The sequence below is a fragment of the Urocitellus parryii genome, chromosome 2, assembly GCF_045843805.1.
Source record: "Urocitellus parryii isolate mUroPar1 chromosome 2, mUroPar1.hap1, whole genome shotgun sequence".
Lineage (NCBI taxonomy): Eukaryota > Metazoa > Chordata > Mammalia > Rodentia > Sciuridae > Urocitellus > Urocitellus parryii.
Window position 1 is genome coordinate 223,668,035 of NC_135532.1, and position 122,142 is coordinate 223,790,176.

Below are 122,142 nucleotides of genomic sequence, written 5' to 3' on the forward strand. Positions count from 1 at the left end.
GAGGGTTTCCAAAAACGCCTTGAGGGGTTTTTCGAAGAGGTCTGCCTTTTCTAATTGGATGCCATTTCCCGGGTTGCTGCCTGTGTGTTGTGGTTTTTGTTTGTGTGTGTGTTTGTTAAAGCTGGAAATGAATGGGAGACCAGAGGTCAAGCCAGCCTGGCTAGGGGACAGACGGCTTCTGTTGGAAGCCTGTGTTGGTATTCTATACCACACGCCGTGCACACGTCACATCAACCCCGTGCGCCTGGTACAGGATCCTTAGAATAATCTCCCCTTATGGCATCGTCAAGATTGTAGAAGAGAGGATCGTGAATGTTCTTACACAAAGAAAGGACAAACAGGAGACGCTGGGTCAACGCGTACACGAGGTGGCCTTGTACTGAAACAGCACACCTGTGCCCCAGAAAGGTGGACAGTGGCCATCTGTCAATACAACACAAGATGGCAAAGCAAGGAAAGGCACACTCTCAACAGGGAGGACGGGGTGCTCCCTCCAGCCGTCAGGGGGGGACGTGTCCCGGGGTAAGTCGTGAGGCTGTGAGAGCTTCAGGGTGGGACTGAGATAATCAGCTGCAGCAACAGATTCATGTGCATTTCTCACCAAAGGACTCGTCAGTGGGATTTGTACAACTGAAGGGCAGGCATGTGCACGCGCGCACACACACACACACACAGGGAGAGCTGGCTCCGAGGGCTCACGCCTCCTCCCAGGACCATCACAGCACAGCCCTGCTCCCCCGAGTGAGATCTGATGAGAAGCGACGTCTCTCAGATGGGAAGGAGCACATGACCCTGGGCCATGAGCTGTTCTGGTCACGTGCAGAGAGATGCAGGGCATCGTGACCATTTCCTGTCCCCTCAGCTCCTGTGCCACAGACACCTGTGGTCAGGGCCAGGCTGCACGGGCTCCCCGTGTTTCCTGCTGCTCCGTGTCGGGCCACTTCTAAGCCAGGTGCTCAGACTGGGTCTGCAGAGCCACAGTGCAGGCAGAGGGAGGAGGTCGGGCAGCCTGCAGCCAAGCCCCTGGCCTGGTCCCAGCCCAGGGACGGTGAACAGGGAGGGCAGGTGCCTCTATGCGGGAGCTTCCTGCAGGAGCCGGGCCCGGCCAGCACGAGGCGGGCAGTTTCACCAGGTGGGCTCAGAGGCTCTGCCCAGCAGCTCAGTCTGGCTTGAGGACTCTTCAGAGTTAGGTCCCCTTGGACAAGGGGCAGGACAAGGGCTAGCTCTCTACATTTGCTTGGAAGAGCCCCCAGCTGGGCCACTAGTGCAGACGAACGGTGCTTCGTCGGAAGTAGCTCCGGGTCCTCCTGCAGCACGGGGAGTCTGTGCCTTTCATACCGTTTCCAGGTTTAAGGATTTCTCTGTGTGGCCCGAGGGTCACTTCCAGCATTGTCATATCCGGTCAGCGGCATCACAGCCTGCTGAGCGAGGCAACCCTCGCCTCCTGAAAACCTCTTCCTCGCATCCAGGGCTTGCAGCAGTGGTCAGCCTGGCCTGCACGGTGGCGGAGCCTCTTACCCAGTGTGCTGCAAGGAGGGGGCTCAATTGCCCATGAATTCTGCAGTGGACAGTAAACTCAGAAACTGCTGGGACTCAGCGTCCAGGTCAGGGATCCTGAGCAGCCCCCAGTGGTGGCCCTGGAGCTGGAAACCACTGATGAGCCACCCCACTCTGCTCCTCCCTCATCTCCACATGGTGGGAGGGTCTGCCTCTCCAACATTAGTACAAATGGATACTGGACCTGGATAAGTAGGATATGGAGGGTGGAGGCTGGAATTGCCGGGTGGTGATGGATTGGAGTTGAAGATACTGAGATAAAGTCACATCTGACTCATGACACATGCAGAGAAGTAGTTGTGTGTAACTATCATGTCAGTGTAAGCACATACTGCCCTGCTGTTGGCTGAGAGGGCCTGGAAGCACCCCGGTAGCCACAAGCACACCCAGTTCCCAGATACTGGTTTCTAATGCCCAACCTAGTTCTGTGGAGGAACGGCTGATCCCAGGATCAGGAACGGAAATATACACGATTCTGTTAGTCAGTTTTCTGTAACGGTGACAATACCAGAGAAAACCAACTTAGGGAAGAAAATGTTCATTGTGGTTCATGGTGTCAGAGGTGTTGGCCCATGATCACTCTGCTCCTTTGATCTTAGCCTGTGGTGAGGTAGAGCGCCATGGTGGGGAGCACAAGGCAAAGACAAGTGGCTCTCTTCACGGCAGCCAGGAAGCAGAGGGAAAAAGCCAGAAGTCACGGACAAAGCAGAGCCTCCAAAGGCTGGCCCCCAGCGACCTACTTCCCCAACGAGGCCCCACATCTTGATAGTGCCCCAGGCTGGCAGCCAAACCGTCAACACACACACACACACACACACACACACACACACGTGCACACACACACACTTACACACAGAGAAAGAAGAAAAATAAAACCCCAAACACAAACCATGTTGATGGTGCATGTCAAGGAGGCTCAGGAGCCACTGAAGGAGCTGAAGAGAGGAACCACTTGAGCAGTAAAATAAAGTGGCTTTGCATTACAACCCAAGTATAAAGCACATCCCCACGAGCCCTTGCTGATATGAATAAATGGCTGAATGGACCCACAGGAGGAGAAAAGACAATTTCCCATGCAGAAGAATTCCAAGAAGTTTCTGTCGGCACTCTGCCTCCGGCGGTGGGGGGCAAGTCCCAGCCCTTCCACGGGGGCTGAGTGTAGTCACTTCCTCCCAGAAAGGACAGGCGGCTGAGGAAGTGAAGATGCCAGGAAGCCACCCTCACACGGACCAGAGCAAACCCTAAACCCAGCAAGGATCCAAGACTCCGCCCTCCACACCCTGCAGAGGAAGGCCTCGAGCCACAGGGAGCCACGCGGAGACCCCCGGAGAGGCAGGAAGTTTGCAGTGGAGAAACCTGCCAACAGACTTCCACCAGGTGACCAAGGTCAAGGTCAGCAGTGATGAGTCCTGTGGACAGGCCACTGTGTGCCTTTGACACCAGGTGATGGCCATGGCCCTTTATCCCCCTCCTCCCCCAAACCCAGGGCCCCATCTACTCATGAGAAAAAACCCCAGGCCACTCCAGCTAACCCATGTCTGGCCACATAGCCCCAGGGACTTCTCACACTGCCAAGGTCCCCAGAGATGGCAGTCCTCAGAAGCTGTCAGCCTGAGGAGCCTCCAGGGACCAGAGGACGAGGATGCCACGTGGGGTCCTGGCCACAAAAGGACAAGGGAACCCAGAGAGGTCTGAAGGGAGCCTGGACTCCAGTGGCTGCTGTGTCACTGAGTAGCCACTGTCGTAAGACGTCGATGACAGGGAAGCTGGATCAATAGGCGTGGGAACTCTGCGCTCTGTCTCAGTAATTAGGTCTAAAACAGTTCCAAAGGAGAAGGCTTTAAATATACATATATATATGAGAGACCTGCGGCTGTGGATACTCTTGTCAGGATGTGAGCTGACCTGCAGGGAGCCCCAGCCGTGCTGCTGCCCTGGGTGGGCCCCTTGCGCTCTCAAGTCCTAGACAGTCCTCTTCATAGGTCGCCAGGCTGGGAGGAGCTGAGTTCCTGGCAAAGGGCCGACCCTGATGGTGACCACACAGGGAAAGCCCTGGGTCAGGAAGGGGAGACGGACAGAAGGACAGAGGTGGGGCCCCTGGTCCACTTTCATCGAAAGCCACATCAGCCCCCCCCACTTTTGATAATAAGCCAAGACGTTGCCTGTGCCCCCACCACAGCATCAAGGGGCTCCCCGGAGCCGAGGTCCTCCACTTGAGCCTGGACACCCCTGACACACTGGTTTCCACGTGCTTTGCCGCTGCTGCCTTAACCCCAGGGCCTCAAAAAGACAAGCAAGTAAACAGGTGGACGACAGTGGGCGCTTGCCCTGGCAACCTCCCGGTTAGCTCCCAGCCTATTTTATTCCACCGCAAAGCAGCAGCCACACATCCTGGCCCTTCCCAAGGACCAGGAGCCCTAAAATGACCGCTGAAAGTTTTGCTGATGAACGATGAGATCTACTCCTGCCAGGCAGGTGCGAGGAGGGACAGTAGATTTACATCAGACAACAGTGGCCACGGGCCCCAGGTGCTTCAGAGCCAGTTACCAAGCTTCCCCTGTACAATGCCAGGGAAGGGTGGACGCTCAGTCACCAGGGAGACGGTCTTTGGAAAGTGTCAGTTCTGGGCATGCACAGGACCCGTGCTGGTCTGGGCCGTGGGCCTGCGGGCCCTGCTGGACGGCAGGGAAGGCGGCTAGCTCTGGGCCTCAGGCCGTCCTCATTAAGGACCAAAGTGCCAGGCATGGCCCCTGACAGCTGATGGCACCCGTGGAACCGGCGGAGAAAGGGATCGCCTGAAGTGGGAGCGGAACTGCCTTTGGCTGGCTCTAGAGGGGCCTCTTCAGCAGCCCCTAAACCTACGCTCCCCGGGGGGCCGTGAGCGCCATGGCAACGGTGTGTGTGCAGGAAGCAGGCCTCCTGGGCTGCTGTAGCCGTGGAAAGGAGAGGCCAGGCAGAGGAGGAGGAGGAGGAGGAGGAGGAGGAGGAGGAGGAGGAGGAGGAGGAAGGCCCTCCAGAGGCCCATGGCCATTCCACAGAGAGGAACCGGAGGCCCAGGAGGTCGGCCAACCTACCCAGTGTGGCCCTGCAGGGAGAGCTGGACTCAGACCCCAGGCCGCCCCTAAGCCAGCTCAGGTCACGCCCACCTAGGACACAGCCTGACCGCTGAGGGCCAGTCCGCTCTGCCTCCTTCCAGCCTCGGCCTGGCCAGGTGCCCTCTGCCTCGACCTTCCCTAGGGGCCCCTTCTCCTTCGCTGGATTCACGTCCTCTCAACACACAGGCACCAGCCCCATCACAGCATCAAGGGGCCGCCCAGGGATTCTCTGTCCCTTTTCTCTGCTCTGTTTGTCCCTTTATAGCTTTTGTCTCTGCTAGGGCCTCATACCAGACATCCATCGTCTGTTTATTATCCATCTTCTCACCAGAATATAAGTCCCAGGTGGGTGTTTGTGGTCTGTCTCCTCACCAGAATACAAACCCCAGGTTGGCAGAACTCTGCCTGCTGTGTGTAGTGAGGGGGCGCTTTGCAGGCCCCTCTGCTGGAGACGGTCACGGTGTACATAGGTGCAGGGTGGGCACAGGCTAGCTTCGTCCTCCCTCAGTATGTTCCAAGCCCCACAGTAGGGGCCCTAACCTGTGGATAGTACCAAACCCTATATGGGCTGTTTTTTAATATTTATACACACCTATGACAAAGTTTAGTTTTCAGATTGGGCACAGGAAGAGATTAACGTCAATAAGCAATTATAAAATGAAACTAATTATAACAATGCATCATAATAAAAGTTATTTAAAACTTATGAATTGTTTGTTTCTAGAATTTTCCATATCATGTTTCACAGAAAGCAAGACCGCTGGTGAGCTGACCGCTGCTCTCTGCTCTCACCTTTCTCCCCTGCTGCCCCCAGGCTCCGCCCACCCAGGGTCTCTGCTCCAGCAGGTTCCCCAGGACTCCTTTCCTCTGCCCCCTCCCAGCCAGCAGAAGCTTCTGGGCCTCCTCAGCAGCCACCTCACCTCGCAACTGCCCTTCCTCAAAGGTGGAGGTGAGAGGGGTCACGGGGGTCAGGCCCAGGGCTGCTGCCAGAGTCTCCGACACCCCCAAACAGAGAAGGGAAGGGCCCACAGGCGAAGTCCACAGGCGCAGGGCTTGCTCAGGAGGGAGGACAGACGGGATCCTGGTGGGCTGGGACAGCAGCCTTCTGAGCCACACCAGGGTGTCACAGCAGGAGGGACCCTTCTGAGGGAGACCACAGCTGGGCCTGCCAAGACCCTGCCCCTAAAGCTCAAGGCGTCTGGGGAAGGCGCCAGGAGATCACAGAGCCCCCTACGACACGTGGCTCTCAACCCAAATTCTTTAAATGAGCAAATAGCATCAATGACTCAATGGTAGGAAGGCAAGACAAGGGAGGAGTGATTTTCCTAGCATTCTGTAATTTGCAAAACACGATCTTACACACAAAGTGGGCAGGGGCACTTACATTTGCTTGTTTTTGTGGGAAGTGATAGAAGTGGGTGGACAGGAGCCCTGCACTCTCCCTACTGGCGGGGGGGGGGAGACTCTACCCTTTGACCCACATAAACCCCTGGGGCGTGGGACCCTGGAGGACCAGGGCCCCCTCAGGATGCTTCCTGCTATGTAGACCGGCCGAGCTTCAGAAATCAGATTCACCAGAGGTGCGGCCAGAGCTTCTTTGACCATAATATATACAAGCCCCAGCCCCTAAAACTGCATTTGGGATATTTTTAAAGCATTCCAAGGCACTTCAGAGTCACCCAAAATAAACAGGACACAACCCTCCTCTTTAAGACGCTTGCAATTAAGTTGGAGTGACAGGATCTACAGATCTGTGCTGTTGCAGAACAGTGGCGGACGGGTCTGCACAGGAATGCAGATTCCATGCCCTATTTATGGAAACCGTCTCCAGTCTGCAGCCCACCCCACTCGTGATGGCTGGCTCCAGAGTCCAGCCAAGCAAGGGGCCACTGGATCTTTGGATTGGCCTCAACACCAACCTGGAGTCCGGGAGCTGCTCCTGGGGTCACCTTGGGGGCTGGATGCAGGGGGGGCTGCTGGGAGCAGAGCAGCAGAGGCCCCATTTTCCAGGACCAGCCAGAGGCCAATCACAAGGACACCAGCCTGAAACGTTGGTCTCTGGGAGGAAGTTGTTTCCCCCAGAGAACCTTCCAGATGGGAGGAAACAAGATAGTTACAGGAAGGAGGGCCCCTTGGCAAGCTGAGAGCCCTCTGCCAGTCACGGAGCCCGAGGAAACCAAACCTCCTGCTCAGCCCACCTGGACCCCTCTGGGCCTTCCTCCGGTTCTCGGCAGGTGGCTACTCGTGGCTCTCCCCAGCAGGGGCTGCTTCTGCCCTTCCTCATCAGACCACAGGCTGACAGTCCAAAGAGAGCTGGGGTCACTTTGCAGTCATGGATCTTGAATGCCCTTAGTCCATCGAAGCTGATGATCAGCCTCAGATGTGGAGGACGAGGCCTGGCCTGGGACTGACAGGAGTCAGGACTTGATGTTCGACATCCATGGCCTGAATGGGCACAGGAGCCCGAGGACCAGAGGAGGAGGAGACAGGTCAGCTCTCCGTGGAAAGATGGCAGAGGGTTTGTTTTATGTAGAGCTGAGTGAGGGGCAGCTGAGTACCCAGGCCTTGAGGGCAGACTGGCCCAGACCATGCTGCTGCCACAGCCCTTGACAAGGTTGACTTTCCAGCTAGCCATTTCCCAGCTCAGTGACAACCAGGTGGCACAGTGGCCACAGAGCCCAGAGGCCATGCCCTCAGGTGTGCATCTTGGCCACAGTGCGTCTGGGTCCAGCTCTGGTGGTCACAGGGAACCAGAGGACACCCTGGAGAAAGAGGTCCCCCACATCAGCTTGAGGAGCACCTAGCCCCCAGAAAAGTCCTTCTAGCCACCGGCGCGAGGGTTCACAGCCGCAGGGAACACTGTTTCTGTGCTACCAAAGTCAAGGTCAAAGACTTCACCAGAGGGATGACCTCTGCACAGACAGCGGCTCCTAGACCACATGGAGCCATTCAGGACCCAACACCGTCTGGCCTCCCACCCGCCTGTGTGGGGCTCCTGGCCGAGGCCCCTGGACCCCCTCCGTCCCTGCCCTGGATGAGTTCCTACCTCAGGGGACACACAAGGCTGGCTGTGGGGTGGGGCAGGCTGCTCTTCCTGCTGGGCACAGTGGCACTCCTGTGGCTCCACTCCCCTCACCCACTTGCCCTGGGCTGGGGGACCCTCATGCGGCTCCATTTCCCCACCACTCAGAAAGCTCTGGGCCAGCGCCGTCACCCGCTTCAGTTAAGTGAAGAATCTGAGTCTTGGAGAGAAATACCAACGTCCAGGGCCACTCCGTGAGGGTCACAGAGGCATGCCAGGGGCCTGGGGACTTGGGGAGGAACTACTTGCCCCCCACTCCAGGGATGCAGGGATTTGGGGGAGGCCTGACTGTGTAGGGGACACGTCAATGAATCTTAGAGAAGAAGGTGACCAAAGGGAAGAGAGAGGAGGACAATCCCTAGAAGGAAATGATGTGCAAAGTCAGGGACCTCAAAGTGGGGGCCGAGGCGAGGACCAGATAGAGGTCGGGAGAGCCACCTGGGGAGGGAGCCTCGGTCAGCTTTTCATGACTGGGACAAATGTCAGAGAAAAACAACTCAGAGGGGGAAAGACTTATGTTGGCTTATGGTGCCAGGACAAGAAGCCCCCTTCCAGGGGGCTTGCCCGGGGGCCTGCTTCCTCCAACCCCACCTGCCTGCGGCTCCCACCCCCTCTCAGTGTGCATTCAGCCATCACGGGTCTGAGCCCTCAGGATCCAGGCCCCTCCCCAAGCCCACCTCTGGACACTGCACTGGGACCAGCCTTCCTCACACAGACCCCAATCCTAACAGCCACCCTAGGAGTGGTGGGAAGACCAGGCCCTGGTGGAGACAAGTCCCTCAAGGGCCAAGCAGGGACATGACAGGGTTGGGACCCCAGAGGCAGTACCCTGGGGAAGTCAGGAGGGACAGATGAGGGAACCAAACACCCACAGGGAGGCCCTGAAATAACTGAAGGAGATAGGAAAGAAGGACCTGACCTGTCCACTAGCAGAGTGTGTCCAGCTGAGGGCCACCCACAGCACAGCCTCACCCACACCACCAGAGCCAAGTGAAGAGGGCGTCACCCGAGCCCTGGGCCTACCACACTTTGTGGGTGCAGATCCTCTTTCTTCTGATCACTTATAAGAAAGCAGAATGGTTTTCAGCCTGGGGCCGAGGATCACGAGTTCAAAGCCAGCCTCGACAACTTCACGGGGCCTTAAGCAACTTAGGGAGACCCTAAGCAACTTAGTAAGACCCTGCCTCAAAGTAAAACATAAAAAAAGGGCTGGGGATGTGACTCTATGGTTAAGTGCCCCTGAACCAAAAAGGAAGAAAAGAAGGAAGGGAGGGAGGAAGGGAGGGAGGAACAGAGGGAAGGAGGAAGAAAGGAAGAAAGGGAGGGAGGGTGGGAGGGGGAGGGAGGGAGGAAGGGAGGGAGGAACAGAGGGAAGGCGGAAGAAAGGAAGAAAGGGAGGGAGGGTGGGAGGGGGAGGGAGGGAGGAAGGAAGGAAGGGAGGGAGGGAGGGAGAAAGGGAGGGAGGGAGGGAGGAATGGGGGAAGGGAGGGAAGAAGGGAGGGAGGAAGGGGGAAGGAAGGAAGGGGGAGGGAGGGAAGGAAGGGAGGGAGGGAGAGAGGGAGGGAGGAAGAGAGGAAGAAAGGGAGGGAGGTAAGAAGGGAGGGAGGGAGGAAGGGAGGGAGGGAGGGAGGGAGGGAGGGAGGGAGGAACAGAGGGAAGGAGGAAGAAAGGAAGAAAGGGAGGGAGGTAAGAAGGGAGGGAGGGAGGAAGGGAGGGAGGGAGGGAGGGAGGAACAGAGGGAAGGAGGAAGAAAGGAAGAAAGGGAGGGAGGTAAGTAGGGAGGGAGGGAGGGAGGGAGGGAGGAACAGAGGGAAGGAGGAAGAAAGGAAGAAAGGGAGGGAGGTAAGTAGGGAGGGAGGGAGGAAGGAAGAAAAGGAGGGAGGTAGGAAGGAAGGGAGGGAGGGAGGAAGAGAGGAAGAAAGGGAGGGAGGGAGGGAGGGAGGAATGGGGGAAGGGAGGAAGGGGAGAGGGAGGGAGGAAGAGAGGAAGAAAGGGAGGAAGGGAGGGAGGAATGGGGGAAGGGAGGGAGGAAGGGAGGGAGGAAGCAAGAAAGGGAGGGAGGGAGGAAGGAAGGGAGGGAGGAAGGGAGGGAGGGAGGAAGGAAGGGAGGGAGGAAGGGAGGGAGAAAGAAAGGGAGGGAGGGAGGGAGGAACAACAGAGGGAGGGAGGGAGGAAGAAAGGAAGAAAGGAAGGGAGGGAAGGAGGGAGGGAATCACTTTGAAACAGCTCCATCCGGGCTATTTTGTATCACCTAACACTTCACCTGTTCTTCATTTTATGGCAAAAATAATCTCATAGCTCTAGACAAAATCTTTGAAGATTAGAGAAAAAAATAAAAAAGAAAGAAGGAAACCCCTTCCTCTCTAAACACAACCCTCTCGTCTTCCCCTTCCCGTCCTGAAGCTGTCCTGCTCTCTTCCAGTTGTGCAAGGCGTCCTCTGGTGTGCAGACCCCACAGGGCAGGGCCTGCTCTGTCCAGGTACGTCACCAGTGTCATGTCCCCAAGAAGTGGGCCAGGCAGGAACAGGCCAGCGCGCCCATCTCTCATGGCCGTGCAAGCTCCCCAGGGCCTCCACGTGCTGGGCAGGGTTGCCGTCCTTTACACCCCTCCAAAAACGTGCCTGTTTCATTAGCCAGATGCAGTTTTTTAAAATTTAGGTCATTTCTTTTTTCTAGTTTTCTATTATAAATGTGTCTCCTATCTGAGCTGATGAGAGATCAGAACACTACAGGAAAAGTGGATCAGTCTCAATTACTTAAACACGCAAGGCCACCTCGTGATGCATCATGAATAAGGTCAGGGGAGAAGCCGCCAACTTGGAGAAAACATTTGTAGAATATATAGTAGCCCTTTCTACATCAGGAACCAATAAAAATCAATAATAAACCAAGTTTGAAGAAGAATAAAGTGCAGCGCATATGAATCAACTGGAGAAACACAAACGGCCCACAAACGTGAGACACGTCTCACCTATAAACAGAGAACCAAAATCAAATCAAGGTTTTTGCCCTCATGCAGGTGGAAAAGGTAAGCAGGATTAAGAGTATATTATTTTGTGGAAGTGTTGACGGCCGTGGGAAATCAATAAATTGGTTTAGCAATTTTGGAGGGTAATTAGCAAATAGAAAATTTAAATGTGCTTTTGCCCAGCACACAAAAGTATAAAAAGTGCACTTTAACCCACAAAGCTCACTTCCAAGGCCAGTGCTAAAGAATCATGACACAACCCCCCCGCAGGATACGTATGCGGTGTTTGCCGTTAGTGGTAGCAATGTACAGGGAATGCAGTTGTCCAGCATGTGGGGGGAGGGCTGCGGAGAAGGTCCAGGTGTCAGGGACCACAGCCAGCCACAGAGGCAGAGGCGAGTCCATCTCTACCCAGATGGGACTTTGCCTTTTCTTCGACATTGTTTGAAACATTTACAACGGGTAATAATTCTGTAATTACCGAAGTCATAAAGAGAAACAGGTTGAGAGTGTAGATCAAACATGACTAAGCCTGCCTCCCCCTGCACACGGCTGTTTGGGGCAGATGGGCAAAGAGCACACCTTCTCTGATTGTTGGTGCTACCTGTGGCATTCCAGGTCCTCTCCCGGCTGCAGAACCAGCCGACTCCTCCAAGAGCTGAACCTCCCCTTTCAGCAGGTAATGTGCCTCCCATGGCCGTTTTCATCTGCTCCTTTTAATCCTGTTCTGCAGTGCGCCCGCCCGTGTCCTGGGGCTCCAGTCCCCTCTCCCCAGGCTCCACACAGTATGTGCTCAACACAGCTCATTTGAAAATTTGGCTTCTGTCTCCTCTCCAACCCCTGGTACAGAAGGGCCGTGTGGGAAGCAGTTGGATTCTTCTCGGAGTAGTCATGAAAAATACTGGTTAGCCTTCAGGAGAACAGGCAGAGAGTTGCCCTCTGGGTCCTGGGTCAGCAGCAGCCCTCCAACACTTGGCTGAAGCCCACCCAGACCAGGCCAGCTGCTGAGAGCAGACTCCAGGAGTCCTGGCCAGCTGGGCCCGTCCACACTGCCTGGATACCACCCTCTGCCTGCCCCATCGCCCACTGGAGCTGTAGGCCGCCCTTCTTCCCTCCCACTGGAGGACAGTGGGCTGTGTGGGGTCCAGGAAGCAGCAGCCAGCACCTCAGGCGCGTTTCAACCCTTCTCTTCAGCTCAGCTCCTCCATCTTCTCCTGTGCTCTGATGACTCAACGTGAAATTCCTCTTTGATTGATCACTTTGGCAATTACGAAGTGAGCTCTGCATAAAGGAATGAGTCTGTGTGCATGCTGGAAGGTACCGGAAGAAACAGCAATCCAGGCAGAGGGTGGGGATGGAGGCTGCCCCTGCCCCCAACACTGTTGTTCCCTGTGACAGGCAGGCAGGAGCTGGTGCTGAGGCCCCTGTTGGAAGCGTCCATCCCTCTAACACCCCTTATGGCACTTAAGTTCAGACACCAAGTTCCCCAAGGCCCAAGGCCCCAGCTAAGGAGGCAGATGAGCAGCACCATGGATGCACCCACCCCAGACTCCTGTCACCTGGCCATGGCAGGAGGTGTCATTCATTTTTACCTTGACTCATATGGTTGCATTCCCAGGCATGAAACACAGGTTGGGACACAGGAGCCCCTAGGCTGATGTGGGGGGCACGAGGGAGGCCAGCTTCTGGACATTCATCCACAGAGGCCACCCAGAAGGAAGGCTAAACGGTGGTCTCGCAGAGGGACAGAAGCAATGTCCGACAGCAATCCAGTGGGGATGAAGACCTGAGCAACCCCAACCTGGCTCAAATGCCACCATTTCCACCACCTGCCATGGTGCATTCTGTGGGTCAACTTGACCCGGCTACAAGATGCCCAAAGAGCCAGCACCACATTATTCTAGGAGTGAGGGAGTTTCTAGGTGAGATTGACGTGAATGGTGGGCTGAGGAGGGCAGATGGTCCTCCCCTGTGTGAGTGGACCTCATCAGATCCACTGAGGGCCTCCAGAGAACAAAAAGGTAGGAGAGGAACTGCCCCCGCACCCTGCCTGCATGTGCGGGGACCCTGGTATCCTGCCTATGGGCTGGGGCTCACACCCTCGGCTTCCGTGGTCCTCAGGGCTTCAGACCTGGACTAGACGACACAACCAGAGGTCCTGGGCCTCCAGCTGGAAGATGGCACACCTTACACCTTCTCGGTCCCAGAATCCCCTGGGCCAAAGCCTCATGATGCAGATACCATAGTCCCGGACTTCAACAGTTCAACTCCAGGACTCTCCACCCTCACCAGGGTGCCAAAGCCATACGCTTTCCATAGAAAATGCCTGCAGGGTTTCAAACTTGCATCTTCCCAATCTTGGAAACACACACAGTAGGATTCTTTCTCAAAGAGGCCGGCTGTGCTGACCACAGCCCCAGGACCATGAGGGAAACGGCTGGCACTCCACGGTCTGCTGTGTCACTGAGCTATGGTGTGTGGTAGGTTAGGTGGAGTCAGCGCATTTCTGACTTAGGATAATTTACGATACACTTATCAGACCATAACCCTACCATACAATATATATGTCTTCTACTCTGCTATTGCTCTGAAGAACCCTGACACCCCACCATGGTGCAAACCAGGTCCTTGCCCAGTCCAGAGCACTCTCCACAGCAGCCAGGTGGTCCTGGGGAAGCATGGTTGGGGTGTACACCTCCGGCATGGCACGCATCAGACACAGAGCAGACTGAGATCACTTGTGTGGCCCCTGGGTCTGCCTCCCTGCCACCTCTCACACACCCAGCCCCCGTACCCCAGCCCTGATGGCTCTCGAGCAAGGGCACTAGCAGGGTATTGCTCCCTTGGGTCCCTGTGGGCTCCTCATTCCTGAGGTTCACCAGGTCCTTCCTTCCACACGTGACCTTATGCCTGGCCCTTCCCCTCGTTTCCAGCTCCCCACAGGGAACATTTTATAGCACTTCCCCACGACTCTTCTTGTGCTACAATCACCTACACACCACATCTTGTACTGACATATCGATGTCACCTCATCTCTCTGCTCCCCTAAAATCCCACCCCTGCAGCCCTGGGGTTTCAGCTTATGTGCTAGCTTCCGTATCCCCAGTGCTCAGAACATCACAACCCACAGCGATGGAGTTCTTGGTAAGTGGCACACCTCGGCTTCACAGGGAATCGGGGGCAGTGGGCTGCTCCTCTGTGGGGTGATAAACTCTGCCATGGTGCCCCAACACGCCCAGGCACAGAGCCGCTGGCCAGCCACCCATGGAATCACATCAGGTCTGGACACTCACCTCTGCTCTACAAGGAACAGAGGACTTGTCCTGGTAACAGACAGTGTGGAGAACTAGGAGATGTTGAGTGGGGGGCACCACCCCAGGCACCCCAGGCAGCCCCTAAGACTCAGAACCCCGACAAGAGTCGAGCCAGCCAAGGTGCCAACCTTGATTTTTGGAGACACAAGATCGCAATGTGAGATAGGAATACAAATGTAACCACCCAGCAGGGTCAACCCCCCCTCCCAAGGGCCTCTGGGCTGTCCTCTAGGCTCCCCCAAAGCACTCGTGAAGCTAACCTCTGGGATCAAACCCTCAGGAGGTGTGGGCAGGAGCTGCAGAACAGTAAGGGCCCAAAACATCACCCTTCTCTGAGAGCCCCAGTCCCCAGGAGAGCAGGGAGGGGCACATGAAGTGATCAGAGAGCTAGACTGTCCAGGACTGAGGTGACCAGTCCTTCACCTAAGGGGAGGAAGAGTCCCTGAGCTCCTGCTGATGTTCTCTCCTCCCCCTGGCCAGTTCTCCAGATGGCCCTGGAACCTGGAAGAGTCTGTAAAGCTGGTGACTGTCCACCAGGTGGAGACCAGGATGGCCAAGGAAGGGCACTGCTGGCCTGGCTCCCCACAGGCCTGAGGGCAAGGAGGGCCTGGCATGCACCGGGTGCTCTCAGCAAGCATACAGCCCAGACAGTCAACAGATGGAAGCCGATGCTGGGAATCCACTTAGAAGAAACAATAAGCGCATTCTCTGCGCCACTCCTTCCAAAAGCAACATGCCCTGGGAGCCACCGCAGCCCGCTAGCCACTCCCCCAGCCCATTCTCGCTGGGAAAACCCTAGAGAATTGTGATCTGCAGGCCAAGGAGCTGCCCCCAATCCCTCTTTCTTCCCTCCTGTTTTTCCCACACTCCCCGCACAATTAACACAGAGTGGGGGACCAGCACAGCCTGGACCCAGCAGGCTACCCACGGGCAATCCTCCGGCTGCTTAAAGGACAGAAACAAAATTGCATTTCAGCTCCAGGTGCAGCAGGGAAGAGGCTGGCCCTCCCCCAAGTGCCCACAACTTGGGAAAGGATGCAGATGAATGAAAAGGAACTTTTCCCACTTCCTATTCAAATTAAGTGAGGGTGGCAAGCTTGCCAGAGGGGGGAGCCTGGGAGAATTTTCTAAGTGGGCTGGGTTTGGGTAAAAACCCAGCCACCGCTCAGGGCCCTGCTCAGTGATTACTGAGGACTGAATGACCTCTGGGAGGCAAGGAGTGACATTTGCACAGAGGACAGGTAGACAGGGATGTCAACTTGGCCCGTCTCCAAGGTGGCTGGGATCAAAAGGAAGAGGGGGTGCCTTAATGTTGGGAGGGAGGTGAAGAGGATGAGGGGGGAGAGGAGAAAGGGGATGAGACTGGAGAGAGGAGAGGGGGTGAGACCGGGAGAGGGCAGGGGGAGGAGAGGAGACTGGGGTGAGCAGCAGAAGCGGGGAGAGAGGGGAGAGGGAGGGACAGCAGGGTTGAGAGGGACCTGGAGAAAGGGAGGGGGCAGAGCAGGAGGAGGACGGAGAGATAAGGTGAGATGGAGGGGCAGGAGAGAAGGTGGGGAAGGGGGGCGTGGGGAGGGGGAGGAGCCAGGAGAGGAAGAAAGGCAGGCAGGAGGGAGGGAGAAGGTGGGGAGGGAGAGTGAGGGAGCAGCCTGCGCTGGAGCCGGCAGTGGAGAGGAAGGGAGGGGACGGGGTGACGGAGGAGAGGGAGAGAGAGAAGGGGCAGCGGGAGAGGGAGAGAGGGAGGGGGAGAGGGTGGGGGAGAGGGAGACGGAGGGGGAGGGGCGGGCCGGGGCGGGCCGGGGGCGGAGCCGGCGGCGGCGGCTGGGCGGCGGGCGCTCGGGTTGGCTGCTCGCCCCCGGCCCGCCCCCGCCCCTCCCCCGCCCTCCCCGCGCGGCGGCCGCGTCGGGAAAGTACAGTAAAAAGTCCAAGTGCGGCGGCGGGCGCAGGATGGGGTCCGGCTCCTCCAGCTACCGGCCCAAGGCCATCTACCTGGACATCGATGGACGCATCCAGAAGGTAGGCCCCCGCCGCGCCCCCCGGCCCCGCGCAGCCGCTGCGGCCTCGGTGAGCCGCTCCGCGGGGGCGGCGGGCGCAGGTGTCCCCGCGCGCTGGCTCCCGGGAGGGGGCCACTCTCGAGGGGGCATTTTTGCATTTCGTGGCTCTGGTCCCTTCTGAAAAATCGGATCGGGCAGAGCCCTGGCGTTCCCAGGCGGTGCGTGGAGCCCGCGGTTTCCGGCGGAACGGCCCGAGGGGCGCTCGAGCGGCGGTGACCTGCCGGCCGCGGGCGCGGAGCTCGGCAGTGTCCAGCTCTCCCGCCGCCTCCGGTCGCGCCGAGCAGGTGCGGGCCGGGCCGGCGGGGTGGGTGGGGTCCGCGGCCCCGCAGGTGGGCAGCTCTGACAGCCGAGGGGACTCCGGGCGGCTGTGTCTCCTGGGCCCTCGCTGGGGGTCGGGGCGGCCCGCGGTTAGCTCTGCGGTGCGTCTGCCAATCCCTCGGTGGGAAGGACTCCTCCAGATGTCCACGGTTCCTTATCCACAGGAGTCACGTAAGAGAGGGGTTCGCCAAGGACCCCCTTTGTTCGTAGCCTCTCCCCTTCTAAGCCCCCTCCAGCGTCCAGGCCCCACAGACCCAGGACCTCTGCTTCTGATTGGAAGACAGGGACAATGGCGAGCTGGCTGGGGTGGGGGCGCTCTCGTGAGCTCCCCCTAAAGTCCCTGAGGAAAACACATTATGAGGAAATTGCTCCCAGATTTCGGCTGGACATCTCAGGGTGCCAGGGCAGCTGCCACCTTTCTGTTCAAGGAAACCCAACAGAGGAGCCAGGAGGCGATGCCCAGCAGGGTGTGGACCTCTGGGTTCTCAGACTGCCCTCAGCTAGCTTAGTCAGTAGAGTGTGGTCAGCAAGTCACCTCACTCTCAGCTAACTGGGAGTGGGAGGCATCATTAAGGACAGGTGGTCTGCCCCTTACTTCATCGTTGTGGACAGTTGGTCAAGGGCAGATGGACCAGGTCCTCTGACTTCCATGAATGGTGCCTGTGGACACACAGGGAAATAACAGCCTCCTTCGTCCCAAAGGAAAGAAGGGCCCTGCCCAAAGGCTTCCCCAGGTGCATGTACACAGCTCACACACATGCATGTGTGTGGACGTGCAGACATGCCCATGGGCAGGTGTGTGCACATTTTCCCTTCAGGTGAGGATTTCTTGAGATCTGCTTCTTTCTGAAGTGCTGATGAGATGCGTGACCAGATCAGCATGGCAGGTCCTTCCTAAAACTCCCCAGAGGTCCTAGAGCAGTAGGTGGGAAGTGGAGGAAGGCTCAGGAGGGACACAGGTGAGCCCTGGGGCGGCCAGGCTGGATGGGCACTGTGGGCACACCTAAGGTGGGTGACCTCTAGGAAAGCTGCCCACAGGCCACCTCTGAGGGACAACCAGGCAGTAGGTGGAGAGGTGGTGGCCAGGGAGGGGACAGAGCTGTGATGGACAGCGAATGCCTTGGCTCCTCTGGGTGGGCATCCTGGTCTGTGATTTCCGCTTCGTACAGTGCAAGGAGAAGTAGGTGAGGGAATGTAAACAGTGCCTGGAACACTGCGGAACGGATCTGTCCGCCCCACAAACACCCTTCACCCTGCGTGGGGAGGACACTGGCCATGCTCTTTAAATCTGGTCATCCCTGTGGCCCTGCCAGTCAGTCACTGTTCTTGACCCTTCTCACCATCCTCTGCTTTCTGTCATCTGCGTTGTCAGACACTTAGAGCTGGATCTGTGGCCTCGGCTGGGAGCCAGGCCACCCCTGGTTTCTGAGCCAGTACCAGCCAGTGAAGCCCGCTCATCCACCTTGCAGGCTGCACACCCAGCAGCACCCATGGGACCTTACCTGCTCAGCTGAGAGCACTTTCTGTGATGCTGTCCTTGGCTGAGATGCCTTTTCTTAGAGTCCCAGGCACTGGATGCTCCTGAAACTTCCCAGCATGCTCTCACTTCAGCCTGACCCACTCTGCCTCCCCTCCGCGGGAAGTCCTGGAGCACGCCCATGTGGCTTCCAAGGAGAGGGCATGGGTGGGGGCCCGGGCAGAGAGGAGGGTCTGTGTTGTTTTCTGCCACAGTGATCACCAGCCTGGTGACAGGGAAGCACAGCATGCCCGCATTCTCTCTGCTCTTTGTCCCTCTCGTCATCAATGCCACCCATTTCAGCCTTCCCTAGACAGTGCCTAGATGGAAGACGGGGAAGTTGTTCCAACACTGGCTTCGTGGGTACCGCCTGGCAAAGCTCAGGGTAGAGAGCCAAAGCTGTCTGGAGCGGGGTGCCCTCCCTGTGGAGGTCTCTCTGTGAGCATAATCCTGCTGGCATTCCCAGGACTCGGAGACTCGTGCAGCTATTGGCAGCTCCTCAGTGCTCTCTTTAATAGATGAAAAAAATTCCAGACACACGCAGGTATCTTGACACCCACCCAGGCTTATCTAGCAGGGATCAGCAACAAGGCTGGAGGGACTCTGTGCTCCATCCCCAGGGACTTTCCCTTGAGAAGCTGGTTAATGCTCTCAAGCCCCTTTTGAAAGCTGTAGGGCCCCGGAGGACGCACTCCTGCCCTGGGCTCTTGTTGGCAGCACCTCACTTACCCTCTCTGTGGCTAGGTGTTCTCAACAGTGAAATGGGGTAAGAGTGAGCTGCCATTGAAGGGATTAAATGGGACAGGGCAGATCACCTGGTCAATGAGCCACCTGTCTTTATTGACCATCTGTGTGCTGAGTGCAGGGTTCCATGTGACCATGATGGCGCCGGGTTTGGTTAGCTCTGCTGGGTGACTGCCACCTGAGGACAGGCCCTTCTGACCTGAGCAAGGCGCTGGGCTTGGTTCCTTGGAGAGTACAAACAGTAAACAGTGGCAGCTGCTTCGGGTTCTCAGAGGGACACAGCAGAGCGCGTGGTGGGCAGAGCCCATGGCAGTACACGCATGTGGGCCTGATGGATTGCTTTCCTTTCTCTGTGAAGGTCTTCTTGGTGGGGAAGGAACCCTCCCAGAAGACCAGGCAGCCATTGGGATGTCCTGGGTTAGGACTGCCCAGTGGCCAGGGGCAGCCTCCCGTGGCCAGCATCACGCGCACACACCTGTCCCTGTCAACCAGTGTTCAGCTTGCTAGGGTGCACAGGTGGGCAGCAGGCAAGGCCTCCTCCCACCCCTGCCTCCAGTCCCCAGGTGGGCTGTTGAAGGAGGGAGGCAGGAGCCCCAGGCCCAGAGTCAGGGGACTTTGGAGTCTGCCCTCTGGAAGCCCAAGCTCTGCGCATTTGCCCGGAGGTCTTGGATTTCTTTTCTCAGCTTCCCTCGCCCAGGCCCCCAGCCTCAGTACCTGACCTTTTTTTTCTCATTTGTGGAGAAAGGATGGGCTCAGCCGACGTACCGGGATGACAGGATAAAGTCCTGTCTAACAGGGAGCTGCTAAAGGGCCTCCTGCCTGCTGGTACCTCTGGGCTTGGGTGTGCCAACCTCCCAGATGAGGTGGGAGAGGCCACTGGGGGCCCTCTGGCCAGCCGTGGGCGTGGGTTTGTTGAGAGGTCACATCTGGGCAAGGCTGAGCCCCTGCAGCTTCCTTGCTGTGATGACCCTGTTCTGGTGGCTCTCGGGGAAGGCCCCCACTCTGGGTGCCCCAGCCCCACCCCCCACTCTGAGCGGCTGTGGTTTTGCCCCCGCCTGCTCTGCAGCAGGAACCCGGGTCTCGAAGAGTGAAGAGCACTTGGTTTTGTAGGCTGTTGCTGCTCTGAAGCACAGAACCAAAGGACAGAAGCCAGAGACAGAGCAGGCTGGGAATCGAGTTGGGTACCCGAGGACTGTCCCCAGCTTCTGTAGCTGCCCCTGCCCCTGCCAGAGCCCAGGGCTCCCTCCACACTGGTTTTCCACCCAGCGTGGTCCAGGGGCCTTTGTGAGCCTGCCAGGCCTGGCCTGCCGTCTTCCCCCAGGGGTGTTCATCCTTTGCTCAGAACCCTGCCTGGGGAGCCCACAGACTCTGCCTGCCCTGCTGGGTGGTCTCTGGTCCTAGCCCAACCCAGTCTGGCTCCTTGCTGCCTGCTTCTCCAGTGTCCCCTCCCTCTCATGCTCCATTTGGTCATCCTCACCATTCCCAGCACAGTCATTGTCCTCCTGTGACACGTTTGTAACTGTTGACAGGTGAGGAAATGGTAACCTCGCCCGTCGAGCCCAGGGAGCTAGGCAAGGGGTCAGCCATACCCCTTGGGTGTCCCAGCCTGAGGATGGAGGTGGGAGTGTGGGGTACGGAGCATTTGGATGTCCAGCCCTGTTTCCATCCTGACCCCTGGGGTGACCCCTCTGTCTCCGCTGCAGTAAGAGCTGGGCTCTGAATCCTGCAGGAACATCTTGGCTTTGTTTCCCTTTCAGGAAGCCACCTGCGGCCAAGCGCCTGCCGGCCAGGGTGATCCACCAGGTGGTGGGAGATGTGCTGTCCATGTTCTGAGTGGGGCACTGTGCAGTCAGGGAGCACTGGATGCTTGTTGTGGTCGGATCTGGAATGTCCCCAGAGGCTCGTGTGTTGAAGGCTTGGTCCCCATGCAGAGTGTCCAGAGGGGGCTCTGGGGAAGTGAGTGGATAATCCTTGGCGGGATTCATAGCTGAGTGGACTCCTGGGAGTGTAGAATGGGGGGCCTGGTTGGAGGGGGACGTTTCTTAGGAGTGTGCCCTTGGGGACTATGTCTTGTCCATGGCCTTTCCTCCCCAGCCCCTTTGTAGCTGCCAAGAGCTGAGCAGCGTTCCTCTGCCCGCCGTGTCCTTCCACCCTGTGCTGCCTCACCTCAGGCCCAGAGCAGTGGAGCCCACTAACCATGGATTAAAGCCTTTGAAACCTTGAGCCAGAATGAATGTTTCCTCTGTTCAGTTGGTTTTTGTGGGTATGTTGTCACAGTGATGGAAGCTACTCAGAAACCCTCCTCCACCACGGCTGTGGGCTGAGGGCCTCTTAAGTCAGAAGCCTGGGAAGGGACACCAAAGACCTGAATGGACACGATGGCAACGCGGATGACCGTTAGTGACCTGGGGATCTCTCAGGCCATGTGCAATGCCACCCTGATGCACAGAGGGGCTGTTCTGCTTCTGGTGGTCATGAGGAGGGTGGGAGATGGGACAGGCTGCCTTGCTGGGTCTGGTTTTGCTCTTTGCCAGTAGAAGTGACCTCTCTGGTCACTTTCTCCTGGGGACAGTGGACTGTGGTGATGACCCTCTAGAGTGATCAAGCAGATGATGGTGAATCATGTCAAGTGTTTGGGTGGCATGGGCACCAGGGGAGGCCCAGGCAGCTCAGCACCTGATGCTTCTCAGAGACCCTGGAAGAAGCCATGGCAGGGCCCTTCTTGTCACCTTGTGACTCTCCCAGTGCCACTACAAGTCTGAACCAAAGGCAGCCACAGAGAGACAGTGCCCAGGGCCCCCAGACGCTGGGCCCTGCTGCCCAGGACCCTTCACCTGTAAGCTGGAGGTCTCCTGTTGGAGGTGGAACTGTCGTGTGCCGGGAGCCGAGGAGGTTGCCGGTCTCATGAGAGCACATTGTGGTGAGGGAGTCTGGCCTCAGAGATGTGCAGGGTGCAGAGGAGGGACGTGCTGCCCATCAGCACAGACAGGCTGACAGGCACATGGCGGGTGGAACAGGGCCACAGCAGCCTGACTGACCTCAGTGCCAGCAAAGGAAGTGCTGCCTGGTGGCCTGCGGTTCCTGGGAGGCTAGACCCTGGGCTTGCTTCCTCGGGGGCCCATCATGCCTGTGGCCTCTCCTGGGTACTCACCGATCCCTGTCCCCTCTAGTTACCAGCTCATCTGCTGCCCTCCAGTTTCCACCTGGACAGTCCTGCCCAGGCAGACACTGTCTGGTGGCTCCCTTCTCCCAGCCCCCCTGAACCCTGGCCACGTCTGCTTCAGGGAAGCCCCGGTGGGAACCTGGGCCCACCAAGAGTGCAGTTGGGGCAGGTGAAGGGTGGGCCCGGGGCTGAGCCCGAGCTGGCTCCTCAGGCCCGTCGGCAGTGAGGCTCCTGCTTTTCACCCTGCGTCTGCACAGCCATGTTCTGAATCTGGGGACAGTGTTGTTGGAGCACACAGCTGGCCCTCGTCTATGGCAGTGTGCAGACTGTGTGTGTCCACACTCCACAGAGTCCCTCTGCAGGCCACTGTGCCGTGTCCTCAGCTGCCACATTGGTGGTGCCCTGCTGTCCATCTGGAGGAGGCTTCCCCATCGAGGGTGCCGTGTGCTGCCTTGTGGCCCCACCCTGTCTGCTGTCCCCTGCCCCCGCCACACAGTCCCAAAGCCGGCCACACAGCAGGCTCACAGAACCCTAGAAACTGGGTCTGGAAACAGTTCAAAGAAGCACCAGAGTGCTTTACTCTTTTTGCTTTAGATTCTCTAATTCATTTCTTAAATCCTGATGAACTACACATGACAGAAAAATGTATGACTTTCACCATTTTTAAGTGCACCATTCGGGGACATTAAGCACATCTGCGTGTTTGTGTGGCCATCGCCAATGTCTGTCTCCAGAGCCCTCTCCCCGCGGAAGCTCTGCCCAGCTCCTTTGCAGAGCTGGCCCACAGGGTGCTTCCCAGGCACAGTGGAGGGATCCTGGGTCTGCCGAAGCTTTGTGGACCTTGGTCGCCCCCACTCTTGTCTCCTGGCCTGCAAGGGGCCAGCCGAGAGCAGTGGGTCCACGCAGGTAGAGTGGTGCCCCCCCTGGGGTGAGGATGGGGCCGCCAAGCGGGGGGCAGGTGCTTTCCAGAGGCAGCCTCACTGAGCCTCTGCTGCTTCTGTGACCTCACAGCTGGCGCACAGACCCTGGCAAGGCCCTCTGCCACCGAACCTGGTAGCTGTGTGGCATCTGCTGCTCCGCTTGCTCTCCGCGCCTCAGAACCTCCACCTGTGGGTGGAGGTCAGGGCCTGCCTGCTTCACAGGGTTTGGGAGATTGGGTGCTTTCATGTGCCCAAGGGCACGGGCCCTTGGTGATTATATCGACAGCATTGTTTGTGTTACTTATTGGACTTATTGATCCATGTCATGGATTCAGGGCAGCCCGATCCCTATGCCTGGTTGGGAGAGATCCTCTGGCTCCAGGTTACAGAGTGGCCTCTGGCACCCTACATCCCGCCAGCACGGCTGTGTGCTGGTATGCTTTGGAAACAAGGCCTGACCGAGAGCGTTCAGCTCAGGGACGCCTTTCCCAGGTCACCTTCAGGCCCACCCTCCTTCCGCTGGTTCGCCTCACCGAGAAATGTCCCTGGTGCCTCTTTGCTCCTCCTGATGTTTTGGAGGGAGGTGCTGCGGAGAGCCCAGGAGGCAGGGAGGGTGGACGGGGCACCATGGATCCATTTCTCTGGCAGTGGGCAGAGCTGGCAGCTGCAGGCTGAACAGCAGCTGTGCAGGCGAGATCACCTGGCCGTGGAAGGGACTGTATGCAAAGCGTCCGTTCCAGCCCTGGGCACTCGGCCTCCATTGCCACTTAGCTGCCCACCCACCACGTGCAGCCTCCGGAGCTGCCCATCCCCTGTGGGCCTCTGGGAACAGTCCAAACCCACACATGGAGTGGCTGGGGCTGGCGGGTCTGCCTGACTGCCCTGTCAGTGGACAGGGCGCCATGCGGAGAAGCTGCTCCTCCCTGCACGTGGCGGGCTCGGGTGCCCAGGACAGGGTCTGAGTGGGACGGGGCCCTTCGCCCGCCGTGTTGAGTTATTTTTTGTAGGCAGACCAGTTAATGGAGCCTGGTGATTCAGACTGTCTCTCGCCTCATGGCTTCTCCTCTGCAGAATTTTTTTTTCAACTTTTATAGCCTTACAAATAACAGGAAAAGAGGCAGCGCAGTTGACATTATCATCAAGCCATCTTCAGTAATCTCTCCACCTGGAACTTATATTTGCAGTGACGGCTCCCGCCGGGCTCTGCGGCTGGGCAGGCTGTCTCCAGCACAGTGCCAGGGTGGCTGGCAGGCACGCAACGTCCAGAGCACTGGGGGACAGCCCTGGGGTGCCTCCTCAGGGCCGTGTCACAGAGGTCCCATGGGCAGGGAGGCTTTGGATGGCCATGTGTGGTCTGGAGCCTCGAGGCAGCTCCCTTGCAGGCCTGGTACTGCTCAGGCACCAACAGGAAAACCAGAGCCCGGGACCTGCTCAGGCTCTGGGGCCACAGCTGGGGGCAGCCAAGTGCTGTTGGGGTCTTGGAGACCTACAGTGCCCACCTGGGCCCACAGGGTGCAGGGCCGTGGCCTGAGGCCTATTTCAGTGCTGTCTTGTGCCCATTCGAGGGTGGAGCCCACGCAGTCGGGATGGAGCCCACGCAGCAGGGGTGGGAGGTGTGGAGCACCCTCTCGGCAAGAGCAGACTGTGGTGTCACAGGAGGCAGGTCCAAAGCAGAGGAGTGTGGCCCCAAGGCAGGGGCACAGGGCAGGGCGGCCTCCACCCTGCCAGAGGGCCAGCAGCATGGCCTGCTGAGCAGGGACTGTCCTGACAGAACAAGCACATCACCCAGCACACACATCACACCAGTGCACACATGAACACACCCCTCACACCACACATGACATCAGTTCATACCACACACCTCACACCACACACACATCAGTACACACCACACACCCTGCATCAACACACCACACGGCACACTCACGCCTCCTAGCACAAGACACACACTACAGGCACACCACGTGCACTCACACAAACACACAAGCTGTTGACTGTGACGGGGTGACGCAGAGCTGGCCACGCCGTGGGGGTTGCAGAGCGGAGGTGAAGGGCGTCCGCAGGGCACGGAAGCCAGGCACCCCTCCCCGCTCAGGGTCAGGCTGGGCCTCCTGGTGCCTCAGGGTTCATCCCTCTTCCTGTCGCTCCATGTGATGTCCCCGGCTCCTGGGATCAGGGGCTGTGGGCTGAGCCCAAGGCAGATGCAGGCTGATGTGTTCAACAGCTGTGACGGCGCCCGCTCCCCCCTGCCCTGCGTGGTGAGGCGGGCCAGGCCCTCACCTGCTTGTCCCAGCGCATCTCTGCCCAGCTCCCAGGTTGCTGGCTGAGGCAGGGCCTCCCCAGGCCTCTGCAGGCAGCTCCACTTGCATCTGCTCTCCTGCCCCCATATCCGTGGTCCCTGGGTGCCAGATTGTCCACGCCAGAGCCTTGGCTCCTTGGCGGCCGCTTGTCCCCAATGTCATTACATGCAGCCACCAAGTCCCCAGCCAGTTTCTGATGCAGAGAAACTATGCCAGTGATGAGCCCCTGTGTCTCAGCTGGAGGGTCAGGGACCCTAGGAGGACACCTATGCCAGGGTCACCAGCACCCTGTGAGAGCAGATTCCTGCTCTGAGATGATCGGTAAGGAACAGAAGACAAAGACAGAAGTTAGATTAAAAGGGGGCACCTGATGGTCTCCCAGCCCTGAGAGGAGCTGGAACTGGGCACCTGGACAAGGCCCCAGTCCTTTATCTAAGGAAGCACATCAGCTTTCACTGTGGCGGGGACCTGGTGGTGGCAGGTGACGCCCATCTTGGCGGCGGTGTTTGATCCTGGGGCTGTGAGCTGAGGCAGGGCCAGCGTGACCTGGGCTTTCTCCAACCAGGAATCTCATCCAGGAGTTCCCAGAAAAGCAACTCCCTGCCTTCATGGCTCAAGCAAGCCCATAATTTATACATGGCTCCCAACAGACACCTGGAGCCCAGAGGGTCCAGACACCAAGGGCCCTTCAAGGAGACCCCAGCTCCCACCTGCCCACTGAGGGTCAGGAGTGGCTTCTGGAAGAAGCAGCCAGGGGTTTAGCGACTCCAGCCAGGGGCTCCAGCCCCAGGCATCAACTAAAAATAGTCCAGGAGGAATCCTTTTGCAGAGGGCAGTGGGGCCACGTTGCCCACGATTGCCACGTTACAGGTGCCGTCTGACGTGGGCACATCAGTGGTATTGTGCCGTTCTCATCGTGGCACGGGGATGTGCTGCCTGCAGGTGACAGCACGTCATGGGTGACTCCACCCCAAAAGTGCATCCGCACCAAGTGGAAGGCTGGACAAGCTCGGGCTGGGCAGGTGGTGGCAGGGCCATGCAGGAGTTCCCAGCCCTGCGCCTGGGCAGCAGTCATCTGGCACAGGTCATGGGGAAAACCGCTTCCTTTTTCTGTGCAGCTTCACACAGAACAAACAAGGGGAGGAAGAAGGGGCGGGGAGGAAAGCTCTCTTCCAAATTCCCATGGAATGAAGCTTCCTCAGGGCTCCTGGGGCTGCACCCAGGGGCCCTGGAGACCCCTGTCTCTTCCTCACAGCCCCACAGCCCCCATCTCCAGGTTCCCACGTGGCCTGCCCACATTGTCCCCACATCCTGCCACTGACCTCTGTCCATCCCTTCCTCATTGAATTGTGTCACCTGAGAAGCAGGTTGTGTGACCCTTGTCCTAGCTCCCACCTGTGAGTGCGACCCCCTGGGGAAAGAGGTCTTTGCAGACATAGTCACCTTAGGACGAGGCCATCCTGAAGTAGGGTGGCCCTTCCTCCAGTCCACTAGTGTCCCAGGAAGAGGGCAGCTGGCACAGGACCCAAGACAGACCAGAAAGAGGCTGTGTGAAGATGGAGGCAGGGGTGTGGGCAAGCCCCGGGGTGCCCGCAGCACCAGCAGCTGGGAAGAAGGGCGCTTCCCTGCAGCCTCAGAACCCACCGCCCCAGCCTCCACTGAGACGCCTGGCCTCCAGAACTGGAGAATCAGCCTCTCGTTTACCCTACCAGCTGGGTGATTTGTTTCAGCAGCCATGGGAATTTCACTCAGCTGCGTGTGCCACCACACTCTGGCCTTCCCAGGGTCTGGTCCAGCTCTTAAGGGACCCTCCAAACTGTCCTGTGCCCCCTCCAGCAGCCCCTGCGCACACCCTGCCCAAGGGAGCTCCCTGCAGCCCCTGCCCACTGCTGCCCAGGGTTCCCACAGGCCTAGGCAGGCTCTGACTGGCAGCTGGCTCTGCCTGCCCAGCTCTGCACCTGCCAGCTTTGTGCCCTAACACCCAAGCTATCCTTTGCCATCGGTTCCCTGTATCTGCTTCCCTGAGCCATGGCACCTACTCAAATGTCCACTCCCAGGAAGCCCCGTGTATGGACAGACTTGTCATTTCCTGCCACTCTGGCCTTGTCCACTGGCCCTGGAGCTGGGTCATGTCTCACCTCAGCCCTGCACCTGCCATGGGCAGTGGATGGATGGATTCTTAGCTCACCTCTGGGAAAGGGGTTCTCAGCCAGCGGGAGGAATTCTGCAGCGTGCATTTTCTGCTTGTCCTGGGTCAGGAGGCATGAGGGCTCCTACCTCTGGGACTGCACTTGGCCCCAGAGAGGAGCATACTGGGGACTCAGGCTCCGAGAGCTAGAGACGACTTTTCCAAAGAAGGGAGTGAGCCCAAGGTGGTGCCCTTCCACAGAGTGTCTCCTTGGCCCCTTCCCAGGGTGAGGAAGAGGGGACCAGTGGCTGGTCTCTGCCTGAACCCACCTCTGATACTCTGAGGAGGGGGCCGTGGGGTTCAGTGGCCCAGAGTGTAGAGCAGGTTCCGGAAAGTGCCAAGGACTGACTGGAATTCAACGGTCTCAGCCTTCTGAGGACTGATTCACCTGGTGCCCGTCAGCCGTGGCTGCAGGAACAGGATCCACAGACCTAGGCCTTCACAAGAGTCTTGGGGAACATTCCAAACCACGGCACATGCCAAGATGTCCGCACCCTGGGCCCAGGTGGGAGGAGGGTCTGCCCTCCCCACCTCCCAGGCTGGAGCCTCCCCTCCTCACCCCAGCCCACCTATACCATTCCCATGTGCCACCTTGAAGCCTGGCTTGCAGGGGCTGCTGTCCAGGGCCCCAGAACCTCCTCTGTCCTCGACCCTGGCCAGATGCCAAGGAGCCCAGAAAGGCTCTGATTAAGTTAAGCCAAAGAGCAGGGAGGAGAGAGGGAAGCCGCCTTCTGGCTGGAGAGGCGGAAGGTAACGTGGGTTGCACCAGAGAAGGCTCCAGAAGTGCCCCCGGAAGCGTTCCTTTGGGTCCTCACTTTGCAGTTTCCGTCCCCTGTGACCCTGCATTTATAACAGTGGAGGTTGGCCTCAGCCATCAGGAGGGAAACTGCAGGAGCGAAGCAGCCAGAGAGTGACCAGTGAGGAGTGGATTGACCATGACGAATGAATGGGCTCCTGCAGCAGAGGCCTGGCGCGCAGGCGCGGACGGGAAATGGGCCCTGAAGTTGCAGAGAGTCGGGCGGCCCTAACAGAGCCCTGGGGGTTGCACAGTCTGACAGCTGTCCTTGTCACTGGGGGAGGACGTGCCCACAAGTGCCAGCACCCTCCACCCCGTCCTGCCCTGACCCAGGCTCACCACAGCTCTCAGGGAAGGGCTGTGACAGTCTCCCTATAGCCCAGCAGGGACCCGCCACCTCAGAAAAGATTCCCATCTGCTTAGAATGGAGGCTCCAGCTCTAGCCAGGTCCCTGTGGCTCCTGTAACATGGTCAGAGCAACACGGCTTAAAACAACAGACGTCTGGGCTGGGCTGTGGCTCGGTGGTACAGCATCGCCGAGCACGTGCGAGCCCTGGGTTGGATCCTCACACCGCATAATAATAAATAAAGGTATCGTGTCCATCTACAACTAAAAATATTTTTAAAAGAAAGAAACAGAAGTTGATTCTGGGTGTCCCTGGGCCCACGTGGAGGCACAGCAGGGCTGCGCCCAGGACCTCCCCTCTCCCAGTTCTGCGGCTGTGCCCCTCCAGCATCGCAGGCCAGCCCTCTCAGCTGTCTGCTCCGGCTGCACCTCTCCTTCTCTCCTCTTTCCAATCTCCCTCCTCCTCCCTTGGAAAGGACACTTGTGATTGCATTTAGGGCTCACCTAAATAATCCAGGATTATCTCCTTTCAAAATCCTTCGTTTAGTTCCATCTGCAGAGACTTGAGCACATAGGGCACTGTCCACAGGGTGCAGGGTGGCCACGGGGATATCTTCAGGGGTGGGAGGTCTTTCAGCTGCTGCAGGCCGTTGGCCAGGTAGGTGTAAATCCCCTCCTGGCCCAGCTTGCACCTGGCTACCACCCGAGGCTGCAGCCTCACATGCTGCAGGCCCCTTGGGCTGCAGGGCAGAGCAGGCCTGAGGAGACCGTGCCGTGCTTTCTCCTCCAGCCTGCTTCCACCCTGTCCCTGTGTTCTGACCTCCTCGGGGCCTGCCTCTTCTGCACGTCCACCCCATTCCTGTGTGTATGGCTGGCACCACTGCCCTCCCTCACTGCCTCCTGTTAACCCTGCCGGGTTTCACTGAACTCACTCACGATGTGCTAAGCAAACCTGCCTCTTGATAAGGGCTTGGTTACAGCCCATGGCACTGTGGGGGAGTGTGGGCCCTTTAAGAGGTGGAGCCTGGGGAGGCCCCAGCCACTGGGCCTGGACCTGGAGGGAGGTGTTGGGACCCCAGCCCCTTCCTCTCTCCCCTTCACTTCCAGCCATGAGGTGAGCAGCCTGCTCCGCCCACACTCCACCAAGGCACGCTGCCTCGGGGCCACTGACTGTGGACTACACCAGGAGCCAGCCTTCCTGTTCCTAGGTCCGTCATCTCAGGTGTGGGCAAGGTGGCTTGTTCAGTGGGTCATCTCATGGTGACCATCGAGCTCTGCCAGGGCAGCAAGGGTGGGGCTCAGGGGCCTCCGTCAGATCTGCCTCAGACCGCCTCTCCCCTGACGCCAGGAGCTCTGGACACGTGCCCACCTGCACTCTGCCCACCATCCATGCCTTCCCCTGGCCACCTCACGGTGGTTTGTCCCTGCAGGTGGCCTGCTCTTTAGCCTCTGTAATGAGTCAGCCCTCTGAGGACCCGGGCATCGGCCTTCCCTCCCCTCTCGTGAGGCCTTACCAACTCTGAGCCTCACTACCTGCAGAGCCCCAGCATTGTAGATGTCCACCTTGAAGGGCTACTTTAGGGACCAAAGGAAGTGTGTTTCAACAAATAAACGGCAAGGAAAGGAAAGAGGACCCCCTATCTGTTCAGCCAGGACCCTAACAAGGCCCACACGTCGCCCTGGGTGGGTGCTTCATTTTATTTTGGGGGGTGTCTCCTGATCTTTCGCCCCCTTTTCATACCATTGACTTACGAAGAGCACGTGTTATCTTTGATCTCAAAGCACGGCTCCAAGGTGTGAGTGTAGACAGGTAGATGTCACCCAACCTGAGACGTGAGGAGGGACAGTGGCTTCCTTCCTGGGTTCTGCCCACATTGTGGGTATCTTAGACCAGGGGAGGAATGCTGGGATACACATGGAATAACATGCCGTCTAGAGTGAGCTTAAAAATCTCCCCTGGGGTCGGACGGGAGCAAGAGGGGAAGGTAGACCTGAGCCGCGGGATGGGGCCAGGTTGTGCCGCACCGTCCTTGTAATGTGGGTGTCTGAGTGCTTCCCAGAGGACCAGGGCTGTCTTTTAAAGAAAGGGTCATGGACGCTTAGTGATAAGTGGAAAATTTCATAATTATTTTTATATTCTTTTTCAAAAACACAATGACCTGAAAAATATTTCCTACTTTGGAAATGAATATGAGGCCTAATACAGATTTTATTTTACCAACCAAGAAAGTGTGGTTGCCTGTGTTCAGCGTCAGCCCATTCTGAATGGGACGGTATCGTAAGTATTCTGGAAGCAAGAGGCAGAATCATGTATCATTATATGTAATTCATAATTAGAGGTAGGTTGCAGAATACATAGACGGATGTGTCAGTGCAGATAGAGATCGACGAGGGACGCATAGGTACCAGGAAGATGGATGGTAGCTGTGAACCTTTCTTAAGTGAACATGTACGTTTGTGGGGAAGGAATAAGAAAAACAGGATGTACGATTTTGGTCCTAATCTCTTTTGAGCTTATTTTTTTTGTATCAAATGGTTTGAATTCTCAGATGCTGAAAAGAAAATGGAAAATTTGCCTTTAACCCCTCCAAAAATGGAAAATTTGCCTTTAACCCCTCCAAAAATGGAAAATTTGAACCCTGGGTTGGAGTTTGGTGGTCCCAGTCCTCACTCCAGGCCTCCGTGTGGATCCAGGAGTCAGTCTGAAGTGTGTGACTGCTCTGGGGACGGAGGAAGCCTCACAGAAGTCCCCGGCAGCTTATGTAAAAACTTAGTAGCTCATAAAAGCTATAAGAGATGAATCACAGCCTACGACAGGCAAACTGAAAGGAACTTGAGTTGGTTTAGTTTCCTTGAGGGGAGGAGGAACTAAATCAATATCCATTCTGAGTGCAGACAAGAATATCCTAATTTGAGAACATGAAAATTCTCAAACAGAAGGTGCATATTGTGCTTCTGGGGAGGGACAGTAGCAGAGGCCAGGAGGCCACCGCTGCTCCATCCAGACTGGTGCAGAGTCTGATCTCAGGTGCCAGGGTGTCCTACGCCTTGGGCTCAGAACCAGGTGAGTCCGGGTTTGCATCAGGATCCAGTGCCCAGGCCAGGCTGGGCTCTTCAGTCTCCCCAGTGCCCTTAGCTGTTAAGATGACCTTGAGCTGCTTGGGTCCTCGTGAGGACCCAGGGCTTCTGAGGTGCGTGGCTTTGCTTCTGGCCTGATGGTGAGTCAGCCCTGGTTGTTTGGTGGCAGTGGTGGTAAGGGCAGCGTTGGCACAGTTATCACAGGGCATAAACCACAGACCACAAAACCCACCCTCACCGAATGCTCTCAGGAGGACACTCTAGCACTAGCACTCCCCACTCACCACGATGGACAGGCCCGGCATGGAGGGGTGCAGAGGGGCTGGCCTGGGTCCAGCAACAGGACCTTCTCTCCCCAAGACTCCTGCCCTGTCTAAGGAAGAAGAGACCAGCACTAATGGGATGAAGTCACAGATCCTTTACCCTATCAGGCTTTGGGTTAGCTACTCCTGCGTGGCTGATCCTAGGGACCAGAGGCCTGGAGGCCAGCTAGAACAATCAGCCTCTTCCTGCAACATGCCCAGTTGAGGTGGCCTCAATGCCCATGCCCAGAAAAAAACCCAGAAGAGCTGACCAGTCGAGGCTAGGCCTCCTCCCTGCCCTTGCTGGTGAGGTGGCCTCTGCAGGAGGAAGCGGGAGGAAGGTGACCCACAAGTTTGCTGCCACTTTGCTGAGAACTTCCCATGTACCAGGTGTCCTCCATCTGCCAGGGTGGATCCTCCCAGTACTTCCGTAGGCCAGGTGGGATGACCCCACTTCACAGCTGAAGATTCAGAAAGGTTGAGAACTCTCCCCTGGGTCAGGCTGGCAAGGGGAGGGGCTGCAGCTCACGCCTGACCCCTCTTTACCTGCTCCTCTGCCCTCCCTGCACCTGGATCAGTGTGAGATCCTGGAGGTGTGAGACAGCCAGAACAAGGATCTGGCCAGCCCTGGACCACTCAGTTGGGACAGCCAGCCAAGTACCCCCATGCATGGTCAGAGGAAGATGCCCCTGGGCTGCTGTGCAAGTGCAGCAAGGCCCGAGTGCTGGTAGTGCGGCCCCTGACTCACTCAGCGGTAGGACACTCGGGTCTCAGACCCGTCTGGGCCTTCCCACCCTGTGGACGCTGCTCAGTTGAGGTTCTGAGAGGCAGAAGTGCACTCAGAGAGGACGAACGAGCCTGAATTCCAAGCCCTGGCCCAGAGCCGCAGGGGCCAGCAGGAGCCCCTGCCTACCTAGAAAAGGCCTTGTCCTCCTGCTGGACTGGAGAGAGTGGAGCCACGCCCAGGCTCTCTGTGGAGCCCTCAGGCCCCACACCCTTCCTCATTCCAGGTATACGCAGGCCCAGCCGTCCCAGGATGGCTGTAGCTTTAGGAATGGAGGGTTCTGTGGAGTCCTGGCCCCCGGGGAAAAAAGGCCTGGCTGCAGGGCTTTGGCTCAGGATTCAGTGCGACTGTTGGGAAGGAAGACTGATGGGGCAGCTTCTCTCGCTCTTCCTGCATGCCCTTGGGGTCATCAGGCACATGGGCCTCTCAAGCCCTTGGTTTTTGTGAAATCGCTCCACCTATACTCCTGACCAGGGCACAACCTCGGAACTTCTCCTCCCCATCCCAGGAGCCCGGCCTCCTCCTCTGATGGGATTCTTGTTCCTCCACCCTCGGCCTCTCTCCGTCTTCCCACCTCTCTGATTTTCCCCTGGCGCCTCCCTCTCACACCAGTCCCCCCGCACTCCCAGCTCTATGCTATTTAAATTCTGATTCCCATCCTCTGGCTAACGGTCGTTTAATTTTCTCATGTGTTTGGCTTAATGCCGAAGAGTATTCTTTCCCAATAAAAACGGTAAAGACCTTTCATTTTCTCAGGAGGATCTTATGTAAATGCAGCAGTGCATTTCATAAGCTGGTTCTGTTTCCTGCAGCTCCCTTGGCTTGGGGAGCTCTGTGACTTTTTCCTTGGTTATAAAAGTCCTACATATTCATCATAGGAAATGAGAAAAATGGAGACTGATATCAGGAAGAGATTACAACCTTACCCCAGCACCCGGAGGAAGCTGATGCTGCGGTCTCAGGGCCGGGCCTGCTGGTGCTTCTCGTGCAGGTGTGCCTGCATCTGTGCGTCTGTGTGTGTGTGCACGTCTGTGCGTGTGTGCACGTGTGTGTGTGGCTTGCTCTTATTTGGCCTTATGTTGGAGCAGCTCCCAAAGCAGCATTGAACGGTCTTAAGAACATGATTCCACAGCCTCCATAATCTCGTGGAGACGTCCTAAACCATCACTGTCTCCTGCGTATGAGGACAGTGTCCCCCATTTCCCCGCGGTAGGCCAGGCACCCTGCGCGGGGGCGGCCCTCGCTGTGCCTCTGCTGGTTCGGGCAGGAGCCTGACGTGACCTGCTTGCTGTGAAAACTAGAGCCAATTCCAAGGAGGCACCAGGCAGCACATGGCACCTCACGGACACTCGTGCCACCACTCTGGTTCTTTCTGCTTCCCTAAGAGCAGTTCTGGAGATGGGGCTGCTGCCCCCAGGGTGCACATGTCACCCCCCGCCCTTCTCAGGGTCGTGTGGAGGCCCATTCCCAGTGTCCTCTTCACCACCAGGCAGCCGAGCTGTCCCTTGTTCACATAAACTCGTGGGCACACTGGGGCAGTAGGGAGAACGGGGAGCCCAGGGTGCCCGTGCTCCTGGGGAGTGTTGCAGGATGCAGCTCCCCACGGCATCCTGGCGTGGCCACGGGCCCCGCCTGCAGGTCCAGAGCCCTCTTGTTCACCCCTCCTTGGTTCTACACATGATGACACCTGTGCGGGTTCTTCTCTTCACCTGCGTAGTCACTAGACCTGTCCATCGCTCTGGGGGTCCCTTTTCCACCCGCTCCCGCCAGACTCCCGGAGGACGTTCATCTCTGTGGCTGAATTTTGGTCATTTTAAAACTGTTATACACATGGAATTTGCAGAATGTGGCCTGTGGGGATGGGCGAGGTTCACTTAGCATAGTTCTCTCAAGACCTTTCCACGTGTCAGTGGCCCCATTTCCTTGCTAGGTAGTGTTCTGGGGCATGCAGATGACCGTTGGCCTCACGTTTCCCCACAGTAGGGCGCTGGGCCATATCCAGTATTTGCTGCCCATGGCCAGCCCCCAGTATTTGCCTTCAGCTTCTCGGAGGCTGTGTGGCTATTTTGGAATCAGTACCCTTATTCTGGTTGGGTGGAAAACCTCTAGTGTCAACTTGACATTTATAATTAACCAGCACCCTCCAGGTACTCAGTGAATCCAAACGTGAGATTCCCAAAGGGCTGAGATCAATGGCCACTTCAAATCTGGCCAGAGAGCGGGCAGTGAAGGAAGGTGGCAGGGTGGGGTGTCCAGCCAGCCTCATGGGGCCGGGTCCCTGTGAGGGACGTCTCCTGCCTTGGGCAGGGCTTTGAGGAGGAGGGATCCCTTCTTCCCTCCACCCTCCAGGGGCTCGGCATCAGATACCACAGGCCCTGGCCCTCATCTGCAACAGTGGCCATTTAAAATCCTCGGAGGAGAGACCACAGAAGAATTGAAACGAGGGAATTTTGCTGGAGATTTGTTACTCCAAGTTCAAAGAAGCTCCCTGAAAACTGTTGCTAAGGCAGTTGAATAAAAAATTGCACCGTTGGAGTAAGCAATAACCACGAGATGGTGAACGTAATTGTGTGTTTTACAGCAGCCAACCCCAAAGCGTGACTTGCCCGACATGTTTTTAATGATTTGAGAGGTGACATGTGTTTTCAGGGATGTGGAAAGAAAACTCATGCTGTCTGGCTCCCCAGCCTTGCAGGACCATCTCCCTGGTGAAGATGTGACCGTCCTCCCAGAGCACCCTGGCCTGGCTGCTCCCGCAGGGCTGGGTCGGGTGTTCTCACCCCTGCAGCCTGCCAGGCTGAACCCAAACCCTAACTGCCACATGCTGGTGTGTCTGTCCAGGACTTGGAGCATTTCCTAACGTAGAATCACCGGTGCCTGTGTAGGGAGCCACGGTTCCTGGTCGTCCTTGACTTTGTGCCAATCCAAACCTGACAGAGCAGCAAGAAATTCCCAGGGCAGCTGCAGGACTGTGCCTCCAACAGAACTAGGAAATGGAACTCCCTCCCGGGGCAGGAGATGATCAGCTCAGAGCAGGGAGAGCCAGGGGCTTGGCTGCCTCCATCTGCTCTGTGATTTCCAGCCCTTCTGCCCAGCTCCTAATTGCCCAGAAGAGGGAACAGTCTCCTGGCAGCCATTACCAACCCCATTTGCATTGAATAGAAGCTGCCGTGTCTAGGGTAAAGAGGGCAGAGACAACAGAGTCCTTCTTAGATCTCACACCCACATCCAAGGGCACCGTGCCAGGCGTCCTCAGCGTCCTGCCTGCCCCTGCACCCAGCATGAATGCCGACCGGAGCCGCCCTTCCCGGGAAGCAGGCTGGGCCTGCAGATGGCCTCCAAGGGTCCTGGGTCAGCCACCTTGAGAAAGGAACAGGGAGAAGCAGAAGGAAAGCCGGCGATGGAATTAAACCAGCTCTCCACAAAATTTTTTTAAAACCTTCCCACGTGTGTGAATATTCATGCAAATTTTATGTAGTATGCATAGGGGGCGGGCATCCTTGAATGCACACCTCCAAATTTCGGAACTGAGCTGGACAAATGGAACAGGACTCCTGATGTACAGCCAGTGTCCCCCAGGAGCCATACCCGGCCTCCATGTCTAGACACAGATGTGGCTGCCAGGACCACGTGGCAAGGGCCACACGAGCCCGGCAGGTGCTGGGCCTGCCACAGACCCAGATGCAGATGAGGTGCTGGAGCAAGGTCCAGAGCTGGGGGGGGTTTAAAAAGGTGGTGCGCACCAGCCCCTCTCCCGAGTGCCGGGCTCAGAGCCTGATGTGTGCTCCTCCAAACCTGGGCCTGTCACTCTCCTGCCAGCCCCACTGCTGGGTCTGCTCCTGGGCTGAAGCACTGTAGCAGAGGAACCTCGCTGGGCTGGCCCACTCTAAGCCCCCAAAAGGCAGCTCGGCCTTAACTGCACCCTTCACATCCCTAAAACCAAGCGGAGCCATGAAGCTCAGGTCACCAGCAGGAGGTTCAACCCTGGTCGTGGTGTGGACCCTAGGGTGCACCCTGGCCTCTTCCCGAGGTCCTCCCTGCAGGTGCACAGGGCTCTCATCTGCGTGGCTGCGTCTCGTCTGTCCTGTTGGCCATTCCGGGCATGTCATCCAGCCTCAATTGTGCTCCACCACCAGTGCCTCCTTACTCTGTCTCCTCTACCCTCACGGCGCCCTTCCCAGTCCTTGCCGCACTGCGTACTGAGATCACAGCTGCATCGACAGGGTGGGAGGCTGGCGAGAATCCTTCGGAGGAACGCGGGAACCCTTTGTTCTGTGCTCTGGTTTTACAGTAAGACCGGAGCACCCGGAGCTGGAGGGTAGCCAGGATCCACCTCCCTTAGCTGCATGGATGGGAACCTGGCCATCTGGGGCTTCTGCCTTGGGAGTGCAGATGCACCTAGTGGGCCTCGGAAGGGGAACCTGAGAGGTCCCTTACTGCGTCCCCTTGCTCAGTCTTTGGATGGGGTGTGCAGAGACCAAAGGGAGCCCCAAACCACTCAGCATTCTGTCAGCAGAACCGCGTCCCCAGAAGAGGCCTCTGGACCCAGCCTCAAAGCCAGTTCAGTATCTCATTCCTTCTTCCTGTGTCTCCGGCCAGAGGCCACCTGGAGGTCCCTGCCCTGCTCAGGGTTCTGGTTGAGACACTCTGAACTGCAGGCAGCATCTCTCCTGTGCCAGTTGCAGGTGGCCTGAGCTCAGGTGCAGTGAGGTGGGCGCGGGTCATGGATGATCAGTTTCCCATGGCGGCCAGCCATCCACTTCCCTTCCTCTGCAGCCTCCCCAGCCCTCTGTGCCCTCGGCTCCTGCCCTGTCCCTCCCTGGGGGCTGCTTCTTCCTCCTCTTCCCTCAGGTGGCCCCTTGTGAACATCCCAGCAACGAGGCCCTATGACACTGAGCTCGCCACCAGCTCCAACTCTCAGTGAGAGTCTCTTGGGGGAAGTGAGATTGGTCACCAGCTGGGTAGTGGTAGGTCAAGGGGGCAGGGCAGGATCACCAGGAGCCACGGTGTCCTGTCCAGGGCTCTGGGGAGCAGGCTGGATGCCACTCAGTGAGACTCCATGTGCCATGGTAGGTGTAGGCTGCCCACTGCAGTCCCCTGGCTCTTGCTCCTAAGTCTCCACTTGAAAGGAGAAACTCAGAGGATGCTTGTCACATAGGTCCCCCGTCCAGCCAACCTGACAGGGCCATGCCATGATAACCCACCCAGGGACTGGGCAGAGATATAGTCCTGGGTCCCCCTTTGCCTTCCTGGCCCACAGGAGCCCTGCACACCCAAGAAACCCTGAGTTGGCCCAGAGCGCCCAGGTGCGCTCAGCCACAGCCACTCTTCTTGCCCTGGACTGACTGCCACAGGACCCTGACTGCGAGCATGCCCCTGGGGGCCTCTCCTGCCTTCCCAAGGGCAAGGGGGCAACTTCTCCCGGACAAGCACTGGGAACAGAGGGGCTGAGCCACACACCATTGCTCCCCAGCGCAGGAGATCAGCAGGTGGGAGTGGCCTCCCACTGAAATAGTCAGGTGGTGAAGATCACCGCGGGCATTTGGCCACTTGGAGACTGCAAGACTTCGAGAGTCTTGCACCACTATCAGAGACTTCAGAGCCACCTGGGCAGTCAACATTCATGAAGTTGAATTTTGTATTCAACCCGGTGGGTTTTGAGTCATTTTTCTCTGTTGTCCTAGGGATTGAACCCAGGGGTGCTCTACCACCAAGCTGCATCCCGAGCCCTTTGTATTTTTTAATTTTGAGATAGGGTCTAAGTTGCTGAGGCTGGCCTTGAACTTGTGGTCCTCCTGCCTTGGCCTCCGAGTAGCTGGGATCGGAGGTGTGCACCACCCTGTCTGGCTGAGTAATTCTCTCACATGCCCCCTGCACTCTTGCTCCCCGCCCTGAGAGGCAGGTGATACTAATACTGCAATTGTTTACAGATTGGTGAACTGAGGCTCCTTGCCCCTAGGTGCAGGAGGAGACAGCAGGTGAAGGGGTGATGTTAAGGGCAGAACTTCAACCCCAAATCCACCACCTGACACGGTTCCAGAGGGAGGCTGGGCTGAGTGAAGAGCATCCTCAGGCAGCCCCTGGGGCTCAGCAGATACCCTGCTGGGGGTGCGCCAGCTCTGGCCCTGGCCTGGAAGCCATCCTCTCCCACCCCTAGCTGGCTGGGCCTGGGCAGCTCGTGCATCTCTGTGTGCCTCCGTTTCCTGTGTCCCCACTTTCAAGTGGCGCTTGGCTTGTGGTTGATGCCCGGCGAGTACAGGATCCTCCCCCGCGGCACCCCAAGGCTCCCAGACACGGCGGTTCCCCGACTCACAGAGGGCTCAGCTGAACATGGAGAAGGATCAATATCCGGCCGAGAGCAGGGCTCTGTCTTCTCATTTATCTCCCATCTCGTTCTAGCATCACAGCATGCCAATCAAACCACATGGAAGGTTCGGGGTGACTTGCCACGCTTGCTTATGACCTCCAGCGCTGATATGCCCCCAAGCTGGATGGCTACACCAAATTCTTGGTGCCTCCGCGTCTCCTTACATTTCAGCTCATTAGCTCTGTGTGTGTGTGTGTGTGTGTGTGTGTGTGTGTGTGTGTGTGTGTGTTCGTTCTCTGTTTCTGGATGAAGGACAGAAGGTTTACAGAGCTGTTCAGCATGTGGCCGTGCATCCCTGTGCCTCCTGACACGTGGCCCTGGGGCCTTCTGGGGCCATGAGCGGTGGCGGGCAGGGGTCCCAGTTGGTAACAGCTGGTCGAGGCTGGGTGCTTCCCTGACACAGCCCCATCCTCCTCGGGGCTCCTGTGAGCTTCCTGCTCAGTCTCCCTTGGCCCTGCTGCAGGCTAATTCACAAGGACAAAAGATATGTAATGACCCCACGTCACAGATCTTCCCTTGGCTCCTTAATTGAATGAGGGAACTGGTAAAATGAGCCATGGAAACCAAACCCGTCCTGGAGTAGAGGAGGAGGAGGAGGGATGTACCAGAGACAGGGATCCTTCTCCCCTGGAGGCTGCCAGTGAAATCTTTCTTGCTTATTCCAAATTTCCTTGCAACCTCCCGCCTTTTGTCCAGAAGAGTCTCAAAGAAGCACCATCCTCAGTAACAGTGCGGCTGGGCTGGCGAGGTGGCGGGAGTGTTGCGCAGAGGTGGCTGGGGTGTTGGGTGCCCCAGTGACGTCTTTTGAGTTTGGTTTGCTGGGAGACTTCATGATTAGACTTTTAAAAGCCTCCATTATCCGCTGTCCTAGGCCAGGAAGCCAAGCTCAGAAAAATTAAGCCTCTTCCTTTGGATTTCACTTGTAGTCCTTTATCATAAATCTGTGTGGTTCCTGGGGCCCCACCTGGACCCGCTGTGTGGGAATCCCAGAGCTGGGCTCGCCCAGAGCAGCAACACTGTTCTGAGTAGTGGTAGACCCTATCCTATTGGGAGATGGTATTAAAACCACATCAATCCTTAAAATAGGCCCAGCATAGCCAGCCCTCAGCAGCTGTTGACTGGACACCCTCTGAGTTGGCCTTGCTCTGCAAGACCGGTCCCCCTTCTCCAGAAGTCTTAGGCAAATCAAATATTCAAAAAAAGAGGCTTCCTGCCCTCCTCTTCTTCTGCAGTTTCCAGACTGGAGTCTGAGAGCCCACAAAGTAAATCGGCCTAAGGAGAAGGAGCTGCTCAGAGAACCAAATGGGAAAGCTAGAACCTGGCCCATCTTGGTGGGTAAGCAGCCAGGACCCCACGCTCAGCCCTGCTGGGCTCTGGCAGAAAGGCTGGGCATGAATTGAGCCCGTGCTGCAGACGGGGACGGTGGAACGAGGCCGGGTTTGGGGGCCGGTAAAGGCCGGCCTCCTCGGACAGTGAGGTTGGGGCACTCATGAGGAGAAGGGGCAGGACCAAGAGCCAGGGGTTGGGGGACAGGGAGGGCTTAGCCAGGACACAGGCTACAGGGAACACACCCTAGAACCTCCCGTACCCTGTGGGCATGAGGAGCCAGCACGGGCCTGGCAAGGCAAAGTGGCCATCAGGGGAGGGGACAGAGGTGAGGCCAGAGGACCAGGGTGACCAGGGCTGAGCTGGGCCAGCAGCCAGGTTGGCACCAGGGCTGACCAGTGGTACTGGTGGTGCAGCTCCCAGGGTGGACACAGTTGTGAGCAGGCGTGCTCTTTGCCTTATTGCTCCTGGACTAGTGGCACTCAGGAAGTGTCCCTAGCCATGGGAAGGCTGTTTAGGGAGGACAGTCTGTTTTCCATGTCTCTCTGTTTCCAAGAAAAGGAAAAGCAAACTAAGCTAAATAATAATAATAATAATAATAATAATAATAATAATGTGGCAGGCACCAAAAAATACCATCTTCTCAGGCTTGCTCCTCACCCATCCCCGGGGCTCATGCTGTTTAGCAGAAGACCAGGGACAGCAGTAGCCAGGGAACATGTTGAAGGAACACAGCCATTATGAGGAAATGGGGCCTGGTGTGGACTGTCCCTGGAGGAGTCACTCCCAATACCCCCAGTGGGTGCCAAGAGCTGGAGGGGTCACCTGTAGATACCTTTTTTTTTCTGTACACACATATATAACTATGATAAAGTTTAATTTATAAATTAGGCACAGACAGAGATTAGCAACTAAAAAATACAGCAATGGCTGCATCACGTAAAACAAGGGTCACTTGCACACAAACACTGTGATGCCTCCATAGTCAGCCTGATAAGCAAGACAGCCAGGTGATAACAGGCAGGTAGTGCATACTGTGTGGATACTCTGGACAGAGAGATGATACCTGTTGTAGGCAGGATGGAGCATGTAATCTAAAACTTATGAACTGTTTATTCCTGGAATTTTCCATTTAATAATTGCAGACCCTGGTTGACCTCAGGTAACTGGAAGGTGACATCATGGATAAGGGAAGGCACTGTTGTACTTGAAATCCCCCCCCCCCAAGAGGGCTGCGCAGGACCAAAACTCAGTCTGGACCTGCTGGACAAGAAATGCTGATGTACACTGGGGTTTTTCTCCTCCCAGCCTAGCACAGGCGGAGTGTGCTGTAATCTTACACGCAATTCATGTCTTACACCAACTATTCCCAGCTGCTTTGTTGAGATTCTGATCCCCTCTCTTTGATTTAGTCATTCAGTCTCAGTCCCTCGGTTCCCCAGATCTGAAAAGGCAATCTTTTTAAAGTTAATGAGCTTAAATTTGCTTTTTTAATGTCAGAGACCCACGAGATAATTGGAGACTCGCTGGGATGCAGCAGCTCTGAGCCTCGCCGGCACGGATTCTGTACCAGGCGTTGGCGAGGTCACTGGCCGCAGGCAGGGTCCCTTATCTTTCACACCCCAACAAAAGAACGAAGTTTCCACAACCTGTATGAATCACCCAAGTGAGGAGACATGCGTGGGACATCCCAGAGCCCAGCATCAAGGTTTTTCTTTTTAAAATAAGCCTCAGGTCAGAACAGAGAGGAAGCACAGGGAATCTGACGTCGCCATGGAAACCGGCTGCCCGCCGTGCCTCACCGCCCGGGCTTCTCTGTTTTGTAGGTGGTTTTCAGCAAGTACTGCAACTCGAGCGACATCATGGACCTGTTCTGCATCGCCACGGGCCTGCCGCGGTGAGTGCTGCCAGGGGGCTTGGACGGGCAGCCCCCGCATGGCCGCTCTTCCAAGTCAGCCAGCCAAGCCCCACAGAGGCCGGGCACACCTCTGCCACCGCCCCAGCAGGTGTTGGCTGTGTCCACATGGAGAGGCGTGCCACCGGACCAGACGAGGCACCAGTGCCCTCCCCAGGCCGGTTCCCCTTCCGGTTGTTCACCTGCTGTGGGAGAAAGGAGGGTGGTGTGGGGGGGGGTGTTCCCAGCCCCTCACCCTCCCAGGTGGCCTTTCTGTCCCAGGGGTCAACATTCAGCACAGTGCTCCTCTTGAGGGGGAAAGAAGGTTCCTGCAAGACAACCCTCCTCCTTCCTAGTCCCGCCCGCACTCCCCTTCCCTGCGTGGAATTCAGACTTTCCTGCAGCAGTCAATTAAAAAAGAACACAGGTCCGTGGTTTTCTACATTGACCGCTGCAGGAAAGTCTGAATTCAGAACCAGTTCAGAAGGGTAAGCGGCAGCTCATCCCACTCCTGACAGTCCACACCATGTGGAGGGACATAGAGTCCTTGGGATTCCCTAGGAGTTATTTTCCTTAATCAAGTTCATACAACAAGCTAGTGAATTTCTAATTATGGGTTGAGCATCTCTAATCCAAAAATCTGAAATCCATAATTCTCCAAAACCTAAACTGCTTTGAGTGCCACTGTGAGGCTGCAGTGACACACAGGGACACTAGACCGCCGTGTCTTCAGGCTGCCTATGGGGAAGCACGTGTTCCTGTTGAGACTTGGGTCCTGTCCCCAGCATAGCGCATTACGTAGACACAAGCTTCACGAAATACAACCAAGTCCAAAATCCAAAATGCTGTGGTCTTCCGCGTTTAGTAAGAGATGCTCGGCCTGCACCCCACCTTTCTGATCATAAAGGGCCATCAGGAGTGGTGCTGGCAGAGTAACCCTCAAGTTAGGGTCAGGGTCAAAGAGGAGGGGTCAGGAGGACAGTGGAAGCTTTCCACAGACAGGTAAGGAGAGGGAGACTCGATGAGGTCCTGGGCCTGAAATTGTGGCAGATGGCCGTTCCTGGGAGCAAAAACAGCTCACCTTTGGGGGTATCTTGGGGTACTGTGTACTAAGCACTGTGCTGAGAAATGTGTGCACGTCATCATTCATCACACCTCTGGTATTCACAGCACCTCTGGCACCTTCATTGCCTGGGATTTAAAAAGTCACAACTGGAGCGGAGAGCCTCAGTAACTTGGTGGTGGTAACACAGCTCTGAGAGGCCTCCAAAGATAGGAGGCTGGAGGAGACTCCCCGTAGCCATATTAGACTGGTGGGCGAGCTCTGTGCAGTTCAGATGGACCTGGAGTAGGAGGGTGAGCCCAAGCCCTCCTCTGCGGACCTGCAGGTCCGTGCAGACCACATGTCAGATCTTTGACCCGTGGTTTTCCAGTCCCTGTCTCTGTAAATTAGATGCGCTCCAGTTCCTGTTCTAAATTATTTAGGACTCAGGTTGCACTCAGCCACCAGCTTCATCCGGGATGGGTCAACGTGTCAAGGACCACCTGCAGCTCCTTGGCCCTCACCAGCTGCCCTTGGGTCGCCTGCCCCTCCTCTCCTTGTGTCCTAGTTCTTTCTGCACCTGTCCGTGGGGGCAGCGGGCAGGTGCCTGACTCTGGGGGAAAAGCTGACATGGGTGTCTTTCAGGAACACAACCATCTCCCTCCTGACCACAGACGACGCCATGGTCTCCATCGACCCCACCATGCCGGCAAATTCAGAACGGTAAGGGGCGGCTCGGCTGGTCTGCAGCTCACTCCTGACCCGGCCGCACCCCGTGAGCCGCGGTTTTAACTGACTGCCGCGGGGAAGCCTGAACTCTCTGCAGGGTGGGAGGGTGGGAGGGAGCGGGACGGGGGCGGGGTGGGGGGATTCTCTTGTTTTCTTGCATGAATCCGTGTTTCCTCCCCGACCGACCGGAGCCTGTGAGGAGGTGTGTGCAGATCGGAAACGGAGGCTCATGTCAGCACTAAGTGGCCGTGCCAGGCCCTGGGGTCCCTGCACTAACTCAGGAGTGGCTCTAGGAAAGTCGTCGAGACCCTGAGCACCGACCTACTCGGGGCCATGCTGGAACGTTCTGGGCACAGAAGGGAGAGGTGGCTGGGGTCTAGAAAGGGAGGAACAGTCGCCTACCGTGCCTCTATGAAAATCTGCAGAACGTGGCCCAAGGAGGACACGGAGCAGGAACCCTCAAGCCAGTGACAGGTCCCTTCTCCAGGTAGCCTGCAAGTCCCCAGTCATCTGCACCTCATTTGCCACCGAGCAAGGCAAAGTCCACACCCTGCCCTCTCCAGGGGTGGGGTGAGTTGGTGAGTCGTTGGTGCAGGCTGCCCCTCAGGGCCAGCTCTGGGCCCCCTGCTCCTCACTGGCCAGCCTCCAAGGACTCATTACAGGTTACGGAGCCTGTTGGTCTGGTCATCAGCGTCTAGCCCAGTTGTCCATGGGCAGCTCTGAGCCCACACAGGAAGCACACACCAGGCAGGCCCTTGCACATCATGACAGTGTCAAGATACTCGGGCTCCAGTGACAGGGTGGGCTGAGCTCTCCATCCGGGCCCCACAGGCCCCCACAGGCATGTGGACCTGAGTGTCCGGCACCTGGTCAGCAAGGTCTCAGTGGACATGGCCAGCACTGTCCCCGTCACCTCAAGGCCTCAGCCGGGCCTCCTCCATCCAGCCATGCCCATCAGCTCTTCTGTCTGGAGGACATCTCTGGTCATTCCTCTTGCTTTGACTCTGAGCTTCAAGACTCCCCAGAGCCACCCACTAACGGACTCCCCAGAGACCCCAGCCAGGCACACACATCTCCGCTGCAGCCCACCTGCCCAGATCCCCTCCCAGGGGAGGGCTGCCAAGCGACCCCTGACCCCGACACCCTGACCCCCTCAGGCCTGAAGTCACCTCAGTGGCGGGGGTCTCGCAGTGCAAGCCGACTGCAAAGCTGCTCTTTTCTCCTGCACTGAGTTCAGCAGGTGTCTGCAGAGGCAGGTGGACTGCACAGGACATAGGGGCAGCACACCTGGGCCAGCCTGCCACCCTGGCCCTGGGGCCTCCTGAATGAGGAAAGCATCAGACACACCAGAAAAAAGCCCTCCAGAGCCTCCACTCTGAACAAGTGCTCGCCCGGCTCAGCTCAGCCCGGCTCTGCTCATGGGATCTGGATAAATGCCTCTCTAATTCAGATGGAGACAGAGATGCTGCGGTGTGAGGACCCTGCCGTCACCCGGACTCAGTCCCCTCCTGGTCTCCGCAGCCTCGGGCTGAGGCACCACCTCGGGCAGGGAGTCTGCTCAGGTGCCTGGTGTCCACACACCTGGATCTTTGAGCTGCATGTTCACAGGGGCTTTTCACGAGATCTTCTCCAGATCCCCAGAGCTCCTGACCGACCTCCATCCTCATCAGGGGGTGGTCCCGCTGCACTGCCCCTGCAGCTGAATGCTCCTTGGCCCTCTCTGTCTCCGTCCCCACCCCTAGACCGTGGTCTCCTGGTCCTCCCCGAGGCCTTCCTCCAGAGTGTGTGGCCAGCTCCCAGCTCAGACCCCGGGTCTCATGGAGGGAGCGTCCTCTGCTCCCCATCGAGGACCCCCACTCCAGTCCTGCTTTCCCAGAAAACTCAGTCCCAAACTCAGCCCTCACCTGCTTACTCCCAGCACAGAGTTCTTGGAGACCTGTGGAGTGCTGTCCAGACCTTGCATTGGGAACACTGGCCCCAGTCCACCTCCATGTCCTTGTCCCCAGCTCAGCGGGCCCCTCCCCTCTGCCTACATCCCTGCACTTCCCCACCCTGTGCTCCCTCTGTGTTCCTCCCCCTCTGCGGGTCCAGAGCCCACCCTTCCTGTGGCTGGGAATCCAGCTGCTGGGATGTTGGGTTCACCCAGGGAGCCTGTGGAGCAGCGTGTGCCATCACCCCACAGCCACAGGCCGGCTGCAGGACCCCAGGATGATTGGCTCCTACTCTTGTTTGGAGCTGGCAAGAAAGCAGACTGACTCCCGCGCCACCCTGGATTCCTAACGACCAACAGAAACATAAAGACACATCCTTACTCCAGTTGGACAACCCCAGAGCTCTCCCCCCCAGGGAGGGGCCCTGCGCCATGGGAGGAGTGCTCCCCCCCAGCAGGAGCACCCTGGATGCAGTGCTGTCCAGCTCACCCAGGGGTCCTCTTACTCTCGGCCCCCTCTGTTTCTGTCACTGCGGCCTCCGGCCCCTTGGTGAAGGAGAACAGAAGCTGGCATCGCGTGCAGAGACATCAGGGTGGGTGAGAGCTGATGGAGAGGGAGGGCAGAGCAGCCCACACAGACAGAACGCAGGCGCTCCTGCTGGCTCTGGGGTCAGCCACCTGTGAGCAACACAGCTCTCTGCCACACACATGCAGGGTGGCCCAGTGGCCCTCCCACTGCTGGGGTAAATGCCTCTGGGTTCCGGGCTGGCTCCAGGCCTCTTCCTCCAGCTCGCACACCACAGAAGCTCAAGGCAAGCTTATCCTCCAAAGAGGGAGTGGCTTCCCCTGTTGCTGGGGAAGGATGAGGATGAGACTTGACCCAGAACCAGGAGCTTCTCCAGCCCAGAGGCGCTGCAGCTGGCTCAAAGCATCGCTTCTGTGAGAGGATCAGGGAACCAGCAGTCAAGATAATCCCCCAGTGGCAAGAAACGCAGCCCTGGGAGCCTGGCCCCAGCGCCTGGGAGGTCCACAGCTGCCCGGAGTCTCCGTGTCCAGGTCCAAACCCGCCTTCGCCTCTGCGACTGGCCCGTTGTTCTCGTTGCTCAGCTCACCTAAGCCTGTGGGGTGCTTGAGCAGGGCACTGCAGCCACAGAGGGTCTGGACAAGCCTGCCGTACATCAGGGCCACGGGGCATCCTCGGCATCCTGCCCAGAGATGCCCCCTCTGCTCTGTCCCAGCCCCACCAAAGTGCAGTCACCCACCTCAGGCCCTGGGCTCTTCTCTCCTGGTCCTAGTCACCACCCCTGCCACCTCCAGCATTGATTTTAGGGGCCAAGAAGAAGGACAAGGAGGAAAGAAAAGCCTTTGCTCCCTCTCAGGGGAGGGCAGAGGAAGCCCTTCCTGTGTCCACTAGGACCCAGGCTCCCCTGACCACGTTGCCCATGCTGAGTGCCACTCACAGCAGAGAGCTGCAGGAGCAGAAAACAGGGGAAAGGAGGGGAGGGGAGCAGAGGCCGCCACCCCTCTCCTCACGGCCCCTTCACTCCCATCCCCCAGCCCTGAGCAGTGCTGACCCAGGGACTCCACATGGGCCGGCCCTGGCCCCCAGCTTGTCCCCTGTGGCTCTCAGTGAGGTCCCTAACCTCCCCAGGCTTCAAGCTCCGCCTGCCACTCGGACCTCTCTTCACGCCCACGTGGGTTCCGCAAACCCTGCCTATCTGACCTGGGCCAGGCAGCATTTAGGACACAGTCTCTGCCGAGGAAGGAGCCCGCCTTTGGAGAGGCCTCCTGAGGCTGGGAGATGTGCAGGTGTGGACTCACCTCTGGAGGGGACCCGCTCCTGAGAGGGTCGAGCTCCTGTGCCCACGCAGAGTGCCAGCACTGCCTGCTCCTCGGGTGCTGAGACTGAAGGCTGGCCACGCCACACAGGCATCAGGCCAGGTGCTGCTCACACTGCAGTTTGGAGCCGTGACCCTCGTTTTCTGTGCTGTCCTCTTCCAGAAGTGAGGTGGCTCTATGTGACAGTGACCTTGCTGTCTGTGACAGTGACCTGATGGACCCCTGCAGTCAATAACAGCTGCACGAGACGCCGAGTGTCACTGTGACACAGGCCAGACACGCAGCTCAGGCAATAGGCAGGGAGCCGAGATCGGGGTCCCCGGGAGGGCCAGGAGGCTCCCCGGACAGCAGCCTTCTTGTTTTCTGCTCCTCACATGGCACAGAGAGGGACTTCAGTTCCCTTTGTCCACTTAGGAGGACGAAAATTCCATCCATGGGGCTCCTTCCTCATGACTTCACCCAAACCCGATGACCTCCCAGAGTCCCCACCTCCTGTCACTGTCACCTTGGGGTGAGGACTTCAACGTGGCCTGGGGGCTGGGATTGCCTGTGTTCAGACTGCTGGACGTGCATGTGTCCTCCTCCCCTGGTGGCAGGGTACTCGCAGCTCTGAGCCCTGCGTGGTAGCACCTGCCTGTCAGCCTAGTCTGACCTGCAGTGTCAGTGCCTGGGGGGGAGCCTCTGGGTCCCTGATGTCACCAGCACTGACTGCATGGGCCCCGCAGAGCAGGAAACAAATGAACAAGCAATGAGTGACGTTACAGATGACATCTGCCAGGCCCGGGTCTGACGTTTAATCTAGACCCGTGGTGCCTCAGCTCTCTTGCCAGGCGAGGATGGCACAGTCTGATCTGTGCAGCTGGGCTGCTTGTCAAGGTCACGCCGTCACACCCACCCGCTGTTCCCAGGCCCTTTCAGCCTCCTGCCATCAGGTTTAAATGCTGCTAAACAGCTGGGTAAAAATGGCCTCTCCCCGGGCCGGCTCCTTAGTGTGCTTTTCCAGTCCCTCCTGGCTGGAGTCTGTTCTTTGCCTAGTGTCCTCTGGCTCCAGGTCCTTTCCCAGCCCTTGGCTAAACGTCCCTGCGACGGTGACAGTACACTGTCGTCTGTCACATGTACTGCCGGTGTCATCTGCCCAGCCTCTCTGGGTCTCGTGATCACCGGGGTGACATCACCGTGGAGCTGGTACGTTCACTCTTGTCCACGTGGGGTACCGTTGCTCAGAGATCCCACTGTGCAGACAGGAGGGAGCCTGCCTGCCTCGACCAGGCGCTGGGGGGTTCAGGCAATGGCGTCCCAACTTGGAACTGCATCCCCCATCAGTAGAGGTTGCGATGTCCACGTTTGTTTCAATGACCAAAAATGAACATTATAAAGAAAGTTGATCACCTGAATATATACTTCAAATGTTCAGAATTTATCTGTATGAGGTGGTTGGAACAGCCAAAGAACCTAATTTTAAAAAACAGCGATGGGTCTGGGATGTAGCTCAGCGGTGGAGCCTGGGCTTAGGGTGCACAAGGCCCTGGGTTCCTTTTTGAGCACACACAAAGCCCTAATCTGCGGATCCCAGTGCTCTAGCGTGCTTATCTCTCATAGCAGATGTGCAGCGCCCTGACGGCTTCTCAGTGTAACTGTCATCTCTTTTGCAGAACTCCCTACAAAGTGAGACCAGTGGCCGTCAAGCAACTGTCTGGTAAGGCCCTGCTATCATTTTTTAAATCAAAAGGAAAAAGAAAGTTGGAGATAAACTACTTAAGTGTGTGCCTGTGCCGTCGCATGCTGTCACAGCATCTGAGACCCTCTACTGCTGTGGAGACGGCCCATCCAAGTCCCTACCCTGACCCTGAGGACTCAGCAGGTGCCAGGTGACATTCCCCTGTATCTCCAGGAGCCTGGTGCCTGTCCCCCATTGTCCATGGGCGGCAAAGGCAGGCTTCCGACCCACAGGGCTTCTCAGGGTGCCTCAGCCAGTCAGCCGTGGTATTTCGCTACAACTCCATTTCCTTTTAGGTTTTAAAATCACTTTTATTTATGTACTGGTGAAGCGTAATAAAATGGCCCCATTTAAGTGCATAGTTTGATGAGTTTTTAAAACTTTGTATGTCCGTGTCTCCCATCACCAAAAATCAGGCTGCAGAATGTGGACACCACCTGGAAAGGTTCTCTGTGCCCTGCCCCGATCATCTCAGTAGCCACCTGGCCTGTGTTTGGATGCCATCGCTAGGTTGGTCTTGGGAGCTTCAGATAAGAGGCACTGCTAAGAATCTGCCCTCTTTTTGGACTCCGCGTGGTTTTGAGACCCCTCCTGGTACAGTGTGCACAGACGGTTCACTTTTTTTGTTGCTGAGTAGTTTTCCACGCTGTGGGATGCGCCAAGCGTGTTTTCCCTTCGTTCGCGGATGGACGTTGACACTACTTCCTCCTGGGGGCTTTGGGAACAAAGCTGCCCTGGGCGCTCCAGGCAAGCCTTCCTGGGGCACTTGGTAAATGCCCACCATCAGGCTTGCTGGGGTACGTGGAGCGGTGCCCGCTCCGTGAGCACCATCCGCAGGGTCTTTCAAAGTGTGGGGCCACTGCACGTCCTCCCAGTGCTGGGTGTCCCCAGGCTGTTTCTGTTCAGCTGCCTCAGAATTTATTGGCAGATGAAGGTTGAAATATGACCTTGTCATCCTTCTCCTGTCTGTAGGTTTTAGTGAAACCCCCCCTCATCCGGACATCAGTGCCGTCATTAGTCGCCTGACCTGGGGGACATCCTGAGAAATGTGACATTGGGTGATTCTGTTGTACAAACGCCAGAGCAAGCTCATTAAGATGCTGCAGCATGCCGGCCGTGGTGGCGCTCGCCTGGGATCCCAGTGGCTCCCGTGGCTAAGGCAGGAGTTCAAAGCCAGCCTCAGCAAAAGCAAGGCACCAAGTAACTCAATTTAGAGACCCTGTCTCTAAATAAAATACAGAATAGGGCTGGGATGGGGCTCAGTGGTCGAGTGCCCCTGGGTTCAATCCCTGGTACCAAAAAACCAAAAAAAGTGCCACAGCATCATCAGGCCATGCAAGGCCTTGGGCCACCCTCGTACGTGCAGGCCACCTTGACCAAAACACTGCTGTGTGATGCAGGAATGTCATTTGTATCGTCTTCCTTTAAAAATCAGTCTCTGTGACTAGTTATGATTTTATTGGCTTGTGGTTTCCAAGAGCCGGCTTTGGGTTGCATTGGTCGTCTCCATTTCTGTTGTATCGATCCTTCTCTTTCTTATTTACTTCCTTCTACGCTCTCCAGGTATTTTTCCCACCTTTTCTTCTAAAGGTAGAAGCTCTATTGATTTTAGAGCTATGTGATGAGAATGGCGGAAAGCTGAGGATTTCCCTGTGAGCATGATCTCATAAACGTGCTGGTGTGGCGTCTCATGTTCACTTTACCTGTGGTTTCTCCTCTGACCCACTGGTATTTAGAGGGGTATTGTTTGAACGTGGGGTACTTGAGTACTACCCAGGATCTTCCTCTCGTGGATGTCCAAGTGAATCCCACTGTGGTCAGTGAACGCACTGCCCTGGTCCCGAGGTCATGCCGCTGTGGCCTGCCCAGGCAGCTCCTCCCTGAGCGCCTGAAGGAAGGCCCGCTCCACTGCTGGGCAGGACGTCCTGCGGGTCTGTGGGGCAGGTCGATGGGGGGATCCAGGTCCTCTGGGTCTCTGCTTCCTTGGGGCAGACGGTCTGCGAGCACCAAGAGCAGAGTCTGGGAATGCCCGACCCGGGCTGTGGAATCCTCTCCCTGTCCCCAGCACCTTCGGTTCTCTGCTCCGGGAGAGGAAGGGTCAGCCTCTGTATTCCAGTGGCCTTGCCCTTTGTCCCCGGTGCTCTCAGGCTGTGTGCTTTGCCACCTGTCCTATGTCTCTGTGTGTAGGATTGGAGTGACCTCCATGGGCAGCATCTTCCGTTCTGCATCTCAGCCTTGACCTTGACCTTGACACCTCTAGACCCTTCACACTCAGTGTATCTTCGGGTATTTAAATCTACTGTCTTGTTGCCTGTTTTCTGATTGTCCCATTCATTCTTTTCATGCTCTCCTCTTCTCCTGCCCCTCTGTGAGAGTGAGCAGGTTGAATCGAGGCCCCGCCCCTGGCCTGGATCCATTCTCATGTTCTTCTTCACGTGGACTGTGCTCCCCGGCAGTGAGCACGCCACCAACTCTGCTTTCAGGTGTTCGTCTGCGTCCTTTCTTGGTGTGGATGCAGGTTTGCATGTGAGCCGCCCTCCTCCTCCTGCACTCTGGGCGCCGGGCTCGGCCTCCTCGGGACACACGCCCAGCTCTCGTGGCCTGAGAAGCTTCGGTTTGGAGGTATCCCTGCCACACGAGGTTTTGTACCACAGCTTTGTCTTTTGGCTGGCTGGCTTCTCGCAAGAGCGCTGGGGCCAGAGTCTCGACCTCGTGGTGCTTAAGATTTTCCCTGTCACTGGCGTCTGGGACTTTATTTGGATGGCTTTCATGTGGCCTTCTCTGTGTTTGCCCCCTGGGGTCACTGAGGAGTCTTGGGTTGACGGTTTTCATCAAGTGTGTGCTCTGCTCACTTCCCACCTTCTCTGCTGGGACCCTTGTCCCCTGAGCAGGGGGTGGCCTGCCTGGCCCCACCTCAGGATGGTGCACCTTGTTCCAGTCTCTTTTCTGTTTTAATTTTCTCAGAATTTTTTTTGTTTTGTCTTCAATCTCACTGAATCCTTCCTCTGGGGCATCTAATCCACTGCCAGTCTGGGCTTTTCCCGTCCAGGACTTTGGTTGCTACTCCGTGGATTCTGACTTGAGGTCTTCCCTGTTCCTTGTCACACCCTCATGTCTTTTAGACCTTCCACTGGGGTATGATTCTGTGTTAGTGTCATTGCTGGGCTCGCCCTCTGTCTGCCTGAGGCTCCTTCCCTGGACTGACTCTCCTCCTGGGAACAGGACATAGTTTTCCGATTCTTAAGAACCCGGTGAATCCTGCTGGTGGTGAAAGCTGGGCTGTCAACTGTCTGGATTTTGTTTTCCCCCACTGAAGCCTGTTGGGCCGACAAGAGCTGGGGGATTGCCATCTATCTGCTGATGCCTTCGAGGCCTGTTTCTGAGCTTTGGGATGGCTCCAGGGGCTGTGCCTTGTTCCCACTCCAGCTCTTTGGAGCATAGCCATTTAGGTGCGGTGGAGAAATGCCAGGGGCAGCTCATGTTGTCCTCAAAGGTCATTGTAAGGACTTACACCCTCTATGAGTGACGCAGGGAGCTATGAGAAGGTTTTGAGCCAAGAAATTACATAACCAGATCTATATGCACTTAACAGACTTGACCTTCACATTATTTATCCACAGCGAGCACGTAGCACTGAAATTACAGTGTATAGGACAGGCCTTCCCCTGGGGAGCAGCAGTGTAGGGCATCTGTGTCCCAGACTCTCAGAGTGCTTGATGTGACCAGGCCACTCTGCGAGGACACCGCCCTGCAGCCCCACGCTGCCTCTGTGGGACGGCACGTCTCCCTGTGGCCAGCTGAGTGCTGAGGTGCCAGCTCTCTTTACCTCCCGTCTCGAGGCCCCATGTGCCCCTGTGTGGAGGAGAAGCCCTCCCAGACCCCCGTCTCAGGCAGAAGCCCCAGCGTCGCATCTCCTCGCCATGTTTGTTCTCTGGGGTTTTGTTGCCCTTTGGTTTGAACCCAGGGGCACCTACCACTGAGCTCCTTCCTAGCCCTTTATTTATTTATCCAGAGGTGCTAGGGACCCAGCCCTTGTCCTTTTACTTTAAGCCAGGGTCTTGCCGACCTGCCCAGGCTGGCCTGGGCCTTGCCATCCTGCTGCCTCGGCTTCCCAAGGGCGGGGATCACTGGCGTGTGCATGTCCTGGCGTGTGCCTTGTCCTGGCGTGTGCATGTCTGCCGTGCTCACTGAGGAGAAGGGAGGCAGGCAGCAGAAGGGGCAGCGGAGTGACCCTGAGGCCTAGGAGGCCTCTCCGTCAGTCCTGTGGGAGGAGCAGGCCTGGGCTGGCTGGACAGCAGGCTCTGGGGTGCTCTGAGGAAGGGCAGAGTGCTTCCTGACTGAGTGGAGGAGCATCTGAGTCCACCCCAAGCCCCGAAAGCCTCCACCTGAGGTGGACCAGGCCCAGGGAGGAGGAAGCCCGCCTGGGAATCTGCAGGGCTGCTGGACATGGTGCAGGCGAGGAGCACACAGAGAGGGAGCCTGGTGCTGCCCTTCAGCTGGCATGTGGTGCTGGCAGCTGGCAGCTTGGGGACAGGCGGGAAAAGAGCCAGAAGCGCCAGGAGGCAGCAGCCCGAGAAGAGGGCGGGGCTGAGACACCAGACAGGAGTCGCCTGAGAAGGGCGCCAGGATCCGTCTGGTCCAGAGCAGAGGGACAGACAGCCAAGCCCAGCAGAATGAAGAAACGGGACAGGCCAGCCCGAGCGAAGAGAGACCGGGGAGGTGGCAGCAGTGTTCAGATATTTACAAGAAAGGGGGAATTTTGAGTAGCTTTAGGGCAGCCTGGTCCAGTGGAAGACGGTGGGGTCCTCAAGGAAAAGGACTTAACGAAGCTGGAGCCCATCGTAAGAGGACCAGCAGCCTGAGGGTCGAGCACCCCCACGGAGGCTCTGCCAAAGGCCTGGTGGCCATGTGCCTGTGAGTCACCTGTGCCTGCAGCAGCCCCCCAGGCCCGGGATCCCCAGAGCCCCCGAGAAGTTGGGGGAACACACTGAACTGTAAAGCACAAGGGCTGTGTTGACATCTGAGCGTCACGGTGTCTGCAGAGAAGGAACAGGGGGACGTCTCTTCCAAACATGCCAAGAGGAGACGAAAAGCAGAAAACTCCTGTGGTGTCTCCAGGGTTGCACTCTGCAAAGAGCGGGAGGGGGCCGCTCTCGAGGCTTCTGGCCAGGGGCCTCCTGGAGAGTTCCCAGGCCCTCACAGGCTGAGCGGACGCTGAGTGGTCCCTGGGGCAGCATGCACTGCGGCCTTCGAGAGGCCAGGGGCTGCGTGCATTCCTGCAGGACAGCACAGGACTTTGCTCTCCAGAGATAAGCAGCCCTGGGAGAGCCCGTGCTGGCCCTGGGTCCGCCGTGTCCCTCAGAGCTGGTACCACATTACTCGGCCCTAGAATCCTCCCAGCCGCCAAAGGCGCCCTGCTTCCCTGGCACGGCCCACACCTCCCTCGGGGTCCGCACCCTTTCCTTGCTCACATTCCTGGTCAGACTGACACTCTCGGCTCTGGGGGTCCGGGCCCCTTCTCTTCCTCTGTGTCCGTATTCCAGGTTTTCTTAGGGGGACATGTGGACCCCCATGGCCTGGGCTTTCCTGAGACCAGCCAGGAAAGGGCACATGACGGGTGCATTTGGAAAACACCTTTTCCTTTTGGAGCTCATTCTTGGTCATGACCTTCCACCTCCCTTCCATCTGGCCTTGCTTCCCGGAGCTTTGTGCCTTTGCCCAAGGTCCTGGCCACGCAGGCCTGAGTTGGGCCTGAGCAACCCCCTTTGTCCTTGAACCAACAAGCCACATTTACAGTGGCAATAAAGAGAGCCCCAGGAGGGGAAGCAGGGTTCTGGTTCTGGACTGGCCTGGCTGCCGAGGCCCAGCTCCACGCTGCCTGCATCAGCCCTCCCTGCAGTCCTGTCCTCAGCAGATCTGAGGGCCCTTCAGGGAGACCCCGGCTGGCCCTGCAGGGCTGTGCCAGGCAGAGAGGCCCAGTGCTTGGCTGTTTTGCCACTAGGTTTTCAGGAATCAGTTAAGAGGAGAGCATTTCAGGAACAGGCCTTTTAAGAGAAAAGGAGAGGCCAGCGCTGAGCCAGGCCCACCGCAGGCCACAGAGGCTCTCAGGGGCCACAGCAGCCCCGGGTCTCCAGCCGAGAACAAACTTGAGGACCTCCGTAAACAAGACCCTTCTGTCTGCCAAATGCATCTTCTAGAGAAATGTCCTTTTACAGCAGCAGACACTCGCTATCCCAGCTGCTCGGGAGGCTGAGGCAGAGACCCCTGAGTCCATGCGCTGGGGGCAGCCTGGGCAGCAGTGATACTTTGTCTAAAACATGAAATAAAATTAGGAAAAATATCCCGCTTGCCTTGTCCTGGAAGATAATCCTGTGACTAGACTACTTTTCCCTTTTGTGAATGAAATAAAATTCACAGAAACTACAAAACCACAGGGCACACTTCTATGCATCTTTCTACAGTAGGGCTCCTGATTCTTTTGAAAGCCTTTGAATCATCATTTTTATTTGATTTAAGCAGTTCAAACTCAAATAGGGGTGTGTTCAAATTGTAAAAGATGGGACTACAGCTGCGGCCTGTTGCCGTGTGCCTGCTGCTTGCCCTCAGCCTGCCCAGGGCTCTCGGGACAGATGCCTGTCACAGGAACAATCGCTGGCTAATTAACCACCAGGACCTCAGCCCCTGCAGGAGGGGTCCACCCTGCCTGAAGCCCCTGAGCACCAGGCAGGCGATGCCAGCCCCGCAGTGTCCACCATTCACTGCGCCAAGGCCCCGCTCCTGCACTTGACCGGATGTGCCTGCTGGATGACAAGGTGTGCTCCGCTTTCAAAAGCCACAGAGCTCGCCATGCCTCTGTGTTCCTCGGGAAGGCCAGTGCACTAACGGTGCTCTCGGGGAGCTGTAGCTGTCAGCCATTGAGTCATGCCCTACCTGGGGACAGAGCCTTCAGCTTCAGAGCCAGACACAGGCCTGTAATGGGACGTGGGCTCTGTTTGTCCTCCATTTCCGTGACTGCCATCGACTCAGGACAAGGCCTCTTGTCACAACACCCTGCCCAGCCACCCGTCTCCAGACCCTGCATCTGGCCCAGTCAGTAGGGAGACCCCATGTAGCCCCCGAGGGCAGGGCAGGTGACCCCCAGACTCACATGTTCTGTTGTCACTGCTTTCAAAGGACAATGAAAGGCAAGCCACCAAGACACATCAAGATGCAGATGCCGACAGAGTACATGCCAGTGCTCCTGTAAGTCACAGGTGACGGGCAGCCAGTGGGGAGGGACAGCTGGCAGGCTCCACATTGGATACTGCTCAGAATTCCAGCAGGGCTGGGCAGCCTGCCCCCAGCCACACACCTGTGCCTCTTCCTCAGGGAGAGGGCTCCTGCTGCTCTGCAGATGCCCGGATTTTAAGGTGGTCAAGACCCGGCAAAGCCATGCCAGGGGACCCATCTGATCTTACTGTGTGTGCTGCTGGCACCATTGGGCATCAAGACTCACCCAGGCCTGCTCCCAGCAGCTCAGGAAACAGACCTGGCTGTGGATGCCCAAAGGGAGGCTCGGGACCTCTGGGGCTCAAAACACTGTATGTGAAGGGGTCTGGGGGGCAGCGATGGAAGGCCAGAGCTGCCCTGTCTGGGCATTCGGCCAGGAGGGCCCCACAGGCTCTGCCACGGTCCATGTGAAGATCTCTGAGTGTAGAACACACTGAGCTTTGAAGACTCAGCATAAAAAAAGGGTGGAGATACGCCATGATTGTTGACTCTGGTTTCTTATTTCTTAGACACGATCTGCATAACAGAGAAGCCACCTTTGTACGCATTGAGTAGTTTTTAGTATATTCACTTTTTTCCATCACCTCTAAAAGAAGCCTCCACCCATTAACAGTGATGCCCGTCACCTTCGCCCCAGTTCCCCTGCCCCCACTGCCGTCTCTGGATTTCCTCTTGTGCACATTCCGTCCAGCGCAAGCTGCAAGCTGGGCCCTCTGTGGCAGCTCCTCCCACGCCTGGTGTTTTCAAGGCTCATCGAGTAGTGCCTGCAGCGTCTTCCCTTCCCGTTTATGGCTGACGGATGCTTCGTAGCGGCTGTGTCACTTGGTCCTCGTCACTCTTCAGCTGATGGGCATTTGGGCTGTTTCCATTGGGAGCCATTGTGAACGACGCTGCTGTGGACATTAGTGTGCAGATCGTTGTGCAAACAGTACACGCTGAAAATGAAATGCTTTGAGATGTATTGGGTTAAGTCAGATATCACTTTTTTTCAAGTCTAGCCACAGAGAAGGGAAGGGCTGGAGGCTCACAGCTGGCATTCAAGAGGCTGTTGGTCCCATCCTGAGGTCCCTGAGCTGGGGAGACAATCCCCATATCCCCCTGTGACTCCCTCCTCCACCCGAGTCTCCTGGGGAGGACTTCCTCAGGACAAACCAGAAGTCTGGGCAGTTACTGCCCCCACACAGGTGTCCCCAGGGGGAGGAGCTGATGGACAAACACTTGGTCCCCCATCCCGAGGGGTACGGTTCTCTGATGTCATCTGTGCAGGTGCTCAGAGGAACCCTGGAGCCATGGGCTGTCACCTGTGCGTTCACTGCCTCCTGAGTCCCTTCCCTCCTTGTCCCAGGGCGCACCCCTCCCAGGGCTTCCTGGGGGTGCCTCCAGATACTCACTTCCCAGCTCCCTGTCTCCAGGTCGGCTTTTGAGGAAGCCAAAGTCGAGCTTAGACTTGGAAAGGGGATGGAAGAGCAAAGCGTGCCCCCAGAGGCTCGTTCATTCATCAGCTGGATGGAACGGCCTCGGGAAATCTACTTCACTGCTCAGAGCTTCAATCTGCCAAATAGGAATCATAATACATTCCCTGTGTGTTCTTAAGAGGACAAATGAAGTAATTTATGCAAAATGCTTAGCCAGGGCCTGCCACTTGGTAAGTGCTAATAAATGGCAGCTATCATTCCAGGTGACCCAGGGGGCATTATTGAATGGCTAAAATCATGTCTCTCTGGAATTGCAGGATTTTAATAGGGAGGCGCTTGCTAGGGTCTCAACCCACACGTGCAGTGTGGGCTGTTTTCGCTTGAAAGTCAAGTTAAGGCTTGGATTTGAGCACAGATGTGTTGTTTATGGGAAATAATAATGTTTCTTAATAATGTTCTCTATATTTAGACCAATGTCGTTCCAAAGCTTTGAAGCCCGGAAGCTTTATAAGCATATACTTAGTCATCCATGCTTGCATTATTTTTTAACAAATGGGGTGCAGTATACACAATGAAAACAGCCATTTCTGGAATTGTGTGTTTTCACTTCCCTTGGGGTGGTCTAGCCAGCAAAGACAGCACTCTCAGCACACTGCTGCCAAGATGTGGGTGGCACCCAGCAGCCAGGGTTCCTGGAATTGGTGTCTCAGTCTGGTGACAACGATGACATCCAAACTTCAAGCCACTCACAGTCCAGTTGTTCTCTCTGCCCCTGGTCATTCTTGAGGTCCAGGTGGGATGCCCACATGCATCCTGTCCAGCTGAAGTGACATGCCCAGGTCCCAGGGTGATGCACATAGCCACCACCCCAGTCAAGACAGCACAGCACATCACCCGAGAAAGCTTCCCCGAACCTCCCCAAGTCAGCCCACATCACCCCAGACTCCTCCCTCCTGGCCTGTCACCACAGGTGGTTCTGCTGCTCTTGAACTTGCAGACGTGGAACCCTCCCACGGGTGCACACTGGCGTTGGGGTCTGGAGTCTCTGCCCAGCATCATGGTGTTAATTCATCCATTCGAATTGCTCATTCTCGTGTGGATGGACCTTCCGGTCACGTCCATTTGGCTTCTACTGCCAGACTCACTTTACAAGCCTCACTGTGGACGCCCTTGATCTTGAGTGCTACCTAGGAGTGAGTTTGTGGGTACATAGGGCAAGGATGTGTCTAACCTCATAAGAAACTGCCAGACTGTTTCCCAAATGGCTGTACCACTTCATGTCCCACCAGCAGTACCTGAGTGAGGATGTTGTTCTGCAACCCCCAACACAGGATATCTAGGTTTTTTCAATTTAAAACTTCCAGTAGGGGGCTGGGCTGTAGCTCAGAGGGAGCACTTGCCTAGCATGTGTGAGGCACTGGGTTCAATTCTCAGTACCACATATAAATAAATAAATAAATAGATAGATAGATAAATAAATAAAGTCCTATTGACGACTAATATATATATTAGCTGGGGACAGTGGCACATGCCTGTAATCCCAGTGGCTCTGAAGGCTGAGGCAGGAGGATTGCAAGTTCAAATCCAGCCTCAGCAATGGTGAGGTGCTAAGCAACTCAATGATACTCTGTCTGTAAATAAAATACAAAATAGAGCTGGGGATGTGGCTTTGTAGTCATCGCTCCTGAGTTCAATCCCCCATACCAAAAAAAAAAAAAAGCAACAATCTTTCAGTAGGTGCAAGATTAATACCTTGTTGCATTTTAATTTGCTTTCCCCAAATGACTTAATGATTTTGAGCATGATTTTTTAGGGTTATTGGCCGTTCTGAGGTCTTATTTGTGAAGTGTCTGTTGTAAATACTTGGCTCCTTTTTTGTAACACTTTTCATCACTGGTTTGTGGAAGCTCTGGTTAGATTCGTTTGTCAGACATACATAAATAGCACCTATTTTTTCTAGTTTCTGACTTGCCTTTTCCGTGTTCTTAATGAAGTCACTGGATAAGCAGAGGATTTTAATTGGTTGACGTCTAGCATGTTTTTCTTTTATGCTTAGAAGCTGCAACTTCTCTCAAACCACTTTTTCTACCCCAAGCACATTTTTAGAAGGCTTAGAGTTATAGGCTGTTGTATTTTAATCCGTAATCACTTCAAGTCACTTGAGTGTGTTGTGAATAGGGGTCTCATTCCTTCTCCCCCGGGGTATATCTGGTGTTAGCACAGCTCTTGCTAAGAGACTTCCCTGTCCTGTTGAATACCTCCGGCACCTTTGTGAAAACTGGTGGTCTCTCCTGGGTGGGTCTCTTTGGGGACCCTGTGTCCCGTCTCCTCCCTCTACCAGTTCCACGTTGGCTCCATCTCTGGGCTGCTGTAAGTCTAGTACATTTGTCTCTCTTTTCTGTTGCTTTTGGTTAAATGGACCCTTTTCTGTTCACTCTGAAGTCAGAACACTCTCATCGACTTCTGGGGGAGTGAGGGTGCTCTGTGGCTTTGCCACCCATGGCCTGCAACGTGCCTGGGTTTGGGGTGACAGCATCCTAGAGACCCCCAGTTCATGAACACAGTGCCACCTCCCTCGTCTGGTCTTATCTTGCATCTCCCGGCTTTCTGATTTTAGGATAGTTGTCTTGTATATCCTTCATTAAAGTTATTCCCAAGAATTATCTGCTTTCTGGTTTTATTGTAGGTGGGATCTTGTCAATTTTCCACTATTGCTGCCAAATTATGAAAGTAGAATAGACGTGCATATTCACATAGTCTTGTGATCTTTGCCTGATTCCTGTGAGCTCTAGTGGTGTTCTAGAGATTCCTGGGTTTCCCGTGGAGACGACCTTATCTTCTGGAAACAACGGCAGTTGTAATCGTTGCATTCCAATCTTCGTGGCGTGTGTTTCTTGTTTGACTGTGGCTCCTGCCCAGATGCCAGTGACTCGGGGCCGTGGGAGCAGACACCTGCCTGCTGCCTCCCTGGGGCTGCACTTGTCCTCCACCCTGACGGACGGCGTTGGCCTCCGGTCCTCTCGCCGACGGGGAGTGTTCCTCGACTCAGGTTCCCTGTACGTGTTCTGATGCTGAGGACGTGTCCTTCCGCCTGTTGGCTAGTGGTCTTTGTCATTGCAGGTGTTGGACTCTGTTGTAGGTTCTTTCTGTGTCCACTGGGATGGTCGCTGGTTTTCTCCTTCATTCTATTGAAGCAGTGAGTTGATCATATGGTTTGATTTTCAGATATTAAAACCCTCTGCTTTCCCGGGGTACACACACCTGTATTGGCAGGAACTCCCCCAGGGAAACCCTGGGGGGTGCAGCCCTCTTCCCCGGGGGGAGCTGGGTGTTTGGTCCACGCTTGCTTGCCCTGCCTGCCTCATCTCTTGGGGATTGGGCCACGTCTGTGTTTAAGGGGGTATGGGTTTGTAACCCCATTTCGATATTGGAGATATGGGGCCTCATAAGACGCTGGGGGTGGTGTCCTTCTCGACTTCCTGAAAGAGCTCACGTAATCCCGGTACTGCTTCTCCCGCGTCCCTTGGCAGGTCGTCAGGGCTACTGTGTCCTTAGGCGTTTTTGTCCCCCTCAGGAGTCACCCCTGGGCTGCGCCTGGGCTCTCCCGTGTCTTGATGAGCGGTTTTCCGTATCCCATTCCCTTCCTTGGGTTGGCTTTCCGGCCACACCTTCTAGCTCTGATTTTAGTTGCTTGTTCCGGCACTAAAATGCACATCTGTGAATTTATGTAAATTGATAGACTTCATTTTTTAGATTTACAGTGAAAGTTCAGGGCGTTCCCACAGTTTGCCTCCCCACAGGGGACTTAGTGCTGGCCACCGGTATCTGCAGTTGAGTGACATAGGTCACAGTCACTGGGCAGCAATGATACCCTGGCCCACAGAGCCCACAGTCCACGAAGGGCTCACATCGTATGTCCTCTGGGCTTGGGCAAGTGCCCAGCACCACGTGTCCTTCGCAGCATCAGAGAGAAAGCCGTGCTGCCGAGAACTGCCCCGTGCTGCCCAGAACTGCCCCGTGCTGCCCTGTGCCCCCTTCCTCTGGCCTCCCTGCTGCCTCCAAGTGCGGCCTTCTCCAGAACATCATGCAGTCGGAACCACACGGGATGCAGCCTTTGGTGGGCTTTCCCCCTTCCCGCTGTGCGCTTAAGGACTTTCTAGGCTTTTTTGTGGCTTTTTGGTGTCAAGTAGCATCCCACTGTCTGTGTGTGTCACAGGTTATCTGGTCACCTAGTGCAGGGTGTCTCCGTGCTCCCAGGTTTTGTCCCTTAAGAATCAAGCCGCTGTTCACATCTGTGTGACCTGTTTTCAGTTCCTTGAACCCCAGCTGGCATCACTACTGGAGCCTGTGGCCAGGGCAGGGTGTTTGGCTTCATAGGACGCTGCCAGACTGACTTCCAAAGGGGCCGCCAGGCGCTGGCTCCCACACAAGGAGCCAGAGTCCCCGAGGCTGCACACCGACCCCTGATGTGCCTCAGTGGTCTGGGTTTTGGCCATTCTAACAGGTGCCAGGTAAAATCGCCTGTGGTTTCCATTTGCCACCTCTGGATTCTCTTCGTTGGCAGTGTCTGTTCAGACCATAGCCCACTTGAGTCGGTGACTGGAGTTAATGTTGTGCCATCTCACAGAATACGGACATGGCAGAGGGGGTCCCACCGCCCTCTCCCCTCAGTTGCTGACCCCATAGTCTGAGTCCTCCCACACCTAAGTCCCGGAGGACGGTATCACAAGTCTGCTTTAGTCTTTTGAATAAGTCATGGAAAGAGATACTTTTTAACCCCTCCCTGCGAGTTCGCCATTTCCGGTGCTTTATTTCTTCCTGTCCGTCCGGCTCCCAGGCGCAAGGCCGGCCCCCAGCGTCGCCCGTTCCTTTTCTCCCAGCATTTCTCCAGGATCTGCTGCGACAGGCCCGCAGCGTCAGCTCTGCCTTGCTCTGCAGGACTGCTTCCCGGTGTCTGGCTTCCTGATGTGTGCAGTCGGTGCCTTTCTTGGCCTCCTTGTCCCTGGGGAGCGGGCAGCTGTCCCTGTCCCTGTTCCCACGGGTCTGCCTTCTCCCACCTACCTCGGGGCCCCAGCTGGTCAGCTGTGCTGTCCTGCACCTGGTCCCTCTCCCTTCCCTCTGGGTGTTTGCCGAGCGTCTGTGGTCTACAAATCTGTGTTTTCCCAAACTTGTGAATTTCCAGGCTTGTTTATTTGACGTGTCCGGCAGCCTTCCCTCCGCCCTTTCCCTCTGCGGCTCCACCACAGGCACTTAGAAGTCTGCTGTCACCACTGTCACTGTGGCTCTGTCACTGTGGCTCTGGTTTTGTGGGGGGTTTTGTTTTGTTTTTATTAATTTTTTTCCTCTCTGCTCTTCGGATTTGGCGATTTCCACGGCTCTGTCCTCTACTTCCCCGATTCTTCTGCTGACTCCAAACTGCTGTCAGCACATCTGTGGGTTTTTCATTTCAGATATTCTGTTTTAAAATCCTAAAACATTTTGCCAGATTCTTATTCATAGGTTTCTCTCGGTAACGTCATCTGTTTAGTTTATTACATCTTCTGTCTGGGTCTGTGGGCACATTTATAACTGCTGCATTAAACTCTCTGCCTGCTAATTTCAACCTCGGGGTCGTCTGGAGTTTCTGCCGGGTGACTTTCTGGTGACCGCGGGTCACGTTTTCCATTTCTTTGCGTGTCTGTTGTGTTGTACACCAACATTATGAGTAGCCCTGGAGAGACGAGGTTTTGTCCTCTTTCTCTGAATTATGTTGTTGGAGACTCATTAATTTTTTGACTGCTCTTCCTGAGCTTGTGGGGGCTGGACTTATCCTCTTTGGGGGAGATCTCTAAAATGACACTTCTGGGGTTCCACCGGTTGAGCCCCTCTAACAGGACTGCACTAACTGTGAATTTTGTCACCAGACAGTGGCAGCAGCTGAAATCTCTGAGCTCCCTGCTCCTGGGCAGCTCAGGGTTTGGCCCTCCCAGCTTCCTCCTTTGGAGATTCCCCCCTCGGACAACCTACACCTCCCCTCCGACTCCTCAGCCCACCAGCCTGCAGCTTCCTGCTTGAGTTCCACAGCTGACAGGCCGCCCTTGGCCGCCTCGCCGGGCTTCACCTGCGCACGAGCGTTTGCTTAGTGGGTGGCCGGCTGCCTCCGTCATTGTTATGTCAGTGATCAGTGGTTACTTCTTAGAATTTCTCATGCTGTCACAACCGTGTGCAGCCTGTTCAGGGGCACAGGTGTCGAGTGGCCTCTGGTTTGCACGACAATCGATTCATTTATTGGGTTAGTTATCCTGACAGAATGCTTCCTGAACTAGTCCTGTAGGGTCATCTGACAGGAGGTCAAAGCCCCAGACGCAGGAGGTGAGCTGAGTTGATTCCTTTGGCCTCACAGCAATTAACTTTCCCACAGTGTGACAGCTGACAGTGGCACACGTGGGCCCTCGTCCGGGGCAGTCCCACCTGCATGGATGGCTGCTGCTGGTCACCAAAGTCAGAGTCCTCTGGAAAGGCTCCCGGGCACGTTAGACCCACATCTTCTGCCCCAGAAGGTCATCGCACTGTGGGCCACAGAGAAAGGGGCCCTGTGTCCCCCGAAGAGGAGGACGGTGCACAGATAGTGCTCTGGCCCAGCTCTGCAGCCCAGAGGGGAGCAGACAGTTGTAACTTGGCCTTCTCTGAATGTCCCGCGGCCACTGCAGGGGACGAGGACGTCTAACTGAGTCAACACACACAGACCACCTAGAACGGCCATTGGTACAGAGGGCTGGGCAGAGAGCTCGGGCTGCGGTGGGTAAGTCAGTGACGGGGAATGCGTGCCGGCTCTGCCCAGCCCCTGAGCTGCCTGGGACTGCCCCTCAGGAGTGGAGGGGGCTTGGGAGAAACTGCCCCCACGCAGCCTGAAATCAGACGAGGCTGTGCAGAACACGAAAGTCCCCTCCCCAAGAACACAAGGAGACACTGGCCCAGCGCTGCCCCGAGGCCAGGGAGTCTGAACAACAGGCAGCTGCAGGTGAATCTCACGGGAATCTCACGGGAACCTCATGGAGGGGCATCTGGGGCCGAGGGGCCTTCTGCCTGCCTCCTTGTCTCTGTGCGGCTGCCATATGGACCATCTGAGGTCGTCCTTGGGCTGCTGACCAACCTGGTGACTTCTCAGCAGGACAGACCGGACGGAGGCCTGTGCCTTTAAGAAACAGGCAAGGTCACTGTTGATCATATAACTTTATTGTGCTCCCGGGCTGTAAAGGAAGCGTCCTCCTCCTCGCTCTGAATGTCCATTTTATGACATCCATAAACAGTGAGCTGCCCATGACTGTCCCCGCACTCGAACGTCCTCTCCCCGCTGGCTCGAGGGCGGCTGCAGGGCTGGGAGAGAGCAGTTGTGGACGGGAGGTGAGTCCAGCCCCTCTTGGCTCCCAGGAAGAGGGTGACACCCCCAGCCCCACCCGCAGGAGGCCACCAGCCATCCTTGGTAGTGCCCTGGTTCTTGGGCTGGACAAGAGCGGAAATAGGTGACCCCTCTGCGGGGACTCTGAAGAGCTAGTCTCTTTGGGGCCAGGTACATGGGGTTTTTCCCTAATGCAACTCGTAGGACACCCTTTCTGAAGGGGCCGTGGGTTTCCTGCGTTGCTCCTGTCTTTTTGCTGCTGTGGGGAGCGTGTTGAGCTTGGATCACGAGGGGCACGTTGGTGTCCACTCGGCTGCTCCAGGTGGAGACAGCGGGTGAAGCCTGGTGCCTGTGTCATCTCCGCAGCGTGTGGACTTGAGCCCGGTGGGTCAAGCCATGGTCGCCAGCCACCTGAAGACGGGCATGGGCGTGCAGGGCGCCGGGCAGCAGCCACAGGCCGTGGAGTGCTGTTCTCGCCCTGCGGCGGGGCCAAAGGCTCGCAGGTGGTGCCCACGCTGGCGCCCCAGGTCTCCAGCCCTCAGGCCCAGGCTGGGGTCAGTGCATCCCCAGAGCCGGGTTTGCTTCCGCTTGTCCAGGGGAGGAGGTAAATGTCCAAACAGCTTGGGCGAGCAGAGCACAGAACAACTGAGATGGCTGTCCCTGTCCTCAGTGGCACAGGACAGAAAGGTGAGCCACCGTCAGCTGGCCGGCCCACCAGGGAGCACCTCCGGCCACGGTCTCTGGTGGGAAGGGCAGGCTTTCCCGTTGATCCCTCAGAGCAGACCCCTGGGTCATTCTGCGCTGGGCAGACTCAGGATGGTAAACAATTCCTGGAAGAAGTGGGTGAGGCAGGGCAGGTTCCTTGAAATGCAGGAGGCCAAGGCGGAGTCAGACACTCCGTGGGCATTGCAGGGGGCAGGGCACATCCTGCCAGTCACGCCACTGGGGAAGCACCGTGGGCCGAGTGCCCTTCCCGCCGCCCCCACAGGCTGAATCCTGTCCAGGAGCCTCAGCTGACAGCTCCAGGAGACCCCTCCGCAGAGTGGCCAGGACTCAGTTGGCTCCACCTGCCTTGGTCCTTTTCTGTGCCCAGGTGCTGGGCTGAGTGGCAGTGTCCTCAAGCCAGGACCCCAACTCGCCACCCCCAAGGTTGCCCTGAACTAACTCGGCTGTCCTGTAGCACGGGGAGCCCTGCTGCCACTGCCCTCCCAGTGGGCACCCCTCACAGGAGGGGACAGGTGGGCTAAGACCTGAGCAGAAGGGAGGCCAGACTCGTGAGGCTGTGCACGAGCCTCCCTCAGCCCGCGCTGGGATGGATCGTCTGGAAGGTCACATCTCACCCTTGTTACAGTCACGGGTGCCTAGCGTCCATCCTGGAAGTCCACAGGACACCCCGACTCCAGGCCACTTTCAGACTGTACGCTACCTGATCTCCTGGGATGGTTTCCTTTGGAAGCATGAGTCACCAAGAGCGTCAGCTTGCTCTTCCTTGGTGTTTATCTGCCTGACCAGTGCCAGTTAAGGCTGACTCCCTGACCCCAGGCTCTTTTTTCTACTCTTCCCATTTACTTAAAATCCTTGAGATTGAGAGGAACTCCAAAGACCAGTCTTTCCCAGCTGCGAATTACCAAAATCTCTGGCTTTTGCTGATTATTCTGGAACCTGCTAAGAAATTCTCAAAGCCAAGTCACTTGAATATGTTTTGATTTAAAAAAAAAAAAAAGAAAAACATCAGTACACATCATGCAGCATTTAGGAAACAGCACTAGGTATCCTACACAATAGCAAATTGTGGCAGGGTGTAGTTTTGCCAAGAAGGTGGCAAATGACTAACGATTGCAATTGAAAACTGCTGCCCCCATCTTCAGGGGTTTCGGGCTCCTGAGGGTTCCCAGGTGCTGGAGAGGGAAAGAGCCCTTTCAGGACATTGCAGGCAGGGTCTGGGCCTCTCAGCCCCCCACCCCCATCATCCCAAGGACCACAGCCCACCAGGGTGGGTGGCACAAGCAAGAGGGGATGTGGTGGAGAACGGTGACTGTCAGCAAGCCTTAGAGAGACGGCCGTCAGGACGGCACGGCAGGGAAGGTCACGTTGCTTCCCGTGGGCCAGGGCCTGTCCTGAGCACTTCACACGCGTCCAGTCACAGCTCATCTGTAAGTTCTGAAATCCACCGGGAGGAAATAGTGGCCACTGCAGGAATTCCAGCGACTGGGGGAGGGAGGCACCCACTTCCGGACCAGGCTGTGTTTATGGATGTGTGGGTGGTTGGTCTTTGTGCACACCAGCATTTTCCCCCTCCTTTCTCCTGGAAAAAGATGTAGATTTTGCAGTCTGGAAAGAGACAGCCCAGGGAGCTGGTTGTGCTGAGCTGCTGTGGCCTCTGGGGGTGTTCCCATGGGCTTTATTTCTGGGCCCTTGCAGAGAACCAGAACATTAGCACTTCCCCCAGCGCTGAGCTTGGGAGGAAGGCACCAGATGAAGGGCACGATGCATGATGGCACTTGAGCTGGAAGTTGAAATCGGGCACCAGAATGATGGAACACGGAAGGTCCCACCTCCAGAGTCCTAGGGGAAGCCCCTTCTGTTCTGAGGCCTTGTGTGGAGGTAGTTGCAGGTTTGCATGCGGCCAGGAGAACAAATGTGGAGACAGCCCATCCGTCTTTGCCCAATTTCCTCTGGGGTAACATCGGGCACAACTGTGGCCTGGTGACACCAATTCTGGACACTGACAGTTCAGACATAGATGGCTCCCTCCTCTCAGGACCCCTCCTGCTGCGCACTGAGGCCACACCACTTCCTTTCTATGCCCCACCTGCTCCTTAACCCTGGCAGCCACTGATCACGGATCCTGATGGAGTCATTCCAAGAATGCCCTGTGAGTCCATCCTGCAGGGGATCTCTGGGGATGGGCTGGGTCTCCCACCATGATCCTCACGGGCATGCCGGCCGCTGTTTCTGTATTGATAGTTCATTTCTTTTTATGGCTGAGCCGTGTTCTATGGGTGGACCACAGTTCACTTAGCCTTTCACCCTTGAAGAGTCTCTGGCTTCTGTCCAGTCAGGGCTATTACAAATCAAGCTGCTGGGAACGTTGTGTCCAGGTGTTAATGTGAACATAAATTTTTATCTCTGCAACCGCAGGAGTGAATTGTGAGGTCACAGGGTAGTTGCCTGCTTGGCTTTTTAAGAAGCTACCCAACTTTTCTGGGGCAGCCGCAGCATGCTCCTGCCCAGCAGCAGAGCGTGAGTGGCCCCGCCCTCTGGGTCTTCCTCGCCTCGGGGGCTGGTGCTGGTTTTGTCTTACCATTTTGATGGGCGTGCGGTGGCAGCGCGCTGCAGTTTCAGTGTGCATTTCCTCGTGGCGAAGGACACTCGGCATCGTGTCACGCTCCTGTCCTCCATCTGTCTGCACTGACTCACTCGCTGCCTCTTGCCCGTTTGCAGATTGAGTTGTTTGTTTTCCACTGTTGAGTTTGACAGTGGATGTGTTTCTGTAGTGAGGTCTTCTTGTCAGGTGTGTGGGTGTTAGTAACCTTTCATCATCTGACAAACACCTGGAAACAGCTGAAGGAGGAGAGGTTGGCTTTGGTTTGTGGTTTCAGGGTCCGTGGTTGGCCGGCTCCCTTGGTGCCTGGGGCACCCCATCATGGTGGAAGGAGGGCGGGTGGAGGGCAGAGCCACTCACCCCGTGGTGCTGGGAGCAGCTCTCAGTCAGCTATGGATCCTTCCGGAGCTAATGAATGAGGCCGAGCCTTCAGGAGCCACTCACTTCAAGCCCTGCCTCCAAACCCTGCTTCACTGGGGACCCAGGCTTCGACCTGTCTTGGGGGGTCACTTCACATCCAGACCGTAACAGGTGGTTTGAAATGTTTCCTTCCATATCCATAGCAGACTGTAGCTTGCCTTTTCATCCTCTTAAGCACCTGTCTCAGAATGAAAATCGGTGCTCTGATGAAGTCCAATTTATCAACGTTTCCTTTTATGGCTGGTGCTTTTGGTATCACACCTAGGAACCTGCCTCTTGCAATATTCTAAAGATTGTCTCCTGTTCATGTCCCTGAATGTTTTATCATGGTTTTCTATTTTGCAGCCCTGGTCCATTCGCACTGATTTTTATGTAAAATTGTGAAGTTTCTGCCTGCGGACGTCCGTTCCTCCAGCCCCTTTGGTTTGCACGGCTGTCCCTCCTTCCTGGGAGTGCCTGTCACCTTACTAACCAGTCAGTCCTGTGTGATGCCATTCAGGGCTCTCTGCTGTCATCTGTTCTCCTGGTGTCTGTCCGTCCGCCTCCTTCCTCCACAACTGCACAGTCTTGACTACTTTAGCTTAAAGAAGTCTTGAAATCAAATAGACTGATGCCCCCACTTTATCTTCTCTTTCACAATTGTTCCAGTTCTTGTGTCTTTCTATGTAAATGTTGGAATAATCTTGTCTTTCTGCAAAAAGAATCTTGCCAAGATCTTGGTAGGAATCTTGTTAAAGCTGTATTGAGTCGGCATCTGTGCCGTGGGGTCTCCCAGCCGTTAACGGACCAGGCCTTGTGTGTTGGTGACTTCTTTGATTTCTTCTCTTGTGCTTTGTTGGATTCACACCTCAGCCATGTCTTCCTTTGGGGGGATTATAAATGGTATTGCATGTTTTTCCTCAGGGTCTGCATGGTCCTTGGAGTGTGTAAGTACAGTGGGACTTGTGTACCTTTGCTCCTGGGAGCTTGCTGACCTCACTTGCTGGTCCTCAGAGGGTCTGGCAGAGATTCCTTGGCATGTGCTGTATAGACGGTCATGTGCTTGGCACACGAGGGCAGCGTTTCTTCTTCTCTCTGGCTCATGAGTTTTGTTTTTGAGTCTTGCCTGATTGCTCTGGTGGACCCTCCAGCACTGAGTGGAACAACGGTGGGGTGAGCTCTGGGCCCTGCCACCCTCAGAGGCAGGCCACCTGCCCCACCCCACTTCATGCGAGCTGAGTGGGGTGTGGTTGACGCCTCTTTACCAACTGAAGGAAGTCCCTCTCCGACCCTAGTTCTCTGAGAGTCATAACCGTGGGTGGAACGTGGTCGAAGACGGTTTATGAGTTAACTGGTGTCCCTGTGCCATCTTTCCCCTCCAGCCTTTCTGTGGTGACACACTCACTGGTGATTGCCCCTGAGCCGGCATGGTGCTTTTGTAGTGCTGAGTTATGTTTTCTAAAATGTTACCATTTTTGTCGTTGTGTCCTTGTGTCCTTGTGTCCACAGAGGAATTGGTTTGAAGTTGTCTTTTGGCTGTTGTCGGTCTTTGTGGGTTTGGAATCAGGCTGATACCAGCTTCATAAGATGAATCTGGAAGTGTTCCCTCCTTTTTTTTTTTTTTTTCTGGAACAGATTGTTTAGAATTGTGTTAATTCTTTAAACATTTGGTAGAATTCACCAGTGAAATCTCTGGGCCTGGAAATTTCTTTTTTAGGAGCTTTTTAATTATGAATCCGATTCCATTAATAGTTGCAGGCTGCTCAGATTACCTTTCCTCTTGGCTGAGTTGTACTGGTGCCTTTTGGGGAGCCGGCCCACTCTGTCTGTGGAGGTTGTGTGCTCCCTTACAGTCCCCGCCATGTCGGGGTCGGTGGTGAGGCCCCTCTGTCCCTCGCTGTCCGACTTGCAAGGATTTTGCCGACTTGTTGATCTTCCCGGTGAACCCAGGCCCTGGCTCATGGCCGTGAGCTTCACTTGCTCTTCTCTCTCTGGGTTCTCAGGGGTCTTGTATGCCGGGTGTTGGTTTCCCGGGCTCTCAGGTCCCCTCCCAGCACTGCTCCGGTGTGTCCTACGGCAAAGGCTTGATGGTTGTGTTTTGTTTTCATCGAGTTCCCCTGAGACTTCCTCTTTGACCCATAGACCAGTTAGAGTGTGTTTAGTTTCTGTTTGGAGATTGTCCTCTTATCTTAATGATCCTGGGGTCAGAGAGTCCACTCTGAACGGTTTCGGTTCTTTAAAATTTGTGGAGCTTGTCCTCACGGCCTGGATCCTGGCCCACCCTGGCATGTGCCCAACAGACACCGGTGGCTGGGAGGGTCCATGAGTGCCCGTCGTTGGACGGACTTCCTGATCTATCTTGACTTGGTCATGGTTGATCTTAACGTCTGTGACCTGTGGCTGTTCCTGTCGTAAGTGATGCAGATCCATGCTCAGCTCACCCCGCGGGCGGAGGATCTCTATGTGATCCTTGCTGAGGTCGCCACTCTTCTTCCCTGGCAGGTGTGGGACTTTTTGAAGGCCAAGTCCTTGGACCGGCCAGCAGCCCAACCTGTGGCTCTAGAAGTGTTTCCTGGATGGGGTTTTTACTCTTGTAATTTCAAGAGACTTTTTCCTCTTCTCTTTTAGTCACAGAATGCTAAATCTGGAGAGACCCGGGCTATCTCACCCACCCACGTATGGGCACCCATTCTGGGGTTGGGAGACACAGGTGGAAGTAAAGATCTTGATACCTAGAGGTCTGGGATGCCCAGAGGGCACAACCATGCAGGCCAGGGAGCATGTGGAGAGAGGGCCAGCAGCTTCACTAGGTCCTGGCACTATCCAAACAGGTTTCCTGAGGGGCGTTTGCACTGTGAGTGTAAACTCCGTGCCAGGAGGTCACACTGTACCTGAGAGACAGTCACTGTGACATAGGTCTGCACAGTCCTCTCAGGGTGTGGGATCATAAAATTGAGAGTCTACTGCAGGCAGGTGAAGCAATGGAGTCGCAAGAGGTGAATTTAAGTTGATCGGTTTTAATTTTTTTCTTTTTGTGAAATTAACATGTTCATTATACAAAATGTAGAAGATATAGGGAAGCAAAAATAAGAATGAACTTTGTAACAACTCCTACAACCGAAGGGTAACCACTGTTGTTACTTTGGAATGTATCCTCCCCAGTATATTTTGAAAAATGGGATCATTCTCTATTACCACGTTAATTTTTAAGACTCCAAAAATAGGAACATTTTCCAAGATCTTCCCTTCCATTCATGTCATGATTACACAATCCCATTTGATGGACATGTAAGTCCTTCTGGTTTTCACTGTTTAAATAACACTGGGATGTGTACATTCACGATTATTTCCTACATAGGAGACACTGGGTCACAGCATAGGAACCCCATTGCCAAATTGGGGTATTAGGTCTTGTCCGTTTGGAGCGGTTTTGTTTTCTCTTGTTTTGTTTACACGGAGAGTTAAGCTTCAAGCCAACATAGAAGTTTACCTGGACTCAGGACTGAGCCCCGGAGGCTGTTAGTGTTCAGGGGACACAGGAATGGCACACTTGGACCAGGAAGAGACCTCTCCCTGCCCGAGAACCCAGAGCTGCTGACAAGAACAGTCCTGTGGACACCTAGTCCTGGCCATGAGTCTTCATCATGGCACTGGTCAGGGAACAGGAAAAGAGGCAGGTTACAGGCATCCTGGGACCTGAGCCCTATAAACCGGTCACCCAGCCCAGTTTTACAGACCAGGCGGCCGGGGGACAAATCACTCCACCTTCCTGCTTCCTCTCTGCAGGCCGGCCAGGAGAACACCACGCTTTACACTTGAGCTTGCATTTGAACTTGCTTCGTCAGAGTAATTGCCCCCATAAATGGGCCTGGGCACTCAGGGAAAGCCTCCCATTAGTGAGCCCCATAGTGCCTGCCTCTGTAGCTGGTGCTGACACCTGGAGACAGCCTGGACTCCACCGAGGACCAGTGGGAGCAGGCTGGGCCTGGGGCAGTCCAGGAGGAAGGGGACCCCCAGGCCCAGAGAGGCCTGCCCGGGTTGCTGGCCGGGAGGCCCCGCGTCTCAGCAGCTCACCCGGCAGCCCCTGGCCACCGTGCCTGGCCTGGCCCGCGGTGACTTCCAGCTCCCTGTGCCCGTGTTCCATCTGCCTTTCTTCTTTGGTTTTCAGAGAGAGAAGAGCTAACCCAGAGCGTGCTGGCCCAGGTGGCAGAGCAGTTCTCCAGGTGCACAGCCCTCCACACACGCGCTGTCCCGACGGGCCGTCTGCTTCCGTGGCACAGGAGGCCCTTGTCTGAGGCTGGCCTAGGCCAGCAGGACTCCCCCTGTGACTTCTGTCCCTAAGCAGCTGGGCACACCCCGGGAATGCTCACCTTATCCCCAAGACCAGGTCCCACGGTCACTTCCAGAATGTGAGCTCCAACTGCAGAGAATGTTCTTGGCTGGTTCTTCTGGACTAGAAGACAGTCTGTACTTTTTTTTAAAAGCACCATTTTAAAAATGAGCTTCCTCCCTGAGGTCCTCCCAGAGGGGGCTGCATCTCCGTCCAGAGCTGCCCACTAATTCTAAGTGGGCGTTCGGTTTCCCAGACTGATTTTTCTGCAGTGCCTCACTGTCCCAGGGTGATTAAAATGGGGGAAAGGACAGATGGGCGGTGTATTTTAAAGCCCATGAATTATTGAACTGACTGGTCAGGGCCTCCAGAGGTGATACCAGTCCCCTGAAGGTGACTGTTCCCAGGGGGTGGGGTGCTTGGTGACCTGAGGACCTTGTAAACTTCTGTTCACTGCCCAGGTCAGGGGAAGTCAGTCCACCACCTGGGGACACTGAGCTCCTTAAAAGCATCTCTGAGTGTCTTGGTCTCCTCCCCACACCAGCCACCTGGAGGCCTCGCCCCTGACAGGGATCCTAGAGTTGGCTGGGCCACGTTTAGCTTTGAGGATTTTATGAGTTACGTTTTGTATTTTTTTCCATTTTATTCTAGAGCATTTAAGATCAATGAACTGAAAGCTGAAGTAGCGGACCACCTGGCGGTGCTGGAGAAACGCGTGGAATGTGAGTGGGGTTGTTGGCTTTCTGCTTCTGTCTTCTAACCACCTTAGAGCTAACCACTTGGACGGGGTGAGGTCAGTGCCACTGGTAAGCGCGGCTGTTTTCCTTATGAAATGCTTGGGGCTCCTGTGACCTCCCCAGGGCTGGAAGGGTAAGCCATCTGAGCATGTCACCCCTGCTTTAAAGCACGGCGGCACAGGACACAGGCTGTCTGCGCACAGAGCAGAGGGAAGACTCGGGCGCCTCACACTCAGCCTGGCCCCGGAGCCTCTGCTTCAGGCCTCGCCTGTGGCTGCTGCAGAATGAGGACATTCTCGGCACACCCACCGCACGCTGTGGTTTTTTGGAATATGTCTACACAGTTGTTATCTCTTGGTTTCCAATTATCACAAAAGCAAAGCAGAAAAGCAAAGTGAGCAAAGGAGAGTCGATTCCAGTCTTGATTCAGCTACTGGAACTCCACATTCTGGGAGGAAGACAGCTTCGAGTCGCCCACGTCTCGCACCCCGGCACTAATGGCAGGATCGGGGCTTGACTTCCACCCGCCTGACGTTCCGCATCCGGCTCGCAGCCCAGCACGGGAGGTGCTTTGTCAGTGTCCCAGCGGAGGTGAATGGTTAATGGGCACCTTATTTATTAACAGGATTAAGCAAACAATATCCAAACAAGAGACCACTAGGGGCCTGGCTTGCTCCCCAGAACACCTGGCAGATCTGTGCTTGTAAGATTGACAGAATGTCACTTCTCCTATCGTGTTTGAGTTGCTTATAATTAAAAAAAATGGAAAAATCAGCACGACACCAGGACTGATTCATCTAAACAAGTTGAATCATGAGCTCCATGGACATGGGCAAACTTTTCAAAGTGTGTTGGCGTTTTAAAACTCACCTGCTCATTGGACCTTCGGTTTTCTTTAACCCGTGGAGGATGAGGATGCCACAAGGGTTAGGTGCGGATCAACAGGACTGGGACCAGGGCAGGGAGTCCCGGCCAGGCTGCTCTCAACTCCTGCCCCTGCCTGATGGGGCGAGCACTAGCTGAAGAGGAACAGCCCCACGAGGGTTCCCATACCCAGGGCAGAGACACGACGGCTGCTTCAAGCAGAGCACGACTCTTCCAGAAGAACTCCGGGCAGCGCCTGCTGGCCTGGAGGCTGCGCTGTGGAACAGCACTGATACTCTCGGTGCCAGCGCTGCCATTCCCGAGCCCAGGCACTGCCACAGCTCTCCCGGCACCTTCGCCCTGGACCCTGGGTCCCGACGGCCTCCGCTGCAGACATCAGGTTGCTTCTTCACATCACCAAGCACAGACTCAGAGCCTGCAGAGCTGGACCCTGTGCCCGCCTCAACTGCAGGGGAAGCCAAGGAACCACTGTGTTCACGTCCTGGGGCCACTTGACAAAGTTCCACAAAGTAGGGGCTGAACAACAGAAATGCCTTCTCTCATGATGCTGCGGGCCCCAAGTTCAAAGTCAAGGTGTCAACAGGGTGGGCTCCTCAGGGCCCCTGAGGGAGCCTGTGTCCCGGCCTCTCCTGGCATTCCCTGGCTGGGATGCTCATCACTGCCACTGGCCTCTGTCTTCACCTGACATCCTCCCTGTGTCCCGAATCTCCCTCCGATACTGGACCTCTGGATCCACAATGGTCTCACCTCAGTATCTGGTCACTTCTGTCCAGGACCTTTGCCCAAACAAGGTCATGTTCGCAGGTTCCAGGGGCCTGGTGCAACCTCCGCAGTGAGCCTCAGGCATGTCCAGCTTCAAAGCGCAAGGCCGGCTCAGCCTCCCACCAGCCCCATGGAGCAGGGACTCTCAGGAAGGGCTTCCGGCCCAGAGCACAGGGAAGGCTTGCCACCGAGTCACCACCCACACCTGCAGGTGCACAGAGCCAGTCTCGGCTCGGCCTGTACATGCCCCACAGCGGGCGCCCTGCCTCTCTGCTCCTCGGCACCGTCGCCCCTTCCCCGCCTCCTCTCTCCCCCACCCCACCTGGAAGCTCCAGCTCCTGCTCCCACTCCTCCTGGCGTCTCCCCACCCTCCTGGCTCCTCGCCCTCCTCCGCCATGCAGGAGAACCCCTGGAACAGCCCTGATCACGCAGGGTCTCCGCCCAGAGGGCCCCACCTGGCTCTGGGCTCACCTTCTCCTGGTGCCTCTGGCTGGCCAGTCCCAGGCTCCTGGCCTGTCCTCCAGTGGATGTGGCCAGGGATGCCCACTGGTGCTGAGCCCCGGGGAGTGTGAGCTCCAGAGAGAAGGCCCAGAGATGAGCATAGGCCCATCAGGAAGGGAGAGGGAGGTCCTCTGGAGAAGGGGCCTGCAGCTGACCTCCCATGCTGGCCACGAGGGAACTGCTCCATCCAGTGAGTCCTGACCCTGCACAGCTGCTGGGAGCCAGCTGGCCTGAGCTGCTGGACCAGGAAGGCCACTGGCATGCAGCTCCATGTAGACCCTCTCATGTGACACACACACACACACACACACACATACGCTCGCACTCGAGTGTGCAATGCACACGGCTCTGTCAGCCTGCAGGGCGACCCTCTGCTTCTCAGTCAGGGGGCATCTGCTGGAGTCCACTGCCCAGGACCTGTTCTAGTGGAATCTCCTGCTTACTCTTCGACCTTCTTGAACACATAATCTTCTGAATCAAATAACAATTTCTCCTCATTGACTTTACAGCTTTTCTCCTTTTGTGTGTGAACGTCTTGGCTTCTTCAGGGAGTCAGGGCTTCTCTGAGATCAATGATGAATTCATAAACAAGCACTCGCAGGCTGTGGTGTGCTGGGCTCAGCATGGCCCGCCCTGCCCCTCCTACCTACTGGTGCCCTGGGCTTGAACCAAAACCTAAACCTAGCTTGTGCCACTGTCAGAGCTGATCCATGCAGACCACCCAGAAGACTCCTGCTTTTCTCTGTCATGCGGGAAGTACTTCAGGCAGATCTGGGGACAGTGCTAATGGGCTCTGCTCAAACCCCTTCTCGCACAGCCCATTAGCTCTGCGTCCGCCAGGCCCCCACCAGCCTCTCGCCAAGAGCCAGGGGGAGAAGGAAGAGCGGCAGAGCCTCACTGCCTGCTCAGCCCTGGTGTGCACCAAACCCTTCCCCGAGGCAGCGTCTCTCTTAGGATACATCTAAGAAGAGCAGATAATTAAAAAAAAAAAAAAAACAGTGCTAATGATTAAAACTAAAATTTCTTTGGGAGGCAGGGACTTGCAGAAGGCCCCAGAAACCCTTCTGAAGTCTGAGAAGACAGCCCAAGGTTCCAGACCTGCTAAGCCTGCTGGTCAGCCTGTCTGAGGGCCCAGGCCAGCCAGGGGACATGATGGGCCAGTTCTGGGCTGGACTCCAGGGCCCTGTGAGTGCTGGGAGGGGAGCTCCTACTTTGGGGTCCTTGGTCTCTGCAAACCTGTGCCTGCAGTTTGAGGGTGGACGAGGAACTGATGCATAGTATTTGTGTCTGGCCTCGACTCCATTGTCCTCCTGCCACTGCCTGTGCATCCCCTTAGGAGAGGCCACCCCAGCCCTGCTCCTGGAGCTGAAATGAGCCACGGAGGGGAGCTGCAGACTCTCCCGAAGGGAGCCTGGCGTTTAGACGATGGTATTCAATCTGAGCAACCCTGGACTCCTGGGCCAGACACGTGATGAATTCATAAACCAGCGCTCGCGGGCTGTGGTGCGCTGGGCTACCCTGTTTGGCTGCATCAGGCCTGTCTCTCCCCTAGATCTACTAACTTTCCGGAACTTTCTGCCTTTCAAGTGTTGGCAAGATGAGCTGCTGCTTGCTGCCAATGCTGATCTACTGTTGGCTCCTGTCAGTGTCCTCATGGCGAGCCCACAGGCGGGCAGGGGGGGACACTGAGGTCTGGGGGGCCCTGGGAGGCCACCTCATCTCAGCAGAGGACCGTGACATTCAGCAGCTTCTTAAGGGGCCCACAATGCAGAAAGCAGGAGGAATCCCTCCAAAGGGTGGTGTGGCTGTCCAGCCTCTAGTGCCCCTGTGGCCACCGCCCTGGCTCCATGCATGACCTCAACCTGAGTGTCTGTCCCCAGTCTGCCCACCGTGGTGGTATAGAGGGGGACAGAAGCTTCCCTGGCCCAGGAGCCCATCACCAGGACCAGAGCTGAGCTCGCCCCTTTGGGCAGAAGAATCAGGTTCCTAACTGAGTGCGGCCAGGCTGCCACTGGACCCAGGTGGCCCCGGTGGGAGGGTCATCAGGAAGCCCCTCCCTTTGCTTTTCCTTCAGAATCTGTTCCTGTTTCACCTTTAGCCGAGCTTGATGAGGAGCAGGATAGCCTACTGAGGTGGGATTACAAAGTGACAAAGCTGACCTCTCCTTCCTCCAGGCCCACTCTACCCTGGAAGCCTCCTGCAGGCCACGCGGGGAGGATGGGGGGCAGCGGGCTGGGAGCGCCCAGACCCAGCTCTGCTAACCGTTAGCTGGGCCTCTTGATTGCTGTCTGGGTGAGGTCAAGGTTTTCTCCTGGTTAACTGCTCTGGGAGCTTAAAGAGAAGCTTTTATCTTAATGAGGTTTCAGTGCTTGCCGAGGAAGCGTGGCCTCGCTGCATTTCAGTGCCCAGGGCCACATGTCCCCGTTCCTTCTTTGGGGGATAAAAGACTCTCATATCCTCAGCTGGCACTGGGCCGTGAAGAGGAGTGGACGTGGGCGAGGGTGGGGACGTGGGGTGGGGGTGGGGCTGCCACGCTGTAGATACAGCACAGACAGACGGGGCTCGAGCTTGCCGGGAACATGCCTGGGGTGACAGAGTCCCTGTGGCCCAGCCGGGCAGGTGGGGCCATCCTACTGTCAGCAGAGTGGGCCAGAGCCTCTGCCAAGGGCCCGTCCTCCCCGGGGCCCCTGGTCACCAGGTCCTCCCAGTCTCTCCGCGGTGACCCCCTGCTGTGTCTCTTTGTCACTAGTGGAAGGACTCAAAGTGTTGGAGATTGAGAAATGCAAGAGTGACATTAAAAAGATGAGGGAAGAACTGGCGGCCAGAAACAGCAGGTAAGATCCGCGCTGGGGGCCTGGGCGGAGCCTGTCTGGGGCGGTGGACTTGGTGTCCACAGAAGAAGGGCTCGTGCGACTCGCCCCAGCTCCAGCTTTGGCCCCCCGGGCTGGAGGGAGCCCCACTCTCCTGGGACCTACTGTTGGAGCCCGAGGCTTTCCTACCATAAAGGGTGTTCATGGCTGATCGAGGCGGGAAGGTGACCTCGCGTGAGGGGACCCTCCTGCAGACCCAGTGTGCACAGGAGTCCACTTGGCTGGAAAGGTGTGGACACCGATTTTTAAAGAAAAAGAACAATAAGAATGCACAGGTATTTGGCTTACCAGGCACAAACATCTAGGTGCCCCCGTCCTCATCCCCAGGCCAGGGGACATCCCCACAACACAGGCATCAGGGAACAGTATGGTGAGAGCACCAGCCATCAGGACAGAGGGACACCGGGGGGACCAGTGAACCGTAGTTCAGATAAAACATGCCTGAGGTTCATCAGTGCCTCCTCAAAAGTCTATCAGAAGGACCCTCCTCCAAAGCTGTGGTCACCGTAAGCATGGGCCAGCCATGCACAGCCTGGGGACAGAGCCACACGGTAACAACGTGGCCATGACGGGCAGACACATGCCTGAGCCCACACAGCACTAAGGCTCTGGCTGATCCACTGAGGGACCCCTTCACCTCCCATGTGGTCTCCACCCAGGAGCTGAGCCCCTGAGTAATAGCTGAAGGCCACACTGACTATGACCACAGCTTTGGCAGAAGGTCCTTCAGATGGACTTCTGAGTAACTACTGCAGGGCCTCACAGGGACCAGTGAGGGGGGAGCAGCCCTGGGCAAAGGCACACTTTTTCTCAGGGCCTCCTAACGTGTTGAGAACCGTGCCTGAGCACAGGGGGCCGAGGAGTGAGGAGGGCAGACCTGCAACAGGTGCAGGAGACCTGTCACGGCCAGCACCTGGCCTCTGGGGGAGGACGCTGAGCAGCTCACCTCCTGAATCACACCCCTCCACGTCATCACACTGACCTGGTGACTGATGGGCCTTGGGAATGTCTGGTGCCCTTTGATTTGGAGAATGTCAAGGTAAAGGAGTTTGTGACCACGGGAAAGACGAGTTAGCGGTTTGTCTCTGTTGTCCCCATGCTAGAGGCTCCTCAGGGATGGGAGTCCCTCCTGGGTGGCCTTGGGAAGAGACCAGAGTTGCTCAGCGCACAGCGTCACACAGCTGGGCCAGCGAGACTAGGACCTGGCTGGGCAGTCTGAGGCCCAAGGCACAACCCAGCCTTGGCATCACCCATTTCCCCCGGCCCAGGTGAGGGCAGGTGGCCTTGGGCAGGGATCATGGGTTGGCAGGTCTCCTCGCCAGCCCAGCCAGCAGCCTCAGGGCAGTCGGGCTGCAGCAGGTGCCTGGGCTCCTTCAGGCTCCTTCGGGCTCCTCCGCGCTCTGCAGGAAGCGCATTCTTAGAGCTCCCAGCGCCACAGCTGAGGAGGTGCCTTCCCAGGGCCTGTGAGCCTTCTAGGCACGGAGTCCTCAACTCTCCGTTCCGGCACGTCCCAAGTAGGTGAGGCAGATCCGGGGACTCCCATCCGGAACCAGAGGGGGTCAAACCCATTAGGAAAACAAACCCAGGGCCCAGTCCACCTGGTGCTGGAGCCCACAGCCCCTCAGGGACCCCCCAAAGCAGCCCCTCCCTGCTCTCTAGAATAGCAGGCTCAGAGCAAGGAGCCATGAGCGGCGGAGGGAAGGGTCCATGTAATCACGAGTGAGTCTCGTAGCGGCTCCGGCCCTGGGTGCTGGGCCCTTGGAGCGCAGCTTCACCTCCCTGGTCTGCAGGGAGAGCCTGTGTCCTTGCTGAGCAGCCCTTCCTCGTGAGCCCACACAGCACTAAAGCTCTGGGCTGATCCACTGAGGGACCCCTTCAGTGGATGTCAGCCCAGCCCAGGGCCCAGGTTTTGCTTCTGGGGACACAGAGGGGAGAACAAGGGCACCAGGAGGGGCAGAGCCCAACCCGACGCCCACAGGGTGGCAGATGCGCCTGACAGGCTGACCTACATTCACCCACACACAAGCACATCCCTGGGTTTCTCGAGGTTGTTTCAAGAGGACAGAGGTTCAGAGGGTTCTCTGGCTGCAGCTGCCCTGGCTCCAACACTGCTCAGGCAGAGAGCCGGCGGGAGAGGGCCGGAGACCTGGGATCTCCACTTTCACCCCAAAACCAAGGCCTTGACCACTGGACTGAGCCCCAGGGAGGGGAGGATGGGACGGCAGGGAAATGAAAGCAGATAAGCTCCAAGTGGAATGAAATGGAAAGGCACCCTGCCAGCTGCCCCACGTGTTCCCGTGGCAACGGGGCTCAAAGAGGGCTGCTGGCCTCGATCGGCTGGCACCCAGCAGTCTCTCTGCTCCCACGGCTGTGGTTGCCAGGAGGGAGCCAGGTTCTGGCAGTCAAGCCATCCTGCCTGCTGGGGGCCTGCAGGACCCTCCTGGGGACGCAAGATCTTGAGGAAGCATGGGTTGGAAAGGCAAAAAGGGGCAGCAGTGCTCCCCGGTTTTCCCACTGCACAGATCAGTCTCCCCTGCTCAGAATGAGTGAGTAGGTTTCCTGTGTACAGGGCAACGTGGAAACGCTTTGATTGGCACATTTGGTCCTTTGGTTATTGTTTTGCTAGGTCCGGATTAGAATCTGCTCTGTACATCAACGTGCTGTAGCAGCTCTGATGATTTGTCAAGTGTGGACTCTGAGCAAGGCCCAGCAGCTGGCCAAGACAATAACAGAGACAGCTCTGTTTCACAAATGAAGAGGTTTGTTACTCTGAGCTTGAAAATAGCTTAGGCTCTTGGCAAAGCCCCAGACTACCCGGACGGGGACTCTGGTGGTCACCAGCAGCCACAGCAGCCAGCAAATGCTCCCAGCAGCCAGCAAATGCCCCCAGCAGCCAGCAAATGCCCCCTGCAGCCAGCAAATGCCCCCTGCAGCCAGCAAATGCCCCCTGCAGCCAGCAAATGCCCCCAGCAGCCAGAAAATGCCCCCAGCAGCCAGCAAATGCTCCCTGCTTAAATCTGGATGTAAGCTTCCCAGGAGTTTCCATGTGTATTTATCCAGTTTTGAAAAACAACTAAAATGTACTGTTTCGTGATATTTTTTCACTCATTATGAATGAATAATGGAATAATTTTATCCAACATGCAGCTCATGGATGTTTCTAGAAGGCCATGACCCAGCACTTTGTTAACCACCAAACGTGCCCTGCCCTGGCCTCCCTACTGTGGGTGGCCTTTCACTTTCCCCTCACGTGAACCTCCCTTGCTTCATATCATAGCCACAATCACCTTGATACTGATGTAGCCATCCTCCATGTGGATGAGCCAAAGTGGCTTGAATCATTTCCCACCGGAGGCCTTGAGGTGGCCCCTGGGGTGTTCTGCGTTGTAACAGCAGACAACGCTGCACAACCTCTTTGTGCACAGAGCTATTTACTCGTGTCTAATTCTTTCTTCTTAAGATCAATCTCCCTAAGCAGAAGTACAGACTTAAAGGCTGTGCCTTCCTCTGTAGCTCTTACTGCCCAGGATAAATGGCTTTTCCAGAAGGTAGAGCTTTGTTTACTGATGTACTGGCCCCTGCACACCACAGGGTGACTCCAGGCTGCCCAGGGGTCCCACCTCTGCAGCCCTCCTCTGGACAAGTGGGGAGCATGCTCACTTCTAAGCTGATTGAGTTCCAACCCTGATTCCTGGTCTGCCCTGGCCAGGGAAGCCAGAGCTCCTGGGGCCACCTCTACAGGCAGCCCCGGGGACAGCCCTGCAGGCCAGCACACTCCAAAACATACGCAGCTCATTTCCTTCTCATGTTGAGTGGGGAAGAAAAACTAAGAAATTTCAGCCTTCAACATTGTAGGCAGGGAAACTGCAAACACCTGAAGGCCCAGCTCTGGGGCCTGGACTGCAGCAGGTGCTGCAGACACACTTGGAGGACCGCACAAGTGCTTCTCATCCACTGGAAAATGAGTCCAGCTTGTGAAGCCACAGGGACTAAGCGCCTGGCGTTAGGTGGAAGTAGCAAGTTGCCGCACAGTAAATTTGGTCCAGTTCCCTCTTTGTTCAGAAGTACAAGTGGCTCTCCATGGGGTCCACGCCCAGGTGTGCTCTGCAAGGACACACCAAACTGCTCACAGAAGGCACCCCCCGGGAGTGGGCGCAGGGGAAGGAGCAAGTCATTGAAGACGTGGGGGTGTTTCCTCTGCACTCCTGTGTGTCTGGACTTGTTAAAATAAGAAAGTTCTGCCTATATCATTAAAACGAAGAAGAACTTTTAGGGCTGAGGAGGAAGCCCAGTGGTAGAGGAGCTGCCTCGCATGTGTGAGGCCCTGGGTTTGATCCCCAGCACTGTGAGGCAGAGGAGTGTCACCATGGACAGAAGGTGTGACTTATGCAGTCGAGGGGAGAGATAATGAATGTCCATGCACTTCTGCCCTTGTCAAGGCTTTATTCACTTAAACCACTTAATACAATTTCACTCTATAGGTTCTTATGCAATGACAATCCTTAACTCTGGGCACGGCAATAGACATAATCAATTCCCAGCATACAATTCTGGATTAAATCTAAGCACTGCAAACACACTTAATCACGACAGACTCATGACAGACATTCCCTCTGCATGCAAAGCTCAAGTGTCAGATCAGAAGTCTCAAGTCTTAGGCTCTGAGTCTAGCAGATGCACAGTCAGACCACGGTGATCAGGTCAGGAACCAAGGTAGGCTTTTCCTGGGTGGAAGTGACGGCTGGCTGAGGAGAGGGTCATAGGGAGAAGTTGCAGCTCTCACAGGGCCAAATGTGGCTGTAGGGTTTGAGGGTGGTGAGAACAATGCAGAGGATCAGGCACATGGGAAGAGTTGGGATGTCAGTCCAGGTCCTCATCAAGCTCTCAGGGTTGTCTACGTCAGTGTCAGCTGGCTGAATGCTCATTTGCTCCAATATTTATACTAAATTTTGGGGCTTCTGACCCCCTTTCAATCCCTATCAGCTGCTACCACCAGGTTTCGCAGTGAGGTCATTTGCCCTGGGTTAAAGCATCTGGTCTGGTGGTCCCCACCCTGATTTTCTTGCCTTTCCCCCTTATTGAGGTGAGGAAAACGTAACAGAGACTTCACTCTGAGCTTGTCAGGGTGGGGGAAGTGACCGGTTGGTGCCTGAGGCCACACTGGGGGGCTCTGTGGGTGTGCCTGGGGAGACGCAGGTTTCAAACTGGAGTTTTAAAGTGGAGTTGCTTGGGCTCAGGCCTCAGGCCATCCTTACAAGGGGGTGGGCGGAGGAGGAGATTTAGAAGCTTGTCTAAAGCTGGAAAGAGACTCCTCACCTGACTCTGGTGTTTTCCAAGAGCCCGTATGACAGCCCAGGTCCAACCAGGGTCCACCAGCCCCGTGCCGCTGCCTTCAGGACTCCACTGCAATGAGACCAAGTCGTGTCTGGGGCCCGGGGGCTGGCTTTGGGGTTTCGTTCGCTCTTGCTCTGATGGGGTGCCGGTGCCCTGCACAGGGGAGCCCCAGGCCTGAGGGCAGTGCTGCCACTGATGTCCACCTTTTCTCCTCAGGACAAGCTGTCCCTGTAAGTATAGCCATTTGGATAACAACAAGAAGTTGGCTCCTCGAAGAGATGTCCCCACCTATCCCAAGGTGAGCTGGAAGTCCAGCCTAGGGAAGGCAGCAGCTCTGTGTGCCAACCCCCTGGCCCAGGAGCCCCACGGACATTGATAAAAACAGGTCTCTGGCTGCTCAAGGGTGGGTCACTCTCTGGCAGAAGGTTTTTCTCTTTGACCTCCTGACCGCTGGCCGAGTCTCTCAGCACACTGGGCTGACTCTGTAAGAGGTGTTTGCACTCAAGAGAGGTTGAACTTGAGGGCTGGGCTGTCGCTCGGTGGCAGAGCACTTGCCTGGCAGGTGGAAAGCACTGGCTTCGATTCTCAGCACTGCATATCAGTCAGTAAAGGTCCATTGACAACTAAATTATCAAAGAAAAAAAAATGTAGGTTGACCTTGAATGTTTGAATTTTCTAAAATGCACTTGGTTGGATCTCCTGTCCCTGAACAATCCCACAGTTTTAATGGAGACTCTCCTCAGGTTATCAAAGCAGCCAGGCCCTTGGTTCAGTAGCCCTGCGCTGGGACTGAGCTATTAAGGAAGTGGGCTGTTAAGAAAGGTCGCCTTCGCAGCTGTGGCCTCGGGTGGTGAGCCAGCCAACCCCTGGCTCCTACTCTTAGCTGAGACTGAGGCACTGGGCCCCACAGTCCGAGTGGCGGCCAAGGCCTCCAGGAGCCTCCGTGTGGGCCTGGGGGTCGGTGAGTGGTTTTTTGGCGAGGTTTGAGCCATGCGCGGAATGTGATTGGAGACTTTCCTCTGGAGACCAGTGTCTCTCTGCAGGAAAACAGGACCCACATCCCTAGTGACCCTGTCCCAGGACTCACCACGCACGGCCCAGGCCAGTCCTCCAGGCCAGCCCCTTCTTAAGAAAACCAACAAAAGACCTGGGAGAAGGCCACAGCAGATGCCACGGGCCGTGTCTTCCACACCCTGAACGTGGGGTGTGCGGCGGAGCTGGCCTCAGGCTCAGCCCCATCGGCAAGTGTGTGGCTGAGCCCACAGCTGAACCCGGGTGGACCCAGCATCTGAGTTGCATCTGCCGTGTGCTGAGGGCCCGTTCCCCCTGGGCTTCTCTTTCCTGTGTTTTTATTGTCGGTGTGTGACACCTGATTGACGATGGGTACAGCTCGTCTTCTCTAGATGCAGAGTGCTGTGAATTCTGACAGACGTCCACACACACAGACCTCTGCCACGGTCAAGATAGGGAACACTTCCATTGCCCGGGGTCCCAGGCCTTGCCCTACTCTGGCCACCGTGATGCAAGTCCATTCAGTTGTTTTACCTCTCCAGAGGAAGGCACCATGGGTCTGTGCACAGTATCTGTGCAGGGGATCAAGGAGCACATGCCACCATCTGCATCCGAGGCCACTGGCCTCTGTCTGCACACACCTCAGGGCCCGGTTAACTTGGAACTCCTGTCCTCCTAGTACCTGCTCTCTCCAGAGACCATCGAAGCCCTGCGGAAGCCCACCTTTGACGTCTGGCTGTGGGAGCCCAATGAGGTAGGTGAGGGCACCATGGGTGCCAGGGTCACGGGGGGGCTGCTCAGGACCGTGGACCCTCACCGGGAATGTCACAACTGCTTGTCCTCCTCTGTGCTTTCTCTTGTCTGCTCTTCTCTATAGAAGAAAACCCTGGGTCTCCAGGTTTTAGTTCAAACTAGTACTTCATAGGCTCAGGAGGGCCCAGGAGATGGGACGGCAGTCGGGTGGGGAGCTTCCACACCTGGAGTCCTGACCCAGGCAGCTGCACGGCCACCAGACACATGGACACGTGGGATTCGGGGAAAGAAGAGTCACTTCTGGCACCCAGCTGTTTCTTCAAAACTTCCCATGACCTGAGGAGCACAAAAAAGCAGTCTTTTTTTTTTTCATTTGAGTCTATTTCTCTAATAATATCAGACATGCCCTTCTCTGTCCACACCCCAAGAAAAGAAAAAGTCCCCTCACCTTGGATGGACATCAGACCCAGCTATTTTCAACCCACCAAAATCTGAGGACTCTGTGGCTTTTCAGCAACACCGAAGCCTGGGGACCCAGCCCGAGTGTGCTCACCTGCAGCCACAGAGGCTCCCGCAGTGAGACTTGGCACCGTTAGGATTCACGACTCAGGGTTACCGATACCAGGCTACCAGAATCTCCGAGGCTCATGCTCCACATATGTGGTCTCCCAGTGCACACCGGCCAGCAGAGCCAAGACCCAGCCTCTGCTCCCCACGCCAGTTCCCCCAGGAGAGCAGCCCACAGATGCTGCAGAGCATCAGCAGCCCACAGTCTGCACCCAGCACCCAGGCTGCAGGACTGGAGCAGAAATCACAGGAGCAGGATGGGTTGTAAGTGGGCAGCCCTCCTAGGCCTGAGTGTGGAGGCCCAGGGAGCGGAGGCAGAGCCTGAGGAGCAGTGGCACGCAGCTCCCCTGAGGCTGGGCACAGCAAGTCCAAGGCAAGTCACCCCACAACAGAGCGCCTAGAGCGCCAGGACTCCTGCTCCCGCAGGGGCCAGCATGGCTCTGGCTCTTCCTCTAGGAAAGCCACATCATGTGAGTTCAGCCCACTGCAGTGCCGCAGAGCCAGGGCGAGGGATGGACAGCCTAACCGTCCCTTCAGCCACCTTCCTCCTCATGGAGCATCTGAGCATGGAGCTGCCCGTGGCTGGAGTGGTGGAAGCTTCGCCCCATGAGTTGAAGGGTTCATGCACCCATGAGAAAGCCCACTTGTCTTTGTCCTCCAATTTGCAGAGTGTTTACAGCCGTTCTCAGGGCTGCCAGGTGCCAGTTCCTGCAGCTTGACCAGCCCCTGTGTGGTGTCTCCCACTGCCCATGGCTTTGGCCAGGAAAACTGGCAAGGTAGTTCCAGAAGTGTCCAGCTGCCTGCTGTGACAAACCAGGGGTTCCCAAAGCCTGGGGCCTTGGCCTCTGGTGAATCGGGCGATGCCGGGAATTTGTGAATAGGAAGAATGACAACTGGCGGGACAGACCGAGAGCACGTGAAACTGCCTCTAGCTATCAGTAAGCCTCACTCCCTTCCAGTGGGGCAGTCCTGCCACCCAGCAGCCAGGCACAGTGTCCCACCCATCCCAAACCAGACAGAACAGGACCTCAGGCTGCCCTGGTGCCTCTGATCTGTTAGGGCTTCCTCCCGGGCTGGGACAGCAGGCATGGTGGCTCTGTCATGTTGCTGGGGCCCCCTTATAATTCTGCCCCTCACAGTCACGCAGCCCACTCAGCCCAGCACCACCACAGCGTCTGGGAGCTGCGCTCGCTCGGGGACATGGTTCAGGCCTGCAAGCAGGGAGCAGATGGGCCGTCCCTGCACCATGTTGGCACCAGATGGTTTGTCTGCCAGCTGCCTTTGTCTCCAGACTCTGATTTCACAGCAAACACTTCAGTTCTTCAGGGCCGATTTGAGCAGGGTCTGGGCTAGTGGGGCGGGAGCAAGGGGTCTCAGGCCCCGTGGTCCTGAGGCTGACATCCAGGACAGTGGGAACACGGGCAGCTCTGGACAGCGAGGCCCCCGGCTGGGTGACCTGGGCAGCTGCTGTGCAGCAACCTGGATCCAGCCCTCTAATCCTCATCCAGGCCCAGATGCCAGCCCTCTGTAAGGGGCTCCTTAGGGGCCACCATCTCCCAAACCTGGCCCCCTTCACATTAACCACGCCTGTACAGTCCTATCAGGGAAGATGAGCCTGCGGATAGCTCGCTTCCAGGACGTCCCAGGTGTGACATCTCAAGCCGCCACATGTGGCCCGTGATAGTGTCCAGCCTTCCAAATGGACTGACTCTCCGTGATGCCACAGAATCTGTTCCCTATCCTGAAGACACTAAGAGATCAGTGTTACCGAATCTGTCTCCCCTGCCGCGCCCGCTTCTCCTGCACTGCTGACCACGCGAGAATGCGTGTCAGTGGCACCCTGCCGTCTTCGCTCAGGTGGCCGAGGCCAAGTGCACACACTGGACAGCTTACACTATGGGAACTTACTGTCTCACATTCTGGAGGCTGAAGTTGGCCAAGGTCAAGGTGCCTCCAGGCGGATTCCTCCTGTGGCTCATAGATGGCATCTTCCTGCAGGGCGGTCCGCGGTGTGTGTCTGCATCCCGATTTCACAAGGACGGGTCGTGGTGGATCAGGGCCACCCCAGTGACCTGCTGCCCTCCCACCTCTGTAAAGGCCCTGTCTCCTCATGTGGTCAGGCCGGCTGTCAGCTTTGATGTGCTTGGTGGACACAATTCAGCCCCGGATGTGACCTTCCCACAGGGTGCACCCAGGGGAGAAGCGTGCTGGGCTCCGGCAGGGACAGCCACTGCCACGTGCAAGCACCAAGCCATGGGTGGACAGACGGAGGCAGGCGCCGTCACTGGGTCCTGCCACACGCCCTCTGGAGCTGCCTCGGTATCCCCATTCTGCAGATCTCCATGGGCTCTGCGTCCGAGACCTGCTTTCCCCGGGAAACAGCAGGCGCTTGTGGAGCTCCCTGATTTAGAATCACCTGTCTCTTCCTCCCTGGCTTAATGAACTCCAGGACAACAGGGCTACACAAACCGTTTCACCTTGAACAGGGTCTGCAGACAGCAGAGTTCCCTGAAATCACCTTTAGGAGGAGCCCTTACCCCAGCGCGGCCCACACTGCAGACTCTGTGATTAGGACATTAGAAAACGTCCCTGGTCCCATTATGCTCCCCAGAGGAGCATCATTTAGCACTTTTTATATGTAAACCATCAAACTCCTTTGATCCCTCAGCCACAGTCAAGTGACGGGCTTCCGCTCCAGGAGGTGCCCGTCCCCAGGTGTGCGCTGGGTGAACTGCACCCTAGGACTCTAAACTATGCTATTGACCTGCGTGCTTTCCAGGGTAGATGTTAATAAAGTGATTTCTGTAGTCGTGGGGAGTGGGGGACCCCACCCAGCCGCTCTTCCTTCTTGTGTGAACCTCAATAGCTTCTGAACTGGCTTCCCCAATCCAGGAGACCGGTCTGTGCTCCCAGACCCCACACCCCACTTGGGTGATCCTGGAGGCACACCCACTGATCAGGACCCACTCTGAGGATAAGAGCTCACCCTCCCTGGGACGGGTCACACCACTGGGTCACCCTGGTGGCATTTCCCAGGACAGTGCAGAGAGCTGGAGTGGGCAGCTGGCCTCCCTTCTCCCAGTGCTGACCGCGGCCCTTTGCCCACAGATGCTGAGCTGCTTGGAGCACATGTACCATGATCTGGGCCTGGTGAGGGACTTCAGCATCAACCCCATCACACTCAGGCGGTGGCTGGTAAGTGTCCCGTCCACTCTGTCCTCGGGCAGACCCTCCAGCCACACTGGAGTCGGGGCTGCACACCTCCTGGGGGACTGCTACCAAGGGAGGCGTCATTTCTGTGCAAGTTCTGCAAGGACTTTAGGGCATTGGGCCCATCTCTGTCCTCCCACCTGCCCTGGGCCCCCCAAGCTCCCACTTGGAGGAGCAAAGAAATAGCTGAAATCAGAGTCAGAGAGGCAAGTGAGGTGGAATGGGCTCCGGCAGAGCGTGTGCGTGTGCGTGTGCGTGTGTGTGTGTAAAAAGTTAGACAATTGCTCAGAACTGAGCATTAAAGACCTGTGGGAAGGTGAGGGGACCTAGTGCCCCTCATGTACTGTCCCCTGCCCGCACCCAACTTTGCTTCCCAGCAAGGCTTATCACACACCCCCGTGGACACCTCAGTCCATGCCCAGTGACCAGGGCAGGGCCCATGGACGTTCTCAGGCTCCAAGGGTCCCTGGTTTCTACAGCAGCAAATTCAGGGACGCTCTGGCCTCGGTTCGGGTGGAGCTCCCCTGATCTTCCTTGGGGCCATCTGGGGGCAGGGTGGGCAGGGTGGGCAGGCCAGGCACAGGGCGGCTCTGACTTTCTGGCCTCCACAGCTCTGCGTGCACGACAACTACAGAAACAACCCGTTCCATAACTTCCGGCACTGCTTCTGCGTGACCCAGATGATGTACAGCATGATCTGGCTCTGTGGGCTCCAGGTGCGTCCCCCCACGGCCACCCAGCTGTCTCCCAGCAGGGGAGCAGCAGCACCCTCCCCAGAGATAGCCACAGGCCTGGGGTCCCAGCTGTTCCACCTGTGTGAGGCCACTCCCAGGATCGAAAGTCGCTGGGTCCCACCTCCCCACCCCAGCCAGGCTCTGGGTCCTCCCTCTCCCGGCCTAGGGGCTCCTGTTGGCTGGAGGGCAGCGTGTCCTGCCTGTCACTGTCTCCCACCACCCCACCCCTCCTCGGCCAGCCCTGCTCCCTGTGAAAAGGGCAGAAACTGAACGCTGTCCCTCCTCCAGGAAAAGTTTTCCCAAGTGGATATCATGGTCCTGATGACAGCGGCCGTCTGCCACGACCTGGATCACCCGGGGTACAACAACACGTGTGTACATGCTTCTTTCTCCTTTGCTCTTAAATGTGCCCCTGGCCATCAGGGAACCCTCCAGCCTGACCCCCAGACGGTTCCCATCCAGGGATGTGGAGGAAGGCCCCCCAGCTCTGCCCCTGCAGGACACAGCTCCCAGCCTCCCCACCTGGTCCAGGGCCTGGGCCTCCCCTGAGGGGAGCCTTCAGGGTAACCAGCAGAGGAGGGTGGCCGCCCCCAGAGGTGGCCCATCGTGGGGCTGTGGGGCCAGGAGGAAGGGCAGAGCCCTGAGCCCCTCCTGCTGTGGGGCAGAGTGCCGCCCGCCCAGCCAGCAGGGCCCAGCATGTGGCAGGGGCCTGCATTCACAGTGACCTGTGGGTCCTTCCTCATGAACCTGTGTGTCTGTGCCATGACATAAGTGTCCTGAGAGCCATGCCGTCGTCCGCCAGGACCACAGTGGATTCCAGGGTGTGGCCATCTTGCTCCTCAAAGGAGGTGGGCCTCCAGGCAGCCACCGGTTCCCTTCCTGCTGGCACAGGCCGGCGGGGAGGGCCGACCCTCCGCCTCTGACCCAGAACGCAGCTGGTCCCTCTCCCACTCCCGCCTTCGCACAGACTGATGACTGACCGTTTTGCCACCATGCTTGAGGCACTCTGCCAGGGAGAAGCCCAGCTCGTGGGTGGGACCTGGCCGGTGGGAGCAGCTGGGAGCCAGGGGCGCTGACAGAGGGGCTCCTGGCAAGGCGGACGGCACCCCCTCCGGGTCGTGGCGCTTCCCTGCAGGCCACCTGCACCTGAGCTCCTCTGCTCTGCCCTCGCACCCCAGGTACCAGATCAATGCCCGCACAGAGCTGGCCGTCCGCTACAACGACATCTCGCCCCTGGAGAACCACCACTGTGCCGTGGCCTTCCAGATCCTGGCCCAGCCCGAGTGCAACATTTTCTCCAACGTGCCTGCAGACGGGTTCAAGCAGATCAGACAGGTGCGTGGGCCAGGGTCCTCTGCGTGCAGGGAGGCTGTGGGGACAGCAGAACCCTACTGTCCATGGCTGGAGGCCCCAGAGAGTCCTGGTCACAGCAAAGCCACCAGGGACTCTGGGAACCTGCCCTCCTTCCCTGCCTTCTCCAGGACCCAGAATGGAGAGGGGACCCAGGCTGTGGGCACCTGATGTCCACTGGCCTGCCTATCACAGCCACTCAATTCAACCCCCACCAGCTCATTGAGATGAGCCCTGTGTCCATCTTGTAGTTCAGGACACTGAAGCTTAGACAGCTTGGATCCCTTGCCCCAGGGGGTGTACTCCACGGACAGGCACGTCTGCTCCAACCTGCTGAGCTGACCCCTCCGCCCATAGCTCCAGCTGGGTCACCTGACCATGGCATGGTCAGCCCCACTGCCACCGGCACAAGAAGACCATCCCACCCAGCAGCCCCTGCCCGGGCACCCAGAGAGATGGCCTCCCCCCACAGGTCCCCATGGAGCCCTAATCCCCACAGGTCCCCATGGAGCTCCACCTGCAGACACTGCAGGGAGGGACAGTCCCAAAGTGAACCAGGGAGGGCGGGGAGGGCCCACGGCAGCCGGCCCAGAACGTGTGCCTGTGACTTTATCTGGAAAAGGGTCTTTGCAGAAGGACTTCAGTTCATTTCCAGATGCCAGGGTGGATGCCCAGCTGGGCCTGAACCAACAAGTGTCCTCCTCGGGGACAGAGGAGGACAGGGCACACACAGGAGGCAGAGACCAGAGTGATGTGGACACAAGCCAGGGAAGGCCTAGGCCCACCAGCAGCTGGACAGGCAGGAGGAACCCTTCCAGATTCTGGGAGACCCTGTGGACAGCACTCTGGACTCCGGCCTCCAGGACGCAGGGGACACATTTCAGCAGTCATGTGCTGCCCCGGGGGGGGGGGGGGGGCGGGGCTCTGCAGGCAGGCCAGGACACAGGCTCCAGGAGCAGCTGCTGCCCTCCATCCCACGGGACTTGCCCTCTGTCTCAGGCCCCTCACCCCGCGGCCAGCACAGCGGGGGAAGCCCGGCCCCCTCACTCCAGCAGAGAGCCGTGGCCTGAGCGCCACCAGGCCCCTCGGTCCACAGCCGAAGTGCAGAGCCAGCCCCGGGCTTGGTCAGGTCCCTGCTGCACCACGACCCCTGGCCCCACATTCCCATAGGCCGTCTGCCCTCTCCTCCGTGTTCTTGGAGCAGCGGCAAGCTCGTGCCATGGTGGTGATGGCAGGCTCTGGCTAGCCTCCCCCTGAAGGGGCTAGCTGTGAGGGGACGTCCACCGCATGGCGGCTGCTGCCTGGGCCTGCCCAGCAGGGCTCCTCCAGTAAGAGGGCCTGGTGTCTGGCTGGGGGCCTGCTAGGCAGCATGCAGGGCGGGCTCGCCTGACCGCACACAGGCTCTTCCCCATGGTGGCCACCCAGGGACCTACAAGGACCGTCCTGCTTCAAAACCTTACTGGGGTGAAGACTTTCTCTAGGAGTAAAATCCAGTTGTTGCAATTTAAAAAAAAAAAATCTTATCATTGAAGATTCTGAGGATAAGTGGACAAATCCTTTAGAATAACAGATTTTTACATCGGTATTACATAATTCAAAATGCAGGTGATGCCCACCCCAAAAGAATGTATATGTGGTGTTCCCTATATTAATTATATTTAATTATATTTGATGCTGGTGGTTTTATTTTCTTGGAAAAGTAGAACACCCCACCTGGCAGAGAGGCTCTGTAAATGTCTGTGGGAGGGATGGAAGGGTGGATGGATGATAGTGATTTTGACTTGTGTGACTTTTCCCGAGCCCATATTTGGTTAACAAAGTCGTCATTTTAGGACATTTTCTGTTGCTGTAACAAAATACCATAGGCTAGGTGATTTATCAGGGAAGAAGTTTCTTTCTACTTATAGTTCTGGAGGCTGAAAGTCCGAGAGCGTGGCTCCTGCCTCTGCTCAGCTTCTGGTGGGGGCTGCTCAGCTGAGTGCTTCACCAGGAGCTTAAAGGGCCAGTGAGCGTGAGAGCTCACCCACTCCTTGGACAGTTGTCGCAGTCCCCAGGGGGTGGAGTCCTGGGACCCAAACTCTCCTCAAAGGCCCCAGCACCTCTCACACAGTTACCCTGGGGACCCCATTTCAACATGAGGTTTGGAGGGGCCGACCATGTTCAAACCACAGCAGTAATGAAAACATGGAAGTTAAAAAACTCACTGCCTGCTCGTCTACAAATTGGTTAAGGGTTACTAAATATATTTTTATAATTTCCAAATCACATGTACACATAGAGATGGCAGAAAACATACCCTTAGAAAGTCCGTTCTGGACTTCAACACGGTCTGGAAGGGACAGGCCCATCTAGACGGCCAAACGTGGGGGAAAGGTCCTGGGCGGAAACGGCTAGATTCCACAAGTCCACCTGTGAGCCCGAGCCAGCCAGTGTCCCTCGGGCCTGCCCCGTGGCGCATGGACCTGCCCTCGCGGCAGAAGCCAGGCCAACCTGAGTGGGGCCCGGGCCTCCCACCAGCTGTGGCCTGGGCGAGTCCCTCTGCGCGTCACATCGCGTCTCCGTGTCTGTAGAGCGAGGACCGCGGTTCTTAGACCGCGGGGAACCACGTCGGGGGCTCAGCGACCGTCCAGGTGGTGCCCCTGCTGACCCTTTCTTCTCTCGCGACTCAGGGGATGATCACGCTGATCTTGGCCACGGACATGGCGCGGCACGCAGAGATCATGGATTCTTTCAAGGAAAAGATGGAGAACTTTGACTACAGCAACGAGGAGCACATGACCCTGGTGCGTGGTCTTGCCCTGCCCCCGGGGACGGCCGCCCGGGGTCCCAGCAGCCAGCCCAGGCGGGAGACCCGGGGTCACGACTTACAAGGCCAGCTGTGCAGGGCTGCCCCCCAAAGGGCCCTCCTGCGTGGCTAGGACATGTTTCCCCGTGGGCCGGCAGGGCTGGGCTGGGTTCCCAAGTTCCGAGGCACCCCTCCTCGGTGCTTTAAATGGGGGCTTCCTTCCTCGCCCTTTCTTGAAAGACACCTCCTCGTTCTCACACTCCCAGCCTCGGGTCTCTTCTTGGCACCCTGTCCATCATAGCCTCCTGACAGGGCCTCCTCTCTTAGCCTCCTGGCAGAGCCTCCTCTCTTAGCCTCCTGACAGGGCCTCCTCTCTCTCTGCTGCCTTGACAACAGGAAATGATGTTTGAACTTGAGGTTTATAGTTGGTATTACAAGTGTCAGTGTCTGATGCCATGGGGTGGCTGGCGCTCCCAGTCTCCTGGTGGGGGGAGCATGTCCCTCCAGATGGCACAGCTGCTTCCCCTCACCTGGCCTCGGGGCCAGTTCCCACCTGGGAGGTCACCCCCGCCCCATGCCGCAGCAGTGGTCTACACTCTGATCTGCGTCACCTCCATCCTCTTTCAGCTGAAGATGATCCTGATCAAGTGCTGCGACATCTCTAACGAGGTGCGGCCCACGGAGGTGGCGGAGCCCTGGGTGGACTGTTTGTTAGAAGAGTATTTTATGCAGGTAAGAGACTCGCGAGGCCGAGGGCTCTTAGCGGCCTGCGACATGGGGTCGGGGTGTGCTGGCGTGCCCAGCCCCCACCCCCAGCCTGCAGAACGCCTTCCCGGCAGCAGCCGAGGAGCCGAGGGGCTGAGGCCACCTGTCACCACCGTGGAGCTGCCTTTAGGGGCAGCTCCTCAGGTGAACTGCAGAAAGGTGGAGAAGCGAGAGCCAGAGAGGCAGGGGAGCCCAGGGAAGGCGAGCCTGGGCGGGTCAGCTCATGAGGACAGCACAGGGAGCCGGGACAGAAGCCTGCACAGCCCTGCGATGCCCTGGCCAGGGCGGCCTCGGGCCAGGGCTGCACTGCCCGGCTCCGCACGCCTGCGGAGGCGCCTCCCCCTCCCAGCACACGGTGTTGGCCCCGCAGCTGCTTCCCTTCTTCCTGTGAGGACAGTGACGCTCAGGGTTCCCAGGTCCCATGGCGCCTCTGTCTGCCACACTCCCACAGAGCGACCGTGAGAAGTCAGAAGGCCTCCCCGTGGCCCCGTTCATGGACCGAGACAAAGTGACCAAAGCTACAGCCCAAATTGGGTTCATCAAGTTTGTCCTGATCCCGATGTTCGAAACGGTGACCAAGGTGAGTGGCCGTCACCACAGACTGATGGTGCACCACTGAGACATGCACACGTCTGTGCACATGAGCACACACACACCTGCAAACGGGCATTCACACGTTCACTCACGCACATCTGTACACACACACGTGTCAGTACGTGTACACACCTGCACACACACGTGCATGCGGCCACAGAGCACAGACGCCTCACCGTCTTGCTGTCATGGAGACGGCTGCTGGGGAGCCACTGCACCCTGCGGGGCCCAGCCGCCTTCTGGCTCTCTGGGTGCTGGGCTCCCCTGCACTGTGGGGGACCCACCTGCCGCCCGTCACCACCGGCCCAAGTTCTGGCGCCTGGCTCTCCTGACTCCCAGGCCTCACCCCTAAGGAACCAACCAGAATTGGCGCCTATGGCCACTGCCCAAGGCCTCCACCTCGAGTCCCCCATGTCCAAGACAGAGTCATCGTGCCCTCCCCCAACACCCACCCCCTGTTCTGCCAACCCTCTGGGCGGGGTATGTCTCAGGGCTGCCCTTCCTCTTCCAGGACCACCAGCCAGGGGGCTTTGGGCAGCCGTCACCTGTGTGTGTCAGCACAGGAACTTCCCGGCCCGTCCCCACCTGTGACTCCCGGGGGCAGGGGAAGGGAGGGGGCAGGGGAAGGGAGAGGACTTGGGGGTCCCCCAAGGAGCCGCGGGAGGGGATGGCGCTGGAGCCTGGTAACAGCCCCAGGTACTGGGCTGACCACAAGGCTTCCCACCACTGTCACCTAGGTCTCCCTGAAGGCCCCCACCCAGGAGGGCCACCTGGGGGAAGGGGCTCCTGAGGGATCTGGGAAACCGCAGGCCTGACCGCTCTCTTCCTGAGCGTGCGCCATTGCCCAAGAGCGGTGGACAGACACAGGGCCGTCTCTCTCCGCAGCTGTTCCCCGTGGTGAAGGAGATCATGCTGCAGCCCCTCTGGGAATCCAGAGACCACTACGAGGAGTTGAAACAGCTGGACGACGCCATGCAGGAGGTGAAGGCCACGAGAGGGCTCAGGCAGGCCACACGGAGGGCTCGGGCAGGCCACACGGAGGGCTCGGGCAGGCCATACAGAGGGGTCAGGCAGGCCACACGAGGGGTCAGGCAGGCCACACGAGGGGTCAGGCAGGCCACGTGGAGGGGTCAGGCAGGCCACGTGGAGGGGTCAGGCAGGCCACGTGGAGGGTCAGGCAGGCCACGTGGAGGGGTCAGGCAGGCCACACGAGGGGTCAGGCAGGCCACGTGGAGGGGTCAGGCAGGCCACGTGGAGGGGTTAGGCTCTGCTGTCACCCAGCCCAAGCCCTGTATGTGCTGGACAGGCAGTACCCAGGCTACCAAGCCACGGGGAGGCCGGGCGTCTGGACGCTCTGGGACAACTGGCCTGTACACGCAGGCCCTGAGGAGCGCTGGGGGACCTGGCTCCTCTGAGGGTTGGCCGCCATGTCTCATCGAGAACCTGGGGGGGGGCACACAGCCTTAGAGCACCGGTCCCTGTCAGGGGCTCTGGCCTGGGAGGTCCCTCACTTCCTGGCCCCAGCTGTCCATGCAGGGCAGCAGAGAGACCAGGACAGAGTGACCATCACACTGGGCTCCCAGCACAGAGCACACACCAGGCGGCCCCGCTCCTCTGTGCTCAGGGAGCCTGTCTGGCTTCAGGCTGCTCTGGCTCTCAGGAAAGGTCAAGGCCACAGGTCAGGGAAGGTCATGTCTCCACGAACCCGGGAGCGGCACGGCTGCCTCAGTACTCCCTGGTGCACGTGTCCCCCCAAAGCCCTTGCTGCTCGGGACCCACAGGTCCCCAGCCTGACACCAGCTTCCCACGAGGCCTCTCTCTGTCCCTCCTCCTGCTCAGGGCCCAGGACATCTAGAGCAGTCTCAGGCCCCTCACGCTCCTCCCAGACCTGGCCTCGGCCACCACTGCCCCCTCCCTTCCTGGCCCCTGCTCACCTAAGCCAGGGCTCCCCATGACGGTGCGCCAAGCCCCACCCACTGGGTGCCAAGTGTCCTCCGGGGCATCACCCACCTGCGGGCAGAGCTGGGCACACGGGGCTCGGCCAACGCTGACGAGGCAGCTGAGAAGCCAGACCTGCCGTCCTGGTTCTGCTAGTTGGTCCTTCCACAAAGTGGGGGGGCTCTGAAGTCCTGAGGGGACACGATGTCCACAGAGGGGTCAGGCAGGCCACGCGAGGGGTCAGGCGGGCCACACGGAGGGGTCAGCTTCTGCCTCTCTGCAGGGCCATCCCACGAGCTGCTGCTGGGAAGGTCTTGAGCCTCTCGTCCTTTGCCCTGCTGCCCAGTGGGGACACCAGGACTCCCCACAGTGCCATCATGTCCCCAAAAAGGAGACACCAGAGCAGTGACAGGGCCAGGCCTGAGCCATAGACCCTGCACCCACTGCCAGCCCCCAGCTGTGGGATGCAGCCGGCCCAGCTCCTGTCCAGGTGCTGGTCATGGTCTGCCAGGCAAGGCACAGGGCAGGGCAGTGCACTCTGGCACGAGGAAGCCGCGGACAGCAGGCTCACGGTTCAGCCCTCGCCGCCCTGGCCCTGACTCTGGCCTGCTCTGCTCTGTCCCAGTTACAGAAGAAGACGGAGCACCTGGCACCAGGGAGCACGGAGAGGTGCGGCGGGAAGAGCAGAGATGGGCAGGAAAGTGCAGGTAGCTCTCCTTGGGGGACGGCTCCCTGCGTGGTCGCTTAGACAGAGTGGGAGGGGGTTGGGACCCCTTTGTGTGCATGTGTGTGCCTGTGTGCACGTACGCATTTGTGTGCTGGTCTCCCCCTGTTCTTGTAAGGCGCAACCTCGGGGCTCCACCCCACGGCCTGTCTAATCCCTGACTTCCCACAGGCCCCACCCAAACACCTCCTCGGGCCTCACGATGGGGTTTAAACGTCACCTCATGAACCCTTGAGGGTCACTCAAGCCATGGTGTACAGCGTGTTTAATTCCTCGAATGTAGTAATTAGAATTGGGCTCTGAGAAAAGGAGAGCACACTTCAGTTAGTAGTAAAGATCCATAATTAGGATATATATAGGGCGTTGATCCACGTGGGGCATGCACAGGGCCTGGGCAGGGTGGTGAGGCGGCACAGGCTGTGTGGGAGCACCACGGGAGGCAGGTGCACACCTTGGGGAGCCAAGTCTGGCTCTCACTCTCAGGGAGCTGGGGAGGGATCTCCATCACAGCAGGAAAGATCCCCTTTCTATGGTGCCTGTTTTGGGGACAGGTGTTACAGGCATTCTGAGTAGCCCTGTGCCCATCCAGAAAACGATATTTTTAAAGTGAAATTGAAGTACTTAAAACTTTTCCAAAATAAAGCATTTGTGTATTTCCCCTAGGCATTTTCCCCTGCACCTGCTGACACTGGTCATTCACTTGACCCGCGTGGTGGCAGAAGCGGTCTATGCAGCCACCCCACAATAAGGTCATACCAGTCACATGTCTGTCGGGTGACTTGAGAGTTCCTCAGTTTACAAAGCGTTTGGAGCACAGGGCCTGAGAACTGGGGCTGGGCCTGCCAGAGGGCCAGCGACTCCTGCACGCCCTAGCCTCGCTGCACACAGGCCGAGCGTCTCCACCTCAGACCTCTAAGCTGGGGTAGCACCCGCGTCACTGTGGCTTTAGCAGTTAAATGAGCAGCGCCCTGGTCCTCGCCAGGTGCCCAGCCAACTGCAGCATCCATCTTCTTTGATGGCTTCGGGTTCTTCCATGGCTCAGAAGAGGGATGGTGCTTTCCTTGCCCGCGTGTGTTCAACAGGACGTCCCATGACCTCAATCTTTTAAAACAGTCCTGTGGTCCTGCGCTCGCGGCCTGCCCGCCTGACCCCACGGCTCACCAGGAGCCCTTTCCTTTTCCCAGCAGACTGTTCCTGAAGGAGGCGGAAGAGCTGCGGTACTGTCCAGGGCGGCGGAGCCCCACAGGATGCCTGGGCCGGGGTCGCGCCTTGCGCCGGGCACCTCCAGGCCACATTTTCTAAGAACCATTTTGTTCACTGATCAAAAAAAAAAAGGAATTCATGATGCTGTACAGAATTTTTATTTTTAAACTGTCTTTTAAATAATATATTCTTATACAGAAATGGGTACTGTACTTTTTCTTTGGTAGAGTTGTGTATCCGGGCTGCTTCCCAAGTGTTCACGTGGAGACAAAGGACACTGCTTTTTCAACAGATGTATCTCAGACCCATTGACCAGTGTGATGTAATGCAAACGTCCGTGTAAATTCTGCATTAAATGTCAGAATGGTGCCAGAGTGCGGGGCCGTGCACATTCCTGTGTTCACGAGCAGAAGGGCGTTGATCCACGAGGGGCATGCACAGGGCCTGGGCAGGGTGGTGAGGCGGCACAGGCTGTGCGGGAGCACCACGGGAGGCAGGTGCACACCTCGGGAGCCAAGTCTGGCTCTCACTCTCAGGGAGCTGGGGAGGGGTCTCCATCACAGCAGGAAAGATCCCCTTTCTATGGTGCCTGTTTTGAGGACAGGCGTTGGAGGCATTCTGGAGGTAGCCCTGTGCCCATCCAGGACGGCCAACCCCCTGGGACGGTGGCACACATGGCGACCTTGCTCAGACTCACTACCCCCATGTGTGCCTGGACTCCTGGGCTCTGTGAAAAGCCAACAGAGGTTTCTAAGCCCCACCCCGGGCTGTGTGCCCAACCCTGCTCCCCTGGAAGAGGGACAAAATCACCCCAAGAGCCTCCATTCTAAAGAACTGACCTTAAAAGGCCACTTGCATAAGCCGAGCTTTGGGCACCCCTAGATGGCTAGTAACACCTGACACATCGCGAATGCACATCTGTGGAGGAAGGGAAAATGTACGTAGTCAGTTCAGATGTGAGTTTTTTCTGTTTCTCTTTTTTTTAATATTTATTTTTTAGCTTTAGGTGGACACAATATCTTTATTTTATTTTTATGTGGTGCTGAGGATCGAACCCAGTGCCTCATGCATGCCAGGAGAGCGCACAACTTGAGCCATATCCCCAATAAGTTTCTTTTAAAAAACTTAACCTTGGGGCTGGCGTTGTGGCTCAGTGGTAGAGCGCTCACCTAGCAAGCGTGAGGCACTAAGTTCGATCCTGAGCACCACATAAAAACAAATAAAGATATTGTGTCCAAGTACAACTAAAAAAAAAAATTAAATCTTTATTTGTTTTTATGTGGTGCTGAGGATGGAACCCAGGGCCTCACCTGTGCTAGGCAAGCGCTCTACCACTGAGCCACAGCCTCAGCCACCCAAATATTTTTTAAATATTTATTTTTCAGTTGTAGTTGGACACAAGACCTTTATTCTATCCATTCATTCATTTTTTTGTGGTGCTGAGGATCAAACCCAGGGCCCTACACGTGCTAGGCGAGCACTGTACCGCTGAGCCACAACCCCAGCGCCTCCCAAATGTATTTTATACAAGAATATGGATGCTGTCGATGCAGAGGGCAGGATGCACACCATCACGTGTGTGCATGTGCGTCCACACAGGCAATGCGTGTGCACTCCCAGACAAGCCACACATAAGCTCCGAGGAGCTGCCCCTGCAGGGCGGCACACTTCCTCTGGGCTCAGCCTCTACCACGTCCCAGAACACAAAACCCGCAGACGGCAAAGTTGGCAGGGAGAGGAGCTCTAGGCAGAGTCTGCAGAGGGTCAGGTTCTTGGTTGACAGCGTGGCCTTAGGAACTGGCACGGGGGCATCGGGCTCCCCACGAGTGCCCCCTCGAGGCCTCTCTTCAAGTGTTTACACTCGGGGCAGTTCCTGCTCCATCAGCTGAGCCTGTGGGGACAAGGAGCCTGAGTCACTGCTCCCAGGGACAGGTCCCAACCTTCACGTTGCAGAGAAAGCCCACCGGGAACAATCCATGGCAGAGCATCCCCACAATCCCCAAGGACAGAGGCCCATCCTCCCTGGTCGTCTGCACACCCAGAGACCCAGGGCCTGGCCCCCCAGATACCCACACGAGCAGGGGAGGGAGTCCACGGCCACACTCGGCAGTAGAGGCGAGGGAACTCTTGGTACAGCAGAGGAGGTGCACAGGTCAGGGCAGCCCCCAGCCCCGGGGACAGGTCCAGCAGGAGGAGCCAGTGTGCAGACAGGCAGGCTCAGGGAAGACTCCTGGAGGGCCCGTTCCCAGGGAGCACCGCCCACTAAACAAGCTGCTCCTGAGTGGCCGGCGCCAACCTGCCTGCACAGTGGACTTCCTGCCCCACATTGGCATTCAGCCAGCACAAGGGGACAGGTGCCAGACCCAGGTGCACATCAGGGCACGAGCAGCAAAGCAGCCAGGAGAGCACCGCTGCCGGGCTGCTGTCCGGCCACTGCCTGTCACAGCCAGACTCTGGCCCTGCAGGAGCTTGTCACCTGAGCTGGCGTGACCACCACACCTTCATGGCCTTGGTCCCTGCCAGCAACAGGGAGACGCTGTTTCCAATGCTTTGCCCCCAGAGACCCGGGGAATGCTGCACATGTCCAAGACTGAACCTGACCAATCCCAACGAATCTGCCTCTGCAGCGTCACCCTCCGAGTTGGGCCCTGCCACGTGCTGCCCTGGGAAGGAAGGGCCTGGCCCCCTGTTCCCCTCTTCTGTCGAGAGCAGCCTCATCCCGGGGCCAGCATCCCGGGGCCAGTGCCCCGCCTTGCTCCGATACTCACCCTGCCCAGCTCCCTTCGCTTGTGAGAGCTGAGCCCGGGTCCTCTTCACTTGCTGTCACTGGCCACCACATCACATGGGAAACACGACACAAAAACAGTCCCCTGAGGTCGGGCGCACACCAGACACACAGAACACCCACTCGAGGTAAATGTGGGTTGGTGGGACCTGCTCCAGGTTGCCCTGGTACAGGACAGCAGCTGCTTCGTGTGGCCAGCCACCCAGCTGCCCGCCTGGCCCACCGCCACAGGAGACCCGTAAGACTGGAACCAGTCTGTCTAGGGAGAGATGGAGCCACGGCTCAGATGGCGGAGGGCTGCTGCCCATGACGAGCCGAGCAGTGGGCCAGGGCGCTGGGGCCAGCGTCCCCCTGGTCCTCGGGCAGGTGTTACTGTGGGAGCTCCAATCCTTCCAAGGGGAGGTAGAGAGTGGGCAGCAGCAGGTCCCACAGACCCCTGGAGCCGGGGGGGCAGAAGCTCTCCTCCGCCTTTGGCAGAACTCCTCATGGTGAGAACACACGACGCAGGAGCTCGCCTGGGACAGAGCCCGGCCCTGAGCGGAGGAGCCCCTTGTCACGGGCTGCACTGTCCCCCTCAAAGTTCCCCTGGTACTGCACAGTGAACCCACGGGCACTTTTAAAATTTTGACACAGAGCCTCCTAAGTTGGCCAGGCCACTTTCAAACTTAGGATCCTCCTGCCTCAGCCTCTGGAGTCACTGGGGTCACAGTGTGCATCAGCCCACCCACCCCCAAAATTCATACGTGAAAGTCAACCCCTAGTCCCTCAGAATGTGACTGGACTTGGAGTCAGGGTCTTTAACGAGGTGACTGAGGTAAAATGGGGTCCTTGGGACAGCCTTGAGCCAATGCGACTGTGTCCTCCCAGGAAGGGGATTGGGACACACACACCCAGGAACACACACACACACACACACACACACACACACACACACACACGATGGTCCTGTGAGGACACAAGTGGAGCACGCCAACCGCCAGCTACAGAGAGGGGCCCCAGGAGGAACCAGCGTGGACACACCTTGACCTGGGTCTCCAGCCTCCTGGAGGGAAAGAGAGGCATGTCTGCTGTTAGTCCTGGCCGGGGGACTTGGTTATGGCCACCCAAGCAGACTGATCACGAACCGCTGCCTACTGGGCACCAAGATGCCCGCCGGCCTCCAGGGCTGTCCTCTCTCTGGGACTTGCCTGCCATGGGGAGATGGCCTCATCCTGGGGAGCCCTTGAAGGTCTTAGGCAAGGGCACCATGACACCCTGGCCCCCATGCAGCCCCCAGTCACCCCTCCATCTCAGGGGCCGCGAGGCCAGGAGGGGAACCCAGGAAACGCCCAGGGCTTCACCCTCCTCCCCAAGGGCAGGCCCGCGGCTTCCTCCCCGGCAGACACCAGCAGCACGTGGCAGTGGACTGAGAAGCCCTCAGAGATAGACACCCTCGGAAACACAAGTCCTGACCGTGAGCTCTGGCCACCCGAGACCACTGACTTGGCCGGCCCAGCACCTGAGGTGGGGTCACTAAGCCAAGCTCGGGCCCTCTGAGCCCAGGTCCTTAGCTCTGCGGTCGAGCTGGGTCTGAAACACCACTGGGGAGTGTCACTGCCCGCTTCTCCTCTCGTGTCTAAATTTCCTAAGATTTTCCTTTAATGAGTAAGCAAATGTTATTTTATTTTGAAGATGGGCATGAGCCTGGCAGGGCTTTCAGTCCACAGGAGAAGGCTGTGGGAGGTGGGGGCAGACACGAGTCCAGGTACACACCATCAGAGGCTGAGGGTCACTGGCGTCCACCGGCCACTCATCGGATACCACACGCTGTACGGCTCACAAACAACAGCAAGTGTGGCTCACAGTTCTGGAGGCTGGACGTCCAAACCCCAGGTGCCCACAGGCTCAGTGTCTGGTGAGGCTGCTTCCTGGTCCATGGTGCCGAGCGAGCCCGCCTCCAGGGCCTCCTTCAGAAGGACACTCTCCTCACCAGGAAGCCTCCACCCTCATGACCTGGTCCCCTCCCACAGGCTCACCTCCTAAAACTGTCACACCAGGGTTGATTTCAATGCATGAATGAGGGCAGGGGTCACAGACATCTGGACTGTAGCTGCTGGTGACCCCTGGAACCTGGGAGAGGTGGGAAGGGTCCTTCCCTGAAGCCTCAGAAGCAGCAGCCCTGCCGTGTGACACCTTGATCCCAGACTTGTCCCTCCAGAAGGACAGGGAACCCTTCCCCTCCGCACCAGAAAGACAGGGACCTCCTCCCCCACACCAGGAGGACAGGGACAGGGAGGCTTACTTGGGGTCACAGATGCCAGTTTTTGTCCAGCGGTGCTTTTTTGGCATTAGGGATCCTTTAAATCATCAAATGAACAATTCACAGCTGTGACAACCGTCCTGCCACAACCAGGCTGACCCCACTGACTTAGTTACTGCCCCCACTCTCCCACGGTCCCTCAGCTCTCAGATCTGCCCATGGCTCTCCACCTAGCGTGGGACTTCCACTCCGCCAGGCTGTGAGGACTGGCACCACGTGCCGCCCTTCCACCACGGCTACCAGCCGGCCCACAGCTCAGCGTCCCCTGTGCCTCTGCGATGGTCAGTTTGCATTGTGTTGCTGCCCAGGAGGACAGCTGTCCTGTGAATGCCTGACGGCCCTTTAGCTCCCCTGCTCTGAAGATCCAACCTCTGCTCACTTTCCTCCTGGAAGCCTGTCTTCTCTGCTGACCCCGGAGCTCCCTCCGCGCTGACCCTGAGCTCTGTGCTGCTGGCTCCCAGCTGGTCCCCTGGGATGCTGCTGTGACGGAATGTGTCTCCAGCGAGGTGAGGCCCTGGAGGGGCTTCGCCTCGGGGATGGCATCAGTGCCAGGGAGCTGCCTCGGCCTCTGCTACCAGGAGGACACAGAGGGAGGAAGGCAGCTTGGAAAGGGAGGCCCACCCGCAGCCAGAGCCACTGGCCATCTCCAGCTGCAGCCTCTAGAGCCGCAAGAGGTACACGCTGTGGCCTGGGGTCCCCGTGCTGTGCTCTGTGACAGCCCACACCCATGCGGCCAGTGACTCCCTCACCCTGCCCATATCCCCATGCTGGCTGCCCACAGTGGACTCTCCTACAGATGTGGGCTCAGAATTCCAGGTGCCACTCGGCTGGGCTGGGTCCTTGATGGAGGCAGCAGAGGAAATTCATGTCTGAGCCCCTGTCTGCGTCCAGAGGCCACCCACGTTCCCTGGCTCGTGGCCCCTCTCCCCATTCCAAGCACACCACTCCAACCTCTGTTTGTGGCCTTCCATCTCCTCCTTCTCCCGGGCCCCCGTCTGTCTCCCCCCCCCCACCTCCTCTGCGTCCCCTGCACAGGGGCCCTGCCCACACACTGGACCCTCATGGGCAATGGGGTACAACCCCGTCTCAGGGTCCTGAAGTGACGCATGGCAAAGCCCTCTGCTGTACACGCTCACGGCCAAGCTTCCAGGGGAGGACGTGGTCATCTCACTGCGTCCCACACACGGCTCAAGTGCTGGGCTGTGGGCGGGGCCTTTCCTTACCCTGTGGGCACTGCAGGACCAGCGCCCCTGAGGCCGCTCCCCTTCTGGGTTTTAGCTTCCTCCTCACACTCTAAGGTAAGTGGCCAACCCCTAGCCCAAGGCCAAGGAGGTGGCCCTGTCCAGGGCTTTTACTACCAGAACTGGGAGCGTTGCCCACCAGCCAGCTGGCCACCCTACCCTGGCTTTCCTGCTGTTGAGGTCCCTCCAGCTGTGTGTCCTCTGCTCCTGCTGTGCCCTCCAAGGGCCGCCCTTGGTGCCCTGGCAGGTGTGCGCACTGGTGGGTGTGTGGGCACGTGGGCACGTGGGTACATTTGCATGCACACCTTACTCCCTGAGCCCTGCTCCCAGTGGAGAGAAAGGAAACCAAAAAGATCAAAGTATGGCGAGGGTCCATCCTTGGCACGGTGAGCAGTGAGAACAAGGGCCGCCCGTCGACAGCCGAGGGCCGTGTCTGACTCAGCCTGTCCACGGCCTGCTGCAAGCCCTACCCAGCCAGGCTGCTCACTCCTGGGCAGGAAACAGGCTCTCCTGGCTTCCAGCTCTGCAGAGTTCTAGCCTCCAGCCCAGCCCCTGCACCGCGGGGTCGGCCAGACTCTCAGGAGCTCCTGGACATGGGTCCCCACCTGGCTACAGAGCACACAGCAGCTTTATTCCATGGAATCACTGGGTGACCTGGGGAGGCTCAAATCATTTATGCAGATAGGCACCCGAACCTCATTTCTGGGGACCCTGAGCACCCTCGAGAAACCTTGGTGTACTGTCCCCAGCCCAGTCGCGCAGGGCCTCAGGACAGGTTACTGAGAGATCAAGGAAGACACCGAAGGCAGGATGCGAGCCACCACAGGAAGGCCCGTGGCCACAGGCGGGACAGGGCACCTGCTTCACACTGCGCCTCTGGCACCTGGCCAGCAAACAGCACCTCAGCCCTCCGTCTGATGCTCTGTGCAGGGGACAAGCACAGCCCTCTCCGCCAGGCTGTTTTGCTGTCACCACAGGGTGGAGTTTGCATTGGGTTGCTAGGTAGAGAGCAGCGGGGTGTTCACTTAGCTCCTCTTGCCCCACTGTGTGACCCGTGTCACAAGGCACTTGGCGGGTGCACACCACAGCTCTCTGCGGACAGCATAACCTGCCCCAATTCCCAGCATGTGAGAGGAAGCCAGCATCCTTCAGAACGGGCTCAGCTGGACGTTCCAGCCTAGGCTCGCTCTCACTGTTGCCTCACTTGGCCAGGTTCTTGGGAACAGAGAGGGAGTCTCAGGGACGTGGAGTTTCACTGTCCTCTCCAAACTCAGTAGCTGCGACATTCTAGTAGTTCAGCACTGGCTGGGTGAACCAATGAATCTGAGTGTGGGACTGCCAACCTGAAGAATCACGTAACAAAAGACAGTTCACGGTGCCAATTGAGTGGCTGTGAGAAAGTGGGTACCCTCGCAGGTGTGCGCACTGGTGGGTGTGTGGGCATGTGGGCACGTGGGCACATTTACATGCACACATCACTCCCTGAGCCCTGCTCCCAGTGGAGAGAAAGGAAACCAAAAAGATAAAAATATGGTGAGTGTTCATCCTTGGCACGGTGAGCAGTGAGAACAAGGAACATCTGGGCTTCGTTTAAGAGCAAAGGTACCGGTGCCCAGGAAGACCGGGCGGGCAGGCAGCTGGGTGGTTTGTGGAGCAGTGAGACCAGGCAACCAGGCCTGGGGCAAGCTCTGAGGATGGGCTGGGGCATCGTGATTTCTGGACTTTCTGTTGTTTTTATTAAAACTAATTTTTTTCCGCCGCCCCCAATCCAAGTGCATTGGCTCTGCCAGCTGCCAGGTGACACAACAAAAGGCCCAGCAACTGGACCACTGCCCACACCTGCTCTAACTGCTGCTGCAGGCGGGCACCCCGACCTAGCCCGCGTGCCCCTCCTGCACCAAAGCCAGGCCCACAGCCCCTGACACGCACTGTCTGGGGCTCCACGGGCTCCATCTCTGCAGGCCACGCTGTTGCAGGAGTGACAGAGGCAGCATTCCGAGCACTTGAAACGTGCCGAGCCTTCCTCCGTTCACACTCCACCTGCTGCCCCCGGACAGGCCCTGCCAGCCTCGGTGGAAGCACTGGGAAGCTTGCGGGGCCCGAGCCGGCCTCCCCGACTTCCCCAGCCACTCTCCCGACTTCCAGGCCACACTCATCATTTGTGTGCTGGGTCAGCTTGGCCTTCAGGACAGAGGGTCACCCAGAAGCCACCTGTCCTGCAACAGCCTGGCAGGCTGAGCTTGAATCCTCACGGGTTTCTCATGACTCGTGTGGCCCGTGTGCCTCCCGTGTTGGCATCCAGGGCTGCCAGGGCCAAGGCCGCAAGCTCAGAGGCTGGACACAGCATCTTCTCCAACAGGAGTCCAGGATCAAGGGACCGCAGGCCCACGCTCCCTCTGCAGGCTCCAGGGGAGGATCCCCCCACTCTTCTAGCTCCCAAGAAGTTCCCAGCAATCTCGGGGCGCCCCTCGGCAAAGGCAGCACCACTCCAGTCTCTGCCTGCCACTCCAGGGCCTTCTGACTGTGTGTCTGTCCAACTTTCCTCTTAGAAGGACGCCAGCCCTGCTCCAGGCTGACTCGCTTCAACTTGGCTGCATCTGCAAAGACCCTCTTCCCAGAGGAGGTCCCTTCCTTGGGTCTGACAGTGGACAGGCCTCAGGTCCGTTCCCTACACTCTCTAGGTCTTAGCCTCCCACACCAGCTTCCACCTCTTCAAGTTTTGTAAACTAAAATCACATCTGCCATGATCTCCAGGCACGTCTGCAGCTAGCTCTCCCTCCTGGTCAGGCTTCCCCAAACAAGCAGGATGCACCCGTGACAAAGCATGAGTGACAGGCCCAGGGAACATCAGCAGGTGCAGGGAGCAGCCACAGATTCTGTCTGATAGGACCAGGGTAGCTGTAGCGTTCTGGGCATCTTGTGACTGGGAGAAAGGGGCAAGAAGGAAAAGATCAACCAGGAGATGGAATCCAAGGGAAAAAACCATGACTTCACATAATCGGCTTAGTCAAATTCAGACCTGAAATTCTGCCATGGACGGATTGGATATGAATGGAGGGTGTATCTGTCAGCCACTGCTGCGTCACGGGCATCCCAAACTCTACAGCTTCTCAGTGCCGTGTGTGCCTCTCACTGAAGAGAGGCTGGAAAGGGGAGAACGGGTGCCTGGGGCAGCTCCCAGGCAATCTGGACTCTTCATTCTGCTGGGATTGCACAAAAGCCCCGGGAAAGGCAGGAGCTGATCTGCTGTGACAGCTGCTGCCCACCGCTTTAACTAGATAGATTTTGTCCTTGGTTGTGGATTCTGCCAGGCCCAGCTCAGCTGCAGTGGGTTGTCTGGACAGTCTCACCCCAGGCCTGGCACTAGCTTCATGTCAGCTCAGTGTCAGCCATGTATGTGGCCCTCCTGTGGCAGCCATGTGCCCATTCACAGTGGTAATGGGCTGTCAGCAGCCAGAGAGCATAAGCCCCCGTGCCCAAGTGCTTGTCCAGTCCCACACACGCCATGCTTCTTACCTGGCCCCAGTAAGCAGTCATACGTTCAAGCCCAGATTTAAGAGATGTGCAACCAGATTCACGATAGAAGGAGCGACGGCTTAGTCAGAGCCCCACCAGCCATAACTGGAGTGAGGAAGACCGTGGCTGGTGCCGTGGTCAGCCATCTGTCACAGAGCCTGCCTAACCTTCTCTGCCACCACCCCAGCCGCGTCTCCTACCGCCCCCCCGGTGACCTCATTCCAGGGGTCAGGACATGCCGTAAGCCACACAGAGCTGCTGGGGTTGGCGTATGTCACAGAGCTGTTTCCCAGAGTCTCACTAAAGGGTCCCAACTGCTGGGACTGGGAGATGACCAGAGGCCTGCTTTTGCCACCAGCACTGCCAGTCTGGTGCCACCAGCACATCACCTGCCAAGACCCAAGAGCAGGTAACAGTGGGCGTCTCCCAGCTGGTGCATTTTCTCAGCAGCTCCCCGGCAGCAAGCACCTGAGCCACACCTGATAAACCGGCAAGCCTCTGAACGCTGGCCTCGCGGCAAGAGCTGGGGGATTTGTCAACGTGAGTTCGAGGCCTTCTGGGAGACCAGAGGTCTGCCAGGTCCAAGTTCAAAGGCGTGGCGCTCCTGGAAGGCGGGCTGATACGAGCATCTCATGAGTGAGAACGGCACGTTCACAGAATGACTGCGGCCCTCAGAGAGCACATTCCGTTTTATTCATTTAGATGAACAACGTGGATGCAAACTGCAGTCTGCCCCTGATTTTGTTGAGGGAAAATATCAGCGACAGGACATCCCTGTGGGCCATTTCCCTCCGGCCCAGCTTCCTCACCCTCCGCGGTGCAGACGATATAAGGCCCAAGGCCCAAATCTTGCCTGTTCTGCAGATCATGAGGGCTTGGGCCAAACGGCCCTGGGGAGATGCCTGGACCACGCATCCTCATCTGTCAGTCTGGGATTTCTGCTGAGCACAGCCCCAGGGCGATGGCCACCCACAGAGGACAGAATGGGCTCCTCACTCTCCACTACTGCTGACCACTGCCAACAAGCCTGGGCTCCCTCCCTGGAGAGGCAGAAAGAGCCCGGATGCAGAGCAGAGAGACAGGGTCAGGTCCCGCCTGGATCATGGGGCACTGTGAGCAACCTGCCACAGCTCCTACAGCATCTAGGGTGGGCTGGGATCTCCAAGGTCCCCAACTCTGCTGCAGGAGACCCTCAACATCACAGCCGAGGGTACCATGACAACCTGCCTTCAGGCTGTGTCCAGCACCCAGGATACCTGCAGCCCACACTGTCCCCACCACCCCAGGACACCTCCAGCCCTGACTGCCCCACCAACCCATGGTGACCTCTTATACAACATACGCAGCACAACGTCACAACCACTAATATGAATCAGCTCTCATCCCCCCAGGATCCCCTCTGCCCTCCACAGCCTCACCTCTTCATACCCTTCCCACCCAGCAACTGACCTGCTCTCCTTCTCTAACTTTATTGTTCTGGGACTGTGACATAAGTGCGGCCACAGCATTCCGAGCGTCTGGCCTGGCCTTCCCTCAGCATAGTTCCCTGCAGGCTCACCCAGGTCACTGTGAACATCTATCCCTTCCTCCTGCTGGGCACGAGTCACAGTGGACTGACAGTCTGTGTAATCATTCACTAGCTCAGGGACCTCTGGGCTAATTCCAGTCTGGGGCTGCTTTAAATGTTCACCCACTGGGTTTGTGCAAATATGAGTCAGTGTTTCTCTGCAATGAATACAGGAAAGAGAAAACTGCAGCGCTTCAAAATGGAGCACTGGTGTCCAACCCTGACACAGAGAGTGGGAGGAGACCATGAGGGACAGCACGCCCACGAGGCCAGAACCTCGCCCTTGCACAAACAGCACATGGAAAGCACTTCTGCAAGGACGTCTGCCCACCCGCGGCTAGGGCCACCCTTGCTGTTGGTCCTGTAGCCAGGGGGCACTGACTCCAGCAACCCCAGTCCCTTTGCCTTTACAGACTCCCCCTGGCTTCAACCTGCTGCATGCACACCTAGCTACCGTGGTGCCCGCCTCACACTGCCATGGTAAGCTCACTGTCTTCAGGAATCTGGGTCACCTGTTTTGACATCAGCAGTCCTTAGATCACGCTGTAGTTGATGTTTCATTTCCTAAGATGCTGCCCAACTGTGGCCCAGAGTGGCTGCCCCCCTCACATTCCTGCCAGCAATGCACGAGGATCTTCACATTTGCATCAGTGTTTGGTCTTGCCCCACCACGTCTTAGCCAACCTGCTGGCTGCCCAGCACTGCGGCTGTGATCTGCCTGTTGTGGTGGTTGAGTGGGCGAGCACCTGGGCGGCTTCTCTAAGCTCCCCCTGCATTCTTGTGCTTGGTCTTTTGCTCAATTTTTGATTGACTGTTTTAATTCATCGTCTTTCCTGTTGAGTTTCTAAAGCTCTCTGTGTGACATTCTGTGTCCTGGACCTCTGCTGGATAAGGGGTTTGCAAACTCCTTCTCCCAGGCTGAAGCTTGGCTTTCCGTCCTCGTGTGTGTGTGCTGCTCGGGGTGGACCTAGGGTGCTGTCCAACACCTGTGTCTTCCACTGAGTGGCACCTCTTCTCAACCTCCAAACAGCATCTTCCGAGCAGCAAACATTTTTTATTTTTGATGAAGTTCAATTTTGCTTTTTCTTTTACCAATCTTGCCATTGTTGTCAAGTCTAAAAATGCTCTGCCTAACCCTAAATTCTGATGATTATTTTTCCTCAAATTTTTATAGTTCTGCATTTCACCCACAGTCCCTTCAGGATGATCGGTTTGTGAATGCAGTCTGAGGTTAAGGTTAGAATTTTTGCCTCCACATCTCCAATGACTCCAGCACCTATTTTTGAAAACCCATTTTTTTCTCTACTGGTTGCTTTTATGCCTTTCTCAAAATCAGCTGGGCATATTTGTTGGGGTCTACTTTTGAATTTTCTTTTCTATTCCATTGATCTCTGTATCTATTTCTCCTCTAATCATCATAATGATTATAAATCTTAAAATTGGGTAGCCTAATTCCGCCCACTTTCTCTTTTAGCTATTCTAGCTTCTTTTCCATATAAGTTTACAATTATCTTGCCTGTATTTATAAAAATTTGATTTCCACGTGTATTAAATTAAATGCATATTTCGTTTTGTGGAGAATTGACATCTTTACTATATTGAATCTTCCAATCCATGAACATGGTATGTCTCTTCATTTATTTAGACATTTTTAAATTTCTTTCATCGGCATTTTCTACTTTCTGGCATACACGTCTTGTTTTGTTGATTATACCCAAGTATGTCTGCTTTCTTTTGAGTGATCTTAAATGTTACTAGACTTTGCATTTTAGTGTCCACAAGTTCATTGCTAGTCTATAGTAATACTATTGGTCTTTGTGTATTTCTTTTTTTTTTTTAGAGAGTGAGGAGAGAGAGAGAGAGAATTTTTTAATATTTTATTTCTTAGTTTTCGGCAGACACAACATCTTTGTTGGTATGTGGTGCTGAGGATCGAACCCAGGCCGCACGCATGCCAGACGGGCGCGCTACCGCTTGAGCCACATCCCCAGCCCCTTTGTGTATTTCTTGTATCCTATGACCTTGCTGAACTCACTTATGTTCTGGGAGGGCTGGGGCTTTGTTTTTTGTTTGGGGGTTTCTGTACATTCTTTGGGATTCTTGAGTAGACAATCACATCATTGGAAAATAAGGATAGATTTATTTTTTCCTTTCTGACTTGTGTGTGTTTTGTAACAGGTTAAGGAAGAAAAAAAATCACATGGTCATGTTGATCAAAGCAGATCAACTTTTTTTTTCGCCTTCTTGTACAGGCTAGAACTCCCAGCACTATGTTGAATAAAAGTAGGCAGAGGGCTGGCGATGTGGCTCAAGCAGTAGCGCACTCGCCTGGCATGCGTGCGACCCGGGTTTGATCCTCAGCACCACATACAGACAGAGATGTAGTGTCCGCCGAAAACTAAAAAATAGACATTAAAAAATAATTCTCTCTCTCACTCTCTCTTAAAAAAAAAAGTGGGCAGAGCAGTTACTTGCTCTGTTTCTGATCTTTGGGGGAGAGTATTCAGTCTTTTAAGCATTTAACTTTTGTTTTGTATCTGTAGATGTTCTTCATCAACTTAAGGAAGTTCCCCTCTATCCCCACTTTTCTGAGAGTTTTTACTATGAATGGGTGTTGTATTTTGTCAGATGCTTTTTCTACTTTGATCAACATGACCATGTGATTTTTTTTTCTTTAACCTGTTACAAAAGCGATGGTTTACACTGATTAGGTTTTGACTATTTAACCAGTCATGCATACCCAAAATATTCTCTTCCTTGTCATAATGATTCATTCTTCTTATATATTGTTGAATTCTATTTGGGAAAATTTCATCAAGGATTTTTCTTCTATATTGATACTGATCTTTAGTTTTCTTTTTGTACCATCTGGCTGGTTTAAGTATCAGGGTGATACTAGCTTCATAAAATTGAGAAGTGGTCCTCCCTCTTCTATTATCTGCAAAAGATTGTGTAGAAATGACACTAATTCCTCATTAAATGCCTAAAATAATTCTCCAATGAAAACTCAGGCATAGGAATTTCTTTTGAATCATTAATTCAATTTCCTTACTAGCTATGGAGCTATTCAAATGGTCTATCTCATCATGGGTGAATTTTCTATCTTGTTGTTTCAAAGAACTTGTCCTTTTCATGTAAGTTGCCAAATTTATGTGTGTGGAATTATTTCTAGTGATCTCCTGCTACCCTTTGATGCCTGCAGGGTCTGTAGTGATACTCCCTTTCATTCCTGATATTAGTCACTTGTCTGTTCCTTTGTCAGTCTTGCTAGAGGTTTATTGATCTTTTCAAAGAACCAACTCTTTGTCTGATTTTCTGCATTGTTTTTCTGTTTCAATTTCATGATTTCTTATCTTTGTTATTTCTTTCCTTTGGCTTTCGCCTTTTAGTTAGATTATTGATTTGAGCTTTCTTCCTCTCTTCTAACATAAGCATTTAGTGCTATAAATTTCCTTCTTGACCCTGCCATAGCTGTGCCCCACAGCTAAATTTCATATGTTGTCTTTTCAATTTCACTCAGTTCAATGTCTTTTTTACATTTCCCTAGACAATTCCTCCTTGACCCATGGATCATTTAAAACAGGGTGACTTAGGCCCCAACTGCTGGAAGATTTTCCTGCCATCTTTCTGTTACTGATATCTAATTTGATTGCACTGTGGTCAAAGAACACACTCTGGGGCTATAGACAGAGCACTGGCCAAGCCAAGCAAGGCCCAGATTCAGTCCTCAGACCTGGGAGGAGCGGGGCACACACTCCTCATGCTTTCAGTTTGTTGAGGTCTGTTTTCTGCTTTCTGATGCAATCTTCCTTGGTATGTGTGACATAATGTGTTTCATGCTGAGGTTTGGATGGTACGTTCTATGAACATGGAGCAGATGGTGCTGGTGGATAGTTTTGTTGAATTCTTCTACATCCTGGCTTGTTTTATGTCTGGCCACAAATTGGCTGTGGTCATTTATTAAGGGTCACTGCTATTCTTTATCCATACTATCTAAAAAAAAGCCCACCTTAAATACTCAGATACTGATAGATTAAGAAGAAAAGGGTGGTAGAGGCTGAGAGCACAGCCAGCACCACGTGTGTGCTCAGCATGCACCAGTTCAGTCCCGGGTGGAATTCAAGAAAGCAAGGTTCCCTGCAGGCCCTCTGTTAGGTCAGCTTGTTCTGCCATTGTGCAGGGTGCTGAGTTGGGCAGTCCTCCCCTCAGCCACCCGAGCCTACTGAGACCCTCCCAATCAAGGAAAGCCCCCTTCTCCAGGAACCTGGAAGGATGACTTCCCTCCCCTGTTTACCTGGACTTTGGTCCTAACTCATTTCTTCTCTGGCCAGTTGCTAAATTCTAGTTCTATGCAGAGCTAATTTACCAAATGACCAATTCCCCAATTTTTTATTGTTTCCTAGAACTTGATACTTTACTGTTACTGATACTTTACACTGATACTTCACTGCTCTGGATTCCAGTAAGTTTCCTCTCTTGCTCTTTCAGACCTCAGAGAAGCAAAACCTACCTGTTTCACTTGCCTTGCAACACTGGGTTCTCTGAGCTCTGACCACTGCTTTGCAAATGGTCTCATTACTAAACTTTTCTCAGTGACCCAGTTTTCTGCGCCATCTGTTTCCCACTGTGGTCTTATCAAACAATGTACAGCCCAGGGAGCTACTGCCATTACCCAGGACCCCCACAGGGAAATGAGCCCCAGAGGGAATCTGTCGGGCTCTTTCTGCAATAAAATGCAGATACAGACTTCTGTCTCCTCTTAAACACAGAATGCTGCAGAGAACATAGCTCCCACTAATAGTGAAAAAAGACAGATGACCCTCAAAACCATCAGAGGCGAGTCACAGGGAACAAAGCAAACTGGATTCTGAAAAGGAATGGGCCCATCAATAAGGGAGAGCAAACACCAGGTGCTTCATTTTGACAGGTGTTACAGTGATTCAGCGATGCTTGTCAAAGCACAGAAAGGAAGAGCTCATTCAGCACCACTGGACAGATGTAAGGCCCAGGCAGAGGGGCTCTGCAGTGGGGAGGGACTGGGCTCTACTCCAAATACAGGGGCCGACTGCTAAGGACAAGAGGGGCCAGTGGGTAGAAAGCCACAAGAGATTCCAAGGTGAAGCAGGCCCTGGCTAAATCGACTTAATAGGGTCCTTGCTGAAGGCAGGCCAGGTGACCAGACGTACCCTGGGAGGCGGGAGGGTGGGGAGCAGGCAGGTATCAGTGATATTGAGGGTAGGCTGGTTGCCTCAGCAGGTTTCTTGTCAAGACTGAATTTTACAAGCACACTGAGGACCCTAGGAGAAGGTGAGAAGACTGGCAGAAGGTGGGTTGAGCAGAGACTCTTTGCCACAGGGCACAGAAGAAAGAGGTGGCTGCCACACAGACGGCAAGAATGATCTGGCTAAATGCTGAGCGATTCCTACCGGTCAGTTAGGTGGCAAATGGGAAGAGAGCCCATTCACAATAGGTGTGTCAAAGTGGTCAGCACACCCCAGGACAGGTACAAGCCCCACAAACTCTGGACTCTTCTACCAACAAAAGACAAGCTGTCCAGGGAGGGGCGGTCAACCCTGGTCCTCAGGGCAAAAGCAAAGATCCACTGGTTCTCAGAGAAGAAAGAACCAACCCCTAACCCCAAGGGGCAGAAAATGCCCTCCATCAGCATGGATAGAGATCCTCTGCCCTAAGGGAGGGAGGCCCTGGGTTGGAGTCTGCTGCCATAGAACAGAACCACTGGCCAGCTCCTGCCTGGGTCATCTCAGCTCCGTACCAGGGCTGAAGGTGGGCAGACCCCTTCTGGGCCATCGTGCTACTTGATCCAGTAACTACTGAGACAGCAACGGAAGCCTGCAGCTGGGGTGTGACTCCATTTCACCTTCGGTTCTTTGTGTACCTTGAAGCAAGGTGTCAGGTGGGACCGTCAAAAAAAGACAAAATCACAGCAAATGTGAAGACCTAGTTGGCTTCTGTGCACGACTCCAGCATCAGGCAACATGAGTGTTCCAAAGAGCTGAGCACGTGGGGACCAGGAGCAGATGGCCCCTGAGGGTTAAAGTCACAAAGGTTAAAGCAGAGACCTCCTTATGGCACTGACGTGGGTGGGCCAGAATCTCCTGGCTGGTTGAAAACTGGTCTGTTTCAAAGTTGAGCCCGATGCTGTGGCACCTGACCCGCACGACTCCACACCAGGCTGCCTTGGGCTGCTGGGCCCAGGCAGGAGACTTGTCCAAAACAATAGCCTCCCATCAACTGTGATGGGACTGTGCGACCTACTGACAATCGGGCCCCTCGTCTTTCTGTAATACCCTCTTTATTCCTTGTGTTGAAATCAGCTTCGTGGGTATTATTACCAGGCAAGGGCCATCCAGGAAACTGAGGCAGTGTAAAGACCCACCTCCCCAAACAGTTCTTGTGACATGTCCATCCGAGTAACAGGCATGTTTACGGAAGGAGTAGGAAAAGGGAAAGAGGACAGTCTCAAGGGCGTGCCCCCACCGAGAGGAGAGGGACAGTGCTCCTCTCCTGACCTCCAGTTTTACTGGAGTCCCAGGGAAGTTTCCAGAGAGGCCTGCCTAGGTCCACCTCTTGACTTTTGACTGACAGCAGCATGACATCAGACTTCCAAGTCCCCACTGCCATGGCAACTCTAGATCACTTTGGCCCACGCTGACGGGTTTTAATTGGAGCCTGTTTTACAGAACTTATGGCTGGGGAATCATCCTTATCTCCCCGATTCCAGGATCTAGTCTGCGTCAGGGTCACACGGTCTCCCCTCAGGGTTCTTATCAGCACTCGGGGGCCTCCATTTCCCCTGCAGATGGCAGGTAGCTTTCTGGGGACTGTGACTTATCCTGTGGACTTAAGCCAGGCAGGGCTGCAGGGAGATTGCTTTTTAAAAGTGAAAGCACATGGATCAGCACAGTGAGCCGTTTATTTATTTATTTTTAGTTGCTGATGGATCTTTATTTACCTGTGGTGCTGAGAACTGAACCTCACACATGCCAGGCAAGCACTCTATCACTGAGCCACAGCCACAGCCCAGGGGGCCCATTTTGTAGAATTATTCCCTTAACCCTGTGTGAATTCCCATCACTCTCATCTGTCCATTCCCTACTGACATCACCACTTCACTCCAGCCGTTTTTATAATTTACATGTCTGGGGCACAGCTTTTCCGACCCTCTCTACCTATTTACTGGGGTGCTTGGGACTGAACTGGTGCATGCTCAGCACACACGTGGCCCTGAGCTGCACTCCCAGCCTTTACCCACCTTTCCTTCTTAATCTATTAGTATCTGTGTATTTAAGGTGGGCTTACTTTAGCTAGTATGGATAAAAAATAGCATTTATGAACCATGAAACAAGATATCATTTTTAAAAGAATTTTTTTAAGTTAATAGAAATGTGAGCTAGGTTTATTAGGATTCATTGACATAAGGATAGCACAGCAGACCAGAAACAGCTTAAGAGGGAACTAATGAGCCGGAAGCTCCATCTGTAGCACAGGGAAATGAAACATAAGACAAGACAGAATAAGCAGCTCTCATGTCTGTCCTCTAAGAAACACAAAGGGAAAGGACAACATTCAAAGAGAAAGTTCCAGGCTGCTTTCTTTGGGGAAAAAAACCCTCAAAACTGTGCACTGGCTGGATGTCCTGTTTGGGTTCTGGCTACAGGAAAACCACACACGAGTGTCTCAACCCGACACCACTTGCATCTCCTCCTGTTGGCAGTGGGCATGACATGGGCAGCCAAACACCTGGCAGCCCTGCCTCAGGACCACCTCTGGGTGTCCTGGGAGGAGACAGGCCTCACCAGGGGGCCGCAGACTCCACGCTGCACGTCCTGGCCCAGCGTAAAGACATGGTGAGCTGAGCACACCTGACCCCGAACCTACCCAGACGCAGCTGTGGGTCGTGCCATCCTCAAAGTTCCTGGACAGGCTGTGACGTGTGCAGAGTTCTCAACAATGCTCATCTGATAACATTTTCCTTCTCTCCTGACTTCGTGGCGAGGTTTTTCAGGCTGGGAGAATTTGTTTGATTCAATTTCTGGGGCAGTCTGGGCTAGGACGGCAGCTCCCTTCCACCTGCGATCGGACTCCCCCGTTTCTGCTTCACATCAATAAGGAGCTCAGCAGCTGGCTCCGTGTCTGGCAGAGACTTGAGGCTGGGGGGCAGGGAGTTCCACAGTGGACACGGGAAGGCTCCAGGGCTTGGGCACGCATGGGCGGCCCTGGTAGGGTGCTGTGCACGTCTTCTGGGATTGTTGCAGACTGGGCTTTTTCTATATAGTGCAAAATTGGAAGCGGGATCAAAAAGCAAGGAAGCGGACAGTTACCAATCAAGTCCTGGACGTTTTGAGCCAATTATGATGGGCTTATCATTCGATGGCTTCTTACTAGAAGTACCGGTTTGAATTCCTACAAATCTAAATTGTAGGTACCAAGCAAGCTTCCTGGGCTGTTGCTATGGATAATGAGTTGGTGCTCGAGGCTGGCTGCTGCAGGCTGTGGGACCGAGTTCTTTGTATTATTCTATTTATTTGTTGGGATGGGTCTATGTTGCCCAGGTTGACCTTGAACTTCTGGGCCAAAGTGGTCCTCCTGCCTCATCCTCCTAAGAAGCTGGGACTAGAGGCGTGTGTCCCTGCACCTGGTCTGAGTTCTCTCTGTGGTCTGAACACTGTCCATTTACATATTCAGTCTCTGCATCAAGATCACCTCAAGATCCCAATATGGGTCCCATATGGTCCCAATATGCAGATCCAGCCATTGTGACCACACTCCAGACAGGTAGATAAGGAGCAGGCTTTCTGAGTCTCTTTGCAAGACTTTCTAAAGGAGGCATCATCCACATGCATTTACTGATAACTCCCCAGCCCTCTCAGCCTTCAGGGAGAGAGGGAAATGAGAAGAAAAGGAAGACTTCTTTCACAAGAAAAAAAGGAAGACCGAATGTGACATACACAACCTGCTAATTTAAATTGGGTAAACAGTTGTTGAGGATTGTTTTCATATGTGAATAAGGAGGTTAACAGATCTGTTTGTTTACTTTCACCTTTCCTTTTCATTATATTTAATAATTCTGTTCAGGATAATGTAAATTGTTCAGAAAATTGTTTTCTTAGTACCTGTTGGAATGTTACATAATTTTTTTTAGCATCATTGTCAGAATTCCTATCTTCATCCCAGTGCCGGTGAAGACAAAGATGAAACCAAACTACAGTTTCTTCAATAGCTATCACAGTAAACTGTATAAACTGATGCATCAATGAATAATAACTCAACAATTCTGAATCAAGGAGTCGATTTACTTTGGGAGGAAATGGACATATTGATAGAACTTGCCTGGACTATGTATCACTTGTATGCATTGTGATCTATCTATAGGTGCAGCAAATTGTGGTAGTGCTGGCATATCTTTGCTGATGTGTCACCAGTGATGCAATTTTTCCAAAGGAGCCGTCAATTGGCTTGGTGTTGTGGCATTTCTGTATTCTCCTCCCTTCTACTAGTGATGGTCTAAATTTGGGGGCCAACAAAGGTGAGGCAAAGAACCTCATACCCCCACTGGCACCAAGGCCAAATTTGGGGGCCAACAGAGGTGAGGCAATGAACCCCACCCCCCCACTGGTGCATAGGCCTATCCACAAGTATGGCTGTATGCTGGACCGGTAGTCAGTGACGGGTATGATCCAATTGCAGTGGTATCAACCTAAGACAGGAGGCTGACGCCTAGAGGTCAGCTCATCCGATGACAGGTAAGGACCATAAGTTGGACAACCTAACCCTAAGCCACATTGCTTGTTGCTTAATTAAACACAAGGGGGGAGATGCTAAGAGCCATAGCCAAGTAGTAATGATGCATGGCATTTTTGGTTGAAAGGTGACGCCATCGAGATGATATGATTATGTTAAGATCTGCATTCAAATGGATATTAGACCCCTGCTGTCCACCTCGGCCTGCTACAGGACTCCTGGAGACTTCCCATTGGTTGGGGAAGTGCGGTAGGAGGGAATTCCGGAGGAGGGATTTCCTGTTGGTGTGTGTCTGGGAGGACGCCACGCGTGTGGGTCCGCATATTTTCCCGGGAGCATACAGGGCATTGGCGGGAGTTTCAAAAATAAAGTTTGTTCCTGTTTGAGTGGCTCGTGATTTTGTGCCCAGTGGCAACCTTCAGATGGAAAAAGTAGAAAGTATCATGACTCCACCCCTTCAGATGGAAAAAGTAGAATGTATCATGAAAAATACATCGTAAAAATACAGCATTTGGGCTGGGGGAGGGGGTAAGTTGCCAGGGTTTGAACCCAGGGCCTCCCACAAGCTCAGTGCAGGTCTACCAGCAGGCTACATCTGCACCTGAACATAACCTGAATAGGAAACACCTGTCTCATGACCACTACTTTAATAAATAACCCGTTGGCTGAATTCCACGGTCAAGGTTATTTGCTTACAGAGTCCTCTCCTCCTGCCTTCCCAAATCCCTGGCATTACTCCCACCTCAGGGTGCTGAGACAGATATAAA

The 122,142-nt window shown here is 56.2% G+C and overlaps 1 protein-coding gene across 1 annotated transcript; it reads left to right on the plus strand.

Moving 5' to 3' along the window:
* Positions 1 to 15,960: 15,960 nt before the first annotated feature.
* Positions 15,961 to 100,278, plus strand: Pde9a (phosphodiesterase 9A). Its single transcript, XM_026410069.2, has 19 exons — positions 15,961 to 16,029; positions 42,042 to 42,112; positions 43,797 to 43,874; positions 49,302 to 49,345; positions 73,321 to 73,375; positions 74,134 to 74,204; positions 79,117 to 79,201; positions 84,788 to 84,869; positions 86,262 to 86,336; positions 90,011 to 90,097; positions 90,724 to 90,828; positions 91,135 to 91,217; positions 92,025 to 92,181; positions 94,866 to 94,979; positions 95,609 to 95,713; positions 96,198 to 96,326; positions 97,226 to 97,321; positions 98,904 to 98,985; positions 100,187 to 100,278. Exons 1-19 carry the CDS (start codon positions 15,961 to 15,963, stop codon positions 100,198 to 100,200), a joined length of 1,602 nt encoding a protein of 533 aa, XP_026265854.2. The 3' UTR covers positions 100,201 to 100,278.
* The last annotated feature ends 21,864 nt before the right edge of the window (positions 100,279 to 122,142 follow it).

Excerpts from the sequence above, each read along its gene's own strand:
- Pde9a (XM_026410069.2), top strand. The coding sequence starts at position 15,961 with ATGGGGTCCGGCTCCTCCAGCTACCGGCCCAAGGCCATCTACCTGGAC. Across the intron at positions 90,098-90,723 it reads TCACACTCAGGCGGTGGCTG|CTCTGCGTGCACGACAACTA; the intron begins GTAAGTGTCCCG and ends TGGCCTCCACAG. Across the intron at positions 95,714-96,197 it reads TAGAAGAGTATTTTATGCAG|AGCGACCGTGAGAAGTCAGA; the intron begins GTAAGAGACTCG and ends ACACTCCCACAG.